Raw genomic sequence first — 144,179 nt, forward strand, 5'->3', positions numbered from 1 at the left:
GCGGGAATAGAGGGAGTCTGGGACCCTCCTCCAGCTTGAGAAACGGTTGTTCCATGGGAAATGCGCCAATCTGGGACACACTCTCCATAAGGCCCACCAAACGGATCAAAGCATCCTGAAGTAATGGGGTGGCAATGAACCCCTCCGAAACCTAAGCTGGTCCGGCAGGAACAGTCTAGGCTGGAACCTCCTCGCCCAACTCTACCTGAGGCTCCACTGCTGATACTGCTGCACGAACTCTGGGCTGAGCCCTGCTCCTGCCTCGGCCTCTGCCCCTCGTAGGAGCTGCCACTGGGGCTCTGGTTTCTTCTCAGCTGAGGAAGCGGTACGTGTTCTCGCCATCTGCGAGAAAATAAGAGGAGAAGAGCTCAATCAGTATTGAGAAAACAAAATCGCACGACACAGAAGAATAAAAGTGAAATTTGTTCCTAAACTTCATAGCCTCTGGAATATAAGCACAGACGTCTCCGTACCGATCCTCCAGACTCTACTAAGCTTGCTCTTGAATCGTGAGACCTAGGCAACCTAGTTCTCTGATACCAACTTGTCACGACCCAGAATTCCCACCATCGGGACCGTGATGGCGCCTAACATTTCACTTGCTAGGCTAGCCAACGTTAGAGAATCATTAAACCAATCCCTATTCCATTCAGTGATTAACAACAGAGTAGCTAAGATTAAATATAGTAAGTGCGGAATAATATCAAAATTTTATTAACTACTACCACCCGGATCTGGAGTCACAATTCATGAGCATTCTAGAATTCACTACAAGTAATAATCTGAAAGAAATACAACTGTTTGGATGAAAGAAACAGCAAAACAGAAAAAGATAGGCGGGAACTTCAAAGTCTGTGAACGCCGACATGTCTACCTTGAGTCTCCGGATAACGGTCCAACAGCAAAAATCTCGATCAACCCGAGCCGGTACCAAAATCTGCACAGAAAGTGCAAAGTGCAGTATCAGTACAACCGACCCCATGTACTAGTAAGTGTCGAGCCTAACCTCAACGAAATAGTGACGAGGCTAAGACAAGGCACCTACAAATCAACCTGTACAATTTAACAATGTATATGCAAGTAACAACAATGAAAAGCTAGACAGGTAATATCGGGAGGGGGAAACATGCTGAGGGAAATACGAGATAAAGAACTACGACAAAATGATAACTGGAACAACCAATATACTATGAATCAACAGGAACATCGAATACAGTAAAGGAAAAATGCACGGCATCACCCTTCGTGCTTTTACTCTCAATCTCACCCTAAAATCAATAGAAACGGCACGACATCACCCTTCGTGTATTAACTCTCATATCATGGCACGACATCACCCTTCGTGCATTAACACTCACAATATGGCACGGTATCACCCTTCGTGCTTTTACACTCACAATATGGCACGGCATCACCCTTCGTGCTTTTACACTCACAATATGGCACGGCATCACCCTTCGTGCATTAACACTCACAATATGGCACGACATCACCCTTCGTGCATTAACACTCTCCCCTACCATAATGCAGTGAATAAATAACAGCATGGAGATAGAATAACAAGTACAAGCCTTACTTCAACATTTGATTCCACAATATCAATCTCAACTTCGAAATAAATACTCAATTATCACCAGAAGATCCGTAAACATCATAAGAACGATTAATTAAACAACATTAGACTAAATCTGTAGCAATTAGGCATGGGAAAGAGACAATATAAGAAAAACGGGAGAAACTGGGAAAACAGGTAAATTGGCGGCGCATAAGTACTCGTCACCTCACATATACGCCGCTCATATAAATTTCACCTAGCAATTAATATGGGATTCCTAATTCTCTCAAGTCAGTGTTAATTACGATACTTACCTCGTTCAGAAGGCCCCTCAATACGCAATCACAACTTTTTCTCTAGAATTCAGCTCCAAACCACTTGTATCTAATTCAAAAATGACTCAATAATATCAAATATTGCTAAAGGAATCAATTACATTGCATAAATTTAGATTTCCCAAATTTTCCTCCAAAAAGTCAAAAATCGACCCTGGGCCCGCTTGGTCAAAACCCGAGATTCAGACCAAAATCCATTTACCCATTCAACCCCGCGCCCAGATATATAATTGGTTTTGGAATCCGACCTCAATTTGAGGTCTAAATCCCCAAATTTCCGAAATCCCTAGTTTCTACCCAAAACCCCTAATTCTACCATGAAAACTCTAGATTTTAGGTTGATAATTCATGAAATGTAATGGATAATTAAAAAAATGGTTTAGAATCACTTACCACAAACTTTGGGGAAGAAAATATCTCTTGAAAATCGCCTTTAGCCCGTTTGGTTTTTGAAAAGTTGAAGAAATGGCTTAAGTCCCGTTTTGGGACTGTTTTACGAACTGGGCGACAGTGTTCATCGCATTCGCGAGGACACTGTCGCGTTCGCGAAGAGCAGAGTTGCCAAGCTTACACGTTCGTGAGTCCCCCTTCGCGTTCGCGAAGGCTACTCCCCCCCCCCCCGGGCCTTCGCGTTCGCCAGACCTTGCTCGCGTTCACGATGAAGGAAAGACTGACCCATCCCACAGGTCCCTAACACTACGCGTTCGTGATAAGCTGGTCGCGTTCGCGAAGGATAAAGCCCCCATCACTTCGCGTTCGCGACCAAGCCTTCGCGTTCGCAAAGAGTAAAACCTCACCCTGACCAGCTTACCATTCGCATTCGCGAGATTACCTTCGCAAACGTGAAGATGAACATACCAGAACAGCTGCTGCAGCAAAAATATCAGATTTTCCAAGTCCAAAACATCTCATAGCCTATCCGAAACTCACCCGAGCCCTCGGGGATCCAAACCAAATATGCACACAAGTCTAAAAATATCATACGAACTTGCTCGCGCGATCAAATCGCCAAAATAACACCTAGTACATGCTCCTATTCCGCTTATGATACCCCGAAGACCAAAGATAACACGGAACACTCCAAGCTCATTTATCATAATCCGCTGCAAAAGCTTGATATTCAACCATACTATGGACTCGAAATCCTTAGGCACCACACCTTAATTTTGAATCTACTAGGAACGTTATTGAGAGTCACCCACTCTGACTTAGTCCCGAATATAATCAACTCCAAGGCTCTGCTAGCACATGAGCACCCTCTCAAAGAAGCACCTGGCCGAATCATCTTCCTTGTAACTCCCCTCTACACGAAGCATAAATCCTGAGTCTTCCCAAAGCCTGAGCATGAATCGATAAGGCCAACTATAGCACACATTCCTTAAATCGCTTGCTAAAATTACCACTGATGTTCTCTTTCCTTAGTCGTAATAACCCATCAATATGCCGATAACCAGAAATCTTACAAATAGACGACCATGCAATCCAACTGTAGGCGGTGGGACTCTCCCACTTAGCTTGAACATACTATTGCATAAACCTGGAACCCACCAAGATTCTTTCTTCATCGACATAATCTAGCATAATCAACCCGCCAAATTTCTCGAAATCCTTCTATTAACCTTTAATAAACACTTCGAACCACTAGCCATATTTACATATTCAACCTCTTATCGGGTAGCTAGTAGAATTCTTCGCAGAAGCTTCATCAACACCACGCGACCGCTAACCTGCTCACAAGAGATAACCCACATGTGGAAACTACATGCTGATATATTCCAACGTCGCTGCACTGGGTATAATTACTATGAAATCAGTAGACCATCCTAAGTTCGAGATCATTCACCAGCTGCACCAGTCCGTTCACTCCTCATGGAGGTTAACTAAAGGTGCGACAATACATTCCAATCTTACGTCATGTTGTATCCTTCTTCATATCAAGCAACTCCTTTCTGTTGTATCCAATCTCCCGCTGTATAATAGCCAATATTTCAAATTAAGTCCGTAGACCCAATCACCATCCACCATAATTCCCAAATCACTCTTAACTTTCCTCAAGGCGTGTCGCTATCCTATCACATAACCCGCATGCTACACTGCCACTCTCCCACTTTGGTCAAACTCACTCCTTTAAGCAACTACCCGACTCTTGTTTCTCACACTTGGCCTTCTATAAGTTTAAGCACCGCAAGACACCTCCCACATGTCCTTCCTCATCCTTCGCTGCCCAGTTGTTGCCTTAACTCAAAATTCATCTCTGTAGCACTTGAACCGACAGATCGCTACCAACTTTAAACCTTTATGAAGATCATCTTTCTCAAGCCATCAACCCTAGAAACATCGATTCAATCCCGAAATCGCTACACCCCGTTATTTCTGACAACCGCTCCTCCGGCACCATTTCACAATACCTTGCCCCCGAAGGCTAATTGAAGAAACTATAACACTGACAAACTTAACACATTCAGCAAGGACAACGGCACCACATCACAGATAAAGATTCTAACACGCTCAAAAATACCAAGTCTCGTTACTCCATCAACCCAAACCTGAACATTCTTAGTCCGATTGCCTTTCCTCCGCTGGAAATAAAACGTTGAACCTCTGAATCATGTACTGAGAAAACCTTTCTTTCAATTCATTCACTGCCCCTACACATAGACAAGTATCCTACCATTACTTCAACACTGTGCGATAATAAATCATGAACATCATAACAATTGGTGCATAGCCCCAAAATAATTAGAAGATACATCTACTGAGCTGAGATGACAGAACATCCTTCCGTAACACGACGACATTAGCCCAAACGAATACGCAGGGAGAATCATCCTGATCTACATCAGTAGTGCCATTAAAATTCCTCGATTCCAAATTTACAACAAGCGTTTCACGTCCCATAAGATCGAATAGGAAGGAAATGAAGGCATAATCCTTAAAGGAATCAAATCGCACGATGAGAAATCAAGAAAGGGAAGTGCTCCTAATAGTCCTGTAGCCTCTCGAAGATAAGTATAGACGTCTCTGTACCGATCCGCAAGACTCTACTAGACTTGCTCATGACTTGTGAGACCTAAGTGAACCTAGTGCTCTGATACCATGTTGTCACGACCCAAAATCCATTAATGGTCGTGATGGCGCTGGACATTGATGTCAGGCAACCCAAAAATAACTACTTAACTTTGTTCTCATTTTAATATTTTTGAAATCATATTTCCTTCAATTAAAAGGTAAAAGATGAAATTTAGAAAATAATTAATAATATTTTTAACAATTCCAATACAGTGCAACCCATAATCGCCCCAAAACCCGGTGTCACAAGTGCATGAGCCTCAACTAAGAATGTAAAATAAAATACAACATCTGTCCGGAATACAAATTGGACAGGAAAATATAAATACTCCGAGGGAGACTCTGCTGTCTGCGGACTCGTAACGTAGAATGCAGCTCACCTAAGTCCCCGCAATAACCGTGCCTCTTCACTCACAAGGCCACTAGACATATATGCACCTGCACAAAAATGTGCAAAAAGTGTAGTATGAGTACATAAATCAACTCGTACCCAGTAAGTATCCCACCTAACCTCGAAGAAGTAGTAACGAGGGGTCAACTTCGACACTTACTATGGGCTATAAATAAATAAAATAATATAATTAAATTAGGCATGGATTAATTAATACGGTTGCAAGCCCAATATTCTGAAGTAAGTAAGCAGTTCTTTTATAATTAAGAACTCTCCAAATTTATTTTTCATTATTTAACAATTTATCTCAGGCCAAGGAGGCAATATCATTTATTGTAATTTCCAAAGCAATCAATTAAATCATGTGCAAATCATACCAAGGTCGTACGGCCCGATCCAACATAATATTAAACTGTGCACTGCCAGAGGGTCGAACGGCGTGAACCATAGATGCATCTATTTAATCTGCTGAGGCGTTCAGCCCCTTTCACAAAAGATAAACACATTCAGACAACCAAATCAAGGATTTATTTAGGTTTGATGTTCAAAGAAATATCAATTCTCATTAATGGTGAAGTGACCCGTCCAAAACCCAAGTAGGTAAAGTCTAACCTTTTGAAATTCCTTTATCAAGTTTCAATATGTTTTAAACGGTTAAATTAATGAGTAGGATGCAAGCATCGCAAATATAATGTGATTTGGGTCCTAGACTACCCGGACATAAGCATAATAGTAGCTACGCACGGACTCTCGTCATCTTGTACGTACATAGCCTCCACAGATAGAAGCACATATTAAATTAATTCACCTATGTGGTTAATTCCCTCTTACAAGATTAGAAAGAAGACTTACCTCACTCCGAAGCTCCTTAACCGGTTCCCAAGCCCTTCCGACGACTCAAACTGATGCTCAACGCTCTAAAACTAGCCAATAAATATAAAAATCCATAAAAATATACTCTAATACTCATTATAATCCAATTTATAATAATTTCTATCTCCGATCGAAAAGTCGATAAAAATCACCCTCGGGCTCACGTGCCCGAATTCCGAAATTTTGAAGATAACTTTACCCCATGGCACCACGAACTCAAATGTAATTTATTCCAAATTCCATGTCCAAAATCGTGGTCAAAATCCAAAAATACGAAATTCTAGGTTTTCTACCAAAACCCCACAATTTCTACTAATTTCCATATTCAAATCCATATATAATCATGTATTTAGCTTATAATAAGTGGAAATCACTTACCTTGACATTGATAACGAAGAATGAGCTCCAAACTCGCTCCAAGACCGGCTCTCATGAAGGAAATGAGGTGAAAATGAGCCAAGCCCTCGTTCTTAACACACTGCCCAGCCCCGTCCTTCGCACCGGTGGTCAAGTAGCCGCACCTACTGCTTCGCAGGTGCGAGAAACCTTCCGCTTCTGCGCTTGCGCAGATGCGGCCAAAAGCTCCGCACCTGCGATCCTTCACCTGGCCAGCCTGCTCGGCTTCTGCGACTCAATGTCGCTTCTGTGCCCTCCACCTGCGGTCAAAATCTTACGAGTACACTAGATATCAGTTGCCTCAACTCTTCTTCAAATTCCAAATTCGATCCGTTAACCACCTGAAATTCACCCAGGGCCCTTGGGACCTTAACCAATTATACCAACACGTCCCAAAACACATTACGAACTTAGTCGGGCCTTTAAATCACATCAAACAACATCGAATTCATGAATCGCACCCCATTCCAAGCTTAATGAACTTTAGAATTTCAAACTTCTACATTTGATGCCGAAACCTATCAAATCACGTCCGATTGACCTCAAATTTTGCACACAAGTCACATTTAACATTACGGACCTATTCCAACCTCCGAAATCGGAATCCGACCCTGATATCAAAAAGTCCACTTCCGGTCAAACTTCTCAAAAACCTTCAAATTTCTAACTTTCGCCAAATGACTCTAGAATGACCTACGGACCTCCAAATCTACTTTCGAACGCGCTCTCGATACGAAAATCACCACAGGATCTATTCTCAAACTCAAAATCCCAAACGGACATCGATAACATTAAAATGCGCTTCAACCCAAATTTATGAATTCCTTCTAAAGATTCTATCTTCCACAATAGGCGCCGAAACGCTCCCGGGTCACCCCAAAACCCGATCCGGACTTACGCCCAAGTCCTAAATCATCATACGAACCTGTTGGAACCTTCAAATCCTGATTCCGAGGTCGTTTACTCAAAAATCCAATCTTAGTCAATTCTTCCAACTTAAGGCTTTCGAAATGAGGATTTTCTTTCCAATATCAACTTTGATCTCCCCGACATTCAATTCCGACCACACGTACCAGTCATAATACCTAAAATGAAGTTGCTCATAACCTCAAACCATCGGAAGACGCGCTAGAGCTCAAAACGACCGGTCGGGTCGTTACAAGAACTTGCCCGACATGTGAGTTGAAGCAAAATTTTAGGTTTTGCTCGATTTGAAAAATAATTTTAGGCTTTATTTGATTCTTTTGAACTTAATGCTTACCACGAATAACAATTATCCCTAGTCAGCCCTTTTGAGCCTATAGACTATTTGGCAACCACATTACAAGCCTATACCTCTTTGTCCTAAACTTTTATTATTTTGATCCGGTTACCTCTTAAAGCACTTTAATTGTGAAATGAGCACTAGAAGAAGTAAGGACTAAGTGTGGGGTGGCTTTCAAATGGAACCAATGAAATAAAGAAGGGTGCACTTATTTGTTTTAAAGTAATACACCACTAGCGGAAACTGAAAAGGGAAAAACAAAAGTAGAAACAAAAAGAGAAAAAAAGAAGGAAAAATATAGATGAATAAATTATTTTTTTGTTCTTGCTAGTGGTATATAAAGTAAAGTAGTGCTTAAAGAAAGAAGGAATATTTTTGGGGTGTTAACTTGTTTGTGAAATTGAAGTAGATTGAAGAATTTGCGCTTAGAGTTATTATGTAATGTGTTAAAGTGCTTGGGAGGATGAACCACTAATCCAAAATATATCTTACCCTTCCCTTATCCCACGTTAAAACCATAAAAAAGTCCTAACAGATTTTAGATTGAGCGAGCTTACATTAGTAGAGATTTACATTAAGGGCAAGCCTATGGTGCCAATTGCATGCATGTGACTTCTTTTGTGAGAGTGAGAGATTTTCTTTGATATATATGATTCCTTAAAATATATTTGAGCATTTGATTCGAATGTGTATATTTAACTTACTCATTTGTTCTTATTGTGAGGGCAAATGATTTCGCGAGGGATAGGTAAAGTTATTAGACTTCTCACTATGATGTTGGGTATTCAAGCCATGAGGCATTGTGACTTTTGAGTCGGTTTTTTAGGGTAAGATTGTTATGAGCATGTTGTCTTTGTTTGAATATTTTTGAAGTTTGGCATAAGAAAAAGGGAAGTGTATGTGATTGCATATGCTAGAGTTTAATTGTTGCTATCAATCATAGTCATTGGTGTAGTGTGCCTCAATTGTGTAACAACAAAGTGCTCAAGGATAGTGTGAATTGTTAGTTGACTCGAGGACGAGCAATGTTTAAGTGTGGGGTAGTGATGTTTGGGTATAATTATATATTTTTAGTGCATTACTTACCTTGCATTTTGGGGCTTTAATGCTAAACAATACTATATTTGTACTTATTTGAGTCTATTTTATGTATAGGTACGTTGGAGATGAAATTGGAACAAAGTAGAGATTTTATGTGTATTTTATACACTACAAGAATGGTTTGTGATTATTTGATGACAGAAAATATTATGATGTATAATTGTGCAATATTTGAAGATAAAACAAAAGAAGATAAAAAGAAAAGAAAAATACAAAAGAAGAATTGATAAAAGAAGAGAAGCTAATGCAAAGAATTGCAAAAGTTAGGCAGAAAACAGAAATTGAAAACGAAGCAGATGTTATGGAATTTAAAACGCGAGCTTGATTTCTCACTACAAAGTTGGCGTTGCGAGGCTTGAGGCGAGCTGGAGGTGCGCGGCAGAGCAGGCTAGGCACGATCTGTCGCGAGACCACACGTGTTTCAAATTTTTAAAGCTTATTTTGTCTCCTATTTGATTTTGAACTTATTTATTTTATTTGGGCCTTTTCTATACACATATAAATAGTTATTAAACGTCAATTTTTGGGGAGACCGAGATTGGACCGGGATTAGACCAGGGATTTGACCTAAGGAGGCAAGAACACACTAGGAGCAAGGCGGGAAATTCTTCTACGAGTTTTTGACTTCCTTCTTCCTATTTTCATTATTGGTTATGAGTTCTAGTATTGTAATTTTGCATACTATTATGAATAGCTAATTTGTTATCTAGAGTTTTGATAGAACCTTTTGTAGGATAAATTCTTGTTATATTTTTATATAATTGAGTTTTGGATTTCTCTACTTACTCAACAACGTTATTATTGTGGTTGGTTGAAAAGCTCTCAATCGATTGTGCCTATTTAGTGTGTATTACTCGGGAGAGAGTGCATATTTAGATAATTGTTGAACAACATCACTCATAGCGTATATGAGGGATCAATACGGAGGGTTTAAATGTGGGATTAGGGATAACGAAACCTTAGTGCGATCCGAGTGAGTCGTACTTAATGCCAGCTAGCGTAATTCGGGAGACTATGTTTAGTAAATTGTGGTAGTTACTCGTGAGAGAATTATGACACTCAGAGCGCTCATGATCGATAGAGAAAACTTAGGCGAAATTATAGAAGGCATAATGGGAAGGAATTCGACAATTGGGAAATCATAACTCTAGACCTCCTTAGTCTTGTCTCAAATTTCATCCTTGTTAGTTGATAATTTTACTGCTTTATAATAGTTGTTAGTTAATTAGTTAAAAATAAATATTATAATCTCTATAATTAGAAAATTATTTGGACTTGTGTTTCTTAGCAATATTGAACGGTTGTAGCTAAGACTTAGTTCTCTGTGGGGTTCGACTCCGGACTTGTAAATTGAATTATATTTGCAACGACCACTTAGTCCTTTTTATAAGGCATAGTTGGGCGTAATCAAATTTTGGCGTCGTTACCGTGGAACTAACGATGTAGTTGTAGGTATACATATTGCTAGGTTGCAAGCTTGAACTTTTATTTTTGTTTTCTTGTATTTGATTTTTTTAATTTTTGTTTTACTTGTTGATTTTAGAAACATGGAATCTTGGAATTATGAGAGTTTTGATGTTGGTAATTCTACTTTCGATCATCCTTATACATATTGTGGAGGAAATCACCCATGGCAAAATTATAAAAATATTCCCGAGAGCGAGTTATGTGCACCAACTCAATATTATGTGTGAAATGTGTATGATATGTGTGGTGGTCAAGATGGTCACTTTCATGGTTGTGCTTATATGTCTTATCCTCCCCCAACCCCTTATTATGATGGTTCTACTTTTTTTGGTGAAGTTAATAGGAACAAAGAACCTAGGGAAGCTGACCTGAATGAGATCAAAGATAGGTTAAAGTGTTTCATGGAACAAAGTAATGAGAAACAACTGCAAATACAAAGGCTATGTGATACTATCCAAAGGCAAGAGGCAACTATTCATAACCTGGAGGCATAAGTAAGTTAATTAGTTGAAACATTTAATGCTCAACAAGCTGATATTGTGGATAGTAGCCAAAAGGAGCATGCATTAGATGCAGAAATTGAGGTACCAATAGAGGGGTCCATAGTAGAACACTAACAATCAATCAAACTCGAATTTGAGGATGCCGATGTTGTAAAAGAGATACTAGAGTCAATCAAGGACATTGATGATACATATTTAGTTGACTCTAGTGTAATTGGTGTTGAGGATGTAGATAGTCCCAATGTTCATGTAGTTGAGTGCATTGGTCAACACTCCAAGCATTTTTCCACATTGTGTTTGGATGATGATACTGAAATAGATTCATCCGAGCCACTTGAGGAGTCAAGAAATGAGGAACAAGGTGCCTACATTCTGAAATTCTTCTTGCCACAAAGTCGGGATTACACACCTCATCTAAAGGCCAAGAAGTTCAGAATACTATATTGTTTCCTTGGGCCAGTTCGATTCGTTCTACCACCCCAGGAGCATAATCATAAGCTTGAAGTAAAACTTGGGGTCCAATTCATAAGTTCAAAGTGGAGGCATAAAGTGATTCACATCGTGCCGCGACGTTAAATCAAGCGCTTGTTTGAAGGCAACCCATCATTACTTCTTTTTATTTTTTATTTTTTTATTTTTTTTTTAATTTTTTTTTTTATTATTGTATTATTCTTGTAGTGTTTTTTTTTTTATTTCTTTAGGAGAATGGGAAGCAAATCCATTGGAAACTAAAAAAGCAACAACAACCCAGATGGTTAAAACTAAGTGTGAGGTACCCGCACGAAGGACCAGGCCTGGGAGAAGTCTGAGTACCCCATGAGCTGCTAGTGCTTCGGTCTTTGGCCTACCAGGGAGTTCCTTTTACCCTCTTATATTTATGGGTGTGCATTGGGGACAATGCACAATTTTAAGTATGGGGTGAGGAGATTGTCTGGGTGACTTTCTATACTATTTTAGTTGTGTTAGTTTAATTCATTAATTTTTTTAATTGTTTTCGAAAAATAGAAAAGATAGGACTTTTCCCAATGATGGATATCCTAGACAGCTTTCTTGAGGGATACAAGTCTAAAGAAAAAAAAGATTTTCGTTGTAGGTAGTGTAATAATCCCCCGTAATTTTTCTTTATACCTCGGTTCTTTTCCATGGGATGTAATTTGAATCGGGTCATAGTTTTTATTTTTAGAGTAGAATAGGATTTAGGGAATAAAAGAAGGAAGATGAAATTCCTAGGCGCTTTTTGACTTGTTTGATAGTAGCATATTTAGACTCTAGCATGTGTATTACCTTTCCTATAATTTGAAATTGCTTATGATGCCTTATTGAGTCAGATAGCACGTCTATTGATGCCTATGTCTCATTTTCTTTACTTATGTTTACTTTTTGCTTAATGCTTAACATCTCGTGGCTCCGTGAATACTTGCAATTATTTGAGAATCGGAATGGAACCATCCTTAGTGAGTCATGTGTCATGTGTGGTGAGAAATTATATAGTCCATGTCATTGCAGTAGAGTCTAGAACTGTCACGACCCAAAATTCATTAATGGTTGTGATGGCGCCGGACACCGCTGTCAGGCAATCCAAAAATAATTACTTAACTTGGTTCTCATTTTAATATTTTTGAAATCATATTTCTTTCAATTAAAAAGTAAAAGATGAAATTTACAAAATAATTAATAATATTTTTAACAATTTCAATACAGTGCAACCCATAATCGCCCCAAAACCCGGTGTCACAAATGCATGAGCCTCAACTAAGAATATAAAATAAAATACAACATCTGTCCGGATTACAAATTTGACAGAAAAATATAAATACTCTGAGGGAGACTCTGCTGTCTGCGGACTCATAACGTGGAATGCAGCTCACCTAAGTCCCCGCAATAACCGCGCCTCTACACTCACAAGGCCACTAGACATATATGCACCTGCACAAAAATGTGCATCAAGTGTAGTATGAGTACGTAAATCAACTCGTACCCAGTAAGTATCCCGCCTAACCTCGAAGAAGTAGTAACGAGGGGTCGACTTCAACACTTACTATGGGCTATAAATAAATAAAATAATATAATTAAATTAGGCATGGATTAATTAATACGGTTGCAAGCCCAATATTCTGAAGTAAGTAAGCAGTTCTTTTATAATTAAGAACTCTCCAAATTTATTTTTTATTATTTAATAATTTATCTCAGGCCAAGGAGGCAATATCATTTATTGTAATTTCCAAAGCAATCAATTAAATCATGCGCAAATCATGCCGAAGTCGTACGGCCCGATCCAACATAATATTAAACTGTGCACTGCCAGAGGGTCGAACGGCGCGAATCATAGATGCATCTATTTAATTTATCGAGGCGTCTGGCACGTTCCACAAAAGATAAACATATTCAGACAACCAAATCAAGGATTTATTTAGATTTGATGTTCAAAGAAATATCAATTCTCATTAACGGTCAAGTGACCCGTCCAAAATCCAAGTAGGTAAATTCTAACCTTTTGAAATTCCTTTATCAAGTTCCAATATGTTTTAAATGGTTAAATTAACAAGAAGGATGCAAGCATCGCAAATATAACGTGATTTGGATCCTAGACTACCCGGACATAAGCATAATAGTAGCTACGCACGGACTCTCGTCACCCCGTACGTACGTAGCCCCCACAAATAAAAGCACATATTAAATTAATTCACCTATGGGGGTTAATTCCCTCTTACAAGGTTAGAAATAAGACTTACCTCACTCCGAAGCTCCTTAACCGGTTCCCAAGCCCTTCCGACGACTCAAACTGATGCTCAACGCTCCAAAACTAGCCAATAAATAGACTAACCCATAAAAATATACTCTAATACTCATTATAATCCAATTTATAATAATTTCTAACCCCGATCGAAAAGTCGATAAAAATTATCCTTGGGCCCACGTGTCCGGATTCCAAAATTTTGAAGATAAACTTTACCCCATGGCACCACGAACTCAAATATCTAATTTATTCCAAATTCCGTGTCCAAAATCGTGGTCAAAATCCAAAAATTCTAACTTCTAGGTTTTCTACCAAAACCCCATAATTTTTACTAATTTTCATGTTCAAATCCATATATAATCGTGTATTTAGCTTATAATAAGTGGAAATCACTTACCTTGACATTGATAGTGAAGAATGAGATCCAAACTCGCTCCAAGACCGGCTCTTATGGAGGAAATAAGGTGAAAAGAGCCAAGCCCTCATTTTTTAAAGAACACACTACCCAGTCCCGTCCTTCGCACCTGCGGTCAAGTAGCCGCACCTGCGGCTTCGCGGGTGCGAGAAACCTTCCGCTTATGCGCCTGCTTCCGCTTCTGCGGGATACTTTCCTCTTTTGCGCTTGCGCAGATGCGGCTAAAAGCTCTGCACCTGCGGTCCTTCACCTGGCCAGCCTGCTCCGCTTTTGCGCCTTCCGCACCTGCGGTCAAAACCTCGCAGGTGCGGGTACACCAGATATCAGCTGCCTCAACTCTTCTTCAACCATACAAAAATTATCAAATTCCGACGTCAAATGGACCTTCAAATATTAAATTTCGTTTTTGGAAAGTTTTACGAAAATTTTAATTTTCTTCCATCTAAATCCGAAATAAACGATGAATATAAGCTTTTGAAATATAATCACTTTCGGGTATAGAACACTTACCCAAGTCGAAGTCGCGAAAAAACCCTTTGGAATATGGTGTTTGGCTATAATTATATATTTTTAGTGCATTACTTACCTTGCATTTTGGGGCTTTAATGCTAAATTATACTATATTTGTGCTTATTTGAGTCTATTTTATGTGTAGGTACGTTGGAAATGAAATTAGAACAAAATAGAGATTTTATGTGTAATTTATACACTACAATAATGGTTCGTGATTATTTGATGACGGAAAATATTATGATGTATAATTGTGCAATATTTGAAAATAAAACTGAAGAAGACTAAAAGAAAAGAAAAAGACAAAAGAAGAATTGATAAAAGAAGAGAAGTTAATGCAAAGAATTGCAAAAGTTAGGCAGAAAACGGAAATTGAAAACGAAGCAGATGCTATGGAATTGAAAATGCGAGCTTGATTTCTTGCTACAAAGCTGGCGTCGCGAGGCTCGAGGCGAGCTTGAGGCGCACGACAGAGCAGGCTAGGCGCGGTCTGCCGCGAGGTGACGCGTGTTTCAGATTTTTAAAGTTTTTTTGTCTCCTATTTGATTTTGGATTTATTTATTTCGTTTGGGTCTTTTCCCTACACATATAAATAGTCATTAAACATCAATTTTTGGGGAGACCGAGATTGGACCGAGATTAGACCGGGTATTTGACCTAAGGAGGCAATAACACACTAAGAGCAAGGCGGGGAATTCTTCTACGAGTTTTTCACTTCCTTCTTCCTATTTCCATTATTAATTATGAATTCTAGTATTGTAGTTTTGCATACTATTATGAATATCTAATTTGTCATCTAGAGTTTTGATAGAACCTTTTGTAGGATAAATTCTTATTATGTTTTTATATAATTGAGTCGTTGGATTTCTCTACTTGTTCAACTACGTTATTATTGTGGTTGGTTGAAGAGCTCTCAATCGACTGTGCCTATTTAGTATGTATTACTCGGGAGAGAGTGCATATTTAGGTAATTGTTGAATAACATCACTTCTAACATATATGAAGGATCAATACAGAAGGTATAAAGGTGGTATTAGGGATAACAAAACCTTGGTACGATCCGAGTGAGTCGTACTTAATGCCAGCTAGCGTAATTCGGGAGAATATGTATAGTAAATTGTGGTAGTTACTCGGGAGAGAATTACGACACTCAGAGCGCTCATGATCGGTAGAGAAAACTTAGGTGAAATTATAGAAGGCATAGCGGAAAGAATTCCGACAATTAGGAAAATCATAACTCTAGACCTCCTTAGTCTTGTCTCAAATTTCATCCTTGTTAGTTGTTAATTTTACTGCTTTATAATAGTTGTTAGTTAATTAGTTAGAAATAAATATTATAATCTTTATAATTAGGAAATTGTTTAGGTTGTGTTTTTTAGCAATATTGAACGGTTGTAGCTAAGACTTAGTTCTCTGTGGGATTCGACTCCGGACTTGTAAACCAGATTATATTTGCAACGACCGCTTAGTCCTTTTTATAAGGCATAGTTGGGCGTGATCAGAATCGCCCAAATCCGAGACTCAAAACTCAAAAATGATTAAAAATGGCTAACATCCGATTTTTATGTGTTCTGTCTAGTATTTTCGCATCTTCGGACAAATCTCCACATCTGCCGACTCGCATTTGCGAGACAAAGCTCGCATTTGCGGAACAGCGCAGACAAGCAGAGGACCGCACTTGCGGTCCTTCACGTCGCAGAAGCGCGAAGGAAGCCGCAGAAGCGAGAAAGATCGCAGAAGCAAGTATCGCACTTGCATCCCAAGATTCGCAGAAGCGAAGCTTCTTCCCTGGCCTAAAGTCGCAAAAGCGACACTGCCTCCGCAGAAGCGATTACCTGTGGCCAAAATTGCGCAGGTGCGAAACACCAAAACCAGACCTGCAAAGTTTTACAAAAATAATTTGAAACACGTCCGAAACTCACCCGAACCCCTCGGGACCCCATCCAAATATTTCAACCAGTCCCGTAACATAATACGGACTTACTTGGGGTTTCAAATTACATCAAATAGTATTGAAATTACAATTCACACTTCGATTCGGACTTAGGAGTTTCAAACTTTTAAATTTACAAAACTCGTGTCGAAACGTATTAAACCAATCCGGAAGGACTTCAAATTTGGCACACAAGTCATAAATGGCATACCATACTATTCCAATTTCCAGAATCGGGTCCGACCCCGATATCAATAAAGTCAAATCCGCGGTCAAACTTTGGAAATCTTTAGCCTTTCAAACTTCCTATATTCAATAAATGGCGATAACTGAAGTTAGGGACCTCCAATTTAAATTCCGGGCATACGCCTAAGTCCCAAATCATGATATGGAACTACCCAAACTGTCAAAGTACTGATCCGAGTCCGTTTGCTCAAAACGTTGACCGAAGTCAACTCAGTTGAGTTTTAAAGCTCTATTTCACATTTTAATCCATTTTTTATATAAAAACTTTCCGAAAAATTATACGGACAGCGCATGCAAGTCGAGGAATGATAAATAGTACTTTTTGAGGTCTTAGAACACAGAAATGAATGTTTAAATTAAAGATGACATTTTGGGTCATCGCGTTCTCCACCTCTAAAACAAACGTTCGTCCTCGAACAGAATTAGAAAAGTACCTAAGCTGGTGAAAAGATGTGTATATTTACTGTGCATATCCGAGTCAGACTCCCAGGTAGCTGCCTCAATCGACTGACCTCTCCATTACACCCGAACTGAAGGATAACTCTTAGACCTCAACTGCCGGACCTACCGGGCTAAATAGCTACCGGCTCCTCCTCATAAGTCAAATCCTTGTCCAACTGGACTAAGCTGAAATCTAACACATGGGACGGATCACCATGATATTTCTGGAGCATAGACATATGGAACACCGGATGAACTGTTGATAAACTAGGTGGTAGTGCAAGCCTGTAGGCTACTTCACCTACCCTTTCAAGAATTTCAAAGGGTCTGATATATCTAGGGCTCAACTTGCCCTTCTTTCCAAATCTCATTATACCTTTCATAGGTAAAACCCGGAGCAATACTCTTTCTCCTGCCATGAATGCCATGTCACAAACTTTACGATCGGCATAACTCTTTTGCCTAGACTGAGCTGTGTGAAGTCAATCCTCAATAACCTTGACCTTATCCAAGGCATCCTGTACCAAATCGGTACCCAACAACCGAGCCTCTCCCGGTTCAAACTAGTCAACTGGCGAACGATATCGCCTCCCGTATAATGCTTCATATGGAGCCATCTGAATACTCGACTGGTAGTTGTTATTATAGGCAAACTCCGCAAGTGGCAAAAACTGATCCCAAGAAGCTCCAAAATCTATAACACAAGCGCGAAATATATCTTCCAATATCTGAATAGTGCGCTCTGACTGTCCGTCTGTCTGTGGATGAAATGTTGTACCCAACTCAACTCGCGTGCCTAACTTACGTTGTACAGCCTTCCAGAAGTGTGAGGTGAACTGCGTACCTCGATCTGAAATAATAGACACGGGTACACCGTGAAGGCGGACAATCTCGCGGATGTAAATCTCCGCTAATCGCTCTGAAGAATAGGTAACTGCTACTAGAATGAAATGTGTTGACTTGGTCAACCTGTCCATAATGACCCATACTACATCGAACTTTCTCTGAGTCCGTGGAAGACCAACAACAAAATCCATAGTGATACGCTCCCACTTCCACTCAGGAATTTCTAACTTCTGAAGCAAACCACCAGGTCTCTGATGCTCGTACTTGACTTGCTAACAATTTAAACACCGAGCTACATATGCAACTATATCCTTCTTCATTCTCCTCCACCAATAATGTTGCCGCAAATCTTGATACATTTTGGCGGCACCTGATGAATGGAATACCGGGAATTGAAGGCCTCTTCCAGAATTAATTCACGAAGCCCATCCACATTAGGCACACAAATACGACCCTGCATTCGTAGAACTCCATCTTCCCCCCACATCAACCCTTTTGGCACCACCGTGCCGTACCGTGTTTTAAGGACAAGCAAATGAGGATCGCCATGCTGTCGCTCTCTGATATGCTCATATAAAGAAGACCGAGCAACTATGCAAGCTAGAACCCGACTGGGCTCTGAAATATCTAACCTCACGAACTGATTGGCCAAAGTCTGAATATCTGCAGCAAACGGCCTCTCACCAACTAGAATATATGCAAGGCTGCCCATACTCACAGCCTTTCTACTCAAAGCATCGGCCACCACATTGGCCTTTCCGGGGTGATACAAAATGGGGATATCATAGTATTTCAACAACTCCAACCATCTTCTCTGCCTCAAATTGAGATCTTTTCGTTTGAACAGATACTGTAGACTATGATGATCAGTAAATACCTCACATGAGACATCGTAAAGGTAATGCCTCCAAATCTTCAGCGCACGAACAATGGCTGCCAATTCTAAGTTATGAACAGGATAATTCTTCTTGTGAACTTTTAACTGTCACGACGCATATGAAATCACCCTGCCATCTTGCACCAATTCCAACGCGAGATGCATCACAATACACAGTATACAATCCTGAACCTGTGGGTAATACCAACACTGGTGCCATAGTCAAAGCGGTCTTGAGCTTCTGAAAGCTTAACTCACACTCGTCTGGCCATCTGAATGGGGTACCCTTCTGAGTAAATTTGGTCAATGAAGATGCTATAGATGAAAACCCCTCCACAAACCGGCGATAATAACCTACCAAACCTAGGGAACTACGGATCTCTATAGCTGAAGTAGGTCTAGGTCAATTTTGAACTGCCTCAATCTTCTTAGGATCCACTTTTATGCCTTCTGCCGATACAACATGCCCCAAAAAGACAACTGAGTCTAACCAAAATTCACATTTCGAAAATTTGGCATATAACTGATTATTTTTCAAAGTCTGAAGTACAATCCAAAGGTACTGCTCATGCTCCTCTCGACTGCTGGAGTAAATCAAGATATCATCAATGAATACAACCACAAAATAATCTAAATAGGGCTTTAATACTCGATTCATTAAATCCATAAATGTTGTTGGGGGCATTTGTCAGCCCAAATGACATCATTAGGAATTCGTAATGCCCATACCGAGAACGAAAAGCTGTCTTAGGGACATCGGATGCCCTAATCTTTAACTGATGGTAACCAGACATCAAATCGATCTTTGAAAACACCTTGGCACCCTGAAGCTGATCGAATAAGTCATCAATTCTTAGTAGCGGATACTTGTTCTTGATAGTAGCCTTGTTCAACTGCCGATAATCTATACACATCCGCATTGAACCATCTTTCTTCTTTACAAATAACACTGGTGCACCCCAAGGCGAGACGCTAGGTCTAATGAATCCCTGATCAAGCAAGTCTTGTAACTACTCCTTCAATTCCTTCAGCTCTGGCGGGGCCATACAGTATGGTGGAATAGAAATGGGCTGGGTGCCCGGAGCCAAATCAATACATAAGTCAATATCTCTGTCGGGTGGCATCCTCGGTAAATCTGTAGGAAATACATCTGGAAACTCACGGACGATTGGGATTGAATCCATAGAAGGAACATCCGCACTAGAATCGCGAATATGAGCCAAATAAGCTAGATAACCCTTCTCAACTATACGCCGAGCCTTTATATAAGAGATAACCCTATTGGTAGAATGGACAGGAATCCCTTTCCACTCTAATTGAGGTAACCCCGGTATGTCTAAGGTCACCGTTTTGGCGTGACAATCCAATATATCATGATAAGGTGACAGCCAATTCATTCCTAATATAACATCAAAATCTACCATATCAAGAAGTAGGAGATCCACGCTGGTCTTAAGATTCCCAATAGTAACCACACACGAACGATAGACATGATCTACCATAACAGAATCTCCCACCGGTGTGGACACACACATAGAAGCACTCAGAGAATCACGAGTTACAACTAGATATGAAGCAAAATAGGAGGACACATAGGAATAAGTAGATCCTGGATCAAATAGAACTGAAGCATCTCTTTGGCAAACCATACATAAGTCAATATCTCTGTCGGGTGGCATCCTCGGTAAATCTGTAGGAAATATATCTGGAAACTCACGGACGATTGGGATTGAATCCATAGAAGGAACATCCGCACTAGAATCGCGAATATGAGCCAAATAAGCTAGATAACCCTTCTCAACTATACGTCGAGCCTTTATATAAGAGATAACCCTATTGGTAGAATGGACAGGAATCCCTTTCCACTCTAATTGAGGTAACCCCGGTATGTCTAAGGTCACCGTTTTGGCGTGACAATCCAATATATCATGATAAGGTGACAGCCAATTCATTCCTAATATAACATCAAAATCTACCATATCAAGAAGTAGGAGATCCACGCTGGTCTTAAGACTCACAATAGTAACCACACACGAACGATAGACATGATCTACCATAACAGAATCTCCCACCGGTGTGGACACACACATAGAAGCACTCAGAGAATCACGAGTTACAACTAGATATGAAGCAAAATAGGAGGACACATAGGAATAAGTAGATCCTGGATCAAATAGAACTGAAGCATCTCTTTGGCAAACCTATGATCACGGCATCGGATGACTAGGCCTCAGGCCTAGCTGGAAAAGCATAAAATTGAGGTTGGGCCCCACCACTCTGAACCGCGTCCCTAGGACGGCCTCTAATTGGCTGGCCTCCACCTCTAACAACCTGACCTCCATCTCTAGCTGTCTGACCCCTACCCCTAGCTAGATGGGCGGGTGGCGGAACAGCTGGTGCTGGAATCATAGCACGAGAACCCTGCTGTTGCATACTGCCCTGATACCTAGGGCAAAATCTAGCAATGTGCCTCAGATCACCACAAGTATAACAGGATCTCCGCTGTTGTGACTGCTGATACTGGAACTAGCCATGTCGACCTAGATAACCACCCTGATGACTCCGGATCGGAGGTGCACTAATAGGAGCTGGTGGTGCACTGTAAGCTAGCTGGTCGGAATGAGGCATATGAGGGTCGTGACCACCTGAAGCACTGCGGGATGCCTGGAGCGCTGAATGAAACGGCCTAGGAGGATGACCTCTACCAAAATTACCCCTGCCTCCAGACGAGGCACCATTGAACCCACCGAACTGACAAGGCCTCTTATCAGACCCCTGCCCTCTTTCCTGTGCAAGAACCATCTCGATCCTCTTAATAACATTAGCAGTCACCTGAAAGGGAATCTCACTTCCGGTCTCCTTGGCCATCTGAAGCTTGATAGGGTGAGTGAGTCCATCAATAAACCTCTTCACTCTCTCTCTCCCTCAGTAGGAAATAAAAGGAGAGCATGACGGGCTTAATCCACAAAACGTGTCTCGTACTGAGTAACAATCATACTACCATGCTGGAGACGCTCAAATTACCTGCGGTAATCCTCTCTCAATGTGATAGGGAGGAGCTTCTCTAGAAATAGCCGTGAGAACTGCTCCCAAGTCAGTGCAGGCGACCCAGCTGGTCTAGTCAACATAAAATCTCTCCACCACCTCTTGGCGGAACCCGTCATCTAAAATACCACAAAATTGACCCCATTGGTATCAACTATACCCATGTCTGCAACACCTCATGGCAGCGGTCAAGATAATCCTATAGGTCCTCAGAAGGTGTACCACTGAAGTGAATTGCAAAGAGATTAGTAAACTTGTCCAACCTTAATAGAGCCTCAGAAGACATGGCGGGCCTATCACCGGCCTGTGCCGCAACAACTGGCTGAGCTACCCCAACTGGTGGGACAGCTGGAGCCTGATACTGGGGAGCCATCTGCTCCAGAGCGGGAGTAGTGGGAGTCTGTGCTCCTCCCCCAGCCTGTGAGACGGCCGGTGCCACTGAAAATATACCATTCTGGGCCACGCCCTCCATAATACTCACCAAACGGACTAGAGCATCCTGAAGTACTGGAGTAGCTATGAATCCTTCCGGGACCTGAACTGGTCCAATGGGTACAGTCTGAACTGGAACCTCCTCCTGAAGATCCACTTGAGGCTCCACTACGGGTGCTGCTGCTCGAGCTCTAGCTTGAGCTCTGCCTCTGCCTCTACCTCTACCTAGGCCTCTATCCCTGGTCATAGTTGCCACCGGGGACTCTGGTCCCTGTCCGTCGGTAGATGTATTACGTGTTCTTTCCATATGCGAGAGAACAAGAATAGAATGGTTCAATCATCGATGATAGAATAAAATCATACGACAGAATAAGAAAGAAGTGATATTGTTTCTAAATTTCATAGCCTCTGAGAGATAAGTACAGACGTCTTTGTACTGATCCTTCTGACTCTACTAAGCTTGCTCGTGACTCGTGAGACCTAAGTAACCTAGTGCTCTTATACCAACTTGTCACGACTCAAAATTCCAACCTTCGGGACCGTGATGGCGCCTAACATTTCACTTGCTAGGCAAGCCAATGTTAGAATAATTTTAACTATTTTTAAACAAATTAAATTAAACGGAAGTCAATTACTGAAATAAAGTGCGGAAGACCATAACTACCGAATCATCAAAATACATCCCTGAATCTGGTGTCACAAGTGCATGAGCTACTAAAATAATATAAATAAAGGTGTGAATAAAATTCAATCTGTTTGAAGGATAATACACAGCTAAGATAAGATAAAAGGGGACTTCAGAACTACGGACGTTGTGCAGTTATACCTCAAGTCTCCTCTGGGTAGCTAAATTCGAGCAAGTCTATGGTACACCGCTGGGACCAACTTCAAAATCTGCACAAGAAGTCCAGAGTGTAGTATGAGTATAACCGAGCCCAAGTACTCCGTAAGTGTCGAGCCTAACCTCGACGAAGTAGTGACGAGGCTATGACAAGACACGTACGTAAACAACCTATACAAGCGTATACAAATACGAAGCAACAATAACACAATAATTAACAATTATAAATTTGGGAGGGAACATGCGAAGGGGGGATGATATAATAATTTCAGCAGGAGAAGTGTCACGTAGCAGCCAATTAATTCATAAACAATAAAATGAGCAGCTGATAATATGAAAATGGCACGGTACCACCCTTCGTGCTTTTACTCTCATCCTTCTCATAAATTGATAAATAAATAATAATTTGGCACGGTTTCACCCTTCGTGCTTTAACTCTCTTCTGGCACGGCATCACCCTTCGTGCTTTAACTCTCTTCTGGTACGGCATCACCTTCGTACTTTTAGGGGTGTTCGTCGATCGGTACGGTACGGTATTTAGATATTTCGGTTCGATATTTTTGGTATTCGATTTCTTAAAATTCAATACCAATACTGTACCTAATTATGGTTCGGTTTTTCTCCTTTCAGTTTCGGTTTATTCGGTTTGGTAACTTCGGTTTATTCGTTTTGAATACTAACTAGTGCATAGAGTCATAGACTGTAATTTTCTAAACTAAAGTACTCAAAAGTACAAAATTAAAAATATTTGTTGACAAAGATTTTGTCCAAAACTAGCAAATATCAACCAGAGTGAGAAAACTGTACATAAAAGAATAAATTTGATCATTAGAAATGTCTTGTTACTTGCTTAGAGTTAATTGATGAACTTAGAGAATAAAGAAAAGTAAAATTTTAGATTTTTATATTTATGTTATAATTAATAATATGTGTATTGTGTAATATAATATATATTTCGGTACGGTATCGGTACTTCGGTATTTTATTTTAAAATACCAAATACCATACCTAATACTAATATTTTTTAAAACATAAACCAAATACCATACAGAATACCACATACCAAAATTTTTGGTTTCGATACGGTAATTCAGTATTTACCAAATTATGCACAGCCCTACGTGCTTTAACTCTCATTGAAAATGGCACGACATCACCCTTCGTGCTTTTATACTCTTTCTCACCATGGCAAGGATAATATAAATAATATAAATGGCACGACATCACCCTTCGTGCTTTTATACTCTTTCTCACCATGGCAAGGATAATATAAATAATATAAATAGCACGGCATCACCCTTCGTGCTTTTACACTCTTCCTTACCATGAAAATAATAATATAAATTCGGAAGAGTATTAAATGCGGGGATAAATACTTATCAATCAATTCAATATCAGAATATCGACTTCACCTTCCAAAATATTCAGCAATAATTAAACTAGCAATAATCTCATGAAAAATGATCAAATAAACAACAATTACTTAAACATGAATATCTTAATTAAATAGGCAATTATTCACAATAAATAAATTTCACCTGCATGCTTTGACTCAACCACAACGCATAAGTACTCCTCACTTCACATGTACGTTGTGTGAATACCTAATTTTTGTACTATTTTAACACCTCCTAAAGTCCTTAGTGTTTTGTTGCTTTAATTATATTTCCCAATTTTTGTGTCTTTGATTGCATATTTCCTATCATAAAAATACCAAAAAATATTTCTTTCTTTATTTGTGCATTTTAGGAATTAACTAACTATTCAATTGGTGAATTAATCTAGTTAATTGATCATTTGAATAAGTTACTTAATTAATTTATTTGTTTGTGTAAATTTAGTTTAATAAGTAGGATTAAGAAAGAAATTGGGCCAAATTTGAAAGAGAAAGTGGCCAAAAGTGCAAGATAAGGGGCTGCCTTTGAAAGGGTCCGGAACGACGTAGTTTTGCCTCAAAACTACGTCGTTTCATTAAGTGACCCAAGATCAAATCTCACCCATTGATCACCCATTGATCTAATGGTCCGTATTTGATCTCTCAAGAGGTATTTAAAGCCTCAAAAATCTGAAAAATTCCCTCATTTCACCCATAACTCTTTCTCTCTTCTCTCTCTTCTCTCTCTTCTCTCCACCGCCACCGCCGCCGCCGGAAATCACCCACCGGCGGCGGACCACCTCCAAACACCTCCAAATTAACACCATATAATCTCCACAACCTCCTCTTCCCATATCTCCAAACCAATTCCTTCAAAAAAAACCTTCAAACTCCTTGAATTTTAGATCTAAGAAACTTTAGCCGCCACTTTTTGGTCCAAATTCTTGAAGCTCCGGCCAACACCACCCTACAACAAATACATGAATGGATAGAACTCCGCGAGACCTATCTTTTCCTACCCATTTCACCCCCAAAATCCCCGTCGCCGCCGGCCCGCTCCTCGCCGCCACCACGGATCCACCGCCTCACCACCGCCAAAATGCCCCGAACCCCCATTTTATCTATTTTTCGGCTTCAAGCATACTTGTTAGGTATAATCGTCATCTCTTTAATTAATTTCTGATTTTTTTTTTATTTAGTAGATTAGTTTCTGATTTTTTTTATTTTTATTTTTTATTTTTCTGTTTTGGTTATTTCTTATTAATTAGAGTTTCAAGTTAGGTTTATTTAATTAGCTATCTCTATTTAGTTTAGTGGTTTGTTAGATTCGTTATTGATTTAAATATGATCTTTAGTGTATTAGTTAAATCGTTCACTTGGTTAGTCGATTATTTAGTTGTTGTTAGTCGTTGTTCGATTATTAACGATGCTCGTTCTGTTTTGAGAATTAGTTTGTGAATTTAGTTGTTTGTTTAGTAATTAGTATGCACAAATCCAATTCATTCCCATCAAGTTGGTTTTAATACTTAGTTCAATTATGTTTTTAGTCTCGTCTATACTTTGTCAGTCATAGTTGTCCAAGTTTAATTTGTGTTGAGAAAGTAGTTTGTTGTTGATGGTTAAAATCTGAAGTTTAGTTTATTTTATCACAAAATAGGATAATAGTAGCTTACTTTTACTAGTAAGGTGGCTGAAAGGATATTTTTTCTCCTTGCTTCTGACACAGCAGATTTTCAGGTTGTCCTTTTACCTTTGGGACAGACCTTGAACAGTGTTTAGCACACAAAGTCAGTCTTTTGGACAGATTTTTGGTGAACCAAAATCTGTCCAAAAATCTAACTTTATTTGCCTATTGAAAGGGCTGCTTTTCTCCTATAAAAGGGACTGTCTTACACTTAGAATGCAGAGTTCCTTACTCACTGAAAAGGGGGACACTCTATTACACACTCTATCTTATACTGAGACACATCTTGGAGAGTTGCTGAAAGACATATATCTTTGAGAAAAATCAGCAGCTTAATACATATAACAAGCTAAAATTTCAGAGTTTTGTGAGGATTATTTGAGTGCAAAAAACCTTGAGAAAAATAGAAAGATCTCTTAGGCAATTTGTGAAGTTGATAGCTACCAGTTTCAAGCATTTTGTTGAGTTTTCTGGGTTGTTTTAACACTTGAGTTGCTGCTGTTTCTACTGTATTTGCTGCTGAGTTTTTTGTTGCTGCACTGCTGTATTTTATTATTCTACAAACCAGGTAACTTTCAAATTCTTATATTGCAGATTCTTGATGATAATAAGAAGGATTTGATCCCGGTTTGGTTGATGGAACATATTGGATCTGATTTTGTTTCAAGATGAATGTTATATTAGTATTATCATTATGTAAATCTGTTAAAGATTAGTTAAATTATCGTTTTCTTCTTTATATATGTGATTGAAATTGCATTCGGTTAAGATTACTTAGTTTAAGGAAAAGATAAAGACCCCACTTTTAACTATGTTTGTTTAGTTTGGGCTTTTTTCCGTGAGTTACTTTCATGGTTCATGTATAATTATCTAAGAAAGACTTCTAACTTCAAATATTTTGATGCTTTAAATTATAGTCAACATAATGTTATACTTAATATAGTTCTTCTCTTTAGCATTGAAGTATTACCGTTTTTTGTAGGTTTTATATTTAGTCATGATTTTTATGTTGTTAATGAGTGTAGTTTGATTAGTGCCATGTTGGTGTAGATGAGTAGAAATATTATGTTAGTCTTTAAGAAATAAGTTGGTTAAGAAGATAAAAGATAATAATTAGCATGTAAGTTTCTTTTATGAAAAAAATAATTTTTAGTTTGGACATCAATGTAAGAAGCAATTTGGGCTTAGAAGAATACTTGTTATTTTGTGTTGTCTCGGTCATCGAGGCTCTTAAGCAACATGGACCAAATAAGCTAAAATTTGTAGGCCCAATGACAATAGAAAGTAAGATGGGCATTTTCTTTAAAACCAATAAATTATCTTTTGTTAAATAAAATAAGTGGCCCAATACCATAAAAGTTTAACATAAGTTTACCCGGGTTTAAAGTCTTGCATTAGTAAAAATTATTTTTAATAATAATATTATTATTTTTTCAGTCAAACAAGTAATAAATATAAAAAAGAAGTGCTTTTTTAATTAATTTAAGTGATAGGCAATTTTAGGCACGTTTGAGATGTAGACCATGTGTTCATACACGGTCCTTGGTCGTTATTATTAATTTTTTTTAATAAAGTAGTCATGTGTGCATTCCCGCTCCTTGACTCTTCAATATTAATTGTATTTAAACCATGTGTACCGACACGTTCTTTGTTTTAATACATATAATCAAATAAGGACCTTGTGTGCTTGCACGCTCCTAGGCCAAAATTATTAATTATTAAGCGGTACTAGACAATAGTAACTTAAGGCAAATAATACACACTTTATCCAAAAATTATTCAAGCCAAATTTTAGTCAATTAAAGCGACCGTGCTAGAACAACGGATTCGGGGAATGCCTTACACCTTCTCCCCGGTTAACAGAATTCTTTACCCGGACTTTATTTTTGCAGACCAATAATAATAGAGTCAAATCTTCCTTTGATTAGGGATTCAAATAAAAGGTGACTTGGAACACCAACAAAAAATCAATTTCAAGTGGCGACTCTGTAAATAAAATAATCCCTACTCAATTTTGTCACTTTAATTGGAAAAACTCTTTAATTCACACAATATTATTTTGCGGGTAGAAAAAGGAGTGTGACAGCTCTGGCGACTCTGCTGGGGACATTAAGAATTCGAGCTTGTATATTGACTTTATTTGGCTTTATTAATTTTTGTATATATTGTGATTTATTTGGGCCTAATCTGTTACTTGTCCACTTTATAGTGTTTTGATATTGTTGAACTATACATATAAATTGTATCCTCTCTCGCACCCCTTTGAGTCTTTTTATAGTTAGTTATGTTGTGTTTGCCTACCAGCATCACAAAATTTCTATCTTGAGATAAATCCAGTTAGCCTACCAGCTTCTGGTGAAGGATTTAGTCACACATGCTTAGGCGAGAGAATCGTTAGCTAGCAAGTGCTGTTCTACTACTGGTGACGCTTGACGCTTCTCGGCTCGGGTTGTCCGCTCGAGTAAGCCAGTCTAGACACCTCTTCCATCAGGATTTAAACCTAGAAGAACATACCTCATGCCGGATATCCCAAGTAGGTTCGCTTTATTTGCATCACGTGCATTTGACTTAGCGAAACTCGGCACAGGGGCCGGGTCCGTATAAGACAGGTATCCTCTTTGAGACCATAACGTTCACTTATGTGCTACATGTTACTTTATTTGGGAGGCTTGCATGTCGACCGGCTTTAGGGTGGATTAGTTGAATCAGCAGATAAAAAAAAAAATATGCTCCCGATTTCTATACAAATGTTCGTTCATTTTAAAAAAAAAATTTTAAAAAAAAGGCCCGAAGTGATTTGGTGCGTTTGCTGTCCATGATTAATTTTTCATAAAGAGAGAAAATATAGTTAGTTTCATTGAAAGTTTTATCACCGAACTACGCGGGTCTGATTCTCACCGGATGTGAGATACGTAGGCAAACCTTATCGGTTCCGGCCCAATTTTCAGAAAAATTCAAAAATATTTTCCTTTTCCTTAATTCCCTATTTACAATTATTTCCTTAGAAAATCCAAAAAAAAAATCCAAAAATACTTTTTTTTAGTCCCACAGTTTAGCTTTTATTTATTTATTTTTTTCTTTTTCTTTTTCTTTTTCTTTTATAAGAGTCAAAACCCGAGAAATCGAAATATTTGTGTGTCAATAATATGTTTGATCAAAGTCTAACCCTGTGTCTGGGTAGACAGGTATACCATGAGTGGGGAAAGAGGTAAGTCTGAAAAGAGGCCCAGATCAGAAGGGATACCAGATTTTCTGATTGTCGATCAGATACCACAGTTGTTGTGGGATTGGTGGAGAGACTTTAAGGAATATGAGTGAAACCAGATAAAGAAATACTTGGGACATTTGGTTCACATGATTACGATAAAGCCGAGGAGGGATGTGATTGAAACTTTGATTCCGCACTGGGATCCTGAAAATAATGTGTTCCGTTTTACCGACTGTGAAATGACTCCGACCTTAGAGGAAATCACCCATTTCTAGGGGTGGGGCCGCAATCTTTGCCGCCAAAGGCCCATAGTACCAAAAAATGTGAACGAGGGTAGGTTTCTGAAGCTTTTGAACATAAATTACGGACAATATGAAGGTCTAGGAGGCAAATGGGTTAAGTTGGGCTTTTTGTTTCAGTTGTATGGCCTAGAATGCAATTTCGAAAGGAATGTGGGAAAATTGAAATCAAAGGAAGATAAGGAAACATGGAAGGTACATAGAAGGTTTGCATTTATGGTCACCTTTTTGGGGCGTGTAGTTTTCCCGGAAAGAGAGGGACGCATTGACATCCGCTTGGCAGGTGTAGTTGAGGCTCTGACCTCAGAAGGGGGTGATTATACTTTGGTATGATTCTTTCTTGCATTTTTCGTGCTTTAACTAGATGTAAAATGGGCGCACGAAACTTTGATGGTTGCAACATTTTGTTACAAATATGGTTTTTGGAGCATTTCTATCGTCATCCTACAATCACTAATTTTAGTGAGCTATGGCCCAATCATACTTATGATCACTAGAAAAGAATTGACGAATGTGACTTACCAGAGGGAATTGGCACCTGGAAAGAACTACTTCTTACTCTATCTGCCAAACGGATCACTTGGAACTACGATTGGTTCTCCTCTAAAGAGGTCATTTGTGAGTCTGCATACCATTCTTATTTGGTACTCATAGGATTGGATGGTGTTCAGTCTTATGCTCCACTTCGGGTAATGCGCCAATTTGCACGACTACAGGAGGTGCCACCAACACGAGATATGAGCAAGTTCTGTTATGATTTTGGTAAAGATCAACCTCATGATGAAGAAGAAATTATGAAAATTTGGTATGCAAGTAAAGTGATAATTGGCTTAATGTATGTATATTTTGATATATATCGCCTCACATTTTGCTCATGTCTCGACGATTTGAGATGTTTAATATGATTATTTGTGCTAAATTTTGGTATTTCTATGTGTAGGGATCATTCGGATGCAATTTGGGACGAAATGGCGCGAATTGGAGCGAAATCGGGACAAAAACGCAAAAAGTGAAATTTGAGGGCCACAGCGAGCGTGGGGCGCTCGCTGTGGCACAATTTACAGTAGCCAAGAAATTTGAGCGCCAGGGCCAGCGCCCCACACTGCCCTGGACGCTCAAGATGGGAAAATGTCCTATTTCGACTGGGACTCAGTTATTTCGACCCCAAGACGCCCCAACTCATATAAAAGCCAACCTAAACCTATTTTGGAGAGAGGAGGACGTTTTTGAGAGGAAACCACAAGCACAGAGCCGCCGTGGAGGCCAGAATTCATCAAGTTCCATCTTTCTCCCACCAAACTTAGTAATTTTTATGTTTCTTTGTATGATTTGTTGTTTGGCTACCATGTCTATGTGGAGCTAAACTTTACGTTCTAGGGTTGTGGTTCTTTCATAACTATTGTTATTCGGATATTGATTTTGCCTTATTGATTTATCATATGGGTTTATTTATTCAATCTTGCACTTAATTATTTAATTGCTTGATCACCAATTGAATACTATCTACGAATCTAGAATTGAACTCGAAAGTAGGAATTCTAGATTGCATATAGGATTGAGTAGAGCAAGTTCTTGAACTCGGGCATCGGGGAACGGATTCGTGGTTAGGATAGACATATACCTAATTGCCTTGCTTGGTTGATTTACAGGAATTATAAATGCGTTCTTGTTGATTCTAACTCCATAGACATATAGGCGTTAGGTTAGCTTGAATAGGCGAGTAAGAACTCGACAGATTCTTATGAGCAATATTAACCCTGTCAACCAATAAGCTAGATAAATTAGTCGGTCAATTCAATTGAAGAATACAATAGGATTGTTAGATAGCCCATAACCCTAGATCGTTTTCATTACATTGATATCATAAAAATCTGCTCTTTCTCTGTTCAAAGTTTATTATTTATATTTTTTTATTTAATTAGTTTAGAATAAAATATTTTTAGGTTTAATTCTTGTTTAGATAATTAGGATAGTCTAATTTAGTTAATAGTTAATCATAAGTCCTCGTGGGTTCGACATCCGACTTTTAGTCACTTTATTACTTGACGACCGCGTATACTTGCGTGAGTGTTTGGCCGCAACAAGTTTTTGGCGCCGTTGCCGGGGACTTAGAAATTAGCTATTTTTCTAGATTAGACATTTGTTTTTCTATTCTTTCTTTAGTTTAGTTAGTATTTTTTATTTTTTATTTTAGCATGGCATCTTGGTATAAGAATTATTCGAATGATGGTTATTCTTATTTTGATGATCCCTGTCCATATTGTGGAGGACCCCACTGGTGGAAAAATTGTCAGAATGTTCCCGGGAGCGAGTTGTGCGCACAATCTCAATCCTTCAAGTGGAATATTTGTAATATGTGTGGTGGTCAAGATAGCCATTTGGATGGTTGTCCTAATTCTTTTCATCCTTCTCAGAGCCCTTATTATAATCTTTCTAACAATATTTGTGAGTTTGATAGGGGAAATGAAGTGCAGGATATGGAACATGATGCATATATTAGGTATATTATGAGGCAAGTAGCAGAGCAACATGATGAACTCAAAAAAGATATGAAAAGAATGACGGCAACAATCACAAGAATGAAGGCTAATATGGAAGAATTGAATGAAGAGAGCAAGTTTCAAGAAAAGGAAAATTTTGAAAAAGTGGAGATTTTGAGCCAAACATGGCTAGTGGAACAATCTGAAAAGTTAGAAATATATGAGGCTCAACGTGAGGAAATTACTGATAGGACGAGACACTTTATAGAAGGAAGAGCTGAACTGGGATAGGAGATTGAAAATTTTGGCACTGATATTCACGACTTGGGAGCTAAATTAATTGCAAAGGTTGATGCGTCTAACGCCCAACAAAATAGTTCTGAGTTGTGTGAAGCTGAAAAGGAGCTTATACGCCAAATTGAGGAGCTAAAAGGGGAGAGTAAATCATTCGTCCATACTTGTATTGATGATGTCCATGTCGAGGAAAGCACTCTAGAGTCATGTGAGGAAGTAGATAATATTATATGTGAAGACTCTAGTGTGTGTACATATGAGGATGTAAAGAGTAATACAATTCTAAAGTTAGGGTGTATTGGTCCTCATTCCATACATTTTTCAAAATTGTGTTTGGATGATGACATGGAAATCGAGTCATCTGAGCCTTTGGAGGAGCCAATGGATGAGGAACGGGGTGCTTACATTCTTGAATTCGTCGTGCCAAAGAGACAAAATTGCATACCTCATCTGAAGGCCAAGAAGTGTAAAACGCGATATTGGTTGCTTGGCCCAATTAAATTTGTCTCACCGCCTCGGGAGCATAATAGAAAGCTTGAAGCCAAATTAGGGGCGCAATTCATAAGTTCGAGGTGGAGGCAAAAAGTAGTTCACGTCGTGTTGCGACGTTAAATTAGGCGCTTGTTGGGAAGCAACCCAGCTTTACTACCTTCTTTTATTTTTGTTTTTATTATATTATTTTTGTAGTGTCTGTTTTTATTTTGTAGGATTATGAGCATAGGAAGAAAGTCATTGGAAGAGTGCAAAAACAAGCTAGATGGTGAGAACTAAGTGTGTGGTGCCCGCACAAAGGACCATCCATGGGAGAAGTCTGAGTACCCCGTGAGCTGCTATTGTTTCGGCCTTTGGTCTTTCAGGGAGTTTCTTGTCCACCCTTGTTGTTATTTTTACTTTATTTGTGCATTGAGGACACTGCACTCTTTTAAGTGTAGGGTGGAAGATTCTCTATTCTTTCTATAGTATTATATTAGTATATTGTTAATTTCTTATCTTTTTATTGTTAGTTAGCTTCTTATTTTTAATAGCATAGTTAGTAGAATTAATGGTGTAGTATAGTAGTAATAGTTTTAGTAGCTTAATTAAAAAAGATAAAAATAAAAATAAAATAGAAAACAATTGAGAAAAAAATTAAAAATTTATTTTTTGGACTTTTTCCGACGATGGATCTCCTAGACAATTTTCTTGAGGGATTAAAGTCTAAACAAAAAAAAAACAAAAAAAGAAAAATCCAAAAATATGTTTTTCTTGTAGCAATAATCCCCTGTGGTTTTTCTTTGTGCCTCGGTTCTTTTCCATGGGATGTAGTTTGAACCGGGTAAATTTTTTTCTTTGAGAATAGATTAGAGTTTAGAAAATAAATGGAGGAAGAAATATGAGATTCCTAGGGGTTCTTGACTTGTTTGATAGTAGCGTATTCAGGCTTTGGCATATGTAGTGCCTTTCCTATGTTTTAAAATTGATCATGAAGCCTTTATAAATTGGATAGCATGTTTTGTGGCACCTATTTCTCGTTTTCTTGACTTGTGTTCACTTTGCGCTTAATGCTCAATATCTCGTGGCTCCGTGAATATTTACATCTGTTGAGAGTCGGAATGGGGCCGTCCTTAGTGAGTCATGTGCCATGTGTGGTGAGGTTTTTGTGTTGTCCATGTATTGTACTTGTGTCTAGAACTTGCCCGGTATGTGAGTTGAAGCGAAATTTTAGGTGATGCTCGGTTTGAAAAATGATTTTAGGCTTTCTTTGATCTTTTTGAACTTAATTGCTTATCACAAATAAAATCTATCCCTAGTTAACCCTTTTGAGCCTGTAGACCTGTTATTTGGTACCCACATTACAAGCCTATACCCTTTTTATTCTTAATTGACATTGGTTTGATCCTTTTACCTCTTAAAGCACTTTAATTATGAAATGAACGCTAAAAGAAGTAAGAAGGGACTAAGTGTGGGGTGGATTTTGAGTGGAACCAATGAAAGAAAGAAGGGTACACTTATTTTGTAAAATAATACACCACTAGCGGAAATTGAAATAAAAAAAGAAGAGAAAAATCTGGAAAAAAAAGAAAAAAAAATATAGATGAATAAATTGTTGTCTTGTTCTTGCTAGTGGGTATGAATTAAAGTAGTGCTTAAAGAAAGAGGAAATATTGTTGGGGGTGATATTATTTGTGAAATTGAATTGGTGTTGAAGAATTTGCGCTTAAGTTATTTGGTGATGTGTTAAAGTGCTTAGGAGGTTGAGTCACTATTCCTAAAATATATCCTACCCGTCCCTTAGCCCACATTACAACCATGAAAAAGTCCTAATTGATTTTAGATCGAGCGAGCTTAGATAGTAGAGATTTACATTAAGGGCAAGCCTATGCTACCAATTACATGCATGTGACTTCTTTTGTGATAGTGAGCAATTGTTTTGATATATATGTGAGCATGAGATTCGAATGTGTGGATTGATTTTACTCTCTTTGCTTTTGTTATGAGGGCACATGATTTCACGAGGGATAGGTAGCATTATTAGACTTCTTTAGGATGTTGGGTGTTCAATCCATGAGTGCATTGTGACATTGAGTCGGTTTTTGAGCCAAGGATTGTTATGAGCATGTTGTCTTTATTTGAATATTTTTGAAGTATGGCATAAGTTAAAAGGAAGTGTATGTGATAACCTATGCTAGAGTTTAATTGTTGCTATCAACCATGGTCATTGGTGGAGAGTGCTCAAAGATAGAGTTATTTGTTGGTTGACTCGAGGACGAGCAACGTTTAAGTGTGGGGTATTGATAATTGGCTTAATGTATGCATATTTTGATATATATCGCCTCACATTTTGCTCATGTCTCGACGATTTGAGATGTTTAATATGATTATTTGTGCTAAATTTTGGTATTTCTATGTGTAGGGATCATTCGGATGCAATTTGGGACGAAAGGGCGCGAATTGGAGCGAAATCGGGACAAAAACGCAAAAAGTGAAATTTGAGGGCCACAGCGAGCGTGGGGCGCTCGCTGTGGCGCAATTTACAGTAGCCAAGAAATTTGAGCGCCAGGGCCAGCGCCCCACACTGCCCTGGACGCTCAAGATGGAAAAATGTCCTATTTCGACTGGGACTCGGTTATTTCGACCCCAAGACGCCCCAACTCATATAAAAGCCAACCTAAACCTATTTTGGAGAGAGGAGGACGTTTTTGAGAGGAAAACACAAGCACAGAGCCGCCGTGGAGGCCGGAATTCATCAAGTTCCATCTTTCTCCCACCAAACTTAGTAATTTTTATGTTTCTTTGTATGATTTGTTGTTTGGCTACCATGTCTATGTGGAGCTAAACTTCACGTTCTAGGGTTGTGGTTCTTTCATGACTATTGTTATTCGGATATTGATTTTGCCTTCTTGATTTATCATATGGGTTTATTTATTCAATCTTGCACTTAATTATTTAATTGCTTGATCACCAATTGAATACTATCTACGAATCTAGAATTGAACTCGAAAGTGGAAATTCTAGATTACATATAGGATTGAGTAGAGCAAGTTCTTGAACTCGGGCATCGGGGAACGGATTCGTGGTTAGGATAGACATATACCTAATTGCCTTGCTTGGTTGATTTACAGGAATTATAAATGTGTTCTTGTTGATTCTAACTTCATAGACATATAGGCGTTAGGTTAGCTTGAATAGGCGAGTAAGAACTCGAAAGATTCTTATGAGCAATATTAACCCTGTCAACCAATAAGCTAGATAAATTAGTTGGTCGATTCAATTGACGAATACAATAGGATTGTTAGATAGCCCATAACCCTAGATCGTTTTTATTACATTGATATCATAAAGATCTGCTCTTTCTCTGCTCAAAGTTCATTATTTATATATTTGTTTATTTAATTAGTTTAGAATCAAATATTTTTAGGTTTAATTCTTTTTTAGATAATTAGGATAGTCTAATTTAGTTAATAGTTAATCACAAGTCCTCGTGGGTTCGACATCCGACTTTTAGTCACTTTATTACTTGACGACCGCGTATACTTGCGTGTGCGTTTGGCCGCAAAAAAAAGTCTCGGAGTTGAATGATATGGTAGAAGACCGAGATCGTGGAGAGGTGATCCCTGAATATATTACCTGGTTTCATGACCCTTCGTCGCTTAGAGATGGGCCTGAAGGGTCCAATAGGAGGAGAAATGATCAAAGAGCTATAGAAAGGTTAAAAGAGGAATTGGAGCATGCCCGGATGACCATATCCAAACAACAAGCCCAACTACAAGCCGTAGTCGCTCAGATTCGTTTAAATATTGAGAAAGATTATCAATCTACCTTACGGGTCATGGATAAAGATCTAAAGGATGCTAAAAATGAGGCGGCCCGCTTAGAAGAAGAACTGTCAAGCACTATTGGTTTAGTTAGAAGAGCTGAGGCAAATAAAAATGCTGAAATACATAAGCTACAAGAAGACTTGAGTATCGTTGAAGAGGATACGCACCAACAACAATTGGAGTTTGATCAGTAGAGAGAGAAGTTTGAAAGAGAAAGGGCCTATTGGATACACTCAAAGGGTCAGTTTCATGCACAATTGGAAGAAATAAAAAGGCATAAGAGAGGACATCAACATGCAGATTTTGAGGCAGAGCGGCGTCAGTGGATGATTGAGAGAGCTGTGCTAAACCGCCGTATTAAAGAATACGAGGGACGCGAGACACAAATGGGGAACGCCCTCAACACTACCCAGATATGGTTGCAGAATTGTCACATGAATATGGGGCAAGCCAGAGAGCAAGTACTTCAATTGGCAGAGAAAGCAGCATATATTCACAACGATCATCGTCATCTAAACAATGAGAAAGTTGGTCAACAAGCACGTACCCTCGTTCCACAGTTGCCGGTAGTGTTTCAGAATTTGTACGAGATTTTGGGGGGAGAGTGAAGGCCAAGGGATACAGACCTTTGATGATATCAGTTTAAGCAAGAATACCATTGAAGATTAAAGTTTTAGTGCAGTCAATTAGTTTGTAGTTTCATTTTTCATTTGTCGCATTTTGAGTCATACTTATGTCTTTAGAGTCAATTTTAATAATAATAATAATATTAAAAAAAATGTTATTATTTCCCCCTGAACTACGTAATGATCTGATTCATGCGGCGACATGATACGTAGGCAACCCAAAAAAGGTTCGATCAAAATATTTTTCAATGATTCTAAGATGAGGGATCAAAATGAGGTGTGAGTTAAAAAAAAAAAAGAGAGAAGAAAATAAGAGCGTCAATAAGAAGCAACCTCATAAGCCGGAATGAAACATGAAGCCTCCAAAAGCATGCTAGAAATAGTGACAATGATTGGAGCATGGCACATTATGTGTGATTCTTATCTATAAAATGCTTAACCTTAACACGTTTGCTGTGTCTTACGTAGTAAGCTTAAGGTGGTTGGTTTGTGGTGAAACTGGCAACACACCATTACTTCACTAGATCTAAGGGAGCAGTAGTAATGACCAACGATGATGAGATCGAGCTGATCACTGACGACCCCCAGGGTCAATCAGTTGAACAAGAGTCGGAGGAAATAAGAAAATTGAGACAACAATTGTCTGATGTATATCAAGCTTGGGTGTCTGGTCAGCCTCCACCCCGTGGTCCCTCAGAGGGAACTTCCACCATACCCCTGGCTACTCAACCACCGCTCCATACAACGAGCGACCACATCCTACCACCAGGGTATGTGCCAAATTATAGCCTCCACGTTGCTCCTGGTACCTCTAATGTGCGACCTCCAGTCGCACCGGTCAGGAACACTCCTCCAGTCGTGTCTGGCGCACCGGCATACACAATCCCGCCTCCACCTCCTGTGATGAGGCTAATCAACGAGCCACCATCTCATGCTTATGATGGCCAATACTACTCTCCAAATATGGCTTTCGGGGTCTCGGCTCCATATAATCAGACTCCTCAGTACGATTCACCAGTGGAAAACAAAAAGCTTGTCAAGACGATTGAGCCGGATGAGATGGCCAGGAAAATGAAAAGTCTTGAACAAAACATAAAGAACATATAGGGACTAGGGGGTCACAAAAGTGTTTCGTTTAGTGATCTATGCATGTTCCCTCACATCCATTTTCCACCAGGGTTTAAGACCCCAAAATTCGAGAAGTATGATGGACACGGCGACCCTATCGCCCATTTGAAAAGGTACTGCAACCAGCTGAGGGGTGCAGGTGGAAAAGAAGAATTACTGATGGCTTATTTTGGGGAAAGTCTTGTGGGGGTAGCCTCCGAATGGTTCATTGACCAAGATATCTCTCACTGGCATGTCTGGGACGACATGGCCCAAGCCTTCATTAAACAATTTCAATATAACATAGATATTGCGCCGGATCGCAATTCCCTGTCCAATATGAAGAAAAAGCCGACTGAAAGCTTTAGGGAGTATGCAATCAAGTGGAGGGAGCAAGCAGCTAGAGTTAAGCCACCCATGGATAACCACAAGTTGATCACTGTTTTTCTGGAGGCCCAAGAGCCTGATTACTTTCAGAACATGATGTCCGCAATGGGTAGACCTTTTGCGAAAGCGATCAAAATAGGAAAAATGGTCGAAAATGGCCTCAAGACTGGCAGAATTGTAAGTCAAGCTGCTCTCAAAGCCACCACCCAAGCTATCCAAAATGGGTCGGGAAGTTTGGCAAATAGGAAGAAGAGAGATGAAGGGTCCATGATGACTTCGGGATCTAGGGAAGTTCAAAGAGGGGCATCGCAACCTTATGTGCAAGTTCAGCAGGGGCAATCCAGCTACCCTCAACATTACTATCCCCCGCCAATTCCTCAGTACTCCGTGGGACCGCCACAATATACAGTGTTTAATGCTCAATCATATGCTCGTCCTCCCAATCAACAGGTACGGGCACCCGTTCCAAGATTCCCCCGACCTCAGCAGCAAAATTTTCGGGCACCCTACAATGCTCGTCCTAGGCAGGATTATGGTCGAGAGCAGAGGCCGGTGGAAAACTTTACTCCATTGGCTGAATCATACTCTAGTCTATTCCAGAAGTTGAAGTAGATGGGCGTGATTGGACCCATCGCTCCCCACCATATGCATCCTGATTCGCACGGATTTCAAGCAAATGCTAGGTGTGAGTACCATTCAGGTGCTCCAGGGCATAGCACTGATGACTGTTGGACCCTGAAAAGAGCCATAGAAAGACTCATTGTTGAAAAATTGATTGTAGTCACGAATGGCGAGGACCCTCCTAATGTGACCAATAACCCGTTGCCAGTACACAATGATGTTCATTTTGTGGGAATGATTGGACGAGATCATGTATACAAGCCAGTTGGTCGAGCAAAAATGACAGTGGTAACAATTCAAGAGGGAACCAAACTGGAAGTAAGTCCAAGCCTAGATGCACCGTTGATTGTGAAAGGTGCCCAGAGCTCAGAGAGGAAACTTTATTTGTTCCAAAAATCTCGAGGTTGGAGGTTCGCTCCAATGCTCCAAGCCCAAAGTTATACGTCCTTGGAGGTCACCCCATCACAAAGGAGAATCAGGGCGGTACGATGGGTATAATAGAGCCGATCATAATCAAGCTTGCCACACAACCCCGCGTAACAAATACGAAAACCATCCCTTGGAACTACGACAAAACCGTAGTAACCTACAAAGGTAAGGAAATCATAGAAGAAGTGGGGGAAACTGGAGGTTTGACTCAATCAGGGAGGTGTTACTCTCCAGAAGAGTTGAGGAAGGCTAAGCAAATCAGAGAAGGCCAAATGCCAATAAAGAAACCGGTCACTGAAGAAGAGGCGGAGGAGTTTTTGAAAAAGATGAAAGTTCAGGATTACTCAATCATTGACCAGCTGAGAAAGACTCCTGCCCAAATCTCTCTGTTATCTCTACTTATACACTCAGGAGAGCATGTCCGTGTACTAATCAAAATCCTGAACGAGGCACATGTCTCAGAGAATACCACCGTGAATCAGTTAGAGAAGATGGCCAATAGATTTTTTGAGGTTAACAGAATTTCCTTTACTGATGATAAACTTCCTGAGGAGGGAGCCGGTCACAATAGGGCTTTGCACCTGATTGTCAAATGTGAGGGGCATTATGTGAAGCGAGTCATGGTTGATGGAGGCTCGAGTGTAGATGTATGCCCTCTCTCTACCTTGCAAAGCATGAAGATCAATACAGACAGGATCCGACCCAGCAATGTTCGCATCCGGGCTTTTGATGGCTCAGCGAGAGATACCATTGGGGAGATCAACCTCACCATGACGATTGGGCCTGTTGATTTTGAAATTGTTTTCCAAGTAGTGGACATGGAAACTTCTTATAACTTTCTTCTTGGAAGGCCATGGATCCATACGGCCCGAGCTGTGCCATCCACCTTGTATCAGATGCTCAAATTCAAGCATGACATGCAAGAAATTATTGTTCACGGAGAAGACGAGTCATCCATTTATAAAGACCCGTTAGTCCCATGTATTGAGGCCAAGGAAGGATGCGAGTCTATTGTCTATCAGGCTTTCGAAGTAGTTGTTGTGGACCATGTTGAGGAAGGAAAACCCATTCTACATCCGCGTCTCTCCTCCACATCCGTAATGGTGGCTGCACTTATGATGAGACAAGGTTATGAGCCAGGAAAAGGTTTGGGGGCATCATTGCAAGGAATTTCAGAACCCATTTCTCCGTTCAGTAACAGGGGTACTTTTGGTTTAGGCTTCAGGCCAACACAAGCAGACGAAGACAAAGCCAAGCATCGCAAAAAGCATGGGTGGGTCTTGCAGCAACCTATCCCTCACATTTTCTACACTTTTGTCGAGCCACGGTTCAAACATGGTCAAAATTCCTCGGCGCATGCAAACAATGATGAAATTTGCCATGGCCTCAGGCAGATGTTTTCTGAAGTGAATATGATCCAGGATGGTAAAGGCACTAGTCGTGCCGATATGCAACTAATTGGCCCAGAAACCATGCTCAATAACTGGGAAGCAACTCCTCTCCCCACAAGGAAGGAGTCTTGGTAGTTGACTCTTGCAGCTTCTTTCTTTTGTACTTTGGGTTACTTTCAGGGTTGTAATCCAAATATCTTAGTATGATTGTTTTTTTTGACGTTAACCCTTATATCCTTTCAAATTCAATGAAATGCAGTTCATTTTCGTATTAAATTTTGTATCTTTTCCTTTTCCTAATTCCTGCCATTTTATTTCCATTTCAGTTTTGTTAATGCTGGCTTTAATAACATGACATGTATGCGGAATTCACGCCCAGATCTCAAAAAGCTGTCTAAATTCAAAATAATGCATCAAGAGGTCGAATATGATGAAGATAAGGTTTTTGATGAAATAAAAAGAGAGTTGGAACAGTTTGAAAACAAGCCTAGGCCCAACCTCAATGAAACTGAGCCAATTAATATCGGAGGTCATGAAGAAGTCAGAGAAACAAAGATAAGCATTCATACTGAACAAAAAACTAGAGATGCCTTGATTCAACTTTTATTTGAGTATAGAGATGTGTTTTCTTGGTCTTATGATGATATGCCGGGTTTAAGCACCGATTTAGTTGTTCATAAGCTTCCTACGTATCCTGATTTTCCACCAGTCCAATAGAAGCAACGTAAATTTAAAACGGACATGAGTGATAAAATCAAAGAGGAAATAATGAAGCAATTGAGCGCCAATGTTGTAAGAGCCGTACGCTACACCACTTGGGTGGCAAATGTTGTGCCCGTTCCAAAGAAAGATGGAAAAACTAGAGTCTGTGTTGACTACAGAGACCTGAACAAAGCAAGTCCGAAGGATAATTTTCCTTTGCCGAACATCCATATTCTTGTAGATAATTGCGCAAAGCATGAGATACAGTCGTTCGTGGATTGCTATGCTGGGTACCACCAAATTCTAATGGATGAGGGTGATGCAGAAAAAACCGCTTTCATCACTCCGTGGGGTACCTATTGTTATAGGGTCATGCCATTCGGTTTAGGGGCAACTTACATGAGGGCCATGACCACCATTTTTTACGACATGATGCACAAAGAGATTGAAGTATATGTCGATGATGTCATCATAAAATCAAAGACAGGGGTTGATCACGTGAATGATTTGAAAAAGTTCTTCGAACGGCTTCGAAGGTATGACCTTAAGCTCAATCCAGCCAAATGTGCGTTTGGGGTTCCATCTGGGAAACTCCTTGGTTTTATAGTCAGTCGGAGAGGCATCGAATTGGATCCATCTAAGATAAAGTCCATTCGAGATCTGCCACCCCCGAAGAACAAAAAGGAGGTCATGAGTTTGCTCGGAAGGTTGAACTACATCAGTAGGTTCATTGCTCAGCTAACAACCACGTGCGAGCCCATCTTTAAGTTGCTGAAAAAAGATGCTGCAATCAAGTGGACAGACGATTGCCAAAATGCTTTTGACATGATCAAAGATTATCTATCAAAAACCCCTGTACTGGTCCCACCTGAACTTGGTAGGCCTTTGTTTTTATATCTATCGGTGATGGATAATTCCTTTGGATGCGTTCTGGGGCAACATGATGCAACAGGCAAAAAGGAACAAGCAATATATTATTTGAGCAAGAAGTTCACCAATTATGAGGTTAAGTACACCCTTTTAGAAAGGACATGTTGTGCCTTGACTTGGGTCACTCAGAAGTTGAGACATTATCTTTTGGCCTATACTACTTACCTCATATCCAGAATGGATTCTCTGAAGTATATCTTCCAAAAGCCAATGCCCACCGGCAGGCTCGCAAAATGGCAAATCCTGCTCACAGAGTTCGACATTGTCTATGTCACTCGCACCGCGATGAAAGCACAGGCTTTGGCCGATCATTTGGCAGAGAATCCAGTTGATGATGAGTACAAGCCACTTACCACATACTTCCCAGACGAAGAGGTCAACTCAATAGAGGAAGTAGTTCCAGACGACAACCCCCTATGGAAAATGTATTTTGATGGAGCTGTCAATATCAAAGGAGTTGGGATCGGGGCAATCCTCATCTCACCTATTGGACAGTATTACCCTGCAATAGCCCGACTTCGATTCTTCTGTACCAATAATACGGCAGAATACGAAGCCTGTATCATGGGTTTGAAAATGGCCCTTGATCTGGATGTGCATGAACTATTGGTTATGGGAGATTCTGACTTGCTTATCCGGCAAGCCCAAGGCGAATGGGAGACTCGAGACATCAAGCTTATTCCATACAGACAATGTGTACAAGATTTGAGCAAGAGATTCAAAACCATCGAGTTCAGGTACATTCCCAGGTTTCACAACGAGCTAGCCGATGCTTTGGCTACTTTAGCCTCGATGCTCCCTTATCCGGGAAACACCCATATCGATCCACTAGAAATCCAAGTTCGGAATCACCACGGTTACTGCAATACAATTAAGACAGAACCAGATGGTGAACCATGGTATCATGACATAAAACGATTCCTGAAAATGAGAGAATACCCAGAGCAAGCCAAGAGAGATCAAAAAAGAACTATAAGGCGGCTCGCCAACGGTTTCTTCTTGAATGGGGAAATTTTGTACAAAACGACCCCAGATTTGAACTTGTTGAGATGCGTAGATGCCACAGAAGCTGAGCGGATCATGAATGAAGTGCATTCGGGGGTATGCGGATCTCACATGAATGGATATGTTTTGGCGAAAAAGATTCTGCGGGCAGGGTATTATTGGCTTACAATGGAGCGAGATTGCTTCAGTTTTGTTCGCAAGTGTCACCAATGCCAGATTCATGGTGACCTGATTCACTCACCACCTTCGAAGTTGCATCCCATGTCCTCTCCTTGGCCTTTCGTTGCTTGGGGAATGGATGTTATTGGGCCAATTGAGCCAAAGGCTTCTAATGGGCATAGATTCATTTTGGTTGCAATTGATTACTTCACCAAGTGGGTGGAGGCCGTCACTTTCAAAGCAGTCACCAAGAAAGCAGTGGTAGACTTTGTTCATTCCAACATCATCTGCCGCTTTGGTATCCCAAATACCATTATCACTGACAATGCAGCCAATCTCAATAGTCATTTGATGAAGGAGGTATGCGAGCAATTTAAAATTATGCAACGCCATTCTACCCCTTACCGGCCAAAAGCCAATGGAGCCGTTGAAGCGGCGAACAAGAACATCAAGAAGATTCTTAGGAAAATGATCCAAGGTTCGAGACAATGGCATGAAAAGTTGCCTTTTGCTCGTTTGGGATACCGCACGACTGCTCGCACATCTGTTGGTGCAACTCCTTATCTGTTGGTATATGGGACGGAAGCTGTAATACCAGCTGAAGTCGAAATTCCCTCTCTTCGGATCATTGTGGAGTCAGAGATTGAAGATGCATAATGGGTAAAGACCCGATTAGAACAATTAATGTTGATTGATGAAAAACGGCTAGCAGCAGTGTGCTTTGGCCAGTTATACCAGCAAAGAATGGCACGCGCTTACAACAAGAAAGTGCGTCCAAGGCACTTCGAGGTAGGCCAACTCGTTTTGAAACGCGTTCTTCCACACCAAGTAGAAGCTAAAGGAAAGTTCGCCCCAAACTGGAAAGGACCCTACATTATCAAGAAAGTGTTACCAAAAGGGGCCTTGCACTTGGTAGATGAAGAAGGACGAGTACCAGACATGACTATTAATGCAGATGCAGTCAAAAGATATTATCTCTGATATATACCCACTGTGGAACTTTCACGCATGATTTCCTTGGATCGAGATGACGACGGCTACCATTGCTTGCTATTCCAAGCAAGTGTCACCCTTTTGTTACCCCTTTTAAGCTGCATTTTTCTTCTTCCTTGTTTTCCACCTTTTGGAACATGTGTACTTACCCAAAAAAAAAAAAGTCAAACAACAAATTTTCTCAGTTATTGAACTATGTCCGACCTGATTCTGAAAGGATACGTAGGCAGCCTTACCCTGGGTTCAGTCCCATCGCAACAAAAAATCCATATTCCCAATACTCCAAAACTTGGGCAGAAGTTTGTTTTTATCTTACGGTTTTTCCTGTAGAAACAGTTCCAAAAGTTATAATTCAGTTCAAGGTTCCTTTCGCCTTTTCCTGTTAAGAACTTCTGATCGATCTCTGAGAATCTTTGAAGTCCCCATGCCAGGGGCATTGGTCAACCTTCTGCGTGTCGTATCTTAGTAAAAAAAAGAAGAAGAAGAAGAAATGAGAGAGTCTTATCGGTGAAAACCCGTATGGGCACTGTAAGGCGCCAGTGATTAGAGAAATGAGAGAGGTCAGTTAGCGAAAACCCGCAAAGGGCGCTACTAGCCGAATGAGGGTCTTCGATGCTCCGGCATGAGCACAGCTAAGACAGTTTCAAGATGAACATTTGCGACGTATTTTGAGAATTAGACAGCTCAGACAGATCAGGCGTCCAGTCCAAAATGCATGTCATGATTTATTGAAGTCAGCACATATCTCCAGATAAGTCTCCTTGTTTCTCTCCCCAAAAGGGACACCTTTTATTTAGACACAATTCCTTTTCATTTCCAATTGCTCTTCTATTCTTATCCATAAATTCCCTTTCGGTCTAATCTTGCATCAAAAGCAAAGCAAAAAATGGCTGCAAAACTGGCCACAGTTTCCCCGTAATACCGAGCATAATTTGGAGCATATACGGCATTGACGAAGGCAGGAATCCATATGTGATCTCTTTTGATAAGGGGGACAAAGTGTCTCAAAAAAACTGAAAAGGTCACCTAAGCAAGACTTGCTTCATGGGAAAAGTTGATAAGCACTACAGTCAGAAATTGGTTCTAGGTGAAAGACAACTAAGTTTGATTTTAAAGGAAAATTGCCTTGCCTTAGGGACAAGGATTAGCGGTACCATGGACATCCGGGTATGAAACAGCCAGGGGCAACGTCAGAAAGACAATGTCTCTAGAAAGCGATACAAAGTATTCGGGAACCTCGGTATCACACTGACAAAATCAGTTTTTCGACAACGGAGGGGTGAATTCAAACTACTAAGGGCATTAAGGCCACAAACCGACCACCACTTTAAAAACTCACAAATTTTTCTTTGTTTGAAGCAGGATCAAAGGAGTGCAGAATGGCGATTCTCAAAGGGCGAATGTCACCAAAGGTATGTTTCCGCAAAATCTCCACTTTCCTTTATTCGTAGCATGCATCATTACTGTCCACACCTCTCATTTTCATAGCTTAAACCAGGTAGAACCTTCTCGCCTAGGGGGGGGTTTACCTCCTAGTTCCGGGTAGAAGTACTTTTCGCTCATATGTTTTACAGTAGCTTAACCCAGGTAGAACCTTTTTCGCCTAGGGGGATCCAGCTCATAGTTCCGGGTAGAAGTACTCTTCGCCCAGGCTTGTTTTTCGTAGCTTAACCCGGGTAGAACCTTTTCGCCTAGGTGGATCCGGCTCATAGTTCCGGGTAGAAGTACTCTTCGCCCAGGTTTGTTTTTCGTAGCTTAACCCAGGTAGAACCTTTTTCGCCTAGAGGGATCCAGCTCATAGTTCCGGGTAGAAGTACTCTTCGCCTAGGCTTGTTTTTCGTAGCTTAACCAAGGTAGAACCTTTTCGCCTAGGGGGATCCATCTCATAGTTCCGGGTAGAAGTACTCTTTGCTCAGGTTGCTTTTCGTAGCTTAACCGAGGTAGAACCTTTTTTCCTAGGGGGATCCACCTTATAGTTCCGGGTAGAAGTACTCTTCGCCCAGGCTTGTTTTTCGTAGTTTAACGCACGTAGAACCTTTTCACCTAGGGGGTACCAGCTCATGTTTCTGGTTAGAACTACTCTTCGCCCAGGTTTGCTTTTCGTAGTTTAACCTAGGTAGAACTCTTTCAACCCCTGGTTACGCTCCGTTCAGTAATACAGGGTGCCAACCCCTGGTTACATTCCTTTCGGTAATGTCGGGTGCCAACCCCTGGTTATAATCATTTCAATAATACAGGGTACCAACCCCTGGTTACATTTTCTTTCGGTAATACAGGGTACCAACCCCTGGTTACATTCCCTCCAAGTCTTTCAACCTCACTCGTAGGAGACGCACTTCCTAGTTTGGGCGCCAACCCTTGATTATATTCCCCCTTAGTGATACAGGGCGCCAACCCCTGGTTACATTCTTTGTTAGTGATACAGGGCGCCAACCCCTGGTTACATTCGTTCTCAGTGATACAGGGCGCCAACCCCTGGTTACATTCCCTCCAAGTCTTTCAACCTCACTCGTAGGAGATGCACTTCCTAGTTTGGGCGCCGAACCTTGATTATATTCCCCTTTAGTGATACAGGGCGCCAACCCTTGGTTACATTCTCTGTTAGTGATACAGGGCGCCAACCCCTGGTTACATTCGTTCTCAGTGATACAGGGCGCCAACCCCTGGTTACATTCTCTCCAAGTCTTTCAACCTCACTCGTAGGAGATGCACTTCCTAGTTGTGGTGCCAACCCTTGACTATATTCCTCCTTAGTGATACAGGGCGCCAACCCCTGGTTACATTCTTTGTTAGTGATACAGGGCGCCAACCCCTGGTTACATTCATTCTCAGTGACACAGGGCGCCAACCCCTGGTTACATTCCCTCCAAGTCTTTTAACCTCACTCGTAGGAGACGCACTTCCTAGTTTGGGCGCCAACCCCTGATTATATTCCCCTTAGTGATACAGGGCGCCAACCCCTGGTTACATTCTTTGTTAGTGATACAGGGCGCCAACCCCTGGTTACATTCGTTCTCAGTGATACAGGGCGCCAACCCCTGGTTACATTCCCTCCAAGTCTTTCAACCTCACTCGTAGGAGACGCACTTCCTAGCATGAGTCATTCCAATAGGAGACACACTTCCTAATATGAACCATTAATCCTAGGAGACGCACTTCCTAGTCCAAGTCTTTCAACCTCACTCGTAGGAGATACACTTCCTAGCTTGAGTCAACCGCATTCATATTAATAGGAGATGCAATCCCTAATATGAGTCATTATTCCAAGGAGATGCAATTCCTAGTTCGAGTCCTCCAATCTCACAGCCATTCCAACGATACCCATGGGACACGCACCTACTAAGTCCAAGTTATATCAATTTTATACCTAAGATAAGAACATCCTTTTCGGAGCCTTTAGTTTCATTTTTGGATTTTTCAAATAAAATAAGTTGCCCTGCAGTTTTACCCAATAACTCGCAAAATTTTCTTAGTGCCAAACTGGGGCAGAAAATTTTGTTCATTTTGTTTGTCTTTGATGGCTTTGCAGGCCCTGCCGTAGAGCACATGTAGTGACGATTAAAGCTTGCAGTTTCAGCTTTCTCATCATAATAAAGAAGTTTTTCGGTCACAAGATAGTTGGAGTTAGCTTGGATAATGTGTCAGCAGCCCAGCTTCTCGAGTTTCATTTTCCCGAACTCTGATCCGGAAAGCAAGCAATCGAGAATGAGCCATGATCCTTTCCTCAAAGAGCATCAAGATCCAATCTAAGGTCAACACAAGCGTGCAGGTCAAGAATCAAGATTTGACTCCACAAGACACATAGATTAGGAATTTTGTAACTCTTAGTTTCCAGACATATGTAGTTCTTTCACTTTTCCTTTTGATGCAAGCAGCAAGTAACAGTAACAGCAACAACAGCAGAAACAACAGTCTTAAACCTAGTGTCTGGTAGTCCCAGCTACCAAATTTTCCCAGAACTACACTGACTTGATTCCTCTAAATAAGGATATGTAGGCTACCTCGGAAGCAGGGTTCGGTCACCATTTTTTTTTAAAAAAATGCTTTCATTGGAGTAATATGTGAGCAAAAATTAGCCATGGCATTCACTTTTCTTTGCACGAAAACTCTTCATGTTCTCGAGCAAAGAGGGGCAGCTGTGAATACCTAATTTTTGTACTATTTTAACACCTCCTAAAGTCCTTAGTGTTTTGTTGCTTTAATTATATTTCCCAATTTTTGTGTCTTTGATTGCATATTTCCTATCATAAAAATACCAAAAAAATATTTCTTTCTTTATTTGTGCATTTTAGGAATTAACTAACTATTCAATTGGTGAATTAATCTAGTTAATTGATTATTTGAATAAGTTACTTAATTAATTTATTTGTTTGTGTAAATTTAGTTTAATAAGTAGGATTAAGAAAGAAATTGGGCCAAATTTGAAAGAGAAAGTGGCCAAAAGTGCAAGATAAGGGGCTGCCTTTGAAAGGGTCCGGAACGACGTAGTTTTGCCTCAAAACTACGTCGTTTCATTAAGTGACCCAAGATCAAATCTAACCCATTGATCACCCATTTATCTAATGGTCCGTATTTGATCTCTCAAGAGGTATTTAAAGCCTCAAAAATCTGAAAAATTCCCTCATTTCACCCATAACTCTTTCTCTCTTCTCTCTCTTCTCTCTCTTCTCTCCACCGCCGCCGCCGCCGCCGGAAATCACCCACCGGCGGCGGACCACCTCCAAACACCTTCAAATTAACACCATATAATCTCCACAACCTCCTCTTCCCATATCTCCAAACCAATTCCTTCAAAAAACCTTCAAACTCCTTGAATTTTAGATCTAAGAAACTTTAGCCGCTACTTTTTGGTCCAAATTCTTGAAGCTCCGGCCAACACCACCTTACAACACATACATGAATGGATAGAGCTCCGCGAGACCTATCTTTTCCTACCCATTTCACCCCCAAAATCCCCGTCGCTGCCGGCCCGCTCCTCGCCGCCACCACGGCTCCACCGCCTCACCACCGCCAAAATGCCCCGAACCCCCATTTTAGCTATTTTTCGGCTTCAAGCATACTTGTTAGGTATAATCGTCATCTCTTTAATTAATTTCTGTTTTTTTTTATTTAGTAGATTAGTTTCTGATTTTTTTTTTTTTTCTGTTTTGGTTATTTCTTATTAATTAGAGTTTCAAGTTAGGTTTATTTAATTAGCTATCTCTATTTAGTTTAGTGGTTTGTTAGATTCGTTATTGATTTAAACATGATCTTTAGTGTATTAGTTAAATCGTTCACTTGGTTAGTCGATTATTTAGTTGTTGTTAGTCGTTGTTCGATTATTAACGATGCTCGTTCTGTTTTGAGAATTAGTTTGTGAATTTAGTTATTTGTTTAGTAATTAGTTTGCACAAATCCAATTCATTCCCATCAAGTTAGTTTTAATACTTAGTTCAATTACGTTTTTAGTCTCGTCTATACTTTGTCAGTCATAGTTGTCCAAGTTTGATTTGTGTTGAGAAAGTAGTTTGTTGTTGATGGTTAAAATCTGAAGTTTAGTTTATTTTATCACAAAATAGGGTAATAGTAGCTTACTTTTACTAGTAGGGTGGCTGAAAGGATATTTTTTCTCCTTGCTTCTGACACAGCAGATTTTCAGGTTGTCCTTTCACCTTTGGGACAGACCTTGAACAGTGTTTAGCACACAAAGTCAGTCTTTTGGACAGATTTTTGGTGAACCAAAATCTGTCCAAAAATCTAACTTTATTTGCCTATTGAAAGGGCTACTTTTCTCCTATAAAAGGGACTGTCTTACACTTAGAATGCAGAGTTCCTTACTCACTGAAAAGGGGGACACTCTATTACACACTCTATCTTATACTGAGACACATCTTGGAGAGTTGTTGAAAGACATATATCTTTGAGAAAAATCAGCAGCTTAATACATATAACAAGCTAAAATTTCAGAGTTTTGTGAGGATTATTTGAGTGCAAAAAACCTTGAGAAAAATAGAAAGATCCCTTAGGCAATTTGTGAAGTTGATAGCTACCAGTTTCAAGCATTTTGTTGAGTTTTCTGGGTTGTTTTAACACTTGAGTTGCTGCTATTTCTACTGTATTTGCTGCTGAGTTTTTTGTTGCTGCACTGCTGTATTTTATTATTCTACAAATCAGGTAACTTTCAAATTCTTATATTGCAGATTCTTGATGATAATAAGAAGGATTTGATCCCGGTTTGGTTGATGGAACATATTGGATCTGATTTTGTTTCAAGATGAATGTTATATTAGTATTATCATTATGTAAATCTGTTAAAGATTAGTTAAATTATCGTTTTCTTCTTTATATATGTGATTGAAATTGCATTCGGTTAAGATTACTTAGTTTAAGGAAAAGATAAAGACCCCACTTTTAACCATGTTTGTTTAGTTTGGGCTTTTTTTCGTGAGTTACTTTCATGGTTCATGTATAATTATCTAAGAAAGACTTCTAACTTCAAATATTTTGATGCTTTAAATTATAGTTAACATAATGTTATACTTAATATAGTTCTTCTCTTTAGCATTGAAGTATTACCGTTTTTTGTAGTTTTCATATTTAGTCATGATTTTTATGTTGTTAATGAGTGTAGTTTGATTAGTGCCATGTTGGTGTAGATGAGTAGAAATATTATGTTAGTCTTTAAGAAATAAGTTGGTTAAGAAGATAAAAGATAATAATTAGCATGTAAGTTTCTTTTATGAAAAAAATAATTTTTAGTTTGGACATCAATGTAAGAAGCAATTTGGGCTTAGAAGAATACTTGTTATTTTGTGTTGTCTCGGTCATCGAGGCTCTTAAGCAACATGGACCAAATAAGCTAAAATTTGTAGGCCCAATGACAATAGAAAGTAAGATGGGCATTTTCTTTAAAACCAATAAATTGTCTTTTGTTAAATAAAATAAGTGGCCCAATACCATAAAAGTTTAACATAAGTTTACCCGGGTTTAAAGTCTTGCATTAGTGAAAATTATTTTTAATAATAATATTATTATTTTTTCAGTCGAACAAGTAATAAATATAAAAAAGAAGCGCTTTTTTAATTAATTTAAGCGATAGGCAATTTTAGGCACGTTTGAGATATAGACCATGTGTTCATACACGGTCCTTGGTCGTTATTATTAAATTTTTTTTAATAAAGTAGTCATGTGTGCATTCCCGCTCCTTGACTCTTCAATATTAATTGTATTTAAACCATGTGTACCGACACGTTCTTTGTTTTAATACATATAATCAAACAAGGACCTTGTGTGCTTGCACGCTCCTAGGCCAAAATTATTAATTATTAAGCGGTACTAGACAATAGTAACTTAAGGCAAATAATACACACTTTATCCAAAAATAATTCAAGCCAAATTTTAGTCAATAAAAGCGACCGTGCTAGAACCACGGATTAGGGGAATGCCTTACACCTTCTCTCCGGTTAACAGAATTCCTTACCCGGACTTTATTTTCGCAGACCAATAATAATAGAGTCAAATCTTCCTTTGATTAGGGATTCAAATAAAAGGTGACTTGGAACACCAACAAAAAATCAATTTCAAGTGGCGACTCTGTAAATAAAATAATCCCTACTCAATTTTGTCACTTTAATTGGAAAAACTCTTTAATCCACACAATATTATTTTGCGGGTAGAAAAAGGGGTGTGACACGTTGTACCCGCACATTAAATCACGTAGCAAATAGACAAATAAGTCATACTCCCTCAAGTCAAGGTTAACCACGAAACTTACCTCGCTTCGCAACCAAATTGAAGATTCTAATAGACCTTTGTCTCGCGAATTTGTGTCTGAAAGATTCAAATCTAATCACAAACAATTCACTATACTCAACACAAATCGTAGGAATTAATTCCATATGAAATTATTAATTTTTCGAATTAAAATCTGAAAATCATCTAAAAAGTTCACATTGGGGCCCACGTCTTGAATCTTGAAAAACAAACTCACAAAATCCGAACACCCGTTCCGAGACAAGTCCAACCATATAAAAATTATCAAATTCCGATATCAAATGGACCTTCGAATCTTAAATTTCGTTTTTGAAAAGTTTTACCAAAATTCCAATTTTCTTCCATCTAAATTCGAAATAAATGATGAATATAAGCATGGATTTTTGAAATATAATCACTTTCGGGTATAGAACACTTACCCAAGTCGAAGTCCCCTTTGGAATCGCCCAAATCTGAGACTCAAAACTACAAAAATGAGTAAAAATGGCTAACATCCAATTTTTATGTGTTCTGTCCAGCATTTTTGCATCTGCGGATAAATCTCCGCATATGCCGACTCGTATTTGCGGAACATGGCAGCCAAGCAGAGGACCGCACCTGCGGTCCTTCATGTCGCAGAAGCGCGAAGGAAGCCGCAGAAGCGAGAAAGATCGCAAAAGCGGGTATCGCGTTGTAATGACTCGGCCGGTCGTTTTGAGAGTAATAGCCCCGATCCCTTATTTACTATTTCCCCCTTACCTTTTTCTGCTTAAGTGACTTTCCGGGAGGTTTTGTTTTTGTGTTCGGAGTGTTTTGGGACACTTAGTCCCTAAATGGAATTTTGTCAGTTTAGTTAGCTACGTTAGGTGATTTTGGATTTAGGGGCGTGTCCGGATTGTATTTTGGAGGTCCGTAGCTCATTTAGGCTTGAAATGGCGAAAGTCAAATTTTTGGAGTTTCGGGCCGGTAGAGGAATTTTTTATATCGGGGTCGGATTCTGATTTCCGAAGTTAGAGTAGGTCCGTAATATTGAATATGACTTGTGTGCAAAATTTAGGGTCAATCGGATGTGGTTTAGTTGGTTTCGGCATCGGTTGTCGAATTTAAAAGTTTCAAGTTCTTTAAGTTTGAATCGGAGGATGATTTGTGATTTTAGCGTTATTTGATGTGGTTTGAGGATTCGACTAAGTTCGTATGGTATTTTAGGACTTGTTTGTATGTTTGGTTGAGGTCCCGGGGACCTCGGGTGTGTTTCAGATGCTTAACGGATGAATTTTGGACTTAGGAAAGTTGTTGAGTTTTTTTTTGTTGTTGGTTCTGGTGTTTCGAACCTGCGGAGGGGAGACCTATGTGCGGGCTCGCACGTACGGAAGACCAGGCGCAAATGCGGAATTTGGAGGCTTGACCAGGGGTCACAGGTGCGAGGAATTTCCGCATCTGCGATGCCCGCAAATGCGCCCAAGGACTCGCACGCGCGGAAGAAGACCGCAGAAGCGGACAGTGTTCCGCAGGCGCACACGCGCAGGTGCGGCCCCCTATCGCATATGCGGACCCAGCCCTCTTAAGTGATTTCCGCACCTGCGAGGGATTGTCCGCAAGTGCGGCGTCGCAGGTGCGACTCATGGCCCGCAGGTGTGAAGATCGCTGGGCAGAAAAGGGGAAGAATCGAGGGTTTAGGTTCATATTCACAAATTTGATTTTTGAGCTCGGGAGAAGGCGATTTCTTGAGGGATTTCAGAGAAAGTTTTGGGGTAACGATTCCTAGCTTGTTTTTGGTTGTATTTCATTAATCTATAGTCGTTTTCTCCATTTAATTTCGAATTTGGATTGAAAAGTGGGGAAAATGAGGGAAACGTTCCCCAATCGAATTTCTGAGTTTTGAATGGGTTTTAGACATCGGATTTAGATGATTTTTATACGAGTGATCTCGTGAGCGAATGGGTGTTCGTAATTGGTAACTTTTACCCGATTTCGAGACGTGGGCCTGGGTCGACTTTTTAGGGCGGATTTTAGAATTTTTATTAAAATCTTGATTTTATTAATTAAATTAGTCTATTATAGTTGTATTTATGATATGTAATTATTTTGGCTAGATTTGGGCCATTCGGAGTCAGATTTTCGTGGAAAAGGCATTTTGACCGATTGATTGAGCTTGGTTCGAGGTAAGTGGCTTGCCTAACTTTGTGTGAGGGAAATCCTCTTAAGATTTGGAACTATTGTGATATGTGAGCGCCATGTACGTGAGGTAACGAGTACGTACACGGGCTAGTTGTGAAAAAACCCGATTTTTCTTATTGAGCAACAACCTCTTTTCCTTTTTTGTTTTTGAGTTATACCATGTTAATGAGTATTAATCTATTTTCATTCTTAATTGAGTAATTGCAATATTTGTACCTATCCTGTTTAGTCTAATACATCATGTCTACGTATCTTATCTGCTTATGTGAACTCTGTGCAGCATGCTTAGTGAGTTTACTGCTTCTTCCTTGACTGGTACTTAGTCTAAATCGTAAGATTTCGTGATGTAGTTGTATTTCTATTGTATGCATTGCATATTTACTTTGGGACTACGGAACGGTATTCCGGGAGATCCCCATGTACTGCATATTTACTTTGGAATTACGGAACGGTATTCCGGGAGATCCCCCTGTCTTGCATATTTACTTTGGGACTACGGAATGGTATTCCGGGAGATCCCCTGCACATTTACGTTTGGGACTATGAGACGGTATTTCGGGAGATCCCCTGTTGTATTTCTGTGTATTGAGCTATTACCTTCTATGAATTCTTTCTTGTTAAATTTCAGTCTTTATTTTACTGCGATATTTTATTTTTGCCTTGCTTCATTATCATATTCCAGTAGGGCCCGGACCTGACCTCGTCACTACTCTACCGAGGTTAGGCTTTGCATTTACTGGGTACCGATTATGGTGTACTCATGCTACTCTTCTGCACATATTTTGTGTGCAGATCTAGGTACTTCTTATCAGCCCCGCTACTAGCTGAGAGTGCTTGCTGTTGTACGGAGATTTTAAGATATATATGTCGTATCCGCAGACCTCGGAGTCCCCGTCCATTCCCTCATATGTCATATACCCTCCTTACTTCTGTTATTAGACTCTGGTGTATAGAGATACTAATTTTCTTCTGTAGCTTGTGACTTATGATGTTCCGGGTTTTGGGATTACTGTGTATTTTGAACAGTTAGTTGTTTAATTCATGTTTTTATTTTATTATTCCGCAAATGTTAAGCTTACCTAGTCATAGAGACTAGGTGCCGCCACGACATCATACAGAGGAGAAATTGGGTCGTGACACGCGCCCGCGTCCCAAGAAGCGAAGCTTCTCCCCTGGCCTCAAAGCCACAGAAGCGACACTGCCTCCGCAGAAGCGATCACGCACATGCGGCCAAAATTGCGCAGGTGCGAAACACCAAAACAAAACCTGTAAATGTTTACAAAAATGATCTGAAACACGTTCGAAACTCACCCGAGCCCCTCGGGACCTCGTCCAAATATTTCAACCAGTCCCGTAACATAATACGGACTTACTCGGGGTCTCAAATTATATCAACTAGCATTAAAATTATAATTCACATCTCGATTCGGACTTAGGAGTTTTAAACTTTTCAATTTACAAAACTCGTGCCGAAACGTATTAAACGAATCCGGAATGACTTCAAATTTGGCGCACGAGTCATAAATGATATAAAGGAACTATTCCAATTTTTAGAATCGGGTTCCGACCCTGATGTCAATAAAGTCAAATCCGCGGTTAAACTTTGGAAATCTTTAGCCTTTCAAACTTCCTATTTTTAATAAATGGCGATAACTCAAGCCAGGGACCTCCAATTTAAATTTCGGGCATACGCCCAAGTCCCAAATTACGATACGGACCTACCGGAACTGTCAAAGTACTAATCCGGGTCCGTTTGCTCAAAACGTTGATCGAAGTCAACTCAGTTGAGTTTTAAAGCTCTATTTCACATTTTAATCCATTTTTCACATAAAAACTTTCCGGAAAATTATACGAATTGCGCATGCAAGTCGAGTAATGATAAATAATGCTTTTCGAGATCTTAGAACACAGAAATGAATGTTTAAATTAAAGATGACATTTTGGATCATCACACCTTTATACAACCCTACTAAAAATCTCTGAATCAATTTAGTAAGGTGTCGGACATAACTTCAACCAAATTTAAAAAATTAGTTTAGTATTATTTACAATTTCATACTTGTATTATAATTTTGTACATTATTTTAACTTTAATGTTTAGGAAATTAATGTTAACAAACTTGTTTAAGAGTACTTGGGTTTTACACACTAACTCAATAGTTACATGATACATGTGTTAGGCATATGGTGTTATCAATACATCATAATTAATTAATAACAACCTCATCTTAATTTATTACTTAATCATGATAAATTAATATAATTTGTTGTAAAATCGAGTGCAATATATTTTTTTACCTTTATGAATTTTATTTAAATTATTTAAATATTTTTTCCAAGCATAATTTATATCCAAACACAACAACAAAAACGAATGTTTTTCTTTTCAATTTTGAAATTCGAAAACTCAAATTCTTTATTTTTTTTATACTTTAACCAAACATGTTCAGTGGTGCTCGTGCTATGACTATTATAATGTCACAGTCCTTTCAATTATTGCAGTCAACCCACTAGTCAAGACTCAGACCACTTTATCTTAAAAGTTCAGAACACACACAGACACACACTAGGAAAACATAACTAAAATGGAAACTTCAATTACAAAGAATTTCAGAAACATAGTTCTAATATTTTTGTTCCTTATTTGTTGGAGTAAAGTTTTTGCAAGAACTCAAGAAGATGACAAAGTAACAGAACTGCCTGGGCAACCAACTAGTCCACAAGTCTCACAATTTTCTGGTTATATTACAGTCAATAAAACTAATGGAAGGGCTCTTTTTTACTGGTTTTTTCCCTCTCAGTCTGAATCTTCCAAGAAACCCCTTCTACTTTGGCTTAATGGTGGTAAATTCCCATATCTTTTCATAAAAAGTGAACCCCATTTTCTCCTTTTCTTGTTTCATATGAAAGTTTGGATTTTAATTCTGTTCTTTTTGTCCTTTTTCTAAGTTGTTGTACTTGGATTTTGTGGCTCTCTGACCATAATTCTTGTTTCTTACTTATGCGTAACTGGTAAAGTTGCTCCATGTGATCAGGAGATCAGAATTCGAGCCCCGGAAACAGGTTCTTGCAGAAATGCAGATTAAAACTGAATATTGTCATGTCCTTCCCCGGACCCCGCGCATAGCGGAAGCTTAGTGCACCGAGCTGTCCTTCTTTTTTACTAGTTATGCAGGGATTATAATGCAAGAGTATTTTATGCATGTGAAAATACTACAGGGATTATTATAAAATGAATAATGATGCAGGAATTGTTATGTGAGAATTGATTACTCTAGAGGAGTTTTTTGTCTTAAGTTGTCAATAGAATAGAAGGAGAGCCTTGGAGCAACGGTAAAGTTGTCTCCGTATGACCTATAGGTCACGGGCTCGAGCCGTGGAAACAACCACTAATGCTTGCATTTGGGTAGGCTGCCTACATCACACCCCTTAGGGTGCGGCCCTTCCCGGACCCTGCGTGAACGCGAGATGCCTTGTGCTCCGGGCTGCCCTTAGTTACTATTGTCAACTTATTGCTAATGCATTTTATTCCGTATAATACATAGGTTCCTGCATAACTTGTGCGAGTATTAGCAATGCCGAGTTTAATAAAGCCTACGGAATGCTGTATTAAGTTATGCAACGATTACTTTTTCTAGTACAACCAACAAAACGCGGTATTACTTATACGGAATTTTATGTTGGGATTATTTTTTTTACTGCAGTAAACCAGAGGATTCCTTTAGTTTCTTAGTATTCACTTGTGTGCTTTCTCTATTAGGCCCTGGTTGCTCTTCAGTTGGATATGGTGCTGCTGTGGAGTTAGGACCTTTGCTAGTTAAAAACAATGGGGATGGTCTTGACTTCAACATTTATTCTTGGAATAAAGGTCATATCTTTTGTTTCATTTATACTTTACTTTGACCTTATATTGTTTATCAGTTTACGATGAATCCTCACAATTTACAATATATTGACGCTCTATATTATGTTGTTGCGACGAGAATCAAAAGTATAAAAATGATAAGTTAATACAAGTTTTACCTTTGCAAGGCTTAGTACAAGAGTGTGATAGTATTGTTATTGTGGATTCCTCAATTGCAGAAGCCAATTTGCTGTTTTTGGAGTCTCCAGTTGGAGTGGGATTCTCATACACCAATACTTCCTCCGATTTAACCAACTTAGATGACAACTTTTCTGGTAATTACAACCCGAGAAATGCAAATACTATTCCAAGAAGAGAGTGCATATATAGTGTGTATGCTTAACTTAGCAACACAATTTGCTTCATACAGCTGAAGATGCTTACAATTTCCTAGTGAATTGGTTGGAAAGGTTCCCCGAGTTTAAGAACCGCGAATTTTTCATATCAGGAGAGAGCTATGCTGGTGAAATAAACCTTTCCCTGAACTTTCATTTTAATGATTTAAGACTATGTCCTGTGTGCCTAAAATGCTCATTTCTTTTGGAATCATAGGACACTACGTGCCCCAACTGGCAGAGCTCGTATACAACAGAAATAAAGACAGCAAAAAGTATCCTTATATTAATCTCAAAGGCTTCATAGTAAGTTTGCGTTCATCTCCTACTTGTGCCATACTCTATCGTAGTTCTTATCCCATTGGCACATCACTGCAAAATTCACTATTTAATCTAATACAATGACTTGCAGGTTGGTAATCCTGAGACGAATGACTACTATGATTATAAAGGGATATTAGAATATGCTTGGAGTCACGCGGTAATATATGATTCGGAGTATGAGAAAGCCAAACAAGTATGTGATTTCAAGCTCTCCAACTGGTCGGATGCATGTAATGACGCAATGAAAGTAGTTTGGGATAAATATGAAGAAATCGACATCTACAACATTTATGCTCCCAAATGTCTCCGGAATAGCTCCTCTTCTTCTGCTAGTCTTACTGTCAGTGGACATGAATCTTCTAAACTCAAGGTGATTATTCTACCCCGAAGTTTCAGAATGATCTTGGATCACACGAGTGCATTTTAGCCGGTATACATAAAATAATTGATAGTCCTATTAGGGAGCTATTTTGAGCCTTGAACAGGCCATTCCTTATGCCTAAAGACATAATAATATTGCATATTGCAATTGGTGTTCTTGTCTAAACATATCTGTTCACCACATATTCCTTTTTTCTCAAAAGACTGTTACAAGCTTATTTATTTTATAGCTCGAAATCTACATGCAATCATCACGAATCAAATAGAACTTGGCAAACATGACCTGAAACTATGTTTGATTTTGACGATGTACTTAGTTGCAGGCACTTAATCATGCGTTCAGGAGGATGAAACGAATTCCGGGGGGTTATGACCCCTGTTATACCGCGTTTACTGAAGAGTATTTCAATCGGTTAGATGTTCAAATTGCCCTCCACGCAAACAGTGAAGGGCGTCATACTAGAGTAAAATGGCAAAGTTGCAGGCAAGTTCAAGTTTCAGCTTAATTCTCCTTCACATTCTGGAATCATGTCATGGTTATTTTGGCCCGAACTTCCTGCAACTTTTGTTTATTATTTACTAACTTGGTTTCTGTTACGTACTTTAGTGATCCCGTGTTCCAGAAGTACAACTATAATGTGTTCTCTGTCCTGCCAATATACAAAAAGCTTATCCAAGGGGGCCTGAAGATTTGGATTTTTAGGTATTTGAGTTTTTTATCTATGTCTTTATTTTGCTATTAGCTTGTTTTTGTTCTTGTTATAGTTTCACGTATCCTAGGATGAAATCGTCGTAAATATTTTAAGAGGGGTCAATTCCACTCTTTTTTCGTGATTACTCATACCCCTTGGGTACTACTGATATTAGTAAATTTATTTTATTCAATAAATTGGCAACTCTATTAAATCATATGTATGCCAGAAAATTTTCACTTTCTTAAGTTATAAATGATTCCCTCTCTCCACATAACAGTCACTACATAATGGTTTAGCACTACAATTTATTATGTTGGCTGAACAAAGTATACTTTACCTGCCTATTTAAGTTCTCTTTACTGTCCAGAACTGGATCATGCCTTGTGATTCCTTGAACTGCATCCTGATTTGCTATTAGTACTCAATTTCGACAAGCTTACATTCATGTGACCATGCTTTTTCTTTTTATTATCAAAAAGTGGGGATGCAGATGGACGAGTGCCAGTAATTGGGACGCGATACTGCATTGAAGCCCTTAATCTGACTCTGAAGTCCGAATGGCATTCGTGGTTCCACAATCATCAGGTCAGTTCTTGTTGTAATTGTTGACTCATAAAAATTATATAATGATCCAACAGAAAACCATGCTACAACATGATTGGTTTTCCTCTTTCTCCCAGTCTCGAGCCCCCTGCCCCCACCTGAATCAGAACATGCAGTCGGAGTCCATTTACGGATCTAGTTAACATATCCTCCTTCTAAAGATAGTTGTCTCGATAAAATTAATGTTCGTTGAGTCAACAGTATTTCAAATCTTATAAACCATTTAGGACTAAGGCGTGGTTGCTGTGTTGTTTATATACCATTTAAACAATGCAATGTTCGACAAAACATTACAGCACGAGTTGTTGATATGTACACGAAAAGCTAACTAGCTAAGCATCTTTGGTTGCTGGTGTGTAACCTAAAAAATAAGGCAGGTTACAACATGGTAAATGTGGGACAAAACATTACAGTACGAACGGACAAACATGACTTCTATTTACCCGACTAGAGTTGCTGATATGTATATGAGAAGCTAACTAGTTAAGCATCTTTGGTTACTGGAGTGCAACCTGAAAAATAACGCAGGTTGCATGTTACAACATGCTAAAATTACATTGATAGTGTAAAAGTTTCTGCACTGTCAGTATGTGTGTGTATGGTAACCGCTTGCGAGTGGTAGTGAAATGAGGACAACGAGAGACGTTAATGTATGTAAATATGCAGGTGGCAGGACGGATAGTGGAGTACGAAGGGCTGACATTTGTGACAGTAAGAGGAGCTGGTCATCTAGTACCTCTATACAAGCCAAGTGAAGCTCTAGCCCTCATCCATTCTTTCGTAACCGGTGAAGAACTCCCTGCTCACAGATAAACGTCGATTATATCCCATAATAAGTCTATCAGATAAACATCTCGTTGATGATTCATTACCAATCTGTCATTTTACTGCACGAAGTTACCTAATGTTCTCTACCACTTAAGGGCGGAGAGATGTTGACCTTTCTCTGTAGCATTATACTTCTTTCTTGGTTATAACTTATACTGTAACAAGAATCAAGACTTCAGATATCATTGCAAATTGTACCTTTTAAAATTGCATATTAATGAATTTGAAGGTGGTTTTCTTCTTTTCCTTAAGCTGTTCTTTTCCTATTATTTTAACCACTCTTTTCTTGGCTCTGAAATCTGAATAATCAGTGACAGAGAAATATTTTGTTATTTTGAACTATTTGCTTCCTGTTGGGATTTCATTGTGATTAATTTCTTTTCCCCTTTTCTTTTCAAACAATCATTGGACTCCAAAAACACCTTGTAATTTAATAAAAAATTGAAAGGTATCAGTGTCCTAAAATGACTAGATCACTAAAGTAAAACTGATATTATACTAATATACTATTTATTCATAATGCAACAATTTTAGTTATGTTGCTCGGACTATTTAAAAATGCTATTGTACCATTGCTGGATCCTTTAAATTTGCACTATTTTGGAGGATCCGACATGCACCAGGCAATATTTTTGAAAAGCATGAGCAACATAAATTTTAACTATTAAGACTTGACCGATGTGCATTAGAATACTGTGAAGTGAAGCTTAATTTTTATAGATATATAAACACCAATCTTTAAGATTATTTATTTGTTTGTTAGTTTATGTTTCAACCAACTACAACTCTTTTTAGTACTAAAGAAATTTGAAAACAAAAAACACCCAGCAAATCACTTGGGATGTCACTGTCACAACTCACAAGTCTTCTGGTGCAAATAAATTATTATGGAGTTATATTTGCATCATTTACTGTAAAATATAACTATTGTTAGTTTGTCCGTCGTTAAAAATCCAATATCGTGACCACCTTAAAAGTTACCTTAGTTTGATTATACATTGTTGATTCATTCAAAACGGCTAAAATTATAGCACGCATTCGTCGCACATGGTGGAAATCGAGTTCAACTGAACCCGCTTTGTCAAAAAATAATATTATATATATAAATTACAATTAAAGCTGCATAAATTTTGTATAAATATTTTATTTGAACCCACTTGACAACTATTATTTTACGACTAAAGTTATGTACTTCTAAGATTGAACCCGCTTGCACAAAATCCTTGGTCCGCCATTGCTACCTAGACTCGATATTGTCACCCATCCTTTGTCAACATTGATAACTATTATAAGTGTTTGACTTGTAACGATAACTGAAATGTATGAATAAGTTTTTAAAACTAGTATAACAAAATTAAAATAGTATTCCATCAGTTTCATTCTATATGATAGTACTATTGAAAGTCTATCCTTCTTTGCTACGCCTTTTCAAACATTTTTTTGGATATTTTTAATTATAAAAGATGGTGACTTATAAAACATATAAATGGATTATTTAGTTTTACAATAGACTTAATATTTTAAAAATGGGCGAAATTGAAAACAATAGTAAAATAAAGAGAAATTTTCATAAAGCACTTTGGAGCTAATTACTGTATGTAACTAATGAATACATCCTGTGTCAATTGTATTCGTTCGCGCAATCAGGGACAGCTCAAGCATTTTAGTGGCCTAAAACCAAAATTTATTTGGAGGCCTTAAATTTAAAAAGTAAAACATATTTTTTCCAATAATAATAATAATATTGTTCTAGCTTTTTGAGATATAAAGTTGTGAAAAAAAATTTATTATCGATTTCTTCTAATAATTCTTTTTCGAATGACAATATAGTCAATTCATGTAATCTTTTGAAAACGTATTTCTATTGAGGCAACTGTTACATGAACTGTTAATATTATTTTATAAAAAATAAATTTATTTGAAAAAGAATCAAGTCTTTTTATTTGATTGAATGTGTTGATTAGATTATTATTTTCTACTTGTACTATTTTTTTAAAATATTTTTAATTTAAAAAATAAATCTAAACCATCAATATCAGAGTGACTATTATATTTTAAGGAACATTCAAGATTAACACAATATTTTTTTAAGTTCTTGTCATCTAATGATCTCAAATTTTTATCACTAAAACTTTTGAGCTGTTGAACTTTTATACTCTTGGAGAAAGAAATTAAGAAAAAAAGATAAAAGAGAAAGTATATAATCTGTGAGAGAAGGGAAAAAAATATTATGACTTGGAAAAAATAAGAAAGAGAGTGTAAAAATTTATAAGCATTCATACATGCCATAATAATAATTTTGATATTGATGATTTATTCACAAATTTAATAAAATTATCTTTTTCTTTATATGAAAAAATTAACTTTTCTACTAAAAGTGCTCTATTTTTTTAGAAAAAAATATAAATATATTATTGCTAAAAAATAGGGCCTCAAAATTCGGGGGCCTAAAGCAAGTGCCTTACTTGCTTTACCATAGAGCCGGCAGTGCGTGCAATATCAATAGAGAATAGAATAGTCTCGTTAAGAGTCGAACTCAAGATCTCCGCTTACTAAGCAGGTGCTCTAACCAACTGAGCTACAAAAACTTATTGCTCTTTTGTTTCAGTTCAAAATAATTGATCCCTTATTTAAGTACTACAAAAAATTTACTATAAAATTTAAATATAGCTACGGATAGTAATTGTTTTATAAATATAGCTACGAATGATAAATACACGAACAATGTATATGTTTACTATATCGTGTAACTTTTCCTAAAATAAAGGGGGAGGGTTGTTTTGTGGGCTTCAGCCCAAAATGGAAACTGAACTATTCAAGCATTTTAAGGCCCATATGGTAATAAATGGGCATATTCTGTTACAAAATCGAGAATTAGCCTTTCCATTTTCACTGATCTTCTCAGAAATTGATAACCTTCTTTTGCTATTCCAACATCAAAATTTGATAGTTCAGCTTCTCAAATCATCCTTATTTTCTTCCATTTCCAAGCTAATTCAATCCCCCAATCTTTATCAAATTGCAAAAAGACCTCAAAAATGTGAAAAAGGGTGAGTCTTTCCTCTATTTCTATAATTTTTTCCTCACATTTATTAACCCCAAAACAAATTTTAAGATGAATTCACCATTTGGGGTTTTCCCAGATGAAGTAATTCTTCAGATTCTTGCTAGATTACCTGTTAAATCACTTTATAAGACAAAAATTGTATGCAAACTTTGGTACAAATTAATATCTGATAAATACTTTACAAATCTTTATAATGAACTTTCAGTGAAGAATCTTATGGTACTTGTTCAGGTCAGTGAGCCCTCATCTGAATCAAGATCTAGTTTGATTTGTGTTGATAATTTAAAAGGGGTATCTGAATTTTCATTGGATTTTGTTAAAGATAGGGTCAAAGTTAGAGGTTCTTGTAATGGTTTATTATGTTTGTCTAGTATTCCTGATAAGGGTGTTTATTATGTTTGTAATCCATTGACTAGAGAATATAAATTGCTTCCTAGAAGTAGGGAAAGGCCTATTACAAGGTTTCACCCGGATGGCGAAGCCACTCTTGTTGGTTTGGCTTGTGATTTGATAACACAAAAGTACAATGTGGTTTTAGCTGGTTATCATAGGTCATTTGGTCATAGGCCCGAGAGGACGTTTATATGCATGGTTTATGATTCGGAGTCGAACAAGTGGAGGAAGTTTGTGTCGTTGCAGGACGATCAATTCACGCGTATGAATAAGAACCAAGTTGTGTTTATTAATGGTGGATTGCATTGGTTGACGGATAGTTGTTCGTGTATGCTTGTTCTTGATTTGGCTACTGATGTTTGGAGGAAAATACAATTGCCTGAGGAAATTAGTTGTGGAGTTAGGAGTCGGGTTTATTTGTTGGAATTGGATGGATGCTTGTCTGTGATTCAGATATACGAGGCTTGGATGGTTATTTGGATAATGGAAAATTATGAGAGGGAAGAATGGCGAATGGTGGACAAAGTGAGTCTTCGTTGCATTAGAGGGATGGTACCGGGAATTTTCCCAATAAGTCAAACTGGCAACTATGTTTACCTTGCTACACATAAGCAAGTTTTGATATATCAAAGAAACAGCCGTGTATGGAAGGAGATGTACTCTGTAAAGGACAGCTCAACCTTGCCTTTATGGTTCTCCGCTCATGCCTTTAGGAGCACTCTCTTTTCCTGCCATTGATCCGAGGATTGTATACATCTTCCTTTTCAACAGTTGTACATAATGCTATCATTAGTCTAACTCCCATCTCCTCGAGCGGTCATTGTCTTGATATTCTATCACACTATGTATGTTGCATGGAACCTCAAAGGTGGTTATGGCATGGATGTAGCCAGTTATATGTTAACTTATGGGGAGAATGGAAAATGGTGGAAAAAGTGAGTCTTCGATGCATTAGAGGGATGGTACAGGACATTTTCGCTATAAGTCGAATTGGAGACTACTTTCACCTTGCTACGCGTAAGCAGGTTTGATAGACTTTGTAAAGGATACCTTAATCTTGCCTTTATGGTTCTCTGCACAGTCCTTTAGAAGCAGTCTTTTTTTCCTGCCATTGATCCGACAATCATGTACATTTTCTATTCAACTGTTGTACATATGCTATCATTCTTCTAATTTATCTCTTTGAGTAGTCATTGACTTTGATCTTTTTATCATACTGTGTACGATTTGTGGAACCTTTAAGGGTGGTTTTGACATGAATGTAGTGAATTTATATGTTGATATGTTTTCAGTATAGTTTGAAAATGATATAAAGTTGCTGTGAAATTGCAGTCTTTTGTTCCATATGAAGCTTACTATGTTGTGGTCTTGTTGTTGGTTGTTCATGAGCTCCCCCACCCCCCACCCCACCCATATATTTGGCTTACATTCGGTTTTGGTTCTGATATGGCTATGGGATGGGGAAACTATGCCATTGCTCCCTCATGTGTTCCTATTAGTGTTAAAGTGTGAAACGAAACCTCTTGCTTTCTTAGATGCTCTAGTTGTTCTATGACGCTGTTGATTTTTCTTTTTTCATCTTTTTGCCTCCTTTCCCCCCACTATGTGAGATTATACTGGGTATGTTGTTATTTGCCTCCTTTCCCTCTTTTTATCTTCCTTAACCTTTTTAGGCCGTGGTGTCAACATGGACATATGCTTCTTGGTTAGATACAATCTTGTTCTTTGACTTATAAGTTCTTATAACTTGTTTTTAGAGGAGCCACATTACATCAAAGCGAAGCCAATGTTGAAAGTGAACTAACAATATTGTTTACTTTGCACAACATATTATTGGTGCTTTCTCGTATCCTTTTATGAAGGGGAGCCTTGGCGTAACTAGTAAAGTTACTGCCATGTGACCAAGAGGTCACGGGTTCGAGCCGTGAAAACAGCATCTTGCAGAAATGCAGGGTAAGGCTGCGTATAATAGATCCTTGTGGTCCGGCTCTTCCCCAGACCCTGCGCATAGTTGGAGCTTAGTGCATCATGCTGCCCTTTTTTTTCCTCATATCATTTTATCTTTATAGGAGGAAATAGTTTGGTTTATATGCTTTTCATTCTAATGGTGAAATGGAGGATACACCAAAGTTTTGTTTTCAATGACAAAACCACCAAAACATATTCTTTACTGATTAGAGCCAGATTTAGAGCTTCTAACCTGGAAATATGACCAGCTGTGAGATGAACAGATGAAGTTTGAGGTTACTTGAAGTTATTTAGACTCCTCTCATCCTATTTTATCTTTGAAAACCTTCATTTCATTCCCTTGAGGCGAACGATGAGAGTATTTTCTAATGATAGATGCTACTTTTCTTCGGTGCCCACATGTTCTTTGCAGCAACATACCAAGTGTGATCCGACAAGTGGGGTCTGGAGAGGATAGTGTATATGCAGACCTTACCCTTACCTTGTGAAAATAGAGAGGTTGTTTCTGGTAGACTCCACTGCCAATCTTGCAAAAGATGAAATTTCTTGGTGACAATACAACCGCACTCTTAAAACCAAACCAATCTTTTTCGACTGTTGTTTTAATGACAGATTGAAGGAAGTAATGTTTTACTTACAACGTAATGGTGCATTAGCCTCGGCCATCAAGTGGTGATTATGAAACTTTCGACTGTATTTTCTGAAGTTACTGATTGTCACTTTGGGATAGGAAGTTCCGGGAGGTAAGGGAACGTCAAAACCATTTTCTTTCTGACAAGCAAAGATATACTTCTAACCTTTCAGTAATTAATGATGAGGAAAGGTAAAAATTATTCAGTTCCGCTTTCTCAAGCAAAAAAAGGCAGGAGTAGAGAATCCGAGTAGATTGTTTTAGAGTCCAAAATGTAGCAGGCCAAGATAAGGGCTATCTGATAGAAACCAAGGAGAAGCCCACAAACTGGACTTCAAAAATTGGGGAGAAATTAAAAAATAGCCAAATTTACAAGTGGTAATTAAAAAATAGCCATAGTTTCAAAAGTAATCAAAATTTAATCACTTTTCATGTAAAGATAAATCTGAACGAAAGCACTGTTCAAAATATAAAAAATATTCCAGCATAATATATTGGAGTTCCAGTATAATATACTGGAACTCCAGCATATTATACTGGAGTTCCAGTATCCAGCATATTATACTGGAGTTTCAGTATAATATATTGCAACTCCAGCAAAACTTCCTGGATTTCCAGTATAATATACCGGTCCAGCATAATATGCTGGAAGTTCATAAACATGTGCTCTAATCTCCAGTATATTATGCTGGAACTTTCCGTGTGTTGGAGTTCCAGCATAATATGCTGAAAGTTCATATACAGGTGCACCAATCTCCAGTATATTATGCTAGACCGGTCCGTGTTGCAGCAAATAGTGGCTATTTTTTAATGACTTTACAAACATTGATTATTTTTTAATTACCAGTCCGAAAACTGGCTAGCACGTGATATTTTTACCAAAAATTGATCTAACATAAAACTCTCCGGACTAATGCAATCTCTTCTCATAACTTTGGTTTTTGATCTAAGACTCTGAATACTAATACACCTTGTCTCCGCTTTTGAAACTTTGCATTACAAATGTTTGCACTAACTTATGCGAAAATCTTTGTATTATTACATGCGCGATAAAATATCAATTAAGAGTACGTAAATTACATACAATATACAGTAAAGAGTATCTAAATTCAAAAATAATTTACAATAGGCAATTCATGCACAACAAGTTCTACATTTTTAGTCGGCACATAACAATTCTTGTATTATTACTCATCGCGTAACAATCATTGTATAATTAATCCATGAACCAAACGGCTTTAGTTGTTGCATTTATTCCTGACATACATACTAATAAGGAGTCGTTTGGTTGGGAAACAAGTTATCCCAAGATTAATTATTTCAAAATTGTTACGTACCTCACCCTCCCATAGGGATAAAAATAACTCATAATCTTGGAATAACTAATCCTGGATTAGTTATACCGTAATTTTATTCCAACAAAATATAGAATAAACTCATCTAAAATTTAATTTCGAGATTAATTATCCCTTATCGTTGGTACCAAACTAGTTTGTCTGATTGTTTGTTAATTATCACAGATTGTCAAAAAGGCATCTGGAATACGAATAAGGCTGCTTTCACGACTTATGTAGACAACACAAATTTCTAGAATCTAGGAATAGAGTAGTACAAACATTAAGATATGTTTCGTTTAAAAGATTGCGTAAATGAAGGTTATATTGGATATTTTAGTTATTTTTATTCCTATATTACTGATTCTTAAATGATTATTTACATTATATTTTATATAAATAATACATAATTATTTTTTACATATTATATGCATGTAGTATTATTTACAATGATGGAGCTAAAGTATAATTTATCGAAACAAAAAGCTTTATTTCAAATCTTATTTTAAAAAATATATTAAGTATGTATAAAATATTAATTTAAAATTTATTAACTTAAAAAGTAACTTAAAAATTGAAGGACTAAATCCCGAAATCCTGACACCAACCACCTACGTGTCAGGATTGCTAACACTGAATTTTATGAAAGAGTATTAAAAAGTAATCAAACGATGTATTAGTAATGCTGAATTATATGCAAAGTATTAGCATAGATTATACATAAACCAAACACGGCCTTAATACCCGTCCGTCAATATAGTTCCGTAGTCCCTAAATAGTTGGGGATCCTCTGATTCTGTAGTTTTCGAAATTCTTGAGAATCATTTGGAATTTCAAGATTCTTGAATTTTTGGTTGACAATTTTGCATGGAATTTGGAATTTCTGAAAACCAATTAAGCCATTTGAATCCACCCTTTACAAGAATTCTGGGTTTCAGACGAAGCCCAGATGTGATTTTGAGAATAGAAATGGAAAGATCAATGTCTCTGTTTCAGGTTGTGTGTGTGTATTTTTGCATGCATGTGAATTGTGATCATTTTTTTTTTTTTAATTAATTTTCTCTTGTTTCTGACTAGTATGGTTTTAATTGTTTGAAGATGATGGTAAATGAAGGTTTAGTGCCTTCTGCAGCGGAGGAAATGAAGAGGAGAAATGCTATTGACAAGCTTAAAAAGGTTCTTTCTTGAGCATAATATTTATTTGGCCTATTTATTTGTCTGTATTTGATATATATTTTGCTCATATGTTTGAATAGAATGTCTGTTTTATGGAAGGCAGCAGGTGTTGAGTGCATTTTTTTTTAAATCATAGTTGTAAATTTTCTAAAAGTATATATTTTATATTATAGCGTTAAATCCAAAAACTCCCGACTTGTTTGGAACTGAGATGTAGTATATGTTTATATTATAATATTAAATTCAAAACCTCCCGACTTGTTTGGGACTGAGACGTAGTTGTTGTTGAAGTCCAAACATTGTAGTAAAGAAGTAGTGATGTAGTGGTATTCTGCACCAAAAGGCTTAAAATCCTGAATCTGCCTTTGTTGACAAGTTATATTTCTTAAAGGTTATGTAATTGGTCTCAAATTTATGACATAAGGTCCACCTGATCATCTGACTACCTCTCCTAGAATGAAAATAAAGAGGAAAATTAACTTTCTTAACATATCAGCCACAGAAAAAAGAATGAAAGGAAAACAAAAGACTAACAAGAATCACCTGTTACTTGTGAATCTTAGTGTCTTACGTTGTCTTTCAGTCATTTCCAATTATATTAATTTTGTGATTGACTTTAGATTCCATAACGCTACAAAGGCTTTTCTGCCACATTGTTTATACGATATTATCTTGCAGATAGTAGTGGAATGGGTTAAAGAGGTGACTTATCAGCGAGGTCTTCCAAAAAAGTACCTTAAGTTTGCCTCTGGGACAATATTGACATATGGATCGTATGGTTTAGGGGTAAGTCTAATTCCGTAAATTTTCCTTTGATATTTTTGTCTTGTTTCGAAAATGCAGTAGTGCTGATCACAGATATTTATGTTGGATAATAAGTGCTGTTCTGGTTATTTGATTCACATTTTCTTGTTATGAACTGCAGTTTAAATTTGAAAGTCATTTCTAAACTGGTTTTATAGTTTCTACGAGACAATTAAAATCGACTGCCTTAAAGTAATCCTAGTTTTGAGCAGCAATATCAATCCACGCACTGGCGGTGCCACTAAAACTTTATTCTGTTACTCCACAGTGCGATGAATGCGTTGTTCTGTTGCTCCTTTTTAGCACCGCAGCTGACAATTTATTGCAGCATAAGAGCTTATCCGCTTCTTTCTCATTTGCAGCTTCCTCATCTTCTGACACGTTCCACTTTTTGTAGGTTTATAATTCAGACTCAGATATTGATGCTTTGTGTGTTGGTCCTTACTTTGCCACTATAGCTGTGAGTCTTTTATCCTTTTTAGCTTCTTTGAATCTAATATGAGGGTGTGCAATGTCTATCGTGTTACATGTCATGTGTATCTCATTGTGACTTTGTGTAGGAAGACTTTTTCATCGTTCTGCATAACATGCTTGCGAGCAGGCCTGAAGTATCGGAAATCCATTGTGTCAAGTATGCAAAAGTTCCTCTGATGCGATTCAAATTTGATGGGATATCCATTGATCTTCCCTATGCACGACTCAAAGTAATATCCATCCCTGAGGTGAGTTTACAGTTATATTGCTGTTAATTTGCTCACTACAGTTCAAAAAGTCGTAAGTGTCTTCCTCTGCAGATACTATACAATTACTAAATGTTATTGATTTTCTCTTTATATCTAGAATGTGGATGTTTTCAATCCATTCTTTCTGAAGAATATCGATGACACGAGCTGGAAAAGTTTGTCTGGTGTGCGTGCCAATAGGAGCATTCTTCATCTTGTGCCAAACATAGAGGCAAGTAATGGTGTCAGCTTGTCACTCTTTTAGTTTGTAGAGTTGCTTGAAAGTTGAGTTCGTCATATAAACTTGGTCTGTCTAGAGCCGTTGGCTTGGCAGTAGGCATAAGAAAATGATACCTTTTCTTAATTTTGTTTGCAGTTTCTCTTTAAACCATACTTCACTTAAGTTTTAAAAAAAGCTAGAAATTTTGGTTAGGTAGAATCTGAACTGTGTTTGATAATGGGTCAAAAATTTTTGTTTACTGAAGAATGAAATTGCCGAAAGTAATCGTGCATCAACTTTCCGATATCTGGTATAAGCAAGAGAAATTTCTTTTTGCAGGTATTGTAGTAGTTGATAGGAATTGTTTGGTTTGACATTATGTGATTGATAGGAATCATTTAATTTGACTTAGCGTGAGAGTTGCCGTTATAACATTCTTGGTTAATATGCTACAGATATTCCAAGCAGTACTGCGTTGCATCAAATTTTGGGCCAAAAGACGAGGAGTTTATGGAAATGTAAGATTCATGACTCGGTGCCCTGCTTCTCTGCTTTTATACTTATGCTAACATTATCTTTTCCCGGCCACAAATCAAATCCAATCATCCGATAACCTTCAGTTGCTTGGATTCTTTGGAGGAGTTCACTTGGCTGTGCTTTCAGCGTTTATCTGCCAAAGGCATCCATCCGCCAGCTTAAGCGCACTCATTTTACTTTTCTTCAAGACATTTGGCTTATGGCCTTGGCCAACTCCTGTAATTTTGCAAGAGACTATAGCTCGGCCATTCATCCCCACTGATAAGGTGTCGTGGATGCCAATCCAGTTACCGTGTAGCCTATACGAATTTTGTCATTCCAACATTACCAGAAGTACATTCTATAAAATCAGGACCGAATTCCTAAGAGGTCATATGCTGACTAAGGTATGTGATAATTTCTAATATCATGTTGTTCTGGTTATTTCTTTAGTTCTTTTCTCCTCTTAATTCTTATATTCAAGATAATCCTTAGTCCTTTTGACTTTTGAGGGAGTTCGGGGACTCCAAAGGTTGTGAGCAACTTTTTTTTTTGGCCCTTCACCACTCGCTATATATAATTACTGCAGGATATGCTGAGGCCAGATTTTGATTGGAATATCCTTTTTGAGCCATTTCCTTATGCAAGAAGATACGGACTCTTCGTCAAAATTTTCCTCTCAGCTTGTGACAAAGATGAGTTAGGAGACTGGGTGGGTTGGATCAAGTCACGCTTTCGCTCTTTACTTGTCAAGGTATGTCTCTGCGGCTGACTTGCTTTCTCTGTTATAGTAATGATATTATCACTATTTTAGCTTAATGCATGGGCATTTTGGCTGCTGCTAGAATTTACTGAACAGAGTATGTCCCATTAAAATCCGATAAGTTATACTGATCAGATTCTGAGACAGATTTGGCCCTGCATAAGACATCCCAATCATGTTTGATCTAATGCTTTATATACTGTTGTGGAGGCTTGAACCGTTATATGCATATCGACTTTGAAGGATAATTTATTTCCGCATTGTTCTTCCATGCTGAAACTGAAAAGTTTTTTTCCCGGCTTTTACTGACTCCATCGTAAACTAAGATTTGTACTAGATGAGCGTAATAATGAATCTTAAATGGGAAGGCAATTATCACAACGATTTCTTTGTGGTCCTTATATTGTTGCTGCACCACTACTTTTGAGAAGTGGAGCATCCTCAGAATCAAGAGTTTCCAGTTTGTTGTGCTCTTTCTTTGCCTATTCTCCGGACATTGTTTTTTCCTATGCTCGTTATAGTACAAAGTACTGTCTGCACAATATATGGTTTGGGAAGGACCATTTCTAAATCATTGTCTAATGCCTAGTTGGAGATAAAAATTAATGACATGCCATAATAGTGAAGCGTGGACGACGACCATGTTAGCGGTGTTAGGTGATAGTCATGAATAGCAATGGTAAAGTCATATTCGTATATTGGTGAATGCAAATAGTATATAGGAGGGGTTTTTAGCTAAGAACGACTGGCGCTTTTCTTTATGAGATTATTCTTTATGTTTAGTTGTGTTAAATTGTTGAGATGTTTCGGGGAATTTATAGTCTGTCCTATCAAATGGAGTCCTTGTATTTTTTGTTCTTTCTTGATGAGGCGTTCGTTTCCTGACCCGAGGGTCTATTGGAAACAACTTCTCTATCCTTACAAGGTAGGGGTAAGGCCTGCGTACACACTACCCTCCCTAGACCCCACGGTGTGTTGTTGTTGTCTTGATGAGGCGTTCGTTCTTTCTATCCAGCTGGAGGAGTTACTTGGTTTTTGCGACCCCAACCCGACTGAGTACGTTGACACAGATGCATCAGAGCCTAATGTCATCCTCTATTGGGGATTACCAACTAATAGACGCGATCTAATAGACGCTGATCTTGTGGAGGAATACTTTCTAAAGAGCATTGACAATGGATATCAAGGCTCGACCGGAAAGATGAAGTTATCGATCGTGAAAGCAAATCAGTTGCCTAAAAAAGCTCAGTTTGCTTTCGAACGAAAGAACACTAAGCCGTGTTGGAGGGTTGTCGATGACAATCGCAAAAAAAACAATCCACGGTCCAAGTATAGTAAGCCTCATTGTGCTGATGAATATTTGCCTACAAATGATAGTCCCGAGTACCCTAGCGCCGGGGGATAATAGGCTGCTGCTGTTCTGTTTCTCTATGCTTAACATCTTAACACAGGTTTTGACACTGCATATATTCGTCGTGAAAACAAACTTTGTACATTTGCATTGTGTTACCTTTAATGCTCATTTGACCCTCAACGACCATGTAAATGTTTTTTTTTTGCTACTAACTAACTGAAGAAAAGTTGAATACTGATGTTATGAAATGGTTAAGTCAATAAAAATGATCAAATATGCTGTTTTTTTTTTATATTTTAATTCAGTCAACTGATGCCTGAATTATCATGAGAAGATGCTTTCTGTTTCACCGTTTCCAGTGTGGTGTGTTCAGTGACTCCATTTAACCAAAATATCTGACTGCTGTTGTGGTTTTAAGACTGCAGTTTCTTGAATTTTTAGAGAGTAATGGCTCCTTCCTGGTAGCATACTTCTCATAAGAATTACTCCTCCATCCCAATTTATGTGGCGGTGTTCACATTTCGAGAGACAAATTTCTTAATTTTGATGATGAATCAAGATATAAAATCTTTAAATCTTTTGAAATAAAAGTTAAACATTTGAAAATTACGTAAAAATTACTATAAGTCACAATAATTAAAATTCAAATATTTAAACGGGATATGAAAAAAATCTAGTTTAAAAGTAACTTGTTTGACTCTCGAAATCCAAATACCGCCACATAAATTGGGACATAGGCACTACTTTTTATTTTTTATTTTTATCCTGATTATTTATTTAAATCTTTTGGTTCCTTCAATATTTGTTTTTTGAAGAATTATCTTTGGTTCCTTCTTTATTTATCTGATCTCTGTTGTGTAAATCTCTTTTCCTATAATCCCAGTAAAATCAGATATATTTTCTAGTAGACATGTTTTGATATATATGTAATATTTATTCTTTTCTATGCTGAAAATGGAAGTAGCGTATAAAAAGAATTAAATTGAACGACAAAAAGAACCATAGGATTTATTCTCTTTTAACTAAAGGTCTTGATTTTGAGGTGTGAGAATGAGTTCAAGGTCTTAACTTCGAGCTCGATCTTTGATTTCGAGTTCTGAGAATGACGACGACAAATGTTTCTAACTAAAATCTAGAAGTCATTCCATGAAAATAAAGGGGCTATTAGTATATGTCAAAGTCTATGGTAGAGACTACATAAGGAACCTTTAAAAGGGATATACTTATTTATGCCAAGGAAAGCAAATGGACACCACTTTGAAAAAGATGCCATTTTTATCTTTGGATTATTAATTATTAATTAGTCGTTTAGATGATGATAATCTTTGATTTGAATGTAAACAAATTTCCCACTAGCTAAGATATTTTCTCGAGGATAAGCAATAATAAATAACAAAGGCACTGTTACAAGATAAGTACAGGAAATCGTTCATCAAAGTTTGGAATTAATAACTTAAAAATAAGATAGAATTTTTCTACAAAATTTAAAATAATACTGATAGTGTAAACTTTTTTATCATTATCAGTGTAATGACAACAATAACAACAACAACAACAAACTCAATGAATTCCCACAAATGTGATTTAGCGAGGGTAGTGTGTACGCAGACATTACCCATAACCATGGAGGATAGAGAGCCATTATCATTATCGGTGTATATAAGTTAAATCCATTATTAATTGTGAACAGGGGCTGATCCAATTCAATAGTTACGTGTTCCCGTGAACCCATTAATTTTTTGTTTAGACGTTGTATTTATATTGAAAATCTATTAAACATATAAGAATATTTAGCTCGGAATCCAGTCCGTTAATCCAATTATTATTGTATATTAACTTAAGATTTCTGTAGTAACCCATAAACTTAGCTAGCGTTAGGACATAGATTTGATTGAAATTTGAAAAAAGGAGTTTTTGAAATTGTGTTGAAAAATAAATTTTAAAAGTTGAAGTTGTGTTTGGACATACATTTTATTTGAAGAAAAGTTAAAGTTTTGTGAGTGAAAGAAAAACTTAAAATTTTTTGAAAATTTTCCCCCAAAACATGACCATATTTCATAAACAAATAATATTTTTAATTTTTTTTAAAAAAATAATGACAAAATATATGACCAAATGGGAGGTTAAAATCTTTTTCTTATCTAGGTCAATTTGTTTACAATCACGATAATTAAAGCAATCTTAAAAGTTAAATTATCATTATTAATCGTGAATAAATTAATGAATCCTACGACAACATCAATCAACTCTTGTTAATTTTATTTATTTATTTATTTATTTTCATATGACTCTTCTTAGTGTCGTCAATTACATCAAATCAAAATATCTACAATCTTTATATGTTAAATATGTCTTGCCATTTTCAAACATCATCGATATCGTACCATTTTTTAATTTAATTAATTCTATTGGTTGAGTGAGCGTTAGCTTTCAATTGAGTAGTCAAATTGGTGGAGCCAGTGAAAAACAAAAAATTAGAGATAACAAATAAAGAGAAACATACCCTCTTTTGTTTTTTCTTTTGTAAGTTTGTTCTGCCCGTACAAATTTATAGAATAATAGTAGGTACCTTAAAAATTTTGAATGGGCAGAATTTTTTTTATTTTTTATTTTTGGAAATTCTCAAAAAACTCCGCAGCTGCTATCCTCCGCGTGCATACTGGGTAACCTGTTTATTATGCAATAACTCATAAACCACAAGAAATATAAATCGTACTAGGCAAGCCCGGTTTGACGAGCTCTGACTAAAGAGGCTGCTGGTGAGGATGGGCATTTTTTTTTTTTTTTGGAAAATTCCAGGAAAATCCGCAGCCGCTACCCTTCGGATGAATACTGGGTAATCTATTCATTGTGCAATAGTTTGTAAACCACACAGGAGATGTAAACCGTGCACTAGGTAACCTGTTCATTGTGCATAACTCACAAACCACACATGAGATGTAAACTGACTATGCAAGTCTTGTTTGACGAGCTCTGACTGAGAAGGATGCTGATGAGGGGAATCGATCACCAGTCTTTCATGTGAAAAACCACTCACCCAACCAGGGGTATACATGGATTGAGTTGGTTCGGTTTTTTATCAAAACCAAACCAAACACTACTAAAAAATCAGGTTTTAGCGACGGACAAATTCTGTAGCTAAACAGAAAAATCTGTCGCTAATCTCATTTAGCGACGGATTAGCAACGAATTATCAAAAAATTCTGCTAACTACGAGCATTTTAGCGACAGATTAACGACGACCTTCGTAGCTAATTTCAGTTTTTTTTTTTTGTAGTGAAACCAACTATATCGGTTTGGATTGGTTCGCTTTTGTAGGGGTTTTCGGGTTTTCGGGTTTTTTTGTTACTTAAATATTATTTCAATCTTACTTCGTTAAATATTTGATAAGTAAATATATATTTAGTAAAAATATAAAACATTGACAAACATATTATCGATTAAAATATTCTTATGGGAGAATTCTATTAGTAACACATAATAGTTATTTTTTTAGTCGTCTGACAATAATTTTTCGTTAATGTACACTTTCAGGTTAACCGGTAATTAAACATAAAAATCAATATGATACATAAATATTAATAATCACTTCACATTCGAAAAAGATATAAGAATTTAATAGATCTTAACATATGATATGAATATGGAAGAACAAAGAGATAGACGCATTTCAGTAACACTTGATAAGAAAGTGATCATACAACCCATTATTTAAGGTCAATAAATATGGAGCACTTCATATTATATTAAAATTTATATCCGGCAAGAGAATCCCAAATATTTCTAAATATTTTTTAAAGAAAATTATATATAAAATCTTAAAAGTATATATAAAAATTATATATTTATATGTCGGGTTGGTTCGGGTTTTTTACTCAATACCAAACCAAATCAAACCAAACCAAGTCGAATTTTTTAATCGGTTTGGTTTGACTTTTCGGTATAGTACTGTTTTTCGGTTTGGTTTGTACACCCCTACCCAACCAACATGGGCAGAATTCATTAGATACGTTTCAAAATTATAATAAATCTTTTTCTTTTTTCGTCTATTGAGGATATTCAGAATAGTGGAAAATGAAAGTAAAATATATGAGGGAAGAATATTTGGTGGCAAAAGAAAAAGAGATGGTTTGTTAATGCTATGATTAGGAATATAATTAAAACAATTAATTGACGGTTCAAAAACTTTTGCTAGTTGGCACGACAAGTAGCTAACATCGCAATTTGGAAATCACCTACTGCTACTTGGCCAGCTACGAAATAATTATACAAAGAAAGTCTAAAGAAACTTTCGGAAAGGAGGAAAAATCAGTCAGTTTTCAATTTCTAGCGCTTTCTTTTTTTAGTTTCTCCTCCGATGATCGGTAATATTCTATTTTGGGATCCAAATAATTTGGATTCACATACGAAATTTTTCACTTTGGAAACAAAAAGCTCTCTATAAAAAGCGATTGTATAAATTAGAGACCTTTAATTAAGAATGAAAAAGTACTTATCGTTTTATCACAACGCTTTCACCTACCAAACAATTGTCACTTTCCGTGGCAATTTGACAAAGATTATGTACACTTTCAGTTTTTATATTATTAAAATGATTTAACTTAATACACTAAAGATTTCTTCACTAACAGTAGTGTAATTTTTAACTTGTTATGTTGTTAATTTGATTTTTCAAATTACTCATTACACTTGTTGTGATATCAGTTATTTATATGCTAATGCTGGATAAATTTTACAAATGACCATATAACTATGACTTTTTTTTACAAAGACATATAAAGGCGCACACACATATAGCAGTCACCGGCATCTGGAAATTTCGTCAAAAACTTCATGTATATTTGTAAATGTCTTCAAGAAATAGTCAGATGTTAGCATAGGCCCTCGTACCAATGTTTATGAGCAGTAATAAATTTATTTTGAATGTCATGGTGCTCCACGACCGCGAAATCATGGATCCGCCTCTGCCGGTATTTACGATCTACTCTCGCTTATTCAATTCGTGTCGGATAGATAGTATATCCACCGAGAGATGAAACGCTCTCTATCAAGAAATTTTTCATTTTGAAAGCTTGAATTTCCGTGCAAATTTAGTTATGAACAAGTGGGGTGTTGCTCATATGGTCAACATCCCCACTTACAACCTCAAAGTCGTGGATTTGAGTCACCAAATATGCATAAAAATAATAATAATAGTACGCAGTTTAAAATTTTTGAATGGGCGGAATTCGTTAGACACGTTTTGAAAATACTTTTTTCCTATCGAGGTTATTAAAAATAGTGGAAAATGAAGGTAAAATATGAGGGAAGAATATTTGGCGACAAATTAAAAGAAGAATAATTAACCCAAATAATTGATCACCCAACCGCTTAAACTAAAAATAGCTATTGAATGTATAATATATGCATAATTTATGTATTATATGTGTATAATTATATATAATCAATGTATAATATATATATATATATATATATATATATATATATATATATATATATATATATATATATATTTCTAAAAAAAATAAACAGTGAATATAATCGATTATTTATGTAAAGATCCCTTAAAAGAAACAAGAGCTATAACAATTAATTGACGGTTCAAAAGCTTTTGCTAGTTACCTACTACTTTCATACTACTTGGCTACTTGCTTAAACAAAGGAATTCTAAAGAAACATTTATAAGGGAAAATATTAGTACTAAATTTCCAGCTTTTCAGGGCTTCCATCTAGAAAACCATTTTACTTCGAATGGCAATTTGACAAAGATTATGTTCCACTTCTTAGTTTTTATATACAGTTAAACCTCTTTATAATAACCTTGTTTCTTTAAATATTTTTTTACTATTATAGTAAAGTATTATTTTTTAAAACATATTGTAACATAACATGAAAATTAGTTTTAAAGATGTTGATCTAAATAGAGCCGATCTGAAGAGAGGCCCAATGGTTGATAAGTAGTACTGGGCCCAATATGTACAACTGGCCCATTAGTATATTAGGCCCATTTTATAGCATGGGTGATTTATTAATTTTGGTAACAGATTCATTTTACACGGATAATGAAATAAAAAACATTCCTCTTCTTCTCTCCTATCTCACCCGATCTAGGGTTTTCTTTCTCTTCATTTCTTTCAATTTCTGCAAATAATCAACTTAACTTGGTATCAGAGCGGGATCATTGGTACGATCTCGACCTCAGCTATCGTCTGATCCTACCCTTGAACGAAGTTTTGGAGATTTTCTCGGTGCGGTGATTCTTCGGCAGTGGAAAATTAGGTCTTTACTTTCTTAATTTCAAATATGAGCTTCGATACTCCCTATTCTCTCGATTTTGCAGACGATTGGTAAATCTTCTCATTTTCCTGATTGCATGTTCGATTTGGACTGATTTCTAGGGTTCATTTTAAGTACTGGAACCAATATTAGTTTAGGTTACATCTACTGTATATTCACAACTTCACTGCTTCTTTGTTGTATTTTTGCTAATGAATTTGCTGATTACAATGAATAATAACACGAATGTGACTGAGGACCTTCATGGTACCACGACTGATTCTGAAGGTTTTAGTGAATTCACTCTTGATCCTTGTCACCCTTTCTATGTTCACCCATCGGATAGTCCTTGTAGTCAATTAGTCACCATTCCTTTTAATGGAGCTGGCTTCATTATTTGGCGTAGCAGTATGTTGACCTCTCTCTCAGCTAAAAACAAGTTAGGGTTGGTAACTGGTAGGATACCTCAACCTCAACCCGATTCTCCTTTTTGGGACCGTTGCAATAACATGGTCAAGGCTTGGATTACTAACTCCTTGACTAGAGAAATTGTTGTGAGCGTTATGTGTTTCAACACTGCTAGTAAAGTCTGGAGAGATATAAATGATAGGTATAGTCAGTCAAATGGTTCCAAGTATATCCAAATTCATAGAAAAATTAGTAGTACCTCTCAAGAGACATATGATATAACTACTTACTTTACCAGAATGAGGAGTCTCTGGGATGAGCTCAATTCTTCCTATGTTGAACCAACATGTTCATGTGGTGCACTTCCTAAATTCATTGAGGACCAACACCTGTTTCAGTTTCTCGGTGGGTTAAATGAGTCCTATTCCACAGTCAAAAGTAGCATTTTAATGATGTCTCCTTATCCAAGAATTAGCAAAGCTTATTCACTTTTACAACAAGATGAAAGTCAAAAGAAAACTAAGTCCATAGCTCTTGGGTTTTCAGCTGATTCAGCAGCCTCATTCTCTGCTTCATCTTGCATATCTTCTTCCACCAATAGGCCACATAATCAGAGGGTAAATTTTGAGTCTAAGAAGTCTACTTCTCTTGTAACTTTCAAATATTGCAAGAAGCCTGGGCATAGTGTAGAAAAACGTTATAGACTCCATGGGTTTCTAGCTGGTTTCAAGTTCACTAAGTCCAGGAGATCTGCTGCATGTGTTCAAGTGGGGGATTCTTCTCCAAGAAACTTGATTGCTACTGGCACTAGCAATAATTCTTTAGACTCTGCTTATGGATTCAGCAAGGAACAATATGAACATCTCATGACTCTCTTCCAACAAGCAAATATTTCTTCTGGTTATCCTCAGTCCACTTCTCCTGGAGAAAATATTGGTTTTGCCAACTTTGCAGGTATGTGCAATCTCCCTGTAAATCAGTTTCTTGCAGTAAATTCTGTTATGCATTCTTTGTTTGCTCAGTTAGGAAGAATTCCTTGGATTTTACATTCAGGTGCCATAAATCATATGACCCATCACAAACACGTTTTACACAATATTAAACTTCTACCTTCTCCTTACTTAATCACCTTACCAAATGGGTATAAAGTGAAAGTTATTTCTACTGGATCCCTGCATCTTAGGCAGGATATAACTTTACACAATGTTCTTTTGGTTTCTTCTTTTCAATTCAATTTAATTTCAGTCTATCAACTGCTTTGTCAATTGAAAGCCATTGGAAATTGGTAAAGCTGCTCATGGGCTCTATTTTCTGCTACCTGATATGGTTACCCCTTCATTTTCTTCTAATGCTTTTATTCTACTGTTTGTAATTCATCTACAACAAAGGTAATCCCTTGTTTTCCCAGTTCTACTTGTAACTCATCTAGTACTTTCAATAAAATGGATCTATTTTGGCATAAAAGGTTAGGCCATATGCCATTTCATAAGCTAAAATCTATTCCATGTTTATCTACTCGAGTATCTTCTAAGCAATCATTTGTATGTTCTAGTTGCCCTATGGCTAGGCAACAAAGACTACCTTTTCTATGATAGTCATATTCATTCAACCGTACCTTTTCAGTTAGTCCATATAGATATATGGGGACCTTACCACACTAATACATACAATGGTTTCAGATATTTCATTACTTTGGTTGATGATTTTACTAGAATCACATGGACACACTTATTATCTTCCAAAGGCAATGCCCTTTTTATAATCAAAGCTTTCACTATGATGGTCAAAGTCCATTTCAAATTTTTTGTTCAATCTTTTAGATCAGACAATGCTTTTGAATTAGGTAGTAGTTCAGAGGCTATATACTTCTTTGCTGATAATGGAATTTTATACCAAATCACTATACCTCACACCCCACAATAAAATGGTGTGGTCGAAAGGAAATACAAACATCTTTTGAAAACTTCCAGAGTCCTTTTGTTTCAATCTAAACTCCCTACCAAATATTGGGGTGAATGTGTGTTAACTGCAACCTACATTGTCAATAGACTACCTTCATCTGTTTTGACTAATGCTACTCCTTTTGAAAAACTGCATGGAACTTCTCCTACATATGATCACCTAAAATTATTTGATTATCTTTGTTTTGCAACTACCCATAAATCTGGAAAAGACAAATTCCAGTATAGGGCTGTTGCCTATGTTTTCCTGGGTTATCCCTTTGGGAAAAAGGGATATAAATCTTAATCTCTCTACTCATTCTGTATTTCTTTTCAGAGATGTAGTTTTCCATGAACAAATATTTCCCTATTCCTCTGCCCCATCTTCTTCTGTTTTCCCTTTTTATTCTGATTCCTTTGAAGATCCTCCTTCATTTCACTCTTCTACTGCTCATTTACTAACTCCTCCTGATGATATTTCTGTTGTACCTCATGAATCACATCCTGATCCTTCTACTTCTTCCTCCCACCATCAAGAACCACATGTTATACCTGTTTCTTCCTCTGTCTCTCCTCCTCTTAATGCTCATGTTCCTCTTTCTAACACCTTTCTTGTTAGGCATTCTACCAGGGTTTCCAACCCTTTTTCCTACTTGTCAGATTATGTTTGTTCTTCTGTTCTTTCTGCCAATACTGTCTCTATAAATTCCAAGGTTTTCACTACTGAGCTACAGTTGCAGGAACCTCAATATTATCAGCAGGCTACCTCACATCCTGCTTGGCAAGAAGCCATGCTAAAAGAGTTTCAAGCTCTTGAATTTAACCACACTTGGGATATTGTTCCTCTCTCCCCTCACAAGAAATCCATTCCTTATAAGTGGGTGTACAAGATTAAATAGAAATCTGATAGCACTGCTGAAAGATACAAAGCCAGATTAGTCATAAAGGGTGACATACAAAAAGAAGGGATAGATTATAATGAGATTTTTTCCCTAGTTGTTAAATTCACCACTATCAAGTACCTACTCTCTCTCTTGCTACTAAAAGGGGTGGACTGTTTAACAACTAGATGTCAACAATGCTTTTCTTCATGGTAATCTCCATGAAGAAGTTTCTATGAGGGTGCCTCCTGGTCTAGTGGTTTCTAGTCATTCTTCTTCCTCTTCTCCACTAGTTTGCAAACTCAAGAAGTCTCTTTATGGTCTCAAACAGGCCTCCGGACAGTAGTTCTCTAAATTGTCTGAAGCTTTGTGTTCCAGAGGTTATATTTCCAGCAAAAATAATTATTCACTGTTCACAAAGTCCTCTGGTGGCTCCCTGACTGTCTTAGCAGTGTATGTAGATGACATTTTATTGGCATGAGATGATCATTCTGAATTGGATGCTCTTAAGGCTTTTTTGGATGCTACTTTCAAAATCAAAGACTTAGGTTGTGTTCACTATTTTTTGGGTTTGGAAGTTCTCCAACAACCCCAAGGTTTCTTGATGTGTCAACACAAATTTACAAATGATCTATTGGAGGAGATTCACTGTGATCATTTCACTCATGTCAATACTTCTCTTGACCATTCCATCAAACTATCTTTTGATATGGGGGAGCCCATTTCTAATCCTAGCATCTACAGAAGGATTGTGGGAAATCTCAATTTCTTATGCCACATAAGGCCTGATATTGCATACTCAGTCCAACACCTTAGTCAGTTTCTTCAAGCTCCTCAAGTTCCTCACATGCTGGCTGCTATACATGTTTTGAGGTATCTGATGAATGCTCCTGATTTGGGTATTTTCCTTCCTAAGTCTAATGATCTTTTTCTCCTAGCTTACTCTGATTCTGACTGGGCCACTTGTGCCCAGACTCGAAGGTCTGTAACTGGATATTACATTACCTTAGGGGGTTGTCCTATCTCTTGAAAAAGCAAGAAACAGCCTACTATATCTCTCTCATCTGCTGAGGCAGAGTATAGAGCTCTACGCAAAGTGGTTGCTGAGATTTCATGGCTTGTTCGACTGCTGGCTGATCTTGGGTTGGTTATTTCCAGTCCTATTCCTGTGTTTTGTGATAGCCAAGCTGCTTTGCATATAGCCAAGAATCGAGTATTCCATGAACGCACTAAACACATTGAAGTTGATTGCTACTATGTTTGGGATAGCCTACAATCTGGTCTCATCACTTTACATCATGTTTCTTCTTCTGCTCAACTTGCTAACATTCTCACTAAGTCCCTTACATGCACCACTCATCATCATCTGCTTGGCAAGCTTGGGGTGTCAACACCCTCAAGCTTGAGTGAGGGTGTTGAGCTGAATAGAGCACATCTGAAGAGAGGCCCAATGGTTGATAAGTAGTACTGGTTCCAATATGTACAACTGGCCCATTAGTATATTATGCCCATTTTATAGCATGGGTGATTTATTAATTTTGGTAACAGATTCATTTTACACGGATGATGAAATAAAAAAATATTCCTCTTCTTTTCTCTCGTCTCACCCGATCTAGGGGTTTCTTTCTCTTCATTTCTTTCAATTTCTGCAAATAATCATCTTAACAAAAGAAAACTAAACTATTATAGTGAAATGTTGTTATAAAGGATGATTGTTATAGGGAGGTTTGACTGTACTAAATTCAGTCGGTATTTTTCGACCGAAGTTAGTCGGTATTTTTATTATGTAATTAAAAAATACATTGTTTGGGAATCGAACTGGGGGTCTGTACTTTGGCAAGATACTATTCTACCACTAAAGTATTAGTACATTTTGGTTTAAGACTTTATTTTATTTTATTTCTACTCTTTAATTATATTTTTCTGCGAAAATAACCGACCGATTTTGATCGATTTTATTAGAATATAAAATTACCTACCGAAATCGGTTGATTTTTTTTTAAAATGAACGATCGATTTCGGTCGGTTTTTTGAATATTAATTTTAATTTATTTTACATGAAAAATCGACCAAAGTTGGTCGGTTTCTTAAAAAATAAATTTCACGGGACGCGAAAATAGTTTTTCGCATTTTTGCGCCAAAAACCCGACCGAAGTTGGTCGGTTTCATAAAAAAAAAATATTTTGAAAAACTGACCGACCAAAGTGAGTCGGTCAGCCGCTGTCGGTTTTGGCCAAATTTCTAATAGTGTCACATGAATTTAGTAATATTTGCCTAGATCTTATATTTGTACAAAAAATTGATTAAATATAGAAAAATATTAGCTCGAAACTCAGTTATTGATTCGATTATTATTATATATTAACTTAATATTACTATAAGAACTTATAAAGTTAAATTCCTAGATTCGCCTTTGGCGACGAGTACAAGTTAAAAAGATCTATTGATCAATAGTAATCATTACGGCTTTGATTTTAAGTTTTGGTCCTTACCGTGTGCTTAAAAAATATCTATCTTGCTCACAGAATGACCAAGAAAGCCGTGTTTATGATCTTGTTGTAGTGTCTTATAGGCAACAATTAATCATACCAAAATTAGAATTGCTCAATTTGATCCAACTTGACGAAACAGTCCAATCAATTATCAAGAAAATGAAGACAGCAATGAGATTAAGTGGAAGAAGCATCAAAATGTTCTTATCATGAATAGAGTATGTTTTCTTGTCCTAATTAATTCGTTGTTATTGATTTTTGGGGAACTTTGTTATATTATTAGTGCACATAAGCTGCTTCATAAGACTTGTACACCACGTTAATCAACTCAACCTTACCCTATTTAGACAAAGACTTGCGGGAATGTTTACACCAAACCATATTAGCTATTTAATAAAGTGAGATTATGTACTAGTAATTAACTATGAATAAGTGCAAGAAACCTATATACAAGCACATATTATGTCTCTATTCGCTTAGTGTAACTACGGGGCGCGGATAAATTTTCAACCCCCACCCCTTGTTTTTCAACTTACAACATAGGTTTTAATATAGGTAACTGTTCGTGATACATGGAATTAGTAACCTAATAAAATATGAAATAAATTATATTTTTTACTACGCTTTATTAAAATACACTGATAGTATAGAAATTCTATACACATGAATATATGCGTAAATTCACATCAATTGTCACGAATTATCATTAGTAGATTCAGTAACCATCTCAAGAGGTAGATTTAATGAATTAGACTCACTAATATTATACATTATCATAGTGGATGAGGAATTAACGCCTAGTACATATATGTAAAGACAAAAAATGATCCAATTTAATTTACATATAGTTCGAATTAAAGATAATGTGTACGAATATACTTTGATTCGGGATTTTTACACAAACAGTCGGTCTAACTCAATATTTATTTTTTTTAGCCGGTATACATAGATTACATATTGATCATACACAATTATATATATATTATACATGGACTCTCTCTCTCTCTATATATATATATATATATATTAAATTTATGTTTAAGCGCAAATCTTAGACATTAATTCATCCTTTGGCCGCTATCCCTATAAATATCTCAACAAAGTAGTAGCTTTAGTTCATTAGTTGTTTGTGCTTCACTAGTCATCTAAACAAAACCAAACACCTTTCCTTTGGCCTCTCCTCCTTTTATCTTTTATATCAATCCTCATCTTCAATAACACCACTCTCAAAACAAATGAGAAACTTATTCCCCATATTTATGTTAATCACCAATCTAGCATTCAACGACAACAACAACAGTAATAATATCATCAACACGACCTGCAGAGCCACCACAAACTACCCCTTGTGCCTCACCACCCTCCACTCCGATCCCCGTACCTCCGAGGCCGAGGGGGCGGACCTCACCACCCTCGGCCTCGTCATGGTAGACGCGGTAAAATTAAAGTCCATCGAAATAATGAAAAGTATAAAAAAACTCGAAAAATCGAACCCCGAGTTGAGACTACCTCTTAGCCAATGTTACATAGTGTATTATGCTGTTCTACATGCTGATGTAACTGTTGCTGTTGAAGCTTTAAAAAGAGGAGTCCCTAAATTTGCTGAAAATGGAATGGTTGATGTTGCTGTAGAAGCAGAAACTTGTGAGTTTAGTTTTAAGTATAATGGATTGGTTTCTCCAGTTTCTGATATGAATAAGGAGATTATTGAACTGTCTTCTGTGGCTAAATCTATTATTAGAATGCTATTATGAGGAAATTAAAGAACCAAAAATACAAGGTTCTGGTTATGTTAGTTTATTAGTGCTGTAATAGGATTTTTATATTCCTGTGTTTTTTTTGCTTTTTTTATTTCATTTGGGTGCTTGTGTGTATATGTGAAAATGAGTGAGAATTATGTCAAACATAAACATAGATTAGAAATTACTCCTACATAATTATGTACAGTTTTTTATATTTAAGTGTATTTATCTCTTTTCTTTGAGTGTGTGGGTGTGCGTAAGCGAGTGTGATCTTTATTATACTTAGAAATTTAGAATTTAAGAGGGGAGCTTTGGAGCAACTATAAAGTAGTCTTCATATAACCTACAGGTCTCGGGTTCGGGCTGTGGAATCGGTCACTGATACTTTCATCAAGCTAGGTTGCTTATATTATACCCCAAGAGGTGCGGCTTTTGCCCTGCGTGAATGCATAATGCTTGTGCACCGGGTTCAAGCTGCCCTTTTTAGAGATATAGAATTTAATTAACTTTTATATATATTGATAATATAAAAATATATAAAATTGGTATAACTAACCTGAAAAAAAGGTACAGGCTACTATTACAACAAATTATAAATACACTAGTAGTACAAATATTACTTTGCATTATCGGTACATATAAGCTAAATCGTTCAAAAATTACTAATTGACGTAGAGTATATGTGTCTGTTCAAGTGTATTACTTATGGACGTATGGTTTTAATATTTTACACTTATTTGTTTCGAGAGGAACGAAAAAGGAAAGAAAAGAAAGGGAATGATGGCATATGAGAACAATATTATGGTGAATCACCAACAAAGGTTGTTATAGATTGATAAATACTTTTTTAATCTTAGTGGTTCTCGGTTTCGAGCCTTGGGTTTTAAGCCGCCTTCGTTATGGAGCACTTTTACCTCCCAATGTGAACACTTTTCGGCACGAATTTTGATTTAATCGGGTCACAATACCAATACTGACTACCGAGTGAAAGAATAAAAAACGATCATGGTGAATCGCGTAAAATAGTACGGGCTAGCCAGTTTTCGGACTGGTAATTGAAAAATAGCCAGCGTTTGCAAAGTCATTGAAAAATAGCCACTATTTTGCTGCAACACGGACTGGTCCAGCATAATATACTGGATATTGGTGCACTTGTGTATGAACTTCCAGCATATTATGCTGGAACTCCAACACGCGGAAAGTTCCAGCATAATATACTGGAGATTGGAGCACATGTGTATGGACTTCCAGCATATCATATTATGCTGAACCAGTATATTATACTGGAACTCCAGTATATTATGCTGGAATATTTTTCTAATTTTGAATAGTGTTTTCGTTCAGATTTATCTTTACATGAAAAATGACTAAATTTTGATTACTTTTGAAACTATGACTATTTTTTAATTACTACTTATAAATGCTATTTTTGAATTTCTCCCGTGAATCGCATCGCCTTAAAACTATATAGACGGAGTATATATCTTTGTTTGTGCGCCACTTATTTTGTCAATGTTTCAACTATTAAAAAGAAAGTAACAAAAATGAAACTTATCGTCACAACAAACATTAAATACTCTATCGGGCCCTATCTCAAAGATTTGGACCTAATTCATATCTTATTTTTTGGTTTAATCATTCGGTAGTTAGAGGCTATAGGTAGGACTAATTTGGATTCGCACCATTAAGTAAAGGATAAAACGTTATCTATTAGAAGTTCTCATTCACAGGGTTCGAATCCAAAACTCTGGTTAAAAATAAAGATATCAACTATCCTATATGCTGAAAATAATTAATTTTTGACCCGTAGTTGAAGTTTAATGCTACTAAAAATTTATTCTTGGTTTTCTGATGATGGTTTAGTTGGTGCGTCGACATAAAGGAAATATTCTACGAGGTGATGGTTTGCTTTCACTTCTTTTTTCTTTTCTTCAAAGAGTATCTAAACCACTTGCGCTATCTCGTTTAGGAAGAAAAAAACAGCTTAAATTGGATTTTAATTTATAACAATAGTATTCGACTTAATTTTTGAACATATTAATTCTGTAATGATAAAGTTATTTCTGTGTGACGTATAGGTCATGAGTCCAAGTCATGGAAACAGCTACTAAAGTTTACATTAGGTTAGTTTGTCTACATCACATTCTTGAGGAGCGACCCTTTCTCGGACCTTGCGTGAACGCGAGATTCCGCGTGCATCGAACTATCCCTTAATGGTATAGGTGCTTAATCATTTTATCCACCAAAGTAGCTGATGAAAAGAAATCATTTAATATTTTTGTCTATGTTACAATTTGAATTCTGTCAAATAAAAATTATGTTAGCCTGTAGTTGTCATCAAAACTTAAAACCGATTTTCATTTTTGTTTCTTCAAAGATAACTCTGAGCTTGTCAATTTTCTGTGCCATTTCAACTTTATTGGAGGTCTCCAAGATTAATCTTAAATCTACTAGGAATAGGATCTGCAAAGATCTTCCGCTATTTTCTTTGAATTTAACAAGTTCGAGAATTAAAATTTAACCTTTGCTTCGAGCTTGCATATGAATGTACGCTTTCCCTTAATAAAACTAATATGATTGAACAAAATAAAATTAAAAATCAAAACCTTACACAATAAAATAATACTAAAATTTGAGATGTTAAATTAATATTTGCTGGATCTACCAAATTTTGCGAATCTTTGCAAAAGGCCAGGGAGGGGATAATAGTATTATTGAGATTTACCGGTACTCAAATGATCACATCAAATCAATGAATACAAAATATATAATGCTTATATGATGATAAGTTTTTAATTTGGAGTTTTTACTGCTAATATTAAATTATTTGAATTGATTTAAATATTGAGTGTCCTAAATATTTAACATGTGATAGTATCTCATTGCATAAATATGTAACGAATATCCTGTTTAACATATGATAATTGTAAAAGAAAGCATTGGAACAACGATAAAGTTATCTCTGTATGACCTATATATTATGGATTCGAACCGTAAAATTACTTATAAGAGTATAGCCATTTTTCTGAATTGTATATGAGCACGGGATGTTTTAGAAGGAAGAATAAAGTCGTGAGATTCGCAAAAAAAAGTGACTTTTTTCCTATTCGTCTTCTTCCTTTAGGACTGTCTGTAAAGTGGAAGTGACGTTTAGATAAATATGATTCGTATCTAGTTTTAGACTAAATAAATCTCCAGTGAACACATTTTTTTTGTGGTAAGTTAACATATAAAAATGCATACCATAGTTATTTTATTAGGTAATCATGGTTATGCTTTAAGGTTGTGTAGTAATATGGAAAGTTAGAAGAAAAGCAAAACTGATGTAGTTGTTTTGCCTAAAGATGAATGATGATCTGTACCCCATTATCTCCAAAAAGGAAAGAAAAATAAAGCGAGAACAAGAATATTAGTATGTATTAAAAAAATAGAAGCATATTCTTATCTTTAAAGTTTAAACTTTAAACTAAGAGAATAGGGAAATTTGCAATTGTAGTACTTGAAATATAAGCAAATTATGATATTGGGCACTGTGATACATAATTAAGCATATTTTACCTTCAACTAACTGAAAGGTGCACTTACCTTCAAAATCGAAAAACAATTAAATTTGTAAGTGTTTTTAAGGATATACGGATTAATTTGATACAAAATGATAAATTGAGTTAGAATAGACAAGTAAAGATATAGTAAATTCAAACCACGCGAGTAGGATGATTCTAGACTTAGTGAAGCATTCACCCTCAATCGGAGCTCACAATGGACAATTTTGATGAACGAGAGAAAAAGCTTACAATAATAGTGAAAATATTAGTATATTGCTTTGGAATGCATCTTATAATGTGTCTAATGAATTATCAGACCCCCCTTCTGTTTAACTGATTATTGGTTCTTCATCGATACGTACCGAGATCCATGCCGTGATATCCAGTCGGTCGAAGATATTACGGCCTTTTGTTGGTCGGTCTTGATTGCCCGACAATGTTCTCCGAAGTCTTTCAGGATTCGGATCGATCTCGAATCATAACCTTGATATTCTCGAGGGCAGGCATCATGCCCCCGGATTCTGACTCGATGAGACCTTTGCTTCGATTCCGATCCTTCGCAATCATATCTCGAGCTAGTTTTATCCTATTGGAGGTCGGATTATATCATGAGCTCGATTTTTACCCGTATACAGATAGACTTCTCGTTTCTCAGAGAGCAAGCTGACGAGAAATGACATGAGCACCACGATTCCTTCTTCAATACGCCGTGACAGAAATGCAAAAAGCCCGAAATGTCTCGTCAGTCATGTCATAATGGCCTTAAATGCAAGTGACTCATCGGTTGGCTGTTCTTGGACGCGAAGCGTCGCGAGGCCCCTATAAATACCTCCTTCTTTGTTCTTTTTTTACTTTACGTTCAAACCTCTACCCTCGTGCCTTTAGAAATCCAGTACCATCTTTTACACTCTAACATTTTTACCTCCGTTACTCAAGTACGTTGCAGAATTTTTACTCGTCTTCTACTCAAGCCAACACATCTAAGCTGTCAACTTTCACCCTTTCTCTGTCTTTTTCAAGTTTTTCCCATACAACAATGGCCAAAACCTCCAAATCTGTTCACCAAAAGGTTGCTTCTACCTCCCAAACGACTGTCGGAACCAACGAAACCACTTCCGATGTGGTCGACCTCGGGAGATCTGCTGTTAACGTGCTAACCGATAAACCGGCTCCTGAGCCTCCCTTGAAGATATTCATTCCCGGGGGTTGTTTGATCGCTGACGACTTCAAGGTCGAGAAGCCCTCTTCGGTGCAGGGTTGGCGTGAGGAGGCATCGAGATATATTTGCTCGATCATCAAAGATGATCTCTCCTTAGTCCGAAAAGACTGCAACTGGGCCGAAAATTATATAGTGGTCCCCAACTCTGAGGAGGCCATTACCACCCACGTTGACGGATACCTAAGTGTCTACACTTATCTCTTTATGCTGGGCACGGTGGATCCTGTCATTATAGATTTTTGTAAGAGGTACGAGGTATGTCTCAGCCATATCCACCCATCGTTATGGAAGATCGTAATCCTCATTCGATTTTTTGTGAACAAGATCGACTCATGTCGGTTCACCGTAGATCATCTGCTCCGTCTGTACAGTCCCCAAATCTTCCGAGGGGGACTAATAAAGCTCGTGCGTTGGGCTAGTAAGGCCTAATTTTCAAGCATCAATGAAGACTAGGATCAAGGTTGGTAGGGACCTCAGACTTGATTCCGGGCGAATCTAGGCCATTCCCCGAGAAGTGGAATGCATCACGTAAGTACAACTTCTCTTTGAATTTTGATTTCATGCTCATCTCCCTTTTTCCACATTGGTGTTTGTGATAGCACAACTGTCGCTCAAGTCCCGAATGTCATTCCTCGGTTAAAGGAATGGATCGAAGGCATTGTCTAGCAGATGCCCTATTTCGAGCGCTTATGGCACAAACTTTCGAAGGGCTGTTGGGAGGCCCGTTCTCATAGTAAAATCTTTTTCCCGAATAGGTTGTGCTAGGCTTCTTCTTCTAGCATCACGTTCTTATTATTTTTTCTTTACTTCTCTTTTGCAGGTTTGCCTAAAATCGACGAGCTTAGGCCCCCGGTTGGGGACGAGGACTTACCTGCCGATTCTTCTGCTTCGGGACAGCCCAGAACCATAGCAGGGGAGAAGAAAAGGAAAAGGGCCCCGAGTTCCCCGAGCTCGGAGAAAAAGAAAACGAGAAGGAGGCTGGTTCGTCAGCCAAAAGAAACCTCCATCTCTCGAGTGCTTGACTCAGAATCACTCCTCCGACTTAGAGAGGAGCCCGGGGAGGATCAAATCTTTGTGTCCCACGAGCCATCTGCCCCCGAGGAACGGGTGGCAGCCGAGGGGGAAATGATGGAAGCTAATCCCCCCCCCAGGTTTGCGAGGCTGATGCCGAAGTGAGGGCCTTGAACTCTCGAGATACTGGCTCTGCCCAGCCCGACATTATAGATATTTTGGGATCGCCTTCGTTCACAGAATCAATGTTCGATGAGTCCCGAACGACGAAGGAGTGATCCCCCAAGGGGGTCCATGGAGCGGACGATCCCGTCCGAGGCTTTTTTGACGGTGTAGACTCATCCGCCCTGGAAGATTTCACCGGATTCTGTGACTTAGAGGTTCCAAGGAAAAGTCCACCCTCATAGGTCGGCAGGTCAAGCTTGAGCCCGAGATTGATCAATCGGTTCCCCGCTTCGAGCACGGATCCTGGTCGGAAGCGGTTTGTCGTTATCATAATTCCGGAGGATGCCCGGATTCTTTCGCCTCCGTAAGGATAGCTAGTTACATCCGGTGCCTGGTAACCAAAGAAGACCATGCAAAAATAAATGAGGTAGCTGCGCCATGCATATTCAACTAAGCACAATAGGCGCTGAATTGGGTAAGGTGTTACCAAACTTTTTTATTTTTCAACTTTAGTTCTTGATAATTGTTATATCTCTTATCATATTTGCAGGCCTCGGTTATCCACCATAAAACCTTCCTCCGGTACTAGGATGAGCTGAGCCAACTCGAGGCCGACGTCAAAGAGCTTGCTGAGAAGAGAGACATGTATAAGCTTCTCAACGAGCAACGTGAAGGAGAAGTCAAGAGCCTTCAAGCCGAGTTGGATGCGTCTCACAAAAAACACGCCGACCTGGTGAAACAGGTAAAAATCTTTGAAGTTAGTGATGATGAGCTAGACACGGCATCTAACGGTCAGAATTCGCAGTTCCAGCAGAAGGTTGATCGGGTCGACCAGTTCCGGGTTGAGATGGACGAGGTCAATGTCATGGCCGAAGAGTTGAAGGGCAAGATGGACCGATTGGCTTCGAAAAAGAAGACTGCCCGGGAGAAGCTGGCCTCGGTAAAGGCCCAACTTCGATCGGTGAAGGAAAAAGCTGAAATCCGATCCCAAAACATCGAAGACCTCCAGTCTCAACTGGGCTCGGCCGTTGCCGCACGGGATACCCTTGCCAAGGAGCTTGAAGCAGCCAAGTCAGCAGCGGAAATAACCAGGGCCGACGCTGAAGAGATGGTGGCCCAATACAAAGTTGATGCCGGGGTAGCCCAGGAACGCCTGAAGGCCATTGACGAATATGTGAGGTGGAAGTCCCGGAGGAAGGCTCTCGAGAAAGTTCATGCCCGAGGATTCGATTTATCGGCCGAGATAGAAAATGTTAAGAGGCTCGAGGTTGAGGCCAAAAAATAACGTACCCCGAGGATGAGAAAGATTCCGAGGGTTCGGGCGGATCCGAGGACGGGGAAGACCCCGATGGCCCTCGTGATGAGGCGGGCTCCGGCGAAGATCTGGCTTCTTAGGTGCCTTGTAGAATTTTCTTCGCTTTTGATCTTTTGTATTTTTTTGTTGAGGTCGTTTGGCCTTTGTAAAGATTTGTGTATATATTCAAGACTCTTTTTTCCATTTGACAATTTCTAAGTTTGTTCCTTTTTGTTTTTTTTTCTTTACGATTGCAAAGATGTTGAATGCCTTAGCACGTAATAATTAGGTCTTGTTCGGAGGTTTGCACAATGCTCGTTCTCAATATTATTTTGTTTAAGACTCATGGGGCTTGGTATGAACGAATCTTTCCCCGAAGTATTTACTAAAAATTTTTTAGATTATAATTTTGCCGAGGGTAGTCTTTGAACATTTTTAAAATTTTTGAAGGCCTTATGTTTTGGTTACGAATTTCGGACGTCTCCGAGATGTTCTAGGACGGCCGTAGCCTTTTAAGTTCGGGTGTTGCCTAATGGGCTTATTACCCCGAGTCATTCGGACTTGCCAGGGACAACAGTCCCCGAATGAGGATGGTCGTAGCCTTTAAAGTTCGGGCACTACCTAATAGGTTTTGTGCCCCCAGGCTTCGTAGCCCGAGTTATCTGGGCTTGCCCATGACGACAGTCCCTGAGCGGGGGTGATCTCTTGGATTCGGACAGAGGTGTCCCTTGGGCCCGATGTCCTTAAGGAACAAAATACAATAGTTTTTAAGAGACAAAATATGTATTTACAAGATTGCAAATATGTACAAACTTCATGTTATGGCTTAAGTGGTCTATGTGGGCACGGTTCATTTGACCGTTTGGCCCTTACAACAAATCTTATCCATCAAGCCCAGACTTGTTTGAGCACGAAGTTTCCTTCCTTGCTAAAATCATTATCCGAAAGTCATGGCCCCAGTATTTGAGGCCGATCTTAGAGAAGGCTCGGATACTGTTGATGTGAACCTTGACTCCGGTTCATAGTCGGTCTTCAATTCTAAGTTAGCACGATCCACTGTTTCTTTATTAAAAACCTTGCCGAAAAACCCATTTAGGACAAAACCGATTCAAGAAAAAAAAGAGTGCAACGCGTGCATTCAGGCCTAATAGTTGCATCATTCTTTGGCCGTTACTTGCGAGCGTTAGACCATAGCAATATTATCATTTTAAGTTGGTTATGTTCCAGTTGTTCGGTAGCCGTTCACCGTTCACCGTTTTGAGTTTGTACGATCCTTTGCATGAACCTTCCCAATTAGGTGATCTCGATAATTCGATATGGACCTTCCCAATTAGGTCCTAACTTCCCTTCGTCTTGGGTTCCGGTGCTCAGTGTCACACCTCCTTTTTCCCGAGGGTTAGAGGAGTTTTTTCCAATTTAAGTGACATTATTCGAAATGAAATTATTTATTTAATCAGAGTCGCCATTTGGGATAATTTATGGTGTCCCAAGTCATCGGTTTATTTTAAATCCCAAATCGAGGAAATTGACTCTTATTTATGGTCTGCGAACACAGAAAATTGGGTAAGAAATTCTGTTAAGCCGGGAGAAGGTGTGAGGAATTCCCGGATTCCGTAGTTTTAGCACGATCGCTCAACTATTAATACTTGGCCTAATTATCTGATTTATTACCTGTTTTAAACCTATTGTACATTTACCTTTGACCGCTTTTAATTATTTATGGAATTTATTTGATCGAGTCGCGATGTCGTGCACTCGTTTATTTTTATACACATTGCGAATCGCGTCACGGGAACTGTACCCACGATCTATAGCATGTTTATTTTAATTAGTATTAGAAGTTGTGGTCGGGTCACATGAAATGCACACCTGAATTGGGGATTAAGTATCATGACTATACCACGGGAACCGTACCCATAGTCACGATGATTTATTATTAATCACGCCTAAAGCAAGCTACGATATTCATGAATTATTTTTCCTACTTTGAGATTATTGTGAAGTCATGAATTATGGATATGGAGTTGTGGAGGAAATGGCATACGAGTTCAACATATTCTTAATAAGTTGACAACATTGTTACTCTTATCGGATTGGATCAAACGAAAATCGATCATTAGGCATATTATCTCAAATTAAAACTTCACATGCCCAAATTCGTTTTCTTAAAATCAACTTGACGGCCCCAAAAATATCACCCAATCAACTTTTAGCATAATAATAAAATACAAAAAATCCAACAATAGATATCTAAACCAAAGCTCGAAGAAGACTCTTTGACTTAATGTACAAGCATATGCATAATAATTACTGTGACCTCATGTGAAAATTCCTTATCAAGAGAATCAGTGAGGCAATATTAAGCAAAGAAACATTAAACATTCAAAATAATTAATTTTCTCAAAACACTCAAATCAACAACATAAGGGCCAGCGTTCATATATTTATAAAGCATGAAGTTAAATAAGGAATTGAAACAGTAAGGAATGAAAGGAATTGCACCTTAAGGATCGAAGCTTTTTATTAATTTAAAAGTAAAACTCCAGCCACGTACATGATAGCTAAGATGAATTGGCAACTAAACTCAACCAAACGACCACGACCGCGCCGGAGAAAACTCGAACAGAACCTCTCAAAATTTGCAAACGGACAGCTCATCGACTTTTGATGGAGGCTTCAAGGAGTTGTTTCGGTGAGTTTCATGATGGTTTCATGGCTGCTTCTGGTTGTCAAGGGACTGGTGTGCTATGGTGTGGGTTTTTTACGAAGAAAGCATGAAGAGGGAGATCAAATTTTTGCTCTACGTCGCTCAATTCTAGGACTGCTCTTTTTCTTTCTGATTTTGAGAGCAAGAAGAAGATCTCTCCAGGTGGGGGATCTGCCGTTTCTTAGCTTTAGGAATTTAGGTTCGCCCCTATTTTGGGAAGATTAGTTAGGTTTTATTTGGGGTGGGAAATTAATATTGGCCCTTGGATGAAAGTGGATTAATGACTATGATTAAGGGAAGGGTTTGATGGGTGAGAAAAGGATTTGGGCTAAAAGAGATTGGGAAGAATGGGCCTTTGTCTTGTTGGGCCACTAAAATCCAAAAATGAGCTCCCAATTGGCCCAAATTCAATTCTTTCTCATTGAACAAAAAATAAAAATAAAAATAAAAATACTACCAAAATATACTAATTAATAAAATAAGAAATATTATAAAACTATTTTTGTATTTTTAAACTTATATGTTTTTGGAAATTAAAATTAACAGTTGACTGAAATCCTATTAAAATAAAAATAAGTAAATATTTTTAAAATACTACTTTTAAATGTTGCGCGGGTCAAAATTACGTGCTTACAGCTGCCCCTCTTTGCTTGGAAATGCGCAGAGTTTTCGGAGCAAAGAACAATAAGCAACGTAATTGATATATGACCCGGCGCTTATTCAAAATGAAACAAAGATAGACAAAAGATTGTGATCGAGCCCTGGTATCTGAGCTGCCTACATATCCTTGGCTATAAAGGAATCAGGCCACGTATAGTTCAGAAGTGAATGAAGTGATAGAGTGTGTGGAGAGGATGAGAGAGTCGAGTAAGATATCATTCCGTCGAGGTTCCAGTCCGCGGTCCTATTATTATATCAAAATCAAAAACGGAAAAGACTAACTAAGCCTGCCAGCTACGTGTTACAAGATTCCTATCTATAAGTCTTCTGAAGCTTGATCTTGAGTCTTGAATGGTTTTTCATGTAGACTTTTGATTTGAACCTTGATGCTTGCTAGCTGCAGGTGCAGATTCATTTTCTTCGGCTTCTTTGGATCAAGACCGGACATACAGTGCTCGTGACTTCAGTCATGTCTTGAGCAGTTCACATCTTTCATCTGCTTCTACATTTTGGATTCACTTCTTTTTTTTCTTTCTTTCATGTTTTTTTTTTCTGGATTGAGACTTCTTCTTTTGGTCATCTCGAACCTTGTCGACTCGCATTCTTGAGGCGAGCTTCTGCTACTTCTAACTTAAATTGACAACAGGATTGGAGGTTGCCCTGTTCTTCAGGAGGGATCTTGCTATGTTTGACTTGAACTTGAAATGAATTCCCTCATTTTCCAGGTGGGCGCTTGCTACTGACTTGAAACTTAAAATGAATCTGAAATGAATTTCGAAATGTCTTCCCTCGTTCTCCAGGTGGGCGCCTGCTACTACAACAAAACAGACAAAACAAAAAAAACTTTTCTGCCCCAGTTTGCACTAGGAAGATTTGTGAGTTATTAGCAGAACTAAAAATCACTTATGTTATTGATGAATGATCCAATGATGAGAGTAAAATTAAAGACTCGACTAGGATGTGCGTCTCCTAGGGATGAAGCTTGAATAACCCAAACTAGGAAGTGCGTCTCCTAGGGGTGAAACTTGAATGAATCAAATTAGGAAGTGCGTCTCCTAAGGATGAAACTTAAATGAACCAAACTAGGAAGTGCGTCTCCTAGGGGTAAAATCTCAATTTAGGAATTGCGTCTCCTAAAAGTATATCCTAAAAGACCCAGACTAGGAAGTGTGTCTCCTAGGGGTGAAACCTTTAACCTAAAACTAGGAAGTGTGTCTCCTAAAGAAATAAAATCTGAAAAACCCAAACTAAGAAGTGCGTCTCCTAGATTTGAGATTGAGCTTGAGGAAAACTATAAACTGAGCTTTGACTAAACTAAAAACTGATCCTATTTTCCAGGCGGGACCCCTAATTTCAAGAAAACTAAAGATTGATAACTTAAGAAAACTAAACATTGACCCTTTGTTTTTGTTAAAAATCCAGACTTCCCTTTTTTAAAATTTTTATCCTAGGAGAAAATTCATCAAACTAGATTTTAATCTTAGGAGAAAGATTCATCAGACTAAGACATCTATCCTAGGAGAAAGTTCATCAGACTAAGACTTTCTATCCTAGGAGAAAGTTCATCAGACTAAGACTTTCTATCCTAGGAGAAAATTCATCAGACTAGGTCTTTTTTTTTAATGGTATCTTAGGAGAAAGATTCATCAGACTAAGATTTTGATCCTAGGAGAAAGTTCATCAGACTAGGTCTTCTATTTTAGGAGAAACATTCATCAGACTAAGATTTCGATCCTAGGAGAAAATTCATTAGACTAGGTCCTCTTATCTTTTGTTATCTTAGGAGAAAGATTCATCAGACTAAGATTTCTATCCTAAGAGAAAATTCATCAGACTAGGTTTTCTTATCTTAGGAGAAAATTCATCAGACTAAGACTTCTATCCTAGTAGAAAATTTATTAGACTAGGTTTTCTTATCTTAGGAAAAAGATTCATCAGACTAAGACTTCGATCCTATGAGAAAGTTCTTTAGACTAGGGCGTTTTATCTTAGGAGAAAGATTTATCAGACTAAGACATTTATCCTAGGAGAAAATTCATCAGACTAGATTTTCTATCAAAGATTCATCAAACTAAGATTTTTATTGGGAGAAAAATCCATCAGACTAGGACTTTTTATCCAAAGAGGAAAAATATGAAGAGCAATGGCAAAAGTTTTATGCACACTAGCAAGATAGATAAAGGCAAGATTTGAGAAACTTCCCTTTGTCAGATCTTTTCTTTTTTTCTTTTTCTTTCTTTTCTTTTTTTTTCATCCTTTTTTTTCCTTTTTTTTATTTTTTATTTTTGAACCACTATCATTGCACTGCTTTGTTCCTGTTTCAAACAAAGAAAATTTTGTCAGTTTTGAAAGTGATGGTCGGTTTGTGGCCTTGATATCTTTGGCAGCTTGACTTTGTGTCCATTCTCTTTTAGAAGACCGACTGCATTGATAGTTGGTTGCACTGATGGGAGACTCTGTTGTTGATTTCAAGAGACCTTTACTTTTTGTATCTATCCTGATTGTTTCGCTCCCCATGCCATTGGTATTTTGTGTCTCAATCAGCCTTATCCCAACTGGAGATCTTTGCTTAGGTGACCTTTTCTGATATCTTGAATGACTTCGTGCTTTTTGAGCAATTTGTCTGTGAGAGAGAATCACAAGTTATCTTTGCTTGCGCCGAGTAGGCTGACAAGAGTCTTTTGGGGGGGAACCATTTTTATGAATCCTCAAGGCATATTGACTGTAACAACTGAGTGTGCTGGTCAAATTTACTTTGTGCAACTGAAAAGCTGGTAGCAGATTTTAAAATCTTTTCTTGCTTGTTTTGACAAAGACTGACTTAGAGTGAAGGGGCATAATGACGCAAAGAAACAATATTAACAAGAAATGCCCATGTCGGGAAGAACAGAAAAAAGAGTTTTTTTTTATTTTTTATTTTGCGGTAGCTAGCTTTAATGATCATGACATGCATTTTGGAATTAACAGCCTGATCTATCAAACTTATCTAATCTTTCCTTTTACCGTTCCTATGACCTTTGAAGTCCAGTTTGTTCGTATCAATCCTTTGCAACAACTTCACGACTCACTTTCGACTATTGGTGCCCTGAGGGATTTTCACCAAAAAGTCTCTCTCATTTCTTTATCTTTACTTACCATCGCCTTATAGTGCTCGTGAGGGTTTTCACTAGTAAGACTCTCTCATTTTTTTTTCTTTTTCTATTTCTTTCCATTTTTTTGGCTTTCTTTTGTGAGCAACTTGACAGTGTTCTACGTCGTGTGGCAACTATTGCTCATTGCATGCGTCTCTTGGCATTCTTGAAGGCATATCGGGAGGTCTTTATTTGGAAGATTTTTGGATAGGGTTGGAAAAGAGGGACGACATGAAGGCTCAAAGTATACTCAAAATGAGGGGTTGTAGACTTATAACTCTTGGAATCGACTATTTCAAAAGTGAAATAAAATCTTTGTCCTAGTTTCAGACTTTGGGGATTTTTTGGATTTTTTTTTCAGAATTCTTATTTGGTTGGACCGAACCGTGTAAGACTGCTTATGTATCCTTTTTAAAGGAATCAGGTCAAACGTAGTTCATACATCTGACCTAACTATTTTTTCATCTTTCTCTGTCTTTTTCTTTTTTTTCTTTTTCTCTTTCTCTTTTTTTTCCTTTCAAAACAAGCAGCCCCAACTTTATTTTCTAGGGGCATGGATCTTTGACTGTTCTTTTTTTTATTTCACTTGAACTTTCAATGAGTTGTCCCAGTTTGTACTTTGGGAGCATGGACTTTTCTTTTCATTTTTTTTTATTTTCTTTTTACTTTTGACTCTAAACTTGATTCCAAAAGAGGGTGGTCAAAAAAAATAACACAAACTCAAAAGGGGTAACAAAGGGTATAAAGTGTTTGGGTAGCAGAAAAAGGGCTTCCTAGCTTTGAGAATGCCAATCATGTTAGCCCTTCACAAACACGACATTGATGGACATGGTGCTTTCTGAGACTTTTTCGGTGAAAAGTTGTATGAGCAATACTTTTCTCGCAGTGAATGACCCTTGTCAATTTGGGTGACTTTTTCTTGGATTTTGTTTTGATTTAGAAGATGCATTTTGCCACTAACGTGAACTATTTCATGTTGTCTGGAATACATCTTCTTATGAAAAACACTTTCTATCTTTTAGTGCAAAACAGACTTCAACTCGTCTGATCATCCTTAAGCCCGATTTTCTCAATGATTCAAAAGGTAGAGATCCCTAACTTCCATGAGCATGACTGCTTTGGTTCCATGCAAACTTGGCTCATTCTTATTTTTCAAATGTTTCATGTCTTTATTCATATTCAAAAGTGTCTCTTTCTCACTTATCAAATTCAAGACTAAATCAGTTTTCTAAGATCTGGCCGAAAATTCTGCATGCATGTCCATGTCAATAGAACTAGCGTGAAAAGAACTATGCACAAAATGGATACAAAATGACTGGCTTTTTTTTTATTGAATAAAGGATAGCAGGATCCGATAACACAAAAAGGAGAAGAAAAGACGATAAAATAAGTTACCATGGCTAAAAGAAGAGTGACTTTTCAGTTACTAAACGACATCTTAGCCACAAATTTGCACATCACTACTACTACGATATTCAACCTTTTTATTCCTTCTGATTCAGCACTCAAATTTTGACATTTTGATCAAAACATTCCCAATATTGGTTGCCGGATTTCAGGACTGACGACATAGAAAATTTAAAAGCAACTCATTTAGTAAAGGACTTGGAAGAATTCTCACATCTCCCCATCATCAAATCATCCCGAGCAGGCCATGTCTTATTTCTCAAATCTGGTAAAGTCAATCCCACATCTGCCACCATTTTTTATTTTTCACTGCCAACTTGCCTACTTTCCTTTTCGTGACTTTGGATCAACAACAATGGTCATTGTTCCATTGGCTGAGAAGATGCTTTTATTTCCGAAGGATCTTGGTTTGTTTTTGTGGCTCGCCATTAAAACCAACAAACCGATAACCTTTAACTAGCTTTTATTTCAAAATAATAATCATGTTAGAATAAACACACTTTTTTCTTTTTTCTTTTTTTTCTCTTTTTTTTTGTAGTTCTTTTTTTTATACCATTTGATCGAACTTGCCTACGTATCATGTGGGAACATGAATCAGATCTTGCGTAGTTAGAAAAGATCAGGAATAAAGAAAATATACTAACTCTTTTTTTATTTGGATTTTGAATTTTTTTTATTTTTTAAAATTTCCGAAAGAGAAACTTATAAAGAAGAAAGAAAATATTTTTAGATTTCGACTTTTTTGTTTTTTGGAATTTCGAAAGTAAAACTTCTAAAGAAGAAAGGAAATATTTTTGGATTTTTAATTTGAATTAATGAAAGAAATATTTTTAAAGAAAAAAGAAAATATTTTTGAATCTTGAATTTTCTTTTCAACCTTCAAAAGAAGTATGAATATTTTTGGATTTTGAGAAGAAATTAAAAGAAAATATTTTTGAATTTTTTAAAAATTGGGTCTCAAAGAAAGAGTTTTCTAAAGAAGGAAGTAAAGGAAAATATTTTTGGATTTTTAAAAATTGTGGGCCGGAACCGATGAGGTTTGCCTACGTATCTCACATCCGGTGAGAATCAGACCCATGTAGTTCGGTTAGTTTTGGCGTAACAGGAAAATATGATTTATTTTGAATTGACTTTCTTTCTTTCTTTTTTTCAAAATTTCGACAGAGTAATATTTTGAATACCGGAATTTTCAGAACCGAGTGTTTTCTCTCCTATATCATTCTTTGTTTTTCTTGATTTATTTCCCCATTCTAGAAGCCGATCATCATGCAAGCCGAAATAAATAAATGCACAAGTAGCACGTAAAATGCATCACGATAGTCTTTTTATTTCGGGTACACCTGTCCTAGACTGACCCAACCCCTGTGTTGAGTCCCCAAAGTCAAATGCACGTGATGCAAACAAGTGTTCCTACTAGGGATCCGGCATGAGTCTATGTTATTCTAGGTTTAAAACCTGGGTATAATGTTCTAGACTTGGCTTCTCCGAGCGGACAACTCGAGCCGGGGGGAGGGCAACGTACCGGTAATCAAAAGATCATCCGGCTTTGTAACTGATCCGATCCTCGTTCTAAATTAGGGTATGACACTAACAGAAAAGAAGTCACGCCAGCGTGCACTTCCCAGAAGATTTAGAAGACTCAGAGAGAAGAAGGGTTTCGTAACAGTTTTATATACAGTTCAAACAATATCAAAGCGGTAAAAAAAGCGGCATTTAGCACATTAGGCTCAAACATGTAATATCAGACAATCGCAAGAAAGACAAGTATGACATTTATTCTAAGCTCGAATTCTAAACCTTGAACCAGAGATTCTGGGTTCGGTCCCCAACAGAGTCACCAGAGCTGTCACACCTCTTTTTTCCCGAGGGATAGGGAAATTTTTTCAATTTAAGTGACATTATTCGAAATGGGATTATTTATTTAATCAGAGTCACCACTTGGGATAATCTATAGTGTCCCAAGTCACTGGTTTATTTTAAATCCCAAATCGAGGAAATTGACTCTTATTTATGGTCTGCGAACACAAAAAACCGGGTAAGGAATTCTGTTAACCCAGGAGAAGGTGTGAGGCATTTTCGGGTTCCGTGATTTTAGCACGGTCGCTCAACTATTAATACTTGGCCTAATTATCTGATTTATTACCTATTTTAAACCTATTGTGTATTTTACCTTTGACCGCTTTTAATTATTTATGAAATTTGTTTGAACGAGTCGCGATGTCGCGCACTCGTTTATTTTTGTACACATTGTGAATCGCATCACGGGAACCGTACCCACAATCTAAAACATATTTATTTTAATTAGTATTAGAAGTTGTGGTCGGGTCACATGAAATGCACACCCGAATTGGGGATTATGTATCATGACTATGCCACGGGAAACGTACCTATAGTCACGATGATTTATTATTAATTGCGCCTAAAGAAAGCTACGATATTCATGAATTATTTTTCCTACTTTGAGATTATTGTGAAGTCATGAATTATGGATATGGAGTTGTGGAGGAAATGGCATATGAGTTCAACACATTCTTAATAAGTTGACAACATTGTTACTCTTATCGGATTGGATCAAACAAAAATCGACCATTAGGCATATTATCTAAAATTAAAACTTCACATGCCCAAATTCTTTTTCTTAAAATCAACTTGACGGCCCCAAAAATATCACCCAATCAACTTTTAACATAATAATGAAATACAGAAAATCCAACAATGGATATCTAAACCAAAGCTCGAAGAAGACTCTTTGACTTAATGTACAAGCATATGCATAACAATTACTGTTACCTCATATGAAAATTCCTTATCAAGAGAATCAGTGAGGAAATATTAAGCAAAGAAACATTAAACATTCAAAATAATCAATCTGGTCAAAACACTTAAATCAACAACATAAGGGCCAGCGTTCATATATTTGAAAAGCATGAAGTTAACCAAGGAATTGAAACAGTAAGGAAAGAACGGGATTGCACCTTAAGGATCGAAGCTTTTTATTAATTTAAAAGTAAACCTCCAGCCACGTACATGATAGTTAAGACGAATCGGCAACTAAACTCAACCAAATGATCACGACCGCACCGGAGAAAACTCGAACAGAATCTCTCGAAATTTGCAAACGGACAGCTCGTCGACTTTTGATAGAGGCTTCTAGGAGTTGTTTCGGTGAGTTTCATGATGGTTTCATGGCTGCTTCATGTTGTCTAGGGACTGGTGTGCTATAGTGTGGTTTTTTGAGGAAGAAAACGTGAAGAGGGAGATCAATTGTTTGCTCTACGGCACTCAATTCTAGGACTGCTCCTTTTCTTTCTGATTTTGAGAGCAAGAAGAAGATCTCTCTAAGTGGGGGATATGCCGTTTCATAGCTTTAGGAATTTAGGTTCGCCCCTATTTTGGGAAGATTAGTTAGGTTTTATTTGGGGTGGGAAATTAATATTGGCCCTTGGATGAAAGTGGATCAATAGCTATGATTAAGGGAAGGGTTTGATAGGTGAGAAAAGGGTTTGGGCTAAAAGAGATTGGGAAGAATGGGCCTTTGTCTTGTTGGGCCACTAAAATCCGAAAATGAGCTCCCAATTGGCTTAAATTCAATTCTTTCTCATTGAACAAAAAATAAAAATAAAAATAAAAATACTACCAAAATATACAAATTAATAAAACAAGAAATATTATAAAACTATTTTTGTATTTTTAAACTTATGTTTTTTGGAAATTAAAATTAAAAGTTGACTTAAATCCTATTAAAATAAAAATAAGTAAATATTTTTAAAATACTACTTTTAAATTATGCGCAGGTCAAAATTACGTGCTTACACTCAGTGTCACCTTTCTTAACACCAAGTCCCCGACATTGAAGTGTCGAAGGTTGGCTCTCCGATTGTAATATCTTTCGATCTGTTGCTTTAAGGCGGCCAAGTGGACGAGGGTGGCCTCACGCCTTTCGTCTAAAAGTTCCAGGTTCGTACTCATGGCCTCGTCGTTTGACTCTTCAGTAGCATATCAGAACCTGAGACTCAGTTCTCCTACTTCGACCGGTATAAGAGCTTTGACACCGTAGACCAACGAGAATGGGGTGGCCCCGGTACTGGATTTTGAGGCCGTGCGATATGCCCATAGGACTTCAGGCAAGATTTCCTTCCATTTCCCTTTTGCTTCGGTCAACCCTTTTTTGAGATTTTAGAGTACGGTTTTGTTCGTGGACTCTGCTAGCCCATTTCCACTAGGGTGATAGGGCGTTTATAAGATCCTTTGGATCTTATGGTCCTCAAAAACCTTTCTCACTTTGCTGCCGATGAACTACTTTCCATTGTCGCACATGATCTTTGTCGGCATTCCGAATCGGCATATTATGTGGTCCCATATGAAATCGATAACTTCCTTCTCTCTCACTTTCTCAAATGCCTAGGCTTTCACCCTCTTAGAAAAATAATTAGTTATAAATAAGATAAATTGAGCCTTATCGGGTGCCCAGAAATGGGGACCAACGATGTCCATTCCCCATTTCATGAACGGCCAGGGTGACAAGACCGAATGCAACAGTTCCCCAGGCTGATGGATCATCGAAGCATGCCTCTGACATTAGTGCATTTTTGCACGAACTCTTTTGCGTCTTTTTTCCATGTCGATCCAGTAGTAGCCGACTCTGATTATCTTCCGAACCGACGACTCGGCACCCAAATGATTCCCGCAGGTGTCTTCGTGGATTTCCCTCAAAATATACTCGGTGTCTCTCGGTCCTAGACATATGGCGAGTGGGCCATCGAATGTTCTTCTGAATAGGGTACCGTCTTCGGACAAGCTGAACCGGGCCGCCTTCGTACGCAGAGCTCTCGATTCTTTAGGATCCGAGGGAAGTTTTCCGGTCTTCAGGTAATCTACATATTTGTTTCTCCAGTCCTAGTTAAGCTTGTCGAGTTTATCTCGGCATGGCCTTCCTCCACTACCGATTTCATGAGTTGTACGACCGTTCTCGAGTTGAATTCATCATCGTCGACCGACGATCCCAAGTTAGCAAGAGCATCGGCCTCGGTGTTTTTATCCCAAGGTACATGTTGTAGAGTCCATTCCCTGAACCGATGTAACGTCACTTGTAGCTTATCCAGGTATCTTCGCATTCGTTCCTCTTTGACTTTGAATGTTCCATTGACTTAGTTCACCACGATGAGGGAATCGTACTTAGCTTTGATCACCTCGGCCCCGAGGCTTTTAGCTAGGCCTCATACTCGGCTTCGTTGTTAGTCAACTTTACAGTTCTAATAGATTGCCTAACTATATTACCCGTAACACGATACCAAGCCCCAGACCCCTTTGTGTTCGAGGCACCATCCGTAAAGAGGGTCTAGATTCCAGAAGAGGTCCGCTAGTTCAACAACAACTCCTTCTCGACCTCAGTAATTAGGGTCGGCGTGAAGTCGGTCACGAAGTCCGCCAAAATTAGATATTTGATGGCGGTTCGGGGTCAATATTCGGTATCGTACCCGCTGATCTCCATGGCCTATTTGGCCAATCCTACCGAGAGCTCGGGTTTATGCATTATGTTTCTTAATGGGTAAGTAGTCACAACACATATGGGATGGCATTGAAAGTACGGTTTTAGCTTCCTAGAGGCGCTTAGTAAAGCAAGCGCCAATTTTTCTAGGTGAGGATACCTAGTTTCGGCCTTGTCTAGAGTTCTACTAACATAATAGATAGGAAATTGCGTGCCTTACTTTTCCCGGACTAGGACTCCACTTACCGCTACCTCGGATATCGCTAAGTACTGGTACAACTGTTTGTCTGCCTTCGGAGTATGAAGCAAAGGTGGGCTCGAATGGTACAACTTGAGTTTCTCCAAGGCTTGTTGGCACTCCGGGGTCCATGAGAAGTTATTCTTCTTCTTCAACAGTGAGAAGAACCGATGGCTCTTGTCGGAGGATCTCGAGATGAATCGACCCAAAGCGGCTATACGCCCGATTAACCTTTGAACAGCTTTGACATTGTCCACAACGGTGATGTCCTCGATGGCCTTGATCTTATCGGTATTAATCTTTATTACCCGGCTAGACACCATGAATCCGAGAAATTTCCCGGATCCGACTTCGAATGCGTATTTCTCCGGGTTCAGATTCATATTATATTTCTTCAATATGTTGAAGGTTTCCTGCAAATGTTTCAAATGGGCCTCTGCTCGCTTGGACTTAACTAACATATCATCAATATAAAACTCCATTAATTTTCCTATTTGCTCTTCGAACATCCGATTTACTAGGCGTTGGTAAGTGGCACCGGCATTTTTTTAGTCCAAATGGCATTACGTTATAGCAGTAGGTACCTTATTTAGTGATGAAGGATGTTTTTCATGGTCGTCCGGGTCCATCCAAATTTGGTTGTACCCGGAGTAGGCGTCGAGAAAACTGAGGATCTCGTAGCCGGTCGTTGCATCGATCATGCGATCGATGATTGGCAGAGGGAAAGAGCCCTTGGGGCATGCCTTATTTAAGTCTTTATAGTCTACACACATTCTTAATTTATTCCTCTTTTTAGGGACTACTACTACATTTGCTAACCAATTCGGGTACTTACCATCCCGGATGGACCCTATTTTAAGGAGTTTAGATACCTCGTCCTTGATGAATACATGCTTGACTTCAGAATGAGGCCTCCTTTTCTGCTTGACCGGATGGAACTTCGGATCTAGGCTCAGCTTGTGAGTAGCTATCTCCGGCGGAATCCCCGTCGTATCGAGGTGGGACCAAGCGAAATAATCTATGTTAGCTATAAGGAATTGAATGAGTTTTTTCCTGAGCTCGGGACTTAACCCCGTGCCCAGGTATACCTTACGATCGGGCAGGTGTTAGATCAATATGACTTGCTCTAGTTCTTTGACCGTTGATTTGGTGGCGTCGGAATCATCGGGGACTATGAAAGACCTGGGAACTCCGTAGTCATCGTCCTCACCCGTCCCCTGCTTCTCTGGTTCGATCGAGGCTGGTGTCAGTAATTTCTATTTGGTTTCCCCTCTGGCAATCAAACTTATACCATTCGATGTCAAAAGTGTGGATAATGGGATCACCTCGTCGACCGTGAACATATCCTTTGCGGCCAATTATTCTCCATAAACTGTTTTAACCCTCTTGGTGTCGGGAATTTCAGCACCTGGTGCAGCGTCAAGGGTACTGCCCTCATGTTGTGAATCCACGGTCCCGAACAGAGCATTGTGAATCTCACATGCCATGTTGAATCCGTTTAGAACTCTGACTGCAGGCACAATTTGGTCTTGTAGACCTAGTTGTTCCACGACCCTTGATCTATTGATATTGGCTGAGCTACCTGGATCAATTAACACATGCTTAACTAGAGATTTATTTATGAGTGCAGATATTACCAGTGCAGTGTTGTGGGGCTGCACGATGCCATCAGCGTCCTCGTCGTTGAAAGACAATGTTCCTTCTGGTACGTAATCTCGAGTCTGTTTTTCCCTCATGATGGATACTTTAGTGCGCTTTAACATCGGGCCCTGGGTAACGTCGACCCCACCGATGATCATGTTAATGACGTGCTGAGGCTCCTCCTTCTTGATCTGCTTACTAGAATCTCTATTCCTGAAATGGTTTTTAGCTCGATCGCTCAGGAATTCCCGGAGATGTCCGTTGTTGAACAACTGGGCTACTTCCTCTCTTAATTGTCAGCAATCTTCTGTTCTGTGGCCGTGAGTGCCATGATATTTACACATTAAGTTGGGATCCTTTTGGGCTAGATCAGACTGTAGAGGTCGAGGCCACTTGGTGTCTTTGATGCTTCCGATGGCAGATACGATGGTGACATCGATGTTGACATTGTACTCCGATAACCTCGGCGCTTCCTTAGGCCCGATGGGCCTGTCGAAACCGTTTTTGCTCATGATTCCTCACACGGTTTCATCCAGACCTGTTACCCCTACGATTACCATTGTATGGTTGATACCGATCTCTACTTGACCTTGGTTCACGATCAATGTCTCTTTTTGATCTGTCACTAGCTCAGACAGGATAAAGAGACCCGGAAGGGGCCCCAAGCTCATCATCTTCGACCCTAATTTTTTATTGATACCGGTTATGCACATCGGCCCAAGTTACATCCGGATATTCTACCAGATTTTACTTCAATTGTTGCGAAGCCAATGAGCTTTGAGTATTGAGTCCTTGGGTGAAGGCCTGAATGGCCCAATCGTCCGCCACCAGCGGTAGGTCCATCTGTTCAATTTGAAACCTTGACACGAACTCCCTGAGCATCTCATTATCTCTTTTCTTTCCCTTGAAAAGGTCCGACTTCCTGGTCTCGACCTTGATGGATCTGGCATGCGCTTTTACAAAAGCATCTTCAAGCATAGAAAATGAGTCAATAGAATTGAGGGTAAGTTGTGATACCATATCATATATCCCTTTTACAAGGTCTCTCCGAACCTTTTCAGCGGGACAGATTCGATCTCATCATCTTCCAGGTCCTTCTTCTTGATGGCGCACATGTATGAGGTCACATGTTCATTTGGATAAGTTGTTCTGTTGTACTTAGGAATTTTAGGCATGTGGAACTTCTTTGGGATCGGCATCGGAGCTGCGCTTGGAGGAAAATATTTTTGAACAAACTTATTGGAATCTAGGCCTTTCAGTATCTATGGTGATCTAGGTATTTGGTCGACCCTGGAGTTGTAGCTCTCCACATTCTTGTCGTTGGTTTCGATTTTCTTTTCTCCCAGTTATACCCGTTTTGTCAATTCCTCGTGCATCTTTATTATCTCAGGATTAGTCCTGGGTTCAGCTTCATTTGGCCTATCTGTGGCTGGTTCATGAGTGTTTTCCCTAGATGGTTTGGGCTCAACTCTGCTGGAGAGCGACTTTGGTTCTGCAGTTGGGCTATCACTGCCTGCTGAGCCTGCAGCATTTCGAAAATCACCCGCAAGTTGATCCCATCTCCTTCATCGTTACGTGTATTTTGGGCTACCGATCGGACTCTCCCGCGTACACTGTTCTCAGGATTGATAGGCAAATTCACGTTAATAGCCACATGTGAGTTGGCGCCGATCGAGTCCGCCACCAGAATTTCATTGGGATCGCCAGGGGGCACCTCGTTACCAGACACTATATTGTTTTTCTCGTCATGATGGCAAGACTCTGCATCCGTGTTTAGAGGGGCAGATTAGGTGTTCGACATTTTAAACTTAGACCTGAAATCAAAGACACTTCAAAGAACAAGTGTGAAATAGGGTGTGTTATGGAAATTTGTATCAAATTGTCACTATTATCCTTAGCCCCACGGTGGGTGTCAAACTGTTTATCCTCAAAATCGGATAACAATTAAATTTGTAAGTGATTTTAAGGTTATACGGATTAATTTGATACAAAATGATAAATTGAGTTAGAATAGTCAAGTAAAGATATAGTAAATTCAAACCACGCGAGGAGGATGATTCCTGCCTTAGTGAAGCATTCACCCTCGATCTGGGCTCACAGTGGATAATTTTGATGAATGAGAGAAAAAGCTTACAATAATAGTGAAAATAGTAGTATATTGCTTTGGATTGCGTGTTACAATGTGCCTAATAAATTATCAGACCTCTCTTTATATAGTAGGAGAATCCTACTCTAAGTACAATTCTATAAAAGATAAAAAAATCTTCTGTTTAACTGATTGTCGGTTCTTCATCGATACGTGCGGAGATCCACGCCATGAGCCGGTCACGGATATTATGGCTTTTTGTTGGTCGTGCTTGATTGCCCGACAATGTTCTCCGAAGTCTTTCAGGATTTGGATCGATCTCGAATCATAACCCCGATATTCTCGAGAGTAGGCATCGTGCCCCCGGATTCTGACTCGATGAGACCTTTGCTTCGAATCCGATCCTTCGCAATCATATCTCGAGCTCGTTTTATCCTATTGGAGGTCGGAGTGTATCATGAGCTCAGTTTTTACCCGTATACAAAGTGTATATTGATTCATGTGCTTGTGAATCTTCATAATTTTAATAAAGCTATTTAGTAGCTTTTAAACCATTATAATTATTCATTTATTGTGTTAAATTTATATTGTTACTCTAGCATTTAGGGTAACATTTTTTAATTAAGAATAATCAAAATATAATATAGTTTCTACATAGCAGATCAAAATCATAAATTTATCAACAATTAAGGGATTCTATTATTTTTTGAAGCGGCTAAAAATTATATATTTCTCTAATAATATAAAGGTCCCCAAAGGAAGATATGTGATATTTCATCATTTGTCAAGAATTCTTAACCATTCCTTATCACTAAGGACTGCTTAACCCAGAACAAGTATAATGAGTTATGTAAGTTGAAGCCCACCAACCAATTAACCTACGTATAAATGACACCATGTAGTCACTTTAAAGGACTGTTACTTAAGAATTAGCTAATATATCTTGAATTTTAATTTTTTTTCTGTTTAATTTTTCGGGACACAAAATATCCTGAGTTATACTGAAATTAAGATTTTTAGTTCAAATTTTCAGGACAAAATAAGTACTGCCTAATCTTTAAATAGCAGCCCCAAGAATGATTGTTTCTGGATTTTAACAAATGAAGTCCACAAACCAATTAACCTACAACGGGGATTTGCAATCGAACCCTATATTTGTGCCACATTTTAACCTGTACCCTATTTTTTTAAAATTATTGATTTGGTAGCCATCTCACAAAAAATTCGTAATAATATGATAATTACACCCCTGACAAAAGATATAAAATGATCTCCTCCTCTCCTCTCAGCAACTTTATAAAAAAAATCATAAACTTGTCCAGATTCATCTTCAGAATCACACTTGCATGAAGTTGTTTCACCTTGAAGCTAAAACTTCATGCTAATGTAGCATGAAGTTGTTTCATGTTGAAGCTAAAACTTCATGCTAATATAACATGAAGTTGTTTCAAATTGAAGCTAAAACTTCATGCTAATGCATGCTGAGGTTATTTATCCTATAGTCTACAGTTTTGCCATGAATTTTATCCGAAACTTCAGTCTAAATATGCTGAAGTTATTTAGTTCATTTGCTAAAACTTCAGACTAAACATGCTTAAGTTATTTAGTTCATTTGCTAAAACTTCAGACTAAACATGCTTAAGTTATTTAGTTCATTTGCGAAAACTTCAGACTAAACATGCTTAAGTTATTTAGTTCATTTGCTAAAACTTCAGACTAAACATGCTTAAGTTTTTTAGTTCATTTGCTAAAACTTCAGACTAAACATGCTTAAGTTTTTTGTCTTGTAGTATGTAATTTTCTAATGAGTTTTTGCTAATGTATGTTGAAGTTATTTAGTTCATTTGCAAAAATTTCAGACAAAACATGCTGAAATTATTTAGTTCATTTGCTAAAACTTCAGACTAAACATGCTGAAGTTTTTTAGTTCATTTGCTAAAACTTCAAGCTAAACATGCTTAAATTTTTTAGTTTATTTGCTAAAATTTTAGACTAAACATGCTTAAGTTTTTGTCTTGTAGTATGTAATTTTCTAATGAGTTTTTGCTAATGCATGTTAAAGTTATTTAGTTCATTTGCTAAAACTTCAGATAAAACATGCTGAAGTTATTTAGTTCATTTGCTAAAACTTCAGACTAAACATGCTGAAGTTTTTTAGTTCATTTGCTAGAACTTTAAACTAAACATGCTTAAGTTTTTGTCTTGTAGTATGTAATTTTCTAAAGAGTTTTTGCTAATGCATGTTGAAGTTATTTAGTTCATTTGCTAAAATTTTATACCAAAACATGCTGAAGTTTTGTAATGTAGTCTACAGTTTTGTCCTGAGTTTTATACGAAACTTCAGTCTAAACAAGCTGAAATTTTTTAGTTTATTTGCTAAAATTTCAGCCTAAACATGATTAAATTTTTGTCCTGCAGTTTGTCAATAGTCTTTTATTAAAGAAGGGTAAAATCATCTTTTTAAAATGCTTTTAACAAAAAAAAATAGGTACGGATGCAAATAAAAAAATAAAATGGGTATAAGTTAAAAAGGGCGACCAAATAGCCCCATGCAATTTTTACACCTACCGCCCCATAAAGCAAATGAAGCCCATAATTGTTGGAAAAAAGCCCACAATTCATTGACAGTACGTAATGACTAATGAATACTAATATAATACATAACAATCATGTAAGATTAGATACTAATTCCTTAATGCCTAACCTTTAATCTTTACCCTCTTATTAGCATAGAGTACGCTTACTTAAAGTTAAAGAGTAACAATCTAAGAGGTTTTTGCTTTAAAGATTGCGGTTAATCGGTAAATACTATTCCATATTAATAAGAGATTTCAAATTCACTTTGAAAATGAATTTGCATTTGGTACAAAGCATTTTACCTTTAAATAAAGTGAGACTTTTTGACGTAAAATCGGATTAATCAGGGAAAAAACTAGAATGCATAAATAAGGATCCATCTAAATTTCATTCCTAGCAACCACAATATCGAGAGGCTTCATCTTTCAAATCAAACAGTTATTTGTCACTCTTAATTGGAGCAGATGTGATGAGAATGGACGAACAGGTGTCACTAATGGTGCGGCGCCTCGATATTAGTGTCGAATTCGGTCGAATTCGATAGTTTTTGTTCAAATTTTATATTTATATTAAAAATTTTAATGAATATATATAAATTATTAATTTAAAACTCAATAACTTAAAAATATTATAATCTTAAACCTATAAAACGCAAATTCTAGCTCCGTTCTTATCTGTTAGGTATGCTGATGACTTTTCCTTATATTGTAAACGTTGATTCAATTACTTCGGTGGATAATACATGTCTACTTGGCTTATTTTCTGCTGTCCTCACTTACGTGGGCGCCGATATAAGAGTATTATGTGAATTCAGGGCGGAGCCGGAGTGTGGAATGTCGGGTTCGGCTTAATTTAATAACTTTTTTTTTTTTATTGAATATGTATAATTTTTTGAATTTTTAATCTAGTAATTTAAAAGAATTACAATCCCGAATTCATATGATTTAAATCGTCTTTGTATGTGATACTCTCTTTGTCTCGATACATATGAAAATATTTAATTTGGTACGAAATTTAAGAAAAAATGAAAACTTTTGAAGCTTATATCTAAAACAAGCTATAGATATTTTTGTGCATATAAATCTTGTCATTAAGCGTAAAGTAGAAAGTTTAAAATTAAATTTATTTCCAAATAAGAAAGTATATCATTCTATTTTGGATAGACTAAAAAGGAAAGTACTGCACATAAATTGGAATAGATGGAGGATATGTTACATACATTATAGTCTATACTCATATACTGTAATCAGAGACAGATCCAATATTGTAGCAATGAATTCATCTGAACCCAGTATATTTAATTTACGTGTAAAAATTTGCTAAAATTGTAACAAATAATAGATATCTACTCATAATTTTAAAATACAATAAGTCCAACTCTATAGACCTTAAATGTTAAACTCATAAAATCTAAATTTTAAATCCGCCTCTAGCAATAACACTAATTTATATGTGTGGGCAAAAGAGGAGCCAAGATTTCAAAATTATGGGTTCAAGATCCTAATCCTTTTAACTTATTGGGTTCTAAATTAATAATTTGTACCTATTTAATAAAAATTTTAAGACAAATACATGATTTGAACCAAAATGACTGGGCTAGGCGGAACCCACAGCCGACATTGTGGCTCCGCCTCTGTGTGTAGGTCCATATAGTTCGAGTTAGATCATCGTGGTGCAAAAGCAAATACAGTCAGACATCTTTATAACAATATTTTTATATAATAACCATTTATAATAAAAGCTATTTTTTAAAACTAATTTTAATATTATATTATAATATATGTATTCTATAATAGTATTTTATTATAACCGTAAAAAAATATCAGAACAAATAAAACTTTGACTGTATAGTGATATTCCCTTGTCTCATGTATTAATTGTCTATATATTTTGGTTTATTAAATTATTCTTGTTGGTTCATGGTTCACCCTATTTTAGTCGGTTTTTCATTTTTGGCCGTTCTTGGCAAATACTATTAGATTTCTTTTCTTAACCAAATCCAGTGGCCGCTTTAGACAAATTGCGCAGCTCTCAGCGCATGGGTGTGGGGCAAGATAACAGATTATTGTTATTTATTGAGTAACATTTGTATTTTTCCACCCTGAAAATGACACTAGTTTCACATTGGTGTATTTTGAACTTTTGCTAGATAGTAAATTATTATAGTAGTAGATATTAAAAGATATAGTGCAAATTGTCAAAAAGTATGTATGGTGCAAAACGCTTTTAAATCAAAATTGGGCCACAACAACTTCAATATCATGATATGATCATGCATGAAAGTGAAATATGTTACTTCATCCTTCCAATGTTATGATGTTTTCTATTTATATGCGTTTATACGTCATTTCTAAACAAGTGAATTAATTGATCCTGAAACAATAGATGAATTAGATAAAAATATAATACTTAGCCTTGAGATGGAGACGAAATAGTAGAAATAGTAGTTCCGGGAGCAGGGCTTCCGGGCACAACAACAATGATATCAAAAAATAAGAATATAAAATTATATTAAACTTTGAATAGAGTGTACTGTATGTTTGCCAGAAAATTTATGTGTTTTACAATGATAATAGAGCTCACTATTTATAGTTACACCTAGAAAACAAGGTCCTAGGATCAAGCCCTTCTTTAATGTTAGTTATGAGGGCCATTGAAGAAGTAAATTTTACCTCCTATAGTAAAAGTATATACCCTATTTATTATAAACAAAATTATTTTAAAATATTATTTTCTATAGCTACTTTTTATATTGTATAGTAAAATATGTATTTATGGTGTATACTACCATTGAGGCGTGAAATACGCTATTTATGTTTTTCCGCTCTCTTTCTTTCAATTAACACACGATCCTCTCTCAGAATTTTTCTTCTCTCTCTCTCCGAGCAAATTCCTGCTTCTAATCGTGAATTCTCTGGCCGAATCCTCTAGGTTTACTACAATTGAAAATACTTCTAAACTGTTGGGAGAAAGAGGGAAAAGACGTATCTTTTCTTCATAATCAAATTCCTCCATAGTAAGGAGGGGCTCGTCGCTCTGAGGTTAGGGCCACTACGCGGGGAGCAAAAACGATATCGGAATAAACCGAGTAGAGCATGGGTACTGTAACATGAATGACGAATACTGCAATATTTTCTACGCTGGAGAAGATTTGAAGGATAAAGTTTTTGTTGGTCTCTATTTTTAGTTTTAATACAATGTATATAGTATTTTTCTTGGTCGGAAAATGCCATCTCCAACGAACTTTCTTCTCTTCTTTGCTATTTAGTCATATACAATGATACAAATACATTGTATTCTGTACAAATTCACTCAAACACATTGTATTTTTGTATAAATATATTTTTTGCCTGTATTTATGTATTTCGAAGGTATATATTTTTTAATACATTTGAATACACATGTATTCATGCATATTGTACATACAATATGCATGAATACAGGATATAAATATTAAAATACACTGAATACAAACATTGAAATTGAACAGAATATAAATAGTGAATACATTTAATTTTAAAATACAGTAAAATACACTGAATATAAATATAAATACAATGAATACAACAGTAATAACAAGTATTAGGAATAACTAAAATACTGTTAATACAAATACATTAGAATACATTGAATATAAAATAGTGAACATAGTAAATACAAACATTGAATCAAATGAATGCAACAGTAAAAAATAAATATTGAAACATACTAAATACAACAGTTATATACAATTGAAAAATTATTCTAATTAATTGGGTTGATAATGAGGCGTGTTAGAATTGATGTTGTTGAGTTATATTAGGAGTGTATACGCTAATTGATCCTATTTTCGTTATTAGACAGCTTGACAGACCTATTTTTAAGGTGATTGTCATTACTGTATTCATGAATACATGACGCGAATACATGCGAATACATGTGAATACAGTCGCGTACAGCTGTAACCCCCTGTTTTTAGGCGACTTTTGCTACTGTATTCAAGCGCGAATATAGCGAATACACTACCGTAACAACTGAATAATAGCTATAGGAAGTAATTATGTATATGGTAGCCGTATGAAGTTAATAGCCACTAAACAATAGTGGTTTATGAAAATTCCTCATTGAAGAATGTGTAACGGCGGGCAGTGAATGCCATATTTCTTGTAACGGGTAGTGTACTTAATGCTGTAGAATATTCTTCATTAAATACTAGCGGGTGGCAGATACTTATTTCATCTTTATGAGTATCATTCTCTCCGATAACAGACGGAATCGTTGCCTTCGGTTTCAACTATCTTCTGTATTTGGCTCCACATGTCACTTGCTCATGCGATCATTTAATATAACATATTTTACCCTATACAGTACGAACAAAGTCTTACTTTAGTGGCTGAAACAATCGATATTAAATTCAGTATTTAATCAATTACTATGGAGAGAGTATTTATTATTGTAATTTCTTTTACTGAGCATCCGTTGTTTTCCATTTATTTTACAGATTTATCGTTTCTAAAGGATAAACTAGGTGTCTCCACTATGTGGTTAACGATGTAAAGAAAATCGTATAAGATAAGAGTATTACATCATGCAAACTTTTTTTAATAATAAAGAAAAATGTCATGTAGTTGTTTCACCCCGTATGGTAATAGATCTCAATATTTTCCCATGTGCGTGGTTTCAAAAGTTTTAATTAGCCGTCTTACGTTGTATATATTTTTGAGATTTTTTTGTTCCTATATAATATTTGAAACTTATTTATTAAAATTATTTTAAATTGGTATATTACCCGCTCTAAACAAGAATTGATTACCATTTATATATAATCCATTATTAGTGTCTTAAAGTAGGGATTCGGTTATACCTTTTTTCTTTTTTCTCTCCTACCTTCTTTCCCTATTCTCTCTGCCTCTCTCCATGTATAATCCACTATTAGAAAAGGGTCAAAATTGTCCTCGAACTATTGAAAATAGCTTAAATATAACCCCCGTTTGTCTTTGATACCAAATTTGTCCTCGCCGTCTAAAAATTGGACCATTATTGCCTTAAAAACTAACGACTATCACATCAACTTTTGGACATATTTAAATATTACGGAAAAAGGGTCAAAATCGCCCTCGAACTATCGAAAATAGCTCAATTATATTCTTCGTTTGTGTTTGGTACCAAATATGTCCTTGACGTCTAAAAAATGGATCATTACTACTCTAAAAACTAACGGTCGTCATATGAGCTCATGTGAACAACAAAAGTCTATCTCCAACAGACGGTCCTCCATCTTGACAAAAGCCTCCACGGATAAAATTTCTTTCTCCATTTTCATTCGTTGACTCATTTAAGTGTTGCTCCTTCCAAATAATTAAAGCTACACCAATCTTATTATGAGAAATTTAGTTGGGCTATTCTTAAGATTCACAAATCTGTAAAAAATTTTAATATACTATACAAGAAATAAAATACCAACTTTTATCATTTAAAATCAGAAAACTTATCACAAAAATGGAGGAGAACAACAAAAGTTGCATATTGCAGTACTCCCATGACTAGTTATCCAAGCTCATAGCTCAAAAAAGTAACAAATTAGTTGCAGAGATATATCCTTTTAAAAACAATTCTCATAAAAAATTCGAAAATCATTAGAATGAGACCATCATCTAAAATACTATACCCTTCCACTTCCGGCCTTCATCAACAGAAAAGAAAAGAAGACCGACCGCAAATAAGACATAGACCTAAAACTTCATAAAAAGAAACACTTTTTAGACACCACCTAATCCTTCCCCTCCTCATTGGCCTAGCTAGCAGGCCACCTGAAGTGCTTCACTGCGCCTTTACGAGAAATTGCAGCAACCCCTCGCAGAAAATGGGTTCTTGCGGTTGGAGTTTTTTTTTTTTTTTTTGGTCATGTTGTACTGGCATGTCAACATGATTATAATATTTAAATAGGTCCAAAAGCTGATGTGGCAGCCGTTAGATTTTAGGGCAAGGACATATTTGGTACCAAACACAAACGGATGATATAATTGAGCTATTTTAGATAGTTTGAGGGCAATTTTGACCATTTTTCTGAAATATTTAAGTATGTCCAAAAGTTGATGTGGCAGCCGTTAGTTTTTAGGGCAATACTGGTTTAATTTTTAGACTGCGAGAATAAATTTGATACCAAAAAATAAACAGATGGTATATTTGAGCTATTTTCGATAGTTCGAGGACAATTTTGACCCTTTTTCGATCCACTATTAATACATTAAATCAGGAAATTTTGTTACACCAGAATTTATAAACCAAAAATATTCAGTTATGATCACAAGCAAATTAAAACGAGATCAAACGAGAAAGTCACAAATAAAACGATACAAGAGATTACGTTTTGAATTAGTACTAGTCAATCGCGACTGTCAAAAATTAAAAACAGAAAAAAGGAGAAAACACAATACTATCATTCAATCAATATATGGCCTTTAATTGTTAAGTTTACTTGACGGCAATGTACCTCTCAAAATCTAGATAGGGATAATAAGCCATGTAATATTGCATTTTCCTTTTCGAACTTTGAAGCTGACACTATTCCAACGAGAGATTAAGTAAAAAGGGCCAAAAATCGTCAATATAAGAGAAGGTTAGTGTAACACTAATCCTTAAACGAAAATTAATTTGGTAAATGAGAAAGTCACAAATAAAACGACACAAGAGAGGAAGAAATGCTAATCATGATCATATGATATTAAACTATAATTTCTATATTAGTCAGTTTAATTAGTATGAAGAAACTGTGACTAATGTACTACCCAATTAAATACAACTACAACAACATACAATTTAAATTCGGCATTTTTCATCATTGACAGTCATTAAAAAGTTAAAAATTTTGAATTCAAATTCGGCATCTCGAACAATATATGGTACAACAATATACAAATTTAAAAACAAATTTAGTACCAATTTAATACAAATTGATATATCTATGTAATATGGCCAAATTTTCATGACATTTGCCATGACATAATATCCATTATAATAAATTTGTGGTTCATGACATTTGCCATGACATAATATTCATTATAACAAATTTGTGGATCATGACATTTGCCATGACATAATATCCATTATTAGGCCAAGGATTTCTTGCTATAAATAGAGGAGTTTCTCCTCATTTGAAAACACACCAATTCAAGAGCTTTTCACTCTTGTCTTTCTTTCTCCTCCTTTATTTCATTATAGAGTATTTCGTAAGAGAGTGAGTGTTGGGAAACACTTGTGTGAACCCTTTCTTTGGAGTGATCTTGTGAGGTTATTCTCTTGGGGTATTTGGGATTAATTAGAGTATTTACTCTAATTTTGTACTCTCTTTTGTACTCTTGTTGGTATAGTGAAATTGCTCATCTCCGCTTGTGGACGTAGGTCACCTTGACCGAACCACGTTAAATTTGTGTCTTCTTTATATTCTTTAATTGCCGTTATTATCAACTTTCATTGTCTTTGTGATTGTCATTATACCGTTGTTTGGCTAAATTTCGCACCACCCGGGTTCCCGATCCTAACAAATTGGTATCAGAGCCAGATCTAACCGGATTAGTTTAAATAGCCAAAATGACTCTAACAAAGTCTTATGTTGAGAAATTTGACCGAAGTGCAAACTTCGGAATGTGGCAATTAAAGATGAAAGCTATCCTAATTCAGGATGGCTTAGATTTGTCACTGCAAGGAAAGAAGAAGATGCCGGATAAAATAACGGACGAAGAGTTTGCCGTCATAGACAAAAAGGCAAAAGCAGGTATTATTTTAAATCTTTCAGATGAGGTTTTGCGTGAAGTTGCAGCAGAAAGCTCAGCCAAAGGCATATTGGAAAAGCTTAAAACCTTATATATGAAAAGAACAGTAGAAAACAGACTTTACCTAAAGCAAAAACTCTACACTTTTCGTATGGCTGAAGGTACCTCTATACTTACTCATCTTAATACTTTTGATTCTCTTCTTATGGATTTAAGTAACATAGATGTTGAAATCAAAGATGAGGATCAAGCCATGTTATTGCTTGTTTCCTTACCCCAGTCGTTTAAATATATAAGAGATACTATGCTTTATGGAAAGGATAATATCTCTTATAAAGATATCAAATCTATTTTGAAATCAAAAGAACAAATAGATAGAGATATTACTGGGAAAACTAGTGGGAACCAAGGGGAAGGCTTATTCATAAGAGGTAGATCCAATAAGAAAGATTCAAGTAGTGAGAAACCTAAATCAAGGTCAAAATCCAGATACAGAAATATCATGTGCAAATATTGTCATAAGAAAAGTCATATTATTTCTGAATGCTTTAAATTGAAAAACAAAGAAAAGCATACAGAAAAGAAAAATGAGCATAAAAATACTGACAATGCCGAAGCAAGTGTAGTTGCTGATGAGACTGAGAGAACTATTTTTTTAGCAACTAATAATAGTTTCAAATCTAACAATGAGTGAATTTTAGATTCAAGTTGTTCTTATCATATGTGTCCCAGTCGGGATTTATTTACCACACATGAATCTATTGGAGGTGGAGTTGTCTTGATGGGCAACAATGCTGCCTGCAAAGTTATTGAAAAAGGTACAGTCCGAATCAAAATGCACGATGGTGTGGTGAGAACTCTCACCGATGTTAGACATGTTCCTGACTTGAAGAAAAATCTCATCTCTTTGGGCACTCTAGAATTTCTTAGGTGTAAGTACACAGGTGAATGTGGAGTTCTGAAAATTTCTCATGGTGCTCTTGTGATCATGAAAGCACGCAGATCTGGTACGTTGTATACTCTTTTGGGATCTACTATTACAGGTGTTGCTACAGTTTCAATATCAGATAAATCAGATTCTGACATCACCAAATTGTGGCATATGCGATTGGGGTATATGAATGAAAAAGATCTTTCCATCCTCAGCAAAAGAGGTCTCTTATGTGGCCAAAGTACCGGAAATATGGAGTTCTGTGAACATTGTGTGTTCGGGAAACAGAAAAGAGTTAGCTTCAAATCTCCAGCGATTCATAGAACAAAAAGTACTTTGGATTACATTCATTCAAATCTTTGGGGTCCTTCACGTACCCCATCAAAAGGTGGTGCCAGGTATATGTTAACTTTCATTGATGATTATTCAAGGGAAGTTTGGGTTTATTTCCTGAAAAATGAAAGTGATGTTTTCTTAAATTTCAAACAATGAAAAATTTTGATTGATAAGCAAACAGGAAAGCAGGTTAAGCGGCTTAGAACAGATAATGGCTTGGAATTTTGTAATGATGAAATCAATGAATTTTGCAAGAATGAAGAAATTGCTCGACATCGTACTGTGAGAATGATACCTCAGCAAAATGGTGTGGCAGAAAGGATGAATAGAACTCTTTTGGAAAGGGCTCGTTGCATGATTTCAAATGTTGGGTTGACAAACACCTTTTGGGCAGAAGCTATCTCTACAGCTTGTTATATTGTCAACCGAGCTCCTTCTGCACCTTTGAACTTTAAGACTCCAGAGGAAGTGTGGTCAGGTACCTCTGCTAATTATTCTGATTTAAAGATATTTGGTTGCCCTGCATACATGCATGTAAATGATGGAAAATTAGAGCCAAAGGCTAAAAAGTATATTTTTCTTGGGTATGCATCTGGGGTGAAAGGATACCGAATATGGTATCCTGATCCCATAGTACCAAAATTTATAATTAGCAGAGATGTAACCTTTGATGAATCCTCTATGTTACATTCTAGAAAAGAGTCTTCTAGTTCTTGTGATACAGATAAAGGAAAGTGTACACAGAACCAGGTGGAGATTGAGGTTGGAATTCCTTCTGAGCCAAGCTCATCAACTTTGGAGCAAAATACAGTTGAAACTCCTGAAGTTGAGACAGAAGCTGAAATTTCTGAAGTTGAGACTCCTGAAGTTGAACCAAAAGAAGAGGAGTATTCTATAGCCAAACATAGACCAAGAAGAGAAGGTAAACAACCATTAGGGTTTGGAGATTATGTTGCATTTGCTTTTTCAGTTGCACAGGAAACTGAAGAAATTGAAAAACCATCAAAATATTCAAAAGCAGTTTCTGGTACTGACTCAGCCAAGTGGCTGATTGCAATGAATGAAGAAATTGAGTCTATCCACAAGAATGGTACTTGGTCTCTTGTGAAGCCGCCATCAGGAAAAAGAATTTTTGGTTGCAAATGGGTCTTCAAGAAAAAGGATGGCATTCCAGGGGTTGAAGATGCGAGGTATAAGGCACGATTAGTTGCAAAGGGCTATAGTCAGGTACAAGGAGTTGATTTTAATGATATTTTCTCACCTGTTGTTTAAACATAGCTCTATTCATGTCTTGCTTGCCTTCGTTGCCATGTATGATTTGGAATTAGAACAACTTGATGTTAAGACAGCTTTCTTACATGGCGAACTTGAGGAACAAATATACATGTATCAACCCGAAGGATTTGAAATTGAAGGAAAAGAAGATCATGTTTGCTTGTTGAAGAAATCCTTGTACGGATTAAAGCAGTCTCCAAGGCAATGGTATAAAAGGTTTGATTCCTTTATGTTGGGTCATGGTTATTCGAGGAGCATGTATGATAGTTGTGTTTACTTCCGAAAGTTAAATGATGGTTCATTTGTGTACCTATTATTATATGTTGATGACATGCTCATTGCTGCTAAGGATTTAACAGAAATTCACAATTTGAAAAGTCAGCTGAAAAGTGAATTCGAGATGAAAGATTTGGGAGCAGCTAAGAAAATCCTTGGCATGGAGATCAAAAGAGATCGAAAAGCCAACAGGCTATTTCTGACCCAGAGGAAGTACTTGGAGAAAGTCTTGGAGAGATTTGGCATGAAAGATGCTAAACCAGTTAGTACCCCTCTTGCTGCTTATTTTAAGTTATCAGCTGCTCAGTCTCCGCAGTCAGAGGAAGAAGAGAGGTACATGGCACGGGCTCCTTATTCCAGTGCAGTCGGCAGTATTATATATGTAATGGTTTGTACACGTCCAGACATTTCACAAGCAGTGAGCGTGATAAGCCGGTATATGGCTTGCCCTGGTAAAGCACATTAGCATGTTGTGAAATGGATTCTCAGATACTTGCGAGGTATTTCAAATACATGTTTGAAGTTTGGGAGAAATACTAATACTTTGGTTGGTTTTGTAGACTCAGATTATGCAGGTGATCCTGACAAAAGAAGATCACTGACAGGCTATGTATTTTGCATCGGTGGTTGCGCTATTAATTGGAAAGCTATATTACAACATACAGTAGCTTTATCTACTACCGAAGCAGAATATATGGCAGTGACCGAGGCGATCAAAGAAGCTTTATGGTTGAAAGGTCTATTTGCGGAACTCAGTTTACACCAAAGTGGTATTACCATTTTCTGTGATAGTCAAAATGCCATTCACTTGACTAAAGATCAAATGTATCATGAGAGGACAAAGCACATTGATATAAAGTATCATTTCATCCGAGAAACCATTGCTGAAAGAAAAGTCTCTGTTCAGAAGATCAACACTAGAGACAATCCTGCTGACATGTTCACAAAACCTCTTCCAGTGTCCAAGTTTAAGCTTTGCCTGAACTTGATTGGCATTTATGAAGAATAATTTTGCCCATTGGGAGTTTTGCGGAGAAGGTGAAGCAAACTTACTATATATAAGCCGAAATTAGGCCAAGATGGAGATTTATAATATGGCCAAATTTTCATGTCATTTGCCATGACATAATATTCATTATAACAAATTTGTGGATCATGACATTTGCCATGACATAATATCCATTATTAGGCCAAGGATTTCTATCTATAAATAGAGGAGTTTCTCCTCATTTGAAAACATACCAATTCAAGAGCTTTTCACTCTTGTCTTTCTTTCTTCTCCTTTATTTTATTATAGAGTATTTCGTAAGAGAGTGAGTGTTGGAAAATACTTGTGTGAACCCTTTCTTTGGAGTGATCTTGTGAGGTTATTCTCTTGGGGTATTTGGGATTAATTAGAGTATTTACTCTAATTTTGTACTCTCTTTTGTACTCTTGTTGGTATAGTGAAATTGCTCATCTCCGCTTGTGGACGTAGGTCACCTTGACCGAACCACGTTAAATTTGTGTCTTCTTTATATTCTTTAATTGCCATTATTATCAACTTTCATTGTCTTTGTTATTGTCATTATACCATTATTTGGCTAAATTCCGCACTACCCGGGTTCCCGATCCTAACAATCTACAACAACATATATACTAAAAATAAATTTTATATAACTAATTATATAGTATACACTTATTTATAACTTATCTACAACTTTCATACATTATTTTTACCCAATTAAATACATCTACAACATCATATAACTTAAATAAAATTTTTATACAAATTTTAAACAATATGTCTTTTGTATGTATTTTGTATGTGATTTGTATATATTTTGCATGTGGCATGTTCTTCTTTCTCTCTGAAATTCCGATCAAAACTTTCTCTCTTAATACAATTTTGATACATATCAATAACTTTATGTAAAAAGATAGTATTGATCACTTAAATATATATTTTATACAATGATTCATACATTATACAATTATTTTTCAATTTTTCATGCAACATTCAAATAAAAAATACATATAACTATAACAGAATACAATTTGCATACACTTATGTATAATATAACTTTACTACAATTTCGTAAATATATTGTATGTCATGTATTTTTTTTTCTTCTTCTTCTTCTTCTTCTTCTTCTTCTTCTTCTTCGAGTTTCAATCTGAAATTCAGCCAAAATCAAGTCTAATCTTCACCAAACACCCTCAAAATTGAGATATAAACTCCAAACAATATTCCCAATTGTTTGCAATAACACCCAATCCAAATAAATAATGGATTTTGAAAACCTAAATTCGAATTCAAAGCTTCAAAGCTTTTTAATGGCTGTCAATGGTGGAGAGTCAAACAACTTCAAAATTTATTGATTGACAATTTCAATTTGAACACCAATTGTGCAACATGAAAGAAAATTGCTAAGTTAAAACTCTATAGTAAAACGATTGAAATCCATTAATGAATTCCATTAAAAATATATACAACATGAAAGGATAAAAAGTGGAGAACATCAGAGGAAAAAGAATTGGTGGAAGAACAGAGAACGAGAGATAGAGAGACAGAGAGAGACAGAGAGAGAGAGAAGGAGGGAGAGAGAGACAGATAGAAAGAGCGCAGGAGAGAGAGAACAACGATGAAAAATAACTTATTACTTATTCAATTCCTAATATAAAAGGATACTCATTTAAAGTATATAATTAGTAAATTGTATATGACCATGTAATTAAGTTAAAACTTGATTAGGGAGGGTAATAAAGTTTTATATGTAGTATTAGGAAGGTAAAAATCTCTATATGTTCATGTTAAAGATCTAGCATGTTGCAAATATAAGAAACTTTAAAAAAATATATATATATATATATATATATATATATATATATATATATATATATATATATATATATATATATATATATATATATATATATATATATATATATATATATATATATATATATAGGAAGGAGTAGCAATCGTATATGATTAATTATTACATGAGAAATTTACTTAGTACGATTGAATAAGTTTGACGAACAATCTACAAAAAACAGAAAATTGCGGTGAACAATTTTTTTTGCTGAACAACAAAAGTCTTACTAATTTTGTATCAACGGTAAAATTATTTTCGTGTGATATATAGGTCACTGATTCGAGCCGTAAAAGCAGCCACTAATGCTTGGGTAGGCGATCTACATTACACCTCCTCGGGTGCGACCCTTCTCTAAACCCTGCATAAATACATGATACTTTATGCACCGGGCTGCCCTTTTTAAACAACAAAAATCTGGCTAATCCTATTTAACAAGGGATTATCAAAAAATGTTATTATCTCTAAATCGTTTTTTTTTTTTTGTATTGCCATCTTTAGAAAACAGATAGTGAAGGATAATATATATAAGCAAGCATTCAAAAGAAAGAAATGCATCGCCAATAATATTACGCAATTTTATCGACCACTAGAGGTATTGCATCACTCCATGATCTAATAATATCATTCAATCAAATAAGAAGAGCCAATAATTCAAAGCTTCCAAAAAATCAACCCAAAAAGAAGAGATAGGAAAAAGGGAATAAAATGATGCATCCCACTTTCACGATCACGATAATGAAAGGAATCATGCGTTATCTCTATTTCTATGTTCTATATTATATGATTTTAGCCTTAATAGTATGTTCTTATAATTTTAAAAATATCAAAATTAATATCACAGCTTTCAAGTTTCAGGAGTATTTTTAGTATGTTTCAAGAATCTTTCTTTTATTTCTTAAAAACCTCATGTCTAGTTAAATATTATCGTATACATAAATAACTCTCGGCAATAAATATTTTGGCTCTTGCATCAATCAAGAACGTAGTGAAATATAATATTTGATGTGAATTAAAGAATCACGCAAATCATCGAGTTTTTGAACGCAAGTTGCGCCCTTAGCCATTAGTCTGAGGGCACGCCGACGTCGTATATATATATATATATATATATCGTAGCACAAAATTTATCTAGTGCGGTTTACATCTTCTGTATAATTTATAGACTATTACACAAAAAGAATTTATCCAATACACACAAAGTACTCACCAGCTCCTGTGACTAGCAGACTCCGAATTTCCCTCCTAAAAAAAATGAATCGAAGGGAATAACATTCTACACTCCACTAACTTAAAGTTATTGGATCCACACCTTTTCAAATAGAAGGGCCAGTGATGCTTTTTGGTTTGTGTACACTTTGGTAGTTTCAAGTCTTATCAGATAGAGTCTGATTTAATGATCTAAAGATGTTCAGAAGCAGCGTGTCTTCTTTAGAAACTATCTCTCCCCACAGGACCCACGAAAAGGAGAAAGAGATATGCACACAATCAGATATAGATTCAGAATTTTAATTAATGCGACGAAGTAACCGGTATTTTGTTCGATCAGTGATCCCTAAAATATTTTAGCGTTCAGGATACCATGCGACGCATCCCCTTGTCTTCCTTCAAAAAAATTTCGGACGCGACACGGACGCGATAGGCAGACTTCACTGCCTTGAGCAATTGACCCGTCAAAAAAATTTTTTGCTGAGGGGGATGCGACGCATCCGCCTCGTTTTCTCATATCTGGGGAACTTTTTTTTTTTCTTTTTTTTTTTTTATTTTAAAGATCTACGTCCTACAAAAAAAAATAAATAAATAAAAATAAACTAACTAACTTGGGTGGCCTCCCAAGAAGCGCCTGATTTAACGTCGCGGCACGACGCAACATGTTCTTCATGCCTCCACTAAATCTATTGTGGTCTTGTGACGTGCAATGTCACCACCCCAATAGTGTTTTACTCTTTGGCCATTTACCAAGAATGTCGTATTGGACCCCTTATCACACAATTCTATCGCACCATGAGGTTTCACACTAACCACTTCAAACGGACCCGACCATCGAGATTTAAGCTTTCCTGGAAAAAGCTTTAGCCTTGAATTAAACAGTAGAATTTCTTGACCTGGTTCAAACTCACGATGTTGGATATGCTTATCATGCCATCTTTTGGTCTTCTCTTTATACAATTTGGCATTTTCATACGCATGCAATCGAAACTCATCAAGCTCGTTGAGTTGTAGCAATCTCTTCTCACCGGCCAAGTCCATCTCCATATTTAGCTTTTTAATCGCCCAATATGCTTTGTGTTCAAGCTCGACGGGCAGATGGCAGGCCTTCCCATAAACCAACCTGTACGGAGAAGTGCCTATTGGGGTCTTGTACGCAGTGCGATATGCCCATAATGCGTCATCCAGCTTCCCGGCCCAGTCCTTTCTATTCATACTTACTGTCTTTTCCAAAATCTGCTTGACCTCTCTGTTGGAAACTTCTACTTGACCACTCGTTTGGGGATGATAGGCAGTGGAAACTTTGTGCTTGACTCCGTATTTTGCAAGAATATTATTCAGCAGTTTGTTACAAAAGTGAGTTCCCCCGTCGCTTATCAACACTCTTGGAGTCCCAAAACATGTGAAGATGTGCTTCTTTACAAAGCCTACCACAACCTTTGCGTCTTTAGTAGGAAGAGCAATGGCCTCTACCCACTTAGAAACATAGTCGACCGCCACCAAGATGTATCTGTGCCCGTTAGAATATGGGAATGGTCCCATAAAATCAATCCCCCAAACATCAAAAAGTTCTACCGCCAGAATATTTTGCAAGGGCATCTCGTGCTTCCTCGTGATAGTTCCAGTTCTTTGGCATCTATCACAATTTTTAACGAAGGCATGTGCATCCTTAAACAATTTTGGCCAATAAAAACCTGATTGTAGCACTTTTTGGGCGGTTCTATCCCCGCTGTGATGACCTCCATATGGTGACGCATGGCAGTCATGTAGTATAGCCTTCATCTCTTCCTCAGGAACACACCTTCTCACCAACTGATCTGCACACTGCCTATATAGGAATGGCTCATCCCACACGTAGAACCTTACATCATGTAGGAATCTTCTTCTATTGTCAGCTGTCCATTCTAGTGGCGTCACCCCACTTGCGATAAAATTCACATAATCTGCATACCATGGGGCTTCACCTGAGGTGACTGCTAATATTTGCTCATCCGAAAATATTTCTTTAATTGACCCTCCTTCAGCTACATGGTCCCGACTTTCTAATCTGGACAAATGATCGGCCACTTGATTTTCTGTCCCTTTTCGATCTCGGATCTCTAAGTCAAATTCTTGCAAGAGGAGGACCCAACGAATCAGCCTCGGCTTGGCGTCTTTCTTTTCAAATAAGTATCTGATAGCTGAATGATCTGTGTAGACGATGACTTTGGTTCCCACTAGATAGGATCTGAACTTGTCAAACGCCCACACCACTACAAGCAACTCCTTTTCAGTCACTGTATAATTCATCTGAGCTGGATTCATAGTTTTGCTTGCATAATAAATGGAGTGAAAGATTTTATCCCTCCTTTGCCCCAACACCGCTCCAATTGCTATGTCACTTGCATCGCACATCAACTCAAATGGTTGTGCCCAATCGGGGCCAATGATAATTGGTGCAGTCACCAATCTTCCTTTCAGCTCCTCAAATGCTTTCAGACATGCATTATCAAACTTGAAGGTAACATCTTTCTCTAGAAGCCTGCACAAAAGGGAAGAAATTTTCGAAAAATCTTTAATGAAACGACGATAAAAACCTGCATGACCCAAGAAACTGCGAATGCCTTTGATGGATGTCGGCGGGGGCAATTTTTCAATCGTCTCCACCTTTGCTTTATCCACCTGTAGACCATCTTTTGAAACCTTGTGCCCCAAAACTATACCTTCACGTACCATGAAATGGCACTTTTCCCAGTTTAGCACCAAGTTCGTCTCTTCACACCTAGCTAGCACTTTATCAAGGTTCATCAAACAACTATCAAAGGAACATCCAAACACAGAAAAATCGTCCATGAATACTTCTACAAATCTTTCAACCATGTCAGTGAAAATAGCCATCATACACCTTTGAAAAGTCGCAGGTGCATTACAAAGACCGAAGGGCATTCTCTTGAACGCATACGTGCCATAAGGACATGTAAATGTAGTTTTCTCTTGGTCTTCTGGGGCTATAGCAATCTGATTATACCCCGAATAACCGTCCAGGAAATAGTAGTATTCCTGGCCAGCTAATCTATCAAGCATTTGGTCAATAAAAGGCAGGGGGGAAAGTGGTCTTTCCGGGTGGCATTGTTCAGTTTTCTGTAATCTATGCAAATTCTCCATCCAGTGACAGTTCTTGTAGGAATTAAGTCATTATTTTCATTAACTACTACGGTTATCCCCCCTTTCTTCGGCACACATTGAACGGGGCTTACCCATTTACTATCAGAGATTGGAAATACAATACCTGCATCAAGCCACTTAATCACTTCTTTTCTTACCACTTCTTTCATGATTGGATTTAGTCGGCGTTGGTGTTCTACACTTGGCTTGTGTCCGTCCTCCATGAGGATTTTGTGCATGCAGAAAGCTGGACTAATGCCTTTAATGTCAGACATTGTCCACCCAATTGCTCGCTTGTGCTCACGTAGCACCCTTAATAGCTTTTCTTCCTGTAATTTAGACAAGTGAGCAGAAATAATAACAGGTAAAGTGTCAGAACTTCCCAAATAAGCATATTGAAGGTGAGGGGGTAGGGGTTTAAGTTCCAAATTTGGAGCTTTTTCAATTGACGGCTTTGGTGGGGGGCCACTTGGCCTATTCAGGGGCTCAAACGGGATTATTCCTTGCATGTAACCACATGATGTATCTAGGATATGCATCATCTCCTCAACCTCATCATCCATCTCCAAGCTATCAAACATCATGATTGCTTTTTCTAAACAGTCGTCTAGATATACACTCGTGTCAAGAAGTTTCTCATCCACCTCCACCACAGATATCATAGAGAGCTCCTCATAGTGGCGGGGAAGTTGGATTGCTTTGTAGACATTGAAGACTGCTTCCTCGTTGTCCACTCTCATAATCATTTTCCCTTCTCTCACTTTAATTATTGCATCGCCAGTAGCCAAGAGAGGTCGTCCCAATATGATTGGAACTTGTTCATCAGCCTCGAAGTCTAGAATAATGAAGTCAGCTGGGAAGATGAATTTTCCAATTTGCAGCAGCACATCTTCAATCACTCCTTCGGGGTAGGCTATGGACCTATCAGCTAATTGCAACATCACGGTGGTTGGTCTCGGAGCTCCCAGACCTAATTGCTTAAACAAGGATAAAGGCATCAGATTTATGCTTGCACCCAAATCACACAGAGCACGTCCCACGTCAATATTACCGATTTGTACTGGAATGGTGAAGCTGCCAGGATCCTTAAGCTTTTGGGGAAGCTTGTTTTGGACCCTTGATGTGCACTCCTCAGTAAGTGCAACCGTCTCGAACTCAGTCAATTTCCTCTTATGAGCCACTATGTCTTTTATGTACTTAGCGTACTTTGGAATTTCACGAAGTACATCCACTAATGGAATATTTAATTGAACCTGACTCAACATGGAGAGAAATTTGTTGAACATGCGATCGTCATTCCTTTTCTGCAATCTTTGGGGGAAAGGTGGTGGTGGCCTTGTAACCTCCATTCGCTCTGAACTTGCATCATCTTCCTTTGACTCTTGTGTTGCCTTAGGTGTCAACTCCCCCCCAGGTATAGGTTTTTCTTTTATCTTCCTTGGCACTTCCTCTAGTTTCCTCCCGTTTCTAAGTGTAACTGCATTAACTTGAGGGTTCTTCTCTGTATCACTGGGAAGTGAGCCTGTAGGTCTAGTATTTTGGTTTGCTGCTAACTGCCCCATTTGCCTCTCAAGATTTCTGAAATCGGTCCTGAGCTGTTGATTGTCTAGCAACAACTTTTTCAGCAAGTCATTCGTACTTTCTTCCATTTGTTGGGGTGGCTTCTGAGGTTGAGTAAAATTCCCTTGAGGCCTATACTGATTCTGTTGACTTCCGCCCCATGAGAAGTTAGGATGATTCCTCCAGTTTGGGTTGTAAGTGTTCCCATATTGCGCATGTTGATTCATAGGACCTCTGTTTTGTTGCCCCACATAGTATATAGATTCAGGATTCGTGGGGCACATGTCAATCATATGACTGTCTCCGCATAGTTCGCAACAAATAGACATCTGCTGTACATGTTGCATTTGTTGTGTTGTCATTCTATTCATCTCATTTGCCAATTTTGCTATATCGGCTCTCATGGCGGAAAAGTCATCAAGCTCAATCAAACCGGCGGCCTTCTGTTTAATTCCCCTTCGTGAATCCCCCTCTCCTTGCCAATTATGGTCATTAGCAGTGAAATTATTTAGCAAGAGTTGTATTTCACTATACGGTCTTGCCATGCAACTACCCCCACAAGCTGAGTCAAGATTCATCTTTGATGCTTCATCTAACCCATCAACAAAAGTGTGACCCAATACCTCATCAGTTTGACAATGATGCGGGCAGTCTCTGAGTAGCTTCTTGTATCTTTCCCAAGCTTGACGAAGTGTCTCGCCATCCCGTTGTTGGAACCCAAGAATTTGGCTCCTCAGCGACTTTGTCTTCTTAGTTGGGAAAAACTTGATCAGGAATTTCCTTGCTAGATCATCCCAAGTGTGGATAGAGTTCGCGGGCTCCTTTTGCAACCATTCTTTAGCTTCCCCCAACAGTGAAAAAGGGAATAGTGTCAGCCTGACATAGTCCTTGGAGACGTTCGGATAATTGTAAGTGTCCGTGATTTCCAAGAAGTTCTGAATATGCCTCTGCGGGTCCTCATGAGATAGACCCACATATTGTCCTGTGGACTGAATCAGCTGTACCATGTACTGTTTGAGTTCAAAATGCCCAGTGATATCAGGCTTCACAATAGCCTGAGTCATATTCGCAAGATTGGGCCTTGCGGCTTCAATTACCGGACGCTCTTCATTGCCTGCCATATCTATTGGCTGTGGTTGGACTGCGATGTCCAACTCTCTTTCTATTCTCGTTCTAGCTTCGTGTTCCCTTCTCACTCTATGTAGTGTTCGTTCGATTTCTGGATCAAGAGGAATGAGGTTGTTTGCACTTCTACTCCTCTGCATTCGAGAGAAGACCCTGCGTTGACACAAACCAGGCAAACTGAAAATTAAAACTTGAAAACAAATATCTAATAAAAGCTTAACTTAGTCACGTAGCTAATTTCTAAGTCCCCGGCAACGGCGCCAAAAACTTGTTGCGACCAAACACACTCACGCAAGTATACGCGGTCGTCAAGTAATAAAGTAGTGAATAAAGTATCGTTCCCACGAAGACTTATGATTAACTTTGACTAATTCAAACTCGAATAGCTTATTGATTCAAGATATTTCTAACAAAATATATAATTTTCTAACTTACTACCTACGGACGATCAAATAATGAATCGCTAAGAATTCAACACAACACTTAAATAGTTTTGTTCAACAATCAATAGGATATAATATTCCAGGGTCACGGGTCATCTAACATTCATGTTGCATTCGTATTTTAAAATAGCTAATTGATTTATCTGAATTGTTGATTCACAGGGTTAATTTCACTCGTAAGAATCTGTCGAGTTCTTACTCGCATGCTCAAGTTAACTTAATACCTATATGTCTATGGAATTAAGTTTAACAAGAACTCATTTACAATTCCTGTATTTTAACCGAGTAAGGCAATTAGGTATATGTCTATCCTAATCGCGAATCCTTTCCCCGATGCCCGGGTTTTGAAAACTTACTCTATTTACTTCTATATGCAATCTAGGGTTCCCACTTTCGAGTTCAACTCTAGATTCGTAGATAGTATTTCACTGTTAATTACTCAGCAAAATAATTAGAAACAGAATTAAATAAACAACCCAATATGATAAACCCAACGTCGTCAAATTAAACTTCAAACATCAACATTCATGTATACCCATGACCCTAGAATAATAGGGTTCTTAGCCACTCATATTCAGGCAATCATCCCAAATTTCATAAGATTGCATAAAAATCAATAAAAGAAAGAAAGGATAAAACTCCAGACAAATTCCGTGGTCTTTGAACTTGGTTATAGCCTTTTTTCTTCTCTTCCCCCCAACTCTCTCCTCTACAAGAGGCATTTTAAAGCTTATATATTGCGTCCAAAAGTTGTAATCTAGAGTTCTCCTAACTCTAGTCCAAATCGGCTTCAAGGGTTGATGCTAAGGCGGATGCGACGCATCCACCTCGTTCTCCATTTCTTAACTTTGCATGTGAGGGTAGACGCGACGCATCCAGCCTTCTCTTCTACTTCCCAGTTTCGCACGCGATGGCGAATGCTATGGCCCAACTTCACTGCTAAGGTTGCACGCAGGATGATGTTTTCCTAGGTTGGATGCGACGCATCCAACCCTTCTTCCTCTGGCTAAACCACCTTTTCTTCATATTTTGCACTCCGAACACCTTAAATCGTCACACATAACTTAATTAGTCATCAAACCAATAATTACACCATGTTGGGAGTTTTAAAGATTAAATAACATCAAGAAGTGGTTAAAACATGAGTAAAGTAACATCAACACATATCGAAATATGCCAAACATCACCATGTGATTTAAATTAATTATTTTTAAATTTTACACATATACATATACAAACAAACTTCTTTATAACAACCTCATTTGTTCCGATATATTTTGGCTCCTATAATGAAGTGTTGTTATAAAAAAAATAGTCTCATGCAGTAAGCTTCCGCCATGTGCAGAGTCCGGGAAAAGGCCGGATCACAAGGGTCTATTGTACGCAACTTTGCTATATATTTCTGCAAGAGCCTGTTTCCACGGCTCGAACCTGTGACCTTTTGTTCACATAATAACAACTTTATCAGTTATGACAATGCTCCCCTTCACTGAAATGTTGTTATAGAGAACATATATTATAACGTAACATGAAAATAAAGTTCAAACGAAAACTTGAGGTACCGTCATAGTAAAGTGCTATTATAAAATATGATTGTTATAGATAGGTTTGACCGGACAAAATTGTTGTCGAAGTTCACCGATACGGTGACCCTTCGTGATTACTGTTTACCCTTAAAATTGGATAACAATTAAACTTATAATGAGGTTCTAAGGACACGTGATTTCACTTAATATCAATTGATAAATATGAATATTAATAACATAAATGAACTATAAAGTAAAGCAAACCAGTATTAGAATGGAACTCATCCCTCGAGTTTGGATACCTTCGAACTGGTTGATGCAAGAACAATATAACAAGCTGATGAACAATAGTATAAACAAGAAAAAGAATTACATTGCTTTTATATCTGTGAACCATCTGTCTATACAAATGGTTAATACTCCCCTTTATATAGTAGAGGAATTCTACTTATGGTATAACTCTAATTAAAGAAGAAAATCTCATGATTAGCTAATTAATCATTCCCAATTTAATCTGTTCCGAGATTTCTGCCATGAACTTCGACCAGTCACAGATATTTCGCATTTTCGTTATTATGTTATCTTCGATCTTACTCAATGCATGTCTTATTCGGCCTCGATCGTTTCTGGCCTCGATCTCGATAGGTACCTCGAATCCCGAACTTGGTACTTTGTCCTCGTATCTTGGTCTGATCAACTACGGGGCCGACCTTCGATGCAGCTCCCTGTTTCCGGTCAGATAGAATAATTGGGTGGACTCAGTTTTAACCGTATACAGATAGTCCCCTCATTTTTTGGAGTGTAATGACAAGAAATGAATTGAGCCTTCGATTTTTACCTCGACCTGCCATGATGTCACCGTCGCGACGTAAGTGACTGAAATGTCCCGCCGGTACTGTTCCCCAAGTCATTAATGAGTGTCAGTTGGTGGTCGGCCACTAGTGCCTTTGAACCGTCTCTGTGAATCTAATAAATAGATCCCTTCCTCATTGATTCAAACTTTACTTTCACTTCCTTCTAATCTCCAAAGATTTTACATCTCTTAAGTTCTTTCCTTTTACAAATCTTCAGGTTTTGCTGTTAATCCTTTCTCAAACGCCAAGTCCTATTATCTTTCTCTCATTTAAACTTACACAAAAATGGCAAAAATATCAAAAACGGTACCACAAAAAGAAGATGCTTCATTTTCTCAACCGGCCGGCGAGAAAACGCCAGTGTAACCCCGTCTTGAGAATGCATTCCTCGGGGGTGCGCGCTAAACTCCGATTTCAAGATCGATAAAGCATGTCGATTCCTGGTCGATGCGAGCCAGTATCGAGGTATATATGCTCGATAACTGAGGGATACCTTAAGCAGGTAAAGAAAGACTGCAATTGGGAGGGCAAAGAAGTGGTGATCCCGACCCCCGAAGAAGACATCACCACCCATGTGGAAGGGTTTCTAAGTGTCTACACTAACCATTTCACAGTGGGCCCCCTCGACCCCGTCATTGTTGATTTTTGCCGTCAATATCAAATAACCCTAGGCCAAATCTATCCTTCCTTTTGGCGAATTGTTATTCTGCTTCGATTCTTCGTGAGCAAAATCAAGGGGCTCCCTTTCACCTTCGATCACCTTATCAGATTGTATAACCCCCACCTCGATAGAGGCGGGTTAATAAAACTCCAACGTCGGGCTACCAAAGTGTTATTCTAGAGCATAGATGAAGACAAGGATCGAGGCTGGATGAGCCGGTTCTTTCGAGTGATGACTTCCGACCTAATCCCAGCCGAGAAGATGCCATTTCCTGATAAATGGAACATGAATCATAAGTACCGTCTTACTGTTAGCATACATGTATTATTTTTTCCTTTGTCTTTTCTCACTGATGTCTTTTTCCATGATGTAGTGGTCGCTTGGATGCCCCATGTGATTCCCGACCTCGAGAGCTGGGTTCAGAACCTGGCCTCGACCTCTACATATGTTGAACGCTCATGGCGCGATTTATCAAAGGGCCAATAGGAGACCAAGACTCATGGTAATCCCACTCTTTGTGTATTTGATGATTCGATTAAGATGCCTTTCTTCTACTTATTCAATTTTCTCATGTACATGCCTGGGCAAGGATGCGGTCATGAGGCCCCTCTCTTGTGAGGAGGAGACTTCGATCTTGGCACCGAAATCAGGGAAGGACAAAAAGAGAAAAAGACCTCAACCTCCGAGGATCCAGAACCTAAGAAGAAGTCGGCTCGTAAGCCGAAGAAGAACATCATCCTTCTGACCAAAGACTTTGTTCGGCGTCTAAGGGAGGAAGATGAAGAAGTGGAAGAAGACGACTCCGGGCCGGTGGCCCTAGTGGGAATGAGCACCGAGGACCCAAAGGCCACTGAATCGGTGAAGGATGTAAAGACTTCATTTCGAGATGAGGGGGTCTCGGGAAGAGACTTGGGCGAAGTCCCCAAGTCATCGAGGATTGAAGATGCCTCCCACCATAATGAGACAACGGTGGGTACGGCTGTAGGGGCTGGTGTCGAGGCCCCTCGAGATGGAGATAACGCCCCAAGTGATCCACTTGGGGCAATAGAAATTAGAGGCTCCCCGTTGTTCCCCTCGTTTTCTGAGGAGATGATTCAAGAGGCTCGGGCCTTGAAGACCCCCTCCATCGAAGGCGCCCACGGAAGGGAGGACCCCTTCTGTGATTACTTTACTGGGGTCGAAGATGCTATCGGCCTGAGTGACTTGGAGGTCTCGAGAAAGGACTCGAGAGAGGTATCGAGCCTTTTCAACGAAGCACAACAAGCTCTGAATCGGGTAAACCTTAACTCTCTTTGTTGGTATTACCCCTATGTTCATTTTTATCTTTCTGTCTAACTTCTTTTCTTCTTTATGTGTAGGCCTCAGCGCTTCATCGGGAAGCATTTTCTCGGTCTCGAGCTGAGCTGAGTCGGTACGAGGCCGACATTCAAAGGCTTACCGAGGAGAGGAATGCCCTCAACCTTCTCGGTGGGCAAAAAGAAGAAAAGATCAAAGAACTCCGAGCAGAGTTGTCCACAGCTCACAAAGATCGGACTGACCTGATCGAGCAGGTAATGAAAATCTTAAAAGCTCATGGGTTCGATTCGGGAATAGTGGCTAACATTTCAATCTCACAGCTGCAGCAGAAGGTCGAGAGGATCGAGCAATTTCGCGAGGGGTTCGACATGATGAAGGCGGAGACCTTGGGGTGGCAAGAAAGTATGGACCGCTTTGCTGCTAAAAAAGAGGCTGCTCGAGCCCAATTGTCATCGGTCGAAAGTCAGCTTCGAGGCATGAAGGAGAAAAGCTCAACTCAAGCAAAGAAAATAGAGGAGCTCGAGGATCGGTTGGTTTTCGAACTTGCAAAGGCCAAATCTGAAGCCGAAAAGGCAAAGGCTGAGGTAGAGGCGATCGTGGCCGTCTACCAGATCGATGCTGAAGCCGCTCAAGTCCAAGCAAGAAAGGCATTCAAGACCGCTCAAACTCGAGCACATTGGATTGCTGAACTCGCCAAATGCCAATCTCGGAGGGAAACCATCGAGGAGATCCACGCTCGAGGTTTCGATCTTACCGATGATATAATAAAGGCTAGAGAGCATGAAGTTGATGTTGGAGCGTTGGCCTCTTCTGATGATGATGATGATGATGATGTCAGCAAGAGCAGGTCCGAGAATGGGGAGGACCTCGATCGAGGAGAAGCTACCCCTGAGGAAAATTAGGAATCTTACGCCTTTTCTTTTTTTATTTTTTGTGCGGGGCCCTGATCGGTCCTTGTAAATATCTTTGTATATATAAAAGATCTTTTTCCTGTTTCATTCATACATTATGAAAATTTCGCTCATAAGTTCGAGGCTTAGGCAACTTGATCGAAGCCGGACTAGTGTAGTCTTAATTGAGTGAGTACTTGCTCGAACTCGGAGTAGGGTGACTCTTAGGTTTTAATTGAGTGAGGATGATTTCTCGAACTCAGAAATAAAATGACCCTTTAGGCTATTAAATTAGGCCGATACGGCCATAGTAAAAAGAATGGCTTTCTCTCATTTTTCGTCTTGAAAAGTTTATTGTTTAATCATATAAAATCTGTTGTACCTTAGCATGAAATAAGGGATTTGCTCGAGAGTTCGAACGATTCCGTACCTATTAGGGTTTTCAAGGGTCGATATTATCGAGACCCTTTATTTCATAATGCCTTAGCATAAAATAATGAATTTGTTCGAGAGTTCGGGCGACTTTGTACCCATTAGGGTTTTCGAGGGTCGATATTATTGAGACCCTTAGTAATTCAGTCGAGGGTAGCATTTTTACCCGATTTATGAAAATATTCGAAGGCCTATTTTATAACGGAAATCAGATGTCTTCGAATCGTGTTAATTTGGCTGTAGCCTTTAGCTTGGGATTCGCCTTTTGGGCTTGTTCCCCTGTTATACTTCGAACTTGTTCGAAGTATCAGTCCCCGAGTGGGGTGGCCTTGGCCTATAAAATCGAGGGTTGCCTTTTTAAGGTCTTACGATCTCGAGATTTTAGTAATTCGATCATGTCGATTTTTTGGATGGCAGTCCCCGAGTGCGGGGTCAATTGTTCGAACTTTAGTTATGACTGGCCCTTAAGCTAGTTTCCATAATAGATCATAAGCACGACATTGTAAAGTAAAATTTTCTCTAAGGCATGAAATATTTGTCAAGGAAAAATACTTTTTTCAATAGATTAACATGCGTACATGTTTGCCATTAGGGCTCGAGTAATCTACATGGGCATGGTTCATTCGACTGTTTGACCCTTACAAAATTTACCTATCGAGACCCTGTCGGCACGAAGTATTTTCCTTGTAACTATCTGAGGGTCATGCCTCCCAGTATTTGAGGTTGATTGTAAAGGAGCCTCGGATACAGTTGAATTGCACTAAGTTAGCACGAACAATGGTTGCCTCGTTAAAAACCTCGCCGGAAAAACCCATTTGGGACAAAAACCGATCTAAGGGAAAAAGAGTGCAACGCGTACTTTCATACCTAAGGAATTTGTGTTTGAAGAAAGTGGAGAAGGTCGTACCTTAGCAGTAATATTGTTTGAGAAATGATATGTTCCAATTATTTGGTAATTGTTCGGCGTTCATCGTGCCAAGTTTGTAGGATCCCTTTCCGATGATATCGAGGACCTGATACGGTCCCTCCCAGTTCGGGCCAAGTTTTCCTTCATTTTGGGTCTCGAGTATTGAGGGTGACCTTCCTCAGAACCAAGTCCCCAATTTTAAAGTGTCGAAGATTGGCTCTTCGATTGTAGTACCTTTCGATCTGCTGTTTCTGTGTGGCCATTCGAACGAGGGCGGCTTCTAATTTTTCATCTAGCAATTCGAGGCTTGTATTCATAGCCTCGTGATTTGACTCTTCCATTGCATATCGAAACCTGATGTTGGGTTCCCCGACTTCAAATGGGATTAGAGCTTCGGTGTCATATACTAAAGAGAACGGTGTTGCCCTCATACTGGATTTTGGCGTTGTTCGATATGCCCAAAGTACTTCGGGAAATATTTCTCTCCATTTTCCCTTAGCGTCGTTCAATCTTTTCTTTAGATTTTGAATAATGGTCTTGTTTGTCGATTCGGCCTATCCGTAACCACTAGGATGATATGGCGTTGACATGATCCTTTTTTATTT

The 144,179-nt window shown here is 37.8% G+C and overlaps 7 protein-coding genes, 2 long non-coding RNA genes and 1 pseudogene across 10 annotated transcripts; all 10 read left to right on the forward strand.

Annotated features, from left to right (window-relative positions):
* The first annotated feature begins 25,354 nt into the window (after positions 1–25,354).
* On the forward strand, positions 25,355–27,274 carry LOC138903516 (uncharacterized). Its single transcript, XR_011412701.1, has 2 exons — positions 25,355–25,803; positions 26,931–27,274. It is a non-coding gene; the product is annotated as an uncharacterized lncRNA (long non-coding RNA).
* Positions 27,275–49,885: 22,611 nt separating this feature from the next.
* Positions 49,886–51,627, forward strand: LOC138903539 (uncharacterized). Its single transcript, XR_011412751.1, has 2 exons — positions 49,886–50,332; positions 51,445–51,627. It is a non-coding gene; the product is annotated as an uncharacterized lncRNA (long non-coding RNA).
* A 6,075-nt stretch (positions 51,628–57,702) lies between these two features.
* On the forward strand, positions 57,703–62,495 carry LOC104087405 (serine carboxypeptidase-like 26). 2 transcript variants are annotated; one of them, XM_009591856.4, is made up of 10 exons: positions 57,703–58,018; positions 58,935–59,042; positions 59,258–59,353; positions 59,449–59,541; positions 59,631–59,719; positions 59,826–60,107; positions 60,442–60,602; positions 60,726–60,821; positions 61,293–61,398; positions 62,083–62,495. In XM_009591856.4, exons 1-10 carry the CDS (start codon positions 57,760–57,762, stop codon positions 62,227–62,229), a joined length of 1,437 nt encoding a protein of 478 aa, XP_009590151.1. In that variant the 5' UTR covers positions 57,703–57,759; the 3' UTR covers positions 62,230–62,495. The 2 variants fall into 2 exon arrangements, with proteins under 2 accessions (XP_009590151.1, XP_009590149.1); XM_009591854.4 differs by having other exon boundaries at positions 57,715–58,018; positions 60,436–60,602.
* A 2,613-nt stretch (positions 62,496–65,108) lies between these two features.
* LOC104087404 (F-box protein At5g49610) lies at positions 65,109–67,048 on the forward strand. The gene has a single exon (XM_009591853.4). The coding sequence runs from the start codon at positions 65,360–65,362 to the stop codon at positions 66,440–66,442; it is 1,083 nt and encodes a 360-aa protein (XP_009590148.1). The 5' UTR covers positions 65,109–65,359; the 3' UTR covers positions 66,443–67,048.
* A 3,292-nt stretch (positions 67,049–70,340) lies between these two features.
* On the forward strand, positions 70,341–75,484 carry LOC104087403 (nuclear poly(A) polymerase 3). The gene is made up of 10 exons (XM_009591852.4): positions 70,341–70,633; positions 70,736–70,813; positions 71,492–71,599; positions 72,015–72,077; positions 72,178–72,339; positions 72,458–72,571; positions 73,015–73,077; positions 73,180–73,482; positions 73,665–73,829; positions 74,854–75,484. Exons 1-10 carry the CDS (start codon positions 70,505–70,507, stop codon positions 75,241–75,243), a joined length of 1,575 nt encoding a protein of 524 aa, XP_009590147.1. The 5' UTR covers positions 70,341–70,504; the 3' UTR covers positions 75,244–75,484.
* A 6,214-nt stretch (positions 75,485–81,698) lies between these two features.
* Positions 81,699–84,715, forward strand: LOC138903418 (uncharacterized). The gene is made up of 4 exons (XM_070191390.1): positions 81,699–83,090; positions 83,149–83,264; positions 83,925–84,059; positions 84,154–84,715. Exons 1-4 carry the CDS (start codon positions 81,699–81,701, stop codon positions 84,713–84,715), a joined length of 2,205 nt encoding a protein of 734 aa, XP_070047491.1.
* A 3,574-nt stretch (positions 84,716–88,289) lies between these two features.
* LOC104087401 (cell wall / vacuolar inhibitor of fructosidase 1-like) lies at positions 88,290–89,173 on the forward strand. The gene has a single exon (XM_009591851.4). It carries the CDS (start codon positions 88,425–88,427, stop codon positions 88,941–88,943), a length of 519 nt encoding a protein of 172 aa, XP_009590146.1. The 5' UTR covers positions 88,290–88,424; the 3' UTR covers positions 88,944–89,173.
* A 6,341-nt stretch (positions 89,174–95,514) lies between these two features.
* On the forward strand, positions 95,515–96,156 carry LOC138903420 (uncharacterized). Its single transcript, XM_070191391.1, has one exon. It carries the CDS (start codon positions 95,515–95,517, stop codon positions 96,154–96,156), a length of 642 nt encoding a protein of 213 aa, XP_070047492.1.
* A 34,312-nt stretch (positions 96,157–130,468) lies between these two features.
* On the forward strand, positions 130,469–130,618 carry LOC117277268 (5.8S ribosomal RNA; annotated as a pseudogene).
* An 11,203-nt stretch (positions 130,619–141,821) lies between these two features.
* Positions 141,822–142,247, forward strand: LOC138903421 (uncharacterized). Its single transcript, XM_070191392.1, has one exon. The coding sequence runs from the start codon at positions 141,822–141,824 to the stop codon at positions 142,245–142,247; it is 426 nt and encodes a 141-aa protein (XP_070047493.1).
* Positions 142,248–144,179: the final 1,932 nt, after the last annotated feature.

This window comes from Nicotiana tomentosiformis, chromosome 12, assembly GCF_000390325.3.
Source record: "Nicotiana tomentosiformis chromosome 12, ASM39032v3, whole genome shotgun sequence".
Lineage (NCBI taxonomy): Eukaryota > Viridiplantae > Streptophyta > Magnoliopsida > Solanales > Solanaceae > Nicotiana > Nicotiana tomentosiformis.

Excerpts from the sequence above, each read along its gene's own strand:
- LOC138903420 (XM_070191391.1), top strand. The coding sequence starts at position 95,515 with ATGTATAAGCTTCTCAACGAGCAACGTGAAGGAGAAGTCAAGAGCCTT.
- LOC104087405 (XM_009591854.4), top strand. The coding sequence starts at position 57,760 with ATGGAAACTTCAATTACAAAGAATTTCAGAAACATAGTTCTAATATTT. Across the intron at positions 58,019-58,934 it reads TCTACTTTGGCTTAATGGTG|GCCCTGGTTGCTCTTCAGTT; the intron begins GTAAATTCCCAT and ends TTTCTCTATTAG. Across the intron at positions 59,720-59,825 it reads TTAATCTCAAAGGCTTCATA|GTTGGTAATCCTGAGACGAA; the intron begins GTAAGTTTGCGT and ends AATGACTTGCAG.
- LOC104087401 (XM_009591851.4), top strand. The coding sequence starts at position 88,425 with ATGAGAAACTTATTCCCCATATTTATGTTAATCACCAATCTAGCATTC.
- LOC138903421 (XM_070191392.1), top strand. The coding sequence starts at position 141,822 with ATGAAGGAGAAAAGCTCAACTCAAGCAAAGAAAATAGAGGAGCTCGAG.
- LOC104087404 (XM_009591853.4), top strand. The coding sequence starts at position 65,360 with ATGAATTCACCATTTGGGGTTTTCCCAGATGAAGTAATTCTTCAGATT.
- LOC104087403 (XM_009591852.4), top strand. The coding sequence starts at position 70,505 with ATGGAATTTGGAATTTCTGAAAACCAATTAAGCCATTTGAATCCACCC. Across the intron at positions 72,572-73,014 it reads ATCTTGTGCCAAACATAGAG|ATATTCCAAGCAGTACTGCG; the intron begins GCAAGTAATGGT and ends AATATGCTACAG. Across the intron at positions 73,830-74,853 it reads TTCGCTCTTTACTTGTCAAG|CTGGAGGAGTTACTTGGTTT; the intron begins GTATGTCTCTGC and ends CTTTCTATCCAG.
- LOC138903418 (XM_070191390.1), top strand. The coding sequence starts at position 81,699 with ATGAATAATAACACGAATGTGACTGAGGACCTTCATGGTACCACGACT. Across the intron at positions 83,091-83,148 it reads CTTTACACAATGTTCTTTTG|CCATTGGAAATTGGTAAAGC; the intron begins GTTTCTTCTTTT and ends GTCAATTGAAAG. Across the intron at positions 84,060-84,153 it reads TCTGGAAAAGACAAATTCCA|AGATGTAGTTTTCCATGAAC; the intron begins GTATAGGGCTGT and ends ATTTCTTTTCAG.